Source organism: Argopecten irradians, chromosome 10 (genome assembly GCF_041381155.1).
Source record: "Argopecten irradians isolate NY chromosome 10, Ai_NY, whole genome shotgun sequence".
NCBI classification, from domain to species: Eukaryota; Metazoa; Mollusca; class Bivalvia; order Pectinida; family Pectinidae; genus Argopecten; species Argopecten irradians.
In genome coordinates this window covers 6,437,725-6,552,628 of record NC_091143.1, presented here as the reverse complement: position 1 = coordinate 6,552,628, position 114,904 = coordinate 6,437,725, and the positions used below count along the sequence as shown (strand labels likewise).

Below are 114,904 nucleotides of genomic sequence, written 5' to 3'. Positions count from 1 at the left end.
CTGAACTGTATATTATTCAAATTTTACGTTCATACTGTACACCGTCCGTAAAAATCTAAGGTCAAACAGGAATCAAGGGAGGAAACTAACCCTTTTTTTTTTTTAATATAATTTACGCAAATATCATCGGATTGCGGAAAAACAACAACACATGTATAATTTACTGAAGGAAATCGCAAAATTAACCACCCGCGAAAATTTCAACGTTTACAGTAAGACTGAATTGAGAATCTGATCAACTTCGACATATAAAAGACAAAAAAAAGGTATTTTTGCAAAAGCATGTATGTATTTATTTAGTGAAGATTTCCATTAAACCAAACCTGACATGGCAGTCTAATTTTCCACATACCCTTCCTTTATGTATTTGCATTAAGACAATGAATCGATGAAAATTCTCTCCAAAAAAGATAATTTTACAACATATGAACTGTACAAAAATTGGTAGATCACTATACATCTAACTATCACTAGACTTGATCTTATACAAACCTTATAGGCAGCAGATAGATTTACTGAGCAGGAAATGAACCTAGCCTCTAGTATAACTAAAAAATATTGTCATAAGTATTGATGCATTTTATACAACCGTACCTCTTCGTTAAAATCAAAACATATCACATTTTTCATTGAAAATTCTTCATGTATAGTGTTTTTATTTTCTACAAAATTTGACATGAATATTACATTTTTCAATTACTAGATCAAAATTAGAATTTGCATATGCATGATAGAAATGGCAAAACAGCTGTATAACTATTTTGTGACTAAATTTCTTTTCCTCCTCAAATAGATCTAGAGGCCATTATGAAATCTTTAATACTGAATAACTATATAAGAAAACAACTTATCGTAACTTATAAGTGTACCAGTTGATTCTAAACCACTCAGCTATCTGTACAACAGGGGCTTGCTGACAATTCAGGTCCTACTGTGTCTATGTATAAATTAAAAGTCACCAGAATTAGTACATAGCCCCTGTGATCTGTATGTCATGACACAGAACAAGGGAGATAACTCTTAATTTTCATAAACTGAAAATAAAATTAATAATGATTACTAATTAATATAGTTTTATGTATACAAAAATAATCACATTCAAACATAAAATAATATTGTTTTACTCTTTCTTAAAAGCTTGAAAGCATTCATTAAAAATTTGACTAATCATTTGAAAGAAAATCCAAATCACCAAAATATACTGGTGAAAAGAGAATCTGAAATTTCCAAATCAGATCTGACCTGTTGATAGTAAATGATCTCTAAAACCTTTCGTAAAATATAAATCTATCCATATCTTATTTTTATCAGATTTTTATCAAATCCAATTAAGAATTCGGTAATATCAAATTTAAAGGAACTATATATGAATATTTCTTCAATTCGACACAATGGAAATTACACGATGCGATTTAAAGTCCCAAAACATCTGGTATTCAAGAGGAAGTGATAAAAAATCTGAAATCAATGTTAAATTCTTGCCTTTGTGAAGTGTACCATGCAATGAAACCAATGTCAAATTCTTGTCTGTAAAGTGTATCTGTAAATAGCAAGAGCTGCTCAATACTATTCCAGTAACATACTGTACATCTGTACTATTACAGGCCTTCACTGAATATATTTTAATCATAACTATAGACCAATGGCACAGAAAACGTTCATATCTATCAGCATGAGTATTATACTATTGAAGGGCATGCATCTGTATCATGAAGTACATGTACAAAACAACACTAATTTTCTATTGACTTTTTTTGAACCTCTTGTTAAACTGTTATTCAATACTAAGACTTCATCTTTTACTTCAAATTATACAAACAGTTCATTATGTTCCGTCCGTGAATGAATATGTGAAGGATGGAACATGATCATTCCAGACTTTACGTTTACCCAGGTACACCGTTGGGGTCGAAAGTCCTCTTGATCTTGAAGTTTAACCAGGTTAGTCATTTTCTCATAGTTTAGGATTAACCAGGTTAATCAAGGTCCACGGAACTCTGTTCCAGAATAACAATGTTCCCTCTTCACTGCATAAAATATCTACAGATTGAAGTTTTAAAAGTCGATGATGATACGTAGAATATTTATAAGTGATTTTCATTGTTTTTTCTTTTCATTTTCCTCCACAAGCACCACCCGTAGCAGCAGCAGCATCAGCTTGCTTCTTTAATTGTTTTTGTCGCATTATTTCAGCATCTCTGAAAAAGAACAACACAGATAAAGAACATGGCACCATGGCATGATTTCATGTTGAGGAAAGAAAATCTGAAGCCCTGACTTGTATTTTCCTAAAATAAAAATTAAAACTTTGTCATTTGGTCATGATCACTTTTTATCAAACGCTTCAAAAGCAAGAAAAAATATTTTGCACTCTGTATTGCATTTGTATTTAAATTAGTCTTAAACTATATTTGGGGCTGATCGTGGACCCAATTAAGGAGTCAAGCTAGAACGAATTGCTCTGACAACTATGATCAATATTCAATTCACAAACCTTTCGATTATAATGTTTCATCAACTATTATTGGTAAAATCAAAGGCAAACACAACACATGTATATAATTCTGTTCAAATACGCCGCCATATTTGATTTACCGGAAACACTCAACAGGTAAAATATGTTTAAAAGTTTTAAAAAGCCAACAAACTAAGAATAAACATGGTGAAACTGAACAAATGTAAGTACCGTATTTTCCCTATTAAGAGCGCTAGCGCCTCCTCTAATAAGGGCGCCCCCACGTTTTTTGCTGAAAAAATCAACTAATTTCATACCATTTTTGTGCCAGATTGTGACGACTTGTCTTTGCAGACGCTAATAAAATACTGTTTCACATCAATCTGATGCTTAACAGATATCCGATCAGCTATAAATTAAATTGATTGCATTGGACAACTTAGGACATCTTTGTCAAGTGTTTACACATAGAAACAGCGAGAAGGCCATGTTCAAAACAAAACGTGTCACTTGAATACCCCACACACGTGTCTGGATGAAGACTAACTGGCAACAATATTTTAGCGATGTCTATACAGGTTTTATGAATATTTACTGTATATATATGATAAAGGTTCCTAAATAACAGGAATGTTATCATTTCTAAGCATTTTATTGTGTGCTCTTGTCGGTAAAAAGCAATCGAAAGCACCGTCCACCATTTTGTGTATGCATGGTAAACAAAGAGGCTAGCATGAAATGCTAAATTCTGTGAAACAGACATATTCATACATTTCTTCATAATAATGTAATTTCAATACTTACTTGACTTCAAAACGTAAGTTGGTTATAGAAGTTTCAGAAAAATACAAAACTAAAAGCAAGATGACTATATATAGTCTGTTTCAGAAAAAAACATCTAAAAATGGTCTCAAATAACGGCCCCCTCCTAAGACATTTACCAGCCCCCGGCGTCCTCATTAGGGAAAATATGAAAGAATTAAGCAAAAAATAATTTTTAAAATTCATGTGAAAAACTTTGACATTATATTTCTTTCGTAGTGAACATTTGTAGGTCATTCCATATATGGTACAAGGTGCCATACATATATTTGGAGCGCGAGACTTTCTAACGAGAAGCATCATGGCGGCCAAGTGAGCCGTGTCGGAGATGAGAGCCATTCAAAAGTGCTTCAAAACATAATTTAGACATGGAGGTGGGTAAATAAATAATTATTTTATGTTTAAAATGTTTGATATTGTTGATTTTAATTACAAAATTACATGACACACATGAAATGCAACATTTTCACTACGGGCAATGGGAAGAAATCGTAGATCTGACGACGACCATCTGTCAGAAATCTTTCGTCCTTCGTTCAGAGCTACATCAACACAGCTAGCAAGCATGCTTCCAGTATAGGGCTGAGTCGATTATTCGAATAATCAGAGTCGATTAGATTAATGAAACTAATCGCTGATAATCGATTTAAGATTTTATTAATCGTTAATTGTAAAATGCATAGCAAGTGCATCTCTTTATGTACACGTTTTGAACTCAACAAAGCATATTATATGATGTGAGAAATACTTGTTAAATTGCGTCTATGTTGAAGTAAAAATTCATTAATCAATGAGAAAGTGGATGTCATGAGAAAGTTTGCAAGTTGCAACACGCGGTACGCTGCAGGGGTCGACATTAACTTTTAGATGTACTTGTCCCTTTGGACAATGCAAGTGAAAGGTTAATTCACTTGTCCGAATGCAATTATTACTTGTCCGACATAACTTATTTTGCTGCTTTAAGTTTCATTAACTTAAGGTATGACATGTTATCGATTATGATACAATAACAAATGTGCAAGTGGAGTTCTTGATTGAAATAAAGTTTAAGTATGTAATCATGTGTCTGTTTTCTTCTGGTACCGGACAAGCGTTAATGTCGACCCCTGCGCTGTTCGCCAACTTTCACTAGCGAAACGGCTCCATGTTGTTACGTCAGGGAGGCCTAATCGCCACCGGGATGCTCGGAAGCAGAAGGAGCAGTAGTCTTAAACATTTTAATTTTACTATTGCATGTGTTTATCATAAAAAAGTATGTTTTTTCATATTCTTATTGAAGATAAGAGCTGTTGATTGATTTTTTTTTTTTTATCATGGAAATAAAAAAGTTCATTGACGAAAATTTGGTCATCCAGATTTAGTTGATTAGTCGTAGGTGTGAAGGTCATGTCAAAACAGCGGGTTAGCAGACTGGATTTAAACGATGTTACAGAAGATGATACAGGGACGGAATTCAGAGCTTATTTGGGGTAAAAATGTTTGCTTTGTCAATAAATCTATTCTTATTTATTGGTAGGCTTATATTACGAAGGCATGTGCTCTGTCATATCTTACAGTAGGTGTTATTATTAGTTGATATCAAAACATGGCGGACGTTTTCAGTAGTCAGTATTATCGATTACATGTGACCGAATAATCGAATACAAAAATTACTAATCATTTCAGCCCTATTCCGGTATATACTTATTAAGCATTAGTCTATATACAAGAGGCCCATGGGATTTAGCAGTCACCATCGGATACAGAATGAAACAAAGACATATAAACACAACATATATATTGGCCGTTCAGGCCCTTGAATTTAGTCAAGCGATTTTTATAAATTTGACTTTTTAATATATATGAAGAGTATTATTTGGTTCCATCAAGTCTCTGAATTCAAAAGAAGACCTTTTTTTTTTTTTTTTTTTTTTTAAATTTTTGTCATTTTGACCGCATTTGGCCCCGACCCACTGGTCATGGGGGGTCTGTCAGTGAGGACCGATATAGATATGTTAAAATGATATATTTCAGGGTAATATTTCTAACAAAGTTTGACTTAAGCTTATTTCCTACGAAAATTGAGTAAAAAATGCTCATAAAAGTGTTTTTCCTATATACGGTAAACCTTCGGTTAGTTCGAACAAAATTAAATAAATATTGATGGACCAGTTTGAATTATCTGAAATTAAGCTTCAGGAAAAAATCTTGAGTTCGAACTATCCGAGTTGAAATCAGTAAAAACCAGTTTTGTACCGATGTACCTGGCATAAGCAATGTAAGGCAGAAAATCTATAGGGAAAATATTTAGTTTCCTGAAGATATTATATTCAACCATTTTCTCGTAATCATGAGCATTTAATTGGTGAATTTATAATTAATTGCGTAGCAGAAGCCGCATGCATATGTGCACGGGGACAAGGCCCCAAACAGCACCGTTCACGATCGCAGCCCATAATTTACATCGACGTCCGTTAACTGAGATAGAAACTTTATTTAAACCACAGAAAATCTAGTTAGATCTTTGTTATATTTCGTAACAAACGTAAAAAAATTTTTTTTAATTTTTTTAGTTAAAGAAAATCTGGTTGTATTTACGAAACTGCTGTTGAGAATATTTGTTTACATTCATTTCTAAAATTAGGTCACAAGCACACTGTGACTGTCAGATTGTCCAAAATCCGATTGCATATTGTCTGCTTCTAAAATGATGTAACTAGTTTTAACCTGATGAAAAGCTACGTATCTATTGTTCAATTACCCAACACGTGGATTGTTTTGGCTGGAGCTGAATATGTAATCACACTCACTTGCTGTGACCCAAGGCTGGCTTTTGATGTTCGCTGTGACACCTCGTAACTGGCCTGGCCAAGCCAGCATGAGGCACGCACATGTTTACAGGTAATTTAACACCTTGATTGGCTGATTAAGGATAGATTGAATGCATATCTTAATGTCAACTTAAACTGATATCCGTATCTAGATTGGACTTAACAAACATTGGCGATTTCTTCCACGTGTTTCCATCAGGTACAGCGAATTTAAATATACATTGTCGGGGCCTAAGATTAAACATTTGGCCTTGCTGCTTTGTGTACGATATATTGGCATAAATAATTTTTATTTATGGCTTAAAATGTTCATTACTTATCTGTCGTATGGTCATAATAATGATCATTTATACAATCTTTATTCCAAACATCAAAACTGTTGCAATATGCAATAGGGACCCCATTGCGCCGGTTTTCCGCCAAAAATCTTACTTTTACATTCATAATTTGACGTGTTCGAACTATCCGAAATAGGATTGATTATAAAAAGTCAGTGTTCGAACAATCACTAGCTAAAAAATTATCGTTTTTCTGGAAAAAATTGTGTGTTCGAACTATCCAGCGGTTCGAATTAACCGGAGGTTTACTGTATAGTAAATTTGATCCTCTGGCCAGGGGAAAATCCGAGATCCCAGGTCTATGAAATTCACTCCGAGATCCCAGGTCTATGAAATTCACAAATTTTGTAAAAAACCTTAAGACCTATGAAGATTTAAATTGTTTTAGTTATTTTGACTCCTTTTAGCCCAAGTCAGGTCCCCTCTGCTCCTGGGGGTCAGTCAGGACCAATATGGCCCCCTCTCCAAGAGGTCCCAAGCTAAAGGGACCCCAGGGTCATATAATTCACAATTTTTGTAAAGGACCTTAAGATATTTCCATCTATACAGAGTATTTGATTCTACCATTTCAGGGGAAGATTTTTGAAGTTTTAGCCTATTTGACCCTTTTTGGCCCCACCCCTGGGGGGCTGGGACCATTTAATTCACAATTTTGGTTGACTGTTTGGCCATGGAAGTTTTCTGCAAACTTTCAACAAATTTGGTTCAGTAGTTTTTATTAATTATCACAAAGACTCTGACAATTAGAAAACATAGCAAAATTGACTCCAAAAGTTTAATTTTGAATCACAACCATACAATGATGCTATTGATACAATACAAATATGCTATCCAATACATAGGTTCAGAGAGAAAGTAATTTATATGAAAATAGTAGCCTAATTGACCTTTTTGACCCCCGTCTATTGCCGTCTAAGGCTCCAGGGGTCAGCCCTATCATTTGTACAATTTCAAATCCCAATAAGGATGCTACCATTGCATTATGAGCGTAATCCCATGTTTATTTGCAGAGGAGAAGTCATTTATATGGAAATAGCCAAATTGACTCCTTATGACCCTGCCCTTAAGGCCCCCGGGGGGTCAGCCCCATCATTTGTACAATTTTGGATCCCCACCCTATAAGGATGCTACCATTGCATTATGGGTGCTATCCCATGCTTGGTTTCAGAGAAGAAGTTGTTTATATGGAAATAGCCAAATTGACCCCTTTTGGCCCCGCTCCTCAGGCCCCCAGGGGGTCAGCCCTATCATTTGCACAATTTTGAATCCCGCACTATAACAATGCTACCATTGCATTATGAGTGCTATATCTTGCTCAGTTTCAGAGCATAAGTCCTTTATATGGAAATAGCCAAATTGACCCCTCTTGACCCCGCCCCTCAGGCCCTGGGGGGTTAGCCCCATCATTTGTACAATTTTGAATCCCCACCCTATAAGGATGCTACCATTGCATTATGGGTGCTATCCCATGCTTGGTTTCAGAGAAGAAGTCGTTTATATGGAAATAGCCAAATTGACCCCTTTTGGCCCCGCCCCTCAGGCCCCCATCATTTGTACAATTTTCAATTAGTAGCCCATAAGGATGCTACCAGTCAAATTTTGTTGAAATCCGACCAGCGGTTATGGAGAAGAAGTTGATTGTTGACAGACGCCGGACGCTGCGGTATCCCGTAAGCTCACCTCGGTTCTTTGGACCAGGTGAGCTAATAATGAAATGATAGCAACTTTTTTAATCAGAAGCCACTTTCCGCCATTCTTCCACCATCGCATCATTGTAACATGGTACGTCTGCATATCTTAGACTAAAAACTGAGGTTGTATTAGAATTTACTTTGCCATTCTGTACCTTTTATGTCTGAATAAGTTTGTTACTTTACTAAAATAATAAGATGAAAATTAAAAAAAAAAATGTGCAATATCATGAGCTGCGCAAGACAATGTTCCTTTCAAAATAATGTGTAATAATAATAATAATAATAAGACGAAGTGCAAAGCACTTCTAAGGTAACACATACACGAAAATATAAGAAAAAACACAATCTTCAAAATTCAATCTTACACACTGACAGCTTCAGTTTGCGGTCGCCATTTTTTTTTATACATATGGGGAGGTTGTGCATTGCTCCGGTACTGCTCTCCCCAGTAAATATATAATTAACTAATGCAAATGCATAATAGGAGTAATTAAACATTTTTTTTATTTTTAAATAATAATAATAACATTATGAAAATTAAAAGCTATCGAATGCAGTCAAAATATCCACCAAGGCGAATGAAGATGAGCACAAGGAATCATGACGTCACATCCGTCAACAAATGGCGCGAAATCAAAGGCTTAACATACGCAGCACTCTAGGCCTTGAATGGACACAGAGAAATCTGGGCCTTGAATGGACACAGAGAAATCTGAATCTTTGAGTTTATTTCTTTGGGTTTATGCTAGACAATTATTACATCATATACTTCTATAGTTAAAGTTTATTACATCATATACTTCTATATTTAAAGTATTTACTTTTATTTCTAAATTATAAGAGCGCAGCTCTCTGCGCGGCCGAAGGCCGCGTAGAGCGAAGCTCTACTAACCATAACACGTGTGTGAGCATATAGAATCCAATACATTCCAGTACCCCTTGGACTTTGAAATTGTGTCCCGCGGGAAAATTCTCGCGCCTCCATGTAGGCAGCCATGTTTTAATTAATTCTCGTTATCAGCACGGCGAGATTTGAAATTTCTGTACTAGACTAAATATGTTTTCAGTATATGTTTTAAAATTACTGTAAGTAATTTTGATTTACACATATACAAGAACAACGCAATAAATGTACTGGTCCAATATATGACGTCAGTGATGTCATAAAACCTGACGCCAAAGATGACGGCACAGATTCGCGCGTATTTTGATAGCATGGCATGTTGCCAAGTTTTCTCTGCATCTGATAAAAACAGGATTGAAGTATATTGAACTATTTTGAATTCTTTCTAACTATCGATAGTATGTGCATGTCAGTGAAATATTTTATTATCTCGTAGAAAAATATAGACAATATAAAGTTATGATGTTAAAATCTTAATCTTTTACATGTAGCTGCGCTCTTCTGAGGCTTTGCCTTAAATTCATATTATGCCTTCTACATGAAATAGAAAATAAAATAAACAATTAGAGCTTTGCTCTTCCTATGCCGTGCATGATTCATATCAAAACATCTGGCTGCGTCCTTTAACTGTTTAAGGCCTTGCCTTCTGTCATATTGATATCTACCTCTCTTTCCTTAGTTCCAGACTGGTGGCCTTATTTTTATCGTCTTTTTTACCAGGACCTTTTTGTTGCTTTTTCATGTTCTTTTCTCTGGCCTTCTCACGCTGGTTCCCACCTGAATTATGAATAAAATGTACTGGTAATATATTTATCTTTGAGAGTGTCTTGATGTAAATATTGCATGATGGTCAGTAAATTTGGGTAAAAAAAAAAGGCCTACAAATTGAGATGGAGAGAATACGATATTTTTACAGAACAATAGTAAAAAAAACTGAGATAAAATCAACGCTATGTGTAAAACAGTGATACACTTACGTGTCATTTTGATAGAAGGTTTGGATATAAATGATCTCAAGAGACCACAAGTTTAAAGAAACCCCTTTCAAAACAACGTTCTGCCTCTGCCAACTAATACGTCAGATATTGCGCATGAGCATATGTTTTTGACCAATCATTTTCTGTGTAAGTGCTGAAGCCCGAACATTTTTTCAGAAGCTAGTATCTCTTTCTTATTTTTAGTTACGTATTTTTATGAAGCGAAAGTAGAGTTCAATATATATATATTCAAATATATATTATATTAAAACAACAATATTAAATTGTAAGCATATATCATATTCTGTTGAGGATTAATAAAACCAACTAATTCAAACAAGGCAAACACCGAGAAACGGTTATTGTTAAAATATATCACAAGCCAAGACAGGCTTCCCTTTGATGCAGCTTTCAGCCAAAGTTCAAAGTATATCAAAAAAATACCATATACTATAACATCAGTAGCCGTGCTACCCCAATACTATACGTATTTTAAAAATATTTCTTTAAACAAAAAATAGTCTTAAAGAAGATAATTCCATGGTACTAGATGCGAAACCATGGCCTCATATATTTTTTAACGAAAGACGTGCGAAAGTTGAAGACGACGGAATCGAAGACGAGTAACGTAAGTTGGCTGATTGAATCAGTTTACTGTAACATAGGTCTATCACACATTTCTGCTCTTGAAAACGATAGGCTAACATCGAATTTTAAAAGATAACTTGAGCAAGATATGACTGCCAATAATATTTTGTCGTGCGTTAACAGGAGATGAGAATATTGTAACCTGTTCCCGCGGATTCAGCATTCAATATTATGTTGACTGTAGGCCTATTCGTTGATCCTTTTATTTTCACCTGCGCTGTTATATGACTTTTTATAATTGGATTAGGAATTGAAATTGATCTAAGAAACCTTATATTTTATGCGTCCACCACGCACTCCATGTGATTTTCTTTGTCAAGAAAGTCTGGAGATATATGAATAAAGAAGAACGGTATTCACCGATTCAAATAGGCCTAACGTTACATTCGTCATGGAAATAAGAGTGATGTTGTGCATGGATTCTATTCTTCATATAAGTGTAGGGCGTTTTACAGCCGTGCTACCCCAACTGAGAACGACACGTGTATATAAACCTCTACCGCTCTACCAGGTCGGGGAAAACCACCAATTTAAATTTGTGTATTATACGCAAACTTGAGTATTATACCTCAATTGGAGTATGGATTTGTTACTAAAAATAATCTAAATTACTGAATTTTCAAATTTTGCTATACTTTATAAAAAATAGCATTGGTATATGCCAAGATAAAGTCCAATTTACTGAAATTTGTGCAGTAGAAGTGTTAATTGTTACTTAGGAACTTGATGCAACTTTTCTCAAAGTATTGCATCAATTTTCAATACTTTCCGACATGGAAATAAATCTATATTTTGCATTAGTGTTGTGTTTCATAGTTATATAAATGCGATTTGTGGAAATAGTTTTGAAAAGTTAATTTTAAAGCAATTTCCTCTATTTTTACTTATAGTAACAAATCTTATATATACGTATATACTCCAATTTAGGTATAATACTCTAGTTTGCGTAAAATATGCAAGTTGGTGGTTTCCCCGACCTGTCTACTGCTAGTAGACTGACTAGTATATCTTTATTTTAGATAATTTTAACAAATCTTCATGTATTTCTATTAAAATTGCGTATGAAACTCCATATAGATCTAGCGATGCTCATAATGTAGGGAACCGCCATACCATGTCTCAGCTGCTGGCCTTGTGCAAAAAGTAAAAACACACATGGGATTTATAAGATGAGTCCTAAACTGTCCTGTATTTAGGATTTTCATTAAGTGTTTTGTAATATTATTACAGCAAAACTTACAAGCTACAAGGTTAGTGGCATTTTTAACCATACTGTTATATATAATTAGCCATCAGCTTGGATCTGGTCGCAGGGGTGTAAAAATTTATTTCAAAGCACTAGCCCAGGGCTAGTAGACACCAAAATTTCACTAGCCCGGCCTAAATATCTACTAGCCCAGCAAAAAAAAAATTGGAAAATTTATAATACCAGTATTTTTTATACTGTATAAATTCAAATATTTTTAATTGAGTGAGTTTTTTTTAATTATTTGCATCTAGTTTTTTTTTAAATTCAAATAAACATTAAGAAAATCTTTAATCTGTGTTATTTCTAGAACACAATTTTTAGATTTTTTTAAATTCTGAAACCGGATTCTGGATTCCCGACCTTTGACCCGGATATTAGAATAACCATAACAAATATGGCTGCCTGCTGCAGGCATGGCTTTGCTGCCGACTTTTGGAGGAATAGATTCCAGTTCTTTAACATCGTTTTTGTAACTATTAAAATTTACTGATCTGATAGCTGAGATGACTTATTTGATGGTTTGTATATTGTTTTTCTAGAACTTGTGTTGCAAATTACGTAACTTTCACATGAAATGCTATGCATCACTATTCACTGTGGTGATCGGGAGGTCTACTGTACCTGTCTACAGTCGTAAATAAATTACACAACATGACTCCAGATTAAGATTTAAAGTTAGATACGAATATTACATAGAATTGCAATGTTTTAATTTTAAAGTGTTATTATGACTTAATATTGATGTTTTTCGTTTTGAAATATCTTTGAAAAAAGTCACTAGCCCCGGGCTAGTATGGCTAAAATTTCCACTAGCCCAAGCTGAAAATTTGGTAGCCCCGGGCGTCGGGCTAGTGGATTTTTACACCCCTGCTGGTGCCGTACAGGTTGTGAGTTTACTCACAATATGATTATTGCAAGCAAAATATACCGATATTAGATTTTTTTCAGCATTTTCAGCCCTAAGAAAAAATACATTTGCAAAGTACACTGGTGTGTACACAAGTTTTTACGGTATTTGTAACAATTTACCTGTGGATTGGTGACAGTACTCGAGTTAAGGATGTCACGGTTCACGTTTTTTCAGCTCGGTTCGGTTTCAATATTTTTTTATCGATTTTCGGTTTTTTCGGTTCGGTTCTGACTAATCTTACTTAAACACTATTTAAGTCTATTTACTATCAAAAACAAGTTTTACTTTAGATTTAAAAAGATGGTACATCACTCAAACAAATGTTTTTAGCTCACCTGGCCCAAAGGGCCGGTGAGCTATTGCCATGGCGCGGCGTCCGTCGTCCGTGCGTCGTCCGTCCGTCGTCCGTCCGTCAACATTTCCTTTAAATCGCTACTTGTCCTAGAGTTCTGCATGGATTTTAACCAAATTTGGTCAGAAACTCTCTTAGGGGAAGGGGATCAGATTTTGCATAAATGGTGACCCTGACCCCCCTGGGGCAGGAGGGGCGGGGCCCAATAGGGGTAATAGAGGTAAATCCTATAAAACACTACTTGTCGTAGAGTTCTGCATGGATTGCAACCAAATTTGGCCAGAAACTTCCTTAGGGGAAGGGGATCAGATTTGCATAAATGGTGACCCTGACCCCCTGGGGCAGGAGGGGCGGGGCCCAATAGGGGTAATAGAGGTAAATCCTATAAAACGCTACTTGTCCTAGAGTTCTGCATGGATTGCAAACAAATTTGGCCAGAAACTTCCATAGGGGAAGGGGATCAGATTTTGCATAAATGGTGACCCTGACCCCCCCTGGGGCAGGAGGGGCGGGGCCCAATAGGGGTAATAGAGGTAAATCCTATAAATCGCTACTTGTCCTAGAGTTCTGCATGGATTGCAACCAAATTTGGCCAGAAACTTCCTTAGGGGAAGGGGATCAGATTTTGCATAAATGGTGACCCTGACCCCCCTGGGGCAGGAGGGGCGGGGCCCAATAGGGGTAATAGAGGTAAATCCTATAAATCGCTACTTGTCCTAGAGTTCTGCATGGATTGCAACCAGATAAGGCCAGAAACTTCCTTAGGGGAAGGGGATCAGATTTTGCATAAATGGTGACCCTGACACCCCGGGGCAGGAGGGGTGGGGCCCAATAGGGGTAATAGAGGTAAATCCTATAAATCGCTACTTGTCCTAGAGTTCTGCATGGATTGCAACCAAATTTGGCCAGAAACTTCCTTAGGGGAAGGGGATAAGATTTTGCATAAATGGTGACCCTGACCCCCCTGAGGCAGGAAGGGCGGGGCCCAATAGGGGTAATAGAGGTAAATCCTATAAAACGCTACTTGTCCTAGAGTTCTGGATGGATTGTAACCAAATTTGGCCAGAAACATCCTTGGGGGAAGGGGAACAGAACTTGTATAAATTTTGGCTCTGACCCCCCGGGGGCAGGAGGGGCGAGGCCCAATAAGGGAAATAGAGGTAAATCCTATAAATCGCTACTTATCCTAGCGTTCTGGATGGATTGTAACCAAATTTGGCCAGAAACATCCTTGGGGGAAGGGGAACAGAACTTTTATAAATTTTGGCTCTGACCCCCCCGGGGGTAGGAGGGGCGGGCCCAATAGGGGAAATAGAGGTAAATCCTATAAATCGCTACTTGTCCTAGAGTTCTGCATTGATTGTAATCAAATTTGGCCACAAACATCCTTTGGGGAAGGGAAACAAAACTTGTATAAATTTTGGCTCTGACCCCCCTGGGAGCAGGAGGGGTGGGGCCCAATAGGGGAAATAGAGGTTAATCCTATAAATCGCTACTTGTCCTAGAGTTCTGCATGGATTGCAACCAAATTTGGCCAGAAACATCCTTGAGGTTAACAGAATTCGTATAAATTTTGGCGTTGACCCCCTGGAGCAGAAAGAGTGGGGCTCAATAGGGGAATTAGATGAAAATATTCAAATTCCTTTAGAAAAGAAACAATGAACTTATATTCAGAACATTATATAGCATTACAAACCAGGTGAGCGATACAGGCCCTCTGGGCCTCTTGTTCCTCTATCAAAATTTTATTTCGATTAAAAAACATTAAAAATAATTAATTGAGTCCTGAAAAATATCAACGGCGCAATATCCTATATATGGAATAAAGTACTGATTGTGCATGCAACAAAAAAAAAAAAAATACATCATTTTATAGACATATAACACGATTTAATACCAATTTTTGTTCAAATGTTGAGTATCATTTATGATCTGTCGGCAGTGGAACACCTTTAAACAGACATAATTAAACATTAACTGATCTTTTTAACTCTTTCAGTATTCTTGACGCATTTAAAGTCACAGAGACAAGTCCTCGTATCATTTATGATACATTATTCCGTCACTAAAACATTTCCCCGAACTGTATCCTTCATGACGCATTATTACGTCATGTACCGCAAATCAATACATCAGTATTATCTCGAAAAAGTGTTAAAAAGAAGTAATATGCATTGGAATTATAATAAAGATCAACATTATTATGTACCAGGTGCATGTTCAATCCTAAAATGGTTTAATTCACGGATTATTGGCTGACGGAAACGGGATTGTTTACAATCGCAACACAATGGCGGCCTGATTTAGCTGCCGATATTCTGCGGGATTGTTATAAAAAAAAATATAATAAAAACATCAACAATTATAATATATCAAACAATAAGTGAGATATATCATTTAGATATTATGTATGTGCAAAAAAATGTCCGCAGACAGCAAAAAACGATCTTCTGAATGACTGAACTTGCACACATGTTACACATATATGTCAGTCAACTGGGGTATTTCTCGGGATTCTGACAAAAATCTCGCCGTATTTTCAATGAAATAATCAGCAATACAGTTTATACAACACGTACATTACAAGTGAAATAGGAGATTTAATTTTCTAATGAACCAAACCGAAACTAAGAATCATCGTACCGAACTGAACCATACCGTTGAATATTTCGGTTAACCGTATTTTCGGCTAACCGTGACACTCCTTACTCGAGTCTATAAATAACAAGCTACACTTATTCAATACATCGATACAAGTCAGCGGCAGAGCGGTATGGGTTTATATACACACTTCGTTCTCAGTTGGGGTAGCACTGCTGTAATTAAACCACTCCAAGTGAAGGCTATAGTGAGATTGAGATCAGACTTCCTCGGAGAGAAAACCTGGCCATGGTCGATGTTTAAGGGGGAATATGCAGTTACACATTTGAAAGTGGGAGTAGTCTAGCAGGTTTTATTTGTAAATAGTTGGCACTACAGGGTGGAGCTGCGGTCTGGGGTAACAGGTTCAGCTGGCAGCACACTACTCTCTTCCTGTTAGCCAGAGATGCTCTGGTCATGACACTAATTAATATTTATCTGGTGTAGGGCCAGAGCGCACTGCTATATCAAAAGGTGGAACTTGCCAACACCGTTTGGTATCTCCCTGTTACATAACTGATAAGTACTTAAAAAATTGTACTTTCTAAAGCAGAAATATATGACAATTCAAATTATATAACTGGATGAAAAGATGAAATGATTGAATACATGTGTGTGGTTTTTTAGATCATATACCACTAGTATCATGTTTCTAACTAATGATAAAGATTTTCTTTCCTCTACAGATTTATGAAATTACATGATGCCCAAATCTAAGGAATTCATTTCATCATCAGAGTCTGATGTGGACTCTGACGAGGTAATTACATTTCTTTTCTTTTCCATGGACTCTGACGAGGTATACACAATTACATTTGTTTCCTTTTCCATGTCTAACGCTTCAGGTTATCTGTGCATGAACTTATTAAGCTTGAGTCCATTCCATTGATAACTAGATCAGATAATTAAGCCGTTCATAAAATAGTATAGTGTCTTATATATATATATTAATAAGTGTCAAGGCTAGAGCATCTCTGGCTAACAGGAAGAGTACAGTATGCTGCCAGATAGTGTCTGACAAAGTTTTAAAGACACTTAGCTCATCTAATCCTAGTACAGTATGCTGCCAGATAGTGTCTGACAAAGTTTTAAAGACGCCTAGCTCATCTAATCCTAGTACAGTATGCTGCCAGATAGTGTCTGACAAAGTTTTAAAGACATCTAGCTCTTCTAATTCTAGTACAGTATGCTGCCAGATAGTGTCTGACAAAGTTTTAAAGACATCTAGCTCTTCTAATTCTAGTACAGTATGCTGCCAGATAGTGTCTGACAAAGTTTTAAAGACACTTAGCTCATCTAATCCTAGTACAGTATGCTGCCAGATAGTGTCTGACAAAGTTTTAAAGACACCTAGCTCTTCTAATCATAGTAAATGCCTTAAAAAATTTTAAAATGCTTTAGAATAAGTTTTTGCTGTTGGGTCCATTTAAGATATTTCTCTGGAATTCATTTTTATCTCACCTGGCCCGAAGGGCCGGTGAGCTTATGTCATGGCGCGGCGTCCGTCCGTCCGTCCGTCAACATTTCCTTTAAATCGCTACTAGTCTGCATGGATTGTAACCAAATTTGGCCACAAACATCCTTGGGGGAAGGGGAACAGAACTTGTATAAATTTTGGCTCTGACCCCCGGGGGACAGGAGGGGCGGGGCCCAATAGGGGAAATAGAGGTAAATTCTTTAAATCGCTACTAGTCATAGAGTTTTGAATGGAATGTAACCAAATTTGGCCACAAACATTCTTGGGGGAAGCTTCTTATGCAACATTGGCTGTAGTTAGCAGGATAAGGAAACACATACATATATACCCTGATAACCAATGATGATTTACCGGTTTCTATTACATATATATTTTCTAGTCATTTAATTTCAAAATAAAAAGCCTATGCAAATCCTGCCATTGTCCAGAAATGACAAAATAAATTATTTTTATAAATAAATATAATAAAGGTGATGATGGGGGGGGGGGGGGGGGAGGGGGATGAAAGAAATGCTTATAACTTAATATAATAGAACTGAGGGAAAAATAAATATGTAAAATAAGTATGTAATAGAATACCCAAGCGGGTCAAAAAAGAGCAATATAAACAAAATAAAAATACAAGCAGGATAAATAGTATACAGTAATTAACAATAGTTCAAATAACAAATATGTAATAGAATACCTAAGCGGGTCACAGAAGAGTAATGTATATGAAAGAAAATACTAGTCATGTGAGGAAGGGCTCATAGTATTTGAAATAAAACAATTGTTTATAATCCACTAAATTTTCATTGCTTTATAACATACTTAACATAATAATTATGATAAATTCTCTATTAAGTAGATACTTTGATTTCATTTACATAATTGATTTTCACTGACTAATTCCTGATTTTAATACCCAATAGAGAGATTATTTTATTCTTTAATATTTCAGCCAAAGCCCAAAAAGAAGAAAAGAGAACAAGTGCCTGAAAGCAAGAAAGAAAAGCCTGAAGCTTCTCAAAGTAAAAAGCCAACAAAGGGAGCAAATGGAGAGCAAATGTTTCAGGTTCATTTAGTTTGACTTTTATAATAGATTTCTATTTTTTTCGTCCTTTTGAAACGTTGATAGGAATATTTAACTTTGAAGTTAAACCTTATTTATCTTAACATTTTAGTGCTCTTATGTTTTAGAAATGACCCTTTTGAGTTTTGAAAGAAATGATGCCCACTTATAATTATCTGCATACATTATTTACAAGTTCTTCAATTATTTATTTGATTATTTCTTGAATATTTACTACAAATCTGAGAGCTGTAACAATTCTTTGTTATACATACACTGTATATATATTCACAATAGTTTTCTTACAATGCAATATTTGATAGATCAATGTCGTATTGATAAGATACAACACTGTATTTTGTCAATAGCTTGAAATATGGTATTAAAGTATATTGGTTCTTGAAAAGAATGTCACAAAATCTTATTGGTATTGTGTCTTAAAAGAAAGTGCACAAACCAAAAAGAAATGGCAATTACAGCTTTATTCACCAACTTAAAATCCCATTTAATGGATCGAGTTGATGTTTACAGGGAATATTAACTTGTACATTATGTGTTCCTTATCGAGTTGATGTTTACAGTGAATATTAACTTGAACATTATGTGTTCCTTATCAATGTTTACAGTGAATATTAACTTGTACATTATGTGTTCCTTATCGAGTTGATGTTTACAGGGAATATTAACTTGTACATTATGTCTTCCTTATCAATGTTTTCTGTGAATATTAACTTGTACATTATGTGTTCCTTATCAATGTTTACAGTGAATATAAACTTGTACATTATGTGTTCTGTATCGAGTTGATGTTTACAGGGAATATTAACTTGTACATTATGTGTTCCTTATCAATGTTTACTGTGAATATTAACTTGTACATTATGTGTTCCTTATCGAGTTGATGTTTACAGGGAATATTAACTTGTACATTATGTGTTCCTTATCAATGTTTACAGTGAGTATTAACTTGTACATTATGTGTTCCGTATCGAGTTGATGTTTACAGGGAATATTAACTTGTACATTATGTGTTCCTTATCGAGTTGATGTTTACAGGGAATATTAACTTGTACATTATGTGTTCCTTATCATTGTTTACAGTGAGTATTAACTTGTACATTATGTGTTCCTTATCGAGGTGATGTTTACAGGGAATATTAACTTGTACATTATGTCTTCCTTATCAATGTTTACAGTGAATATTAACTTGTACATTTTGTGTTCCTTATCAATGTTTACTGTGAATATTAACTTGAACATTATGTGTTCCTTATCAATGTTTACAGTGAATATTAACTTGTACATTATGTGTTCCTTATCAATGTTTACAGTGAATATTAACTTATACATTATGTGTTCCTTATCAATGTTTACAGTGAATATTAACTTGTACATTATGTGTTGCTTATCGAGTTGATGTTTACAGGGAATATTAACTTGTACATTATGTCTTCCTTATCAATGTTTACTGTGAATATTAACTTGTACATTATGTGTTCCTTATCGAGTTGATGTTTACAGTGAATATTAACTTGAACATTATGTGTTCCTTATCAATGTTTACAGTGAGTATTAACTTGTACATTATGTGTTCTGTATCAAGTTGATGTTTACAGGGAATATTAACTTGTACATTATGTGTTCCTTATCGAGTTGATGTTTACAGTGAATATTAACTTGTACATTTTGTGTTCCTTATCAATGTTTACAGTGAGTATTAACTTGTACATTATGTGTTCCTTATCAATGTTTACAGTGAATATTAACTTGTACATTATGTGTTCCTTATCAATGTTTACAGTGAATATTAACTTGTACATTATGTGTTCCTTATCATTGTTTACAGTGAGTATTAACTTGTACATTATGTGTTCCTTATCGAGTTGATGTTTACAGGGAATATAAACTTGTACATTATGTGTTCCTTATCAAGTTGATGTTTACAGGGAATATTAACTTGTACATTATGTGTTCCTTATCAATGTTTACAGTGAGTATTAACTTGTACATTATGTGTTCCGTATCGAGTTGATGTTTACAGGGAATATTAACTTGTACATTATGTGTTCCGTATCGAGTTGATGTTTACAGGGAATATTAACTTTTACATTATGTGTTCCTTATCAATGTTTACAGTGAATATTAACTTGATGTGTGTTTAGATGTAGATTCACAGACTAACTTCTGTAATGGATTATTTTACAGCTTTCCAAAATGCGGTTTGTCAGTGTCAGTGAATTCCGAGGCAAAGTTTTGGTGGGAATAAGAGAGTACTATGAGGCTGATGGAGATCTCCGACCAGGCAAAAAAGGTTAGGGCTGTATAGGCTTTCTTAACTTGGTACATGTTTAACCTGATGAGTGACCTCCGACCAGGCAAAAAAGGTTAGGGCTTTAAAGGCTTTCTTAACTTGGTACATGTTTAACCCGCAGAACAACCTCCGACCAGGCAAAACAGGTTAGGGCTTTATAGGCTTTGTTAACTTGGTACATGTTTAACCCGATAAGTGACCTCCGACCAGTCAGAAAAGGTTAGGGCTTTATAGGCTTTCTTAACTTGGTACATGTTTAACCCAATAAGTGACCTCCGACCAGTCAGAAAAGGTTAGGGCTTTAAAGGCTTTCTTAACGTAGTACATGTTTAACCCGATGAGCGACCTCCGACCAGTCAGAAAAGGTTAGGGCTTTATAGGCTTTCTTAACTTGGTACATGTTTAACCCAATAAGCGACCTCCGACCAGTCAGAAAAGGTTAGGACTTTATAGGCTTTCTTAACTTGGTACATGTTTAACCCGATAAGCGATCTCCGACCAGGCAAAAAAGGTTAGGGCTTTATAGGCTTTCTTAACTTAGTACATGTTTAACCCAATATGCAACCTCCGACTAAGCAAAAAAGGTTAGGACTTTATAGGCTTTCTTAACTTGGTACATGTTTAACCCGATGAGCGACCTCCGACCAGTCAGGAAAGGTTAGGGCTTTATAGGCTTTCTTAACTTGGTACATGTTTAACCCAATAAGCGACCTCCGACCAGGCAAAGGGCTTTATAGGCTTTCTTAACTTGGTACATGTTTAACCCAATAAGTGACCTCCGACCAGGAAAAAAAGTTTAAGGCTTTAAAGGCTTTCTTAACTTGGTACATGTTTAACCCGATAAGCGACCTCCGACCAGGCAAAAAAGGTTAGGGCTTTATAGGCTATCTTAACTTGGTACATGTTTATGTGATGAGTGACCTCCGACTAGGAAAAAAACGTAGTACATGTTTGATCCAATAAGCTTCGTGTATATTCCCTCTGCTCTAAACCTCAACTTCAATTTCTCCCAAGCGTTTTCACTATATATTTTAACTCTATTAAATGACCATCTCTCTAATGCGGCCAGGGACCACTTAACTTCCTTCCTGTGGTTGCTAAAAATCCCTTTACTGCGACCAGTTAAAAATGAATGTCTTTTCGATCTTTCCAGAATGCTTGTCATCAGTCGCCATTTTGACACGGCTTGGACAGAGCAATGTCATAAAATAATTGTTACTGTCCGAGACTGCTACTTTTTGGAATTTAAAAACAAAATAAAATAGAATATTATGATGGATTCCTACTCACAAAAGGATGACACATTCTATACAATGAAGGAGAAGATAGTCCTGCTGTGGCAATAAGTGAAAATATGGATGTTTTATGCTCTCTCCAAGGACGTAACAGGACACAAAATGGATTCCTTTTGTAAAAATACTTCATAGCAAGAAGTACACTGCAGTTAAATTAATGAATATTTGTTATCAATGTAAATAAAATTTGTTTTAATTTCAGTAACTTCCTGCTTGGGTCATAAATGCATACATTTTTAAGGAAAAAAAATTGTGGATGTAACAGGACACCATTTTTCTAATTAAGCAGCTTTTTTAAGATAATAACGATGACTTAGTTATTTTCTTTACATTGCTTTCTATTATGAAATATTCCAAACAGTTTTTAATTTAATTTTGAATATTTTTGAATGGACATTGTCATTTTATTCAGTTGATACAATTTTGGCGTCTTTGTTACATCTTAACTATTTTCTTTTCTACACACAAATGTTGTGAAATATTTTAGATACACTAACTCAAGCCTATATAAATCAACCATTTGAATCTTATTTACTAATATTTCACTTGTTTATAGCTTGGCAACATTCCCTGTTATTAAATCATCTGACGTATTTTCTTAATGACCAGACAAAGTGCTGTTTTGCCATGTAAGTTCCGGGCATACAACATCTCAAGCTTTAATCCTAATGAATAGTTACCAAATTGTGGCAAATAAGCAAAAGCAACACATGGAATCAAATGTGATCAAAATTTATTAAATCAAGGTTCTTCTTGAATAATGGTTCTTCATAGCATATCTGGAAAGATAAATTTATATCAACATTAGAACCAACAAATTAGCTTTAAGTTTCTCAAACAAACCTACAATTAACTCAATATTTAATTATTTATTTATCAGATTCGTCTATGTGTATTTTGAAAACGTTTTTTCTCATATAAATTTGAAAATGTTCACAACATGTTAATTTGAATTGTATTACAAAACCTTAGGTTACTGCTTAATGCCTCACCAAATTTGTAATAAATTCTGGAACCTTGAACCTCTATGGCTGGGGGGTCAAGAACCCTGGCAACGTCATCCAGAACAACAGTGTGGGTTAGTCCATTGGGTAACCATCTTCGGTTCTTTTTAGTGAAGAACCTCACCCACGGCCAGTTCTCCACCTTTTGCAAACAAGAAAATCAGTTGAATTATACAAACCATCTGGAACTCAAGGTAATAATGTTATAATATAACTCGGGTCAGTAGTTGATTTTTGACAATCTATATCTTGAAATAGGTCATTGATATTAAATATTTTCTGAACTGTAGATACATTTAAATTATAAAATTACAAGTTCACACAAACATTTAGTTTAACAGCACAAATGAATTTCTAGTTATGCATTTGTATTTATTGTGATGTATATAAAAACCTGGAAAGGCATATTGCAAGACATTGTAATATCATCTGATCATGAATATTCAACTTTGGAAGAAAGAGGAGCAATCATTTTGGAATATCTTTATATTTCATTGAAGTGAAAAACAATCAAATTACTGAACATCATGCATACAAGTTTATGAACCAATAACAATTAAAGTGTTAATACCATAAGGCTGAAGTACACATGAAGCCAGAAGTCTACTTGTTTTACTGATCGCCATGCCAGAACTTTCAGTGGCATTCATAGGATTCAAGTTCAGGGCTGATAGTAAGGTCCAGCTAGGGACATTTAATAACTTTATACGATTTTTAGATATATATAAGCAGCATTGAGGATAAGTTTGGGATTTGCGAAGATTTGTGGTCGATGCTAGACCAATAAGCACTATATATACAAATATTGTTATTCAAGGTAACTCAAACCACATCTTAGATTGGCATGATTTGTATGAATAGTGAAGGGTAGAGTTTGTTGATCTCAGTGAAGACATGTAACTTATTAAATGAATATAAAATGGATTTCAAATTTTAACCAATATGGATTAAAAAATGTGAACAAGTTCATCTAAGAAAGATATTTGGCTAATGCCTATCAGCTGTTATGGTACTAACCCTTGTAACAAAACTCTCGTACTTACCACAGCAGGCAATAACATTTTGCCATGCTTTATATATTTGTACATATGTACCAACAGTAAACCTACAGAATTATATTCATAGATTTAAACACCATTTTTGTCGTGTCTGAGAATTGTGATGTAGTTATTGAAGGCATTTTTGGTTTTTATCAACAATATAGAAAAGTATGCTCCTTACTTAAAGATAATTTTATCCATAAATCGTGCCAAAGCTTCCCAATGCTTTCATAGAAAAATGATTGAGTAATTTTGTATGAAACACAAGACATTTATTTCAATATATATACATTTTTCAAAGTAACTTACTTGACTGGGATGCTGGACTGATTTCCAGGAGAAGAATCATCTGTGGATTCTTGAGCAAGAGGGATGACTTCAACTACAGCAGTAGACTGGTCCCGATCAGTTAGAGTGTTGGTGGACTGGCTTATGGACCCACTGCAAAGATAATTCAACATATTAATTCAGGCATGGTACTTTAACACAGAACTGTGAAGAAAACAGCTTTTTGTGCTAGAAGATTACTTACTCGAATGGGATGCTGGACTGATTTCCAGGAGAAGTAGCATCTGTGGATTCTTGAGCAAGAGGGATGACTTCAAATACAGCAGTAGACTGGTCCCGATCAGTTAGAGTGTTGGTGGACTGGCTTATGGACCCACTGCAAAGATAATTCAACATATTAATTCAGGCATGGTACTTTAACACAGAACTGTGAAGAAAACAGCTTTTTGTGCTAGAAGATTACTTACTCGAATGGGATGCTGGACTGATTTCCAGGAGAAGTAGCATCTGTGGATTCTTGAGCAAGAGGGATGACTTCAAATACAGCAGTAGACTGGTCCCGATCAGTTAGAGTGTTGGTGGACTGGCTTATGGATCCACTGCAAAGACAATTCAACATATTAATTCAGGCATGGTACTTTAACATAGAACTGTGAAGAAAACAGCATTTTGTACTATAAGATTACTTACTCGAGTGGGATGCTGGACTGATTTCCAGGAGAAGTAGCATCTGTGGAGTCTGTAGCAAGAGGGATGACTTCAAATACAGCAGTAGACTGGTCCCGATCAGTTAGAGTGTTGGTGGACTGGCTTATGGATCCACTGCAAAGACAATTCAACATATTAATTCAGGCATGGTACTTTAACATAGAACTGTGAAGAAAACAGCATTTTGTACTATAAGATTACTTACTCGAGTGGGATGCTGGACTGATTTCCAGGAGAAGAAGCATCTGTGGAGTCTGTAGCAAGAGGGATGACTTCAAATACAGCAGTAGACTGGTCCCGATTAGTTAGAGTGTTGGTGGACTGGCTTATGGACCCACTGCAAAGATAATTCAACATATTAATTCAGGCATGGTACTTTAACACAGAACTGTGAAGAAAACAGCATTTTGTACTATAAGATTACTTACTCGAGTGGGATGCTGGACTGATTTCCAGGAGAAGTAGCATCTGTGGATTCCGGACGAAAAAGAACTTCAAAGACATCAATAGCCTGGTCCTGATCAGTGTTGGTGGTCTTGGTAATGTCCTCACTGCAGTGACAAATCAAGATATAAGGCATGGGACTTTGACACGTTTACTATATATATTGATTGCAGTCTTCAAAAAATGAACATTTCTGATGAGCCATCATGAAATGGCGCAAGTACTAGAGGAAAGCCGTTGAGTTTATTTAACATAAATCAAATACAAATTTACCTGACTTTGATGGGGCAAGTGGAGTTGTATAATATGATAGTATGATATCCTTTGACTTAAGGTTTTGGAATGCTACACAATTGACAATTAATACTAGGCTTCATATAAACTTTTTTTTAACTTTTTTCTTTCACATTTTGATTTGGTATCAGAACTGGAATAAACAAAAATGGAAAACACTGTGGAATGTCCTCAATGCACTGACTGGACACAATTCTATACTTACTCATTAAGTGATTGCAGTAAATCTTCAAGCATGCTGTCCCCCAAGGATATACTGAGGTCTTCCTCGTCAAAAAGACTGTCTCCTGATTCTGGTTGAGACATGGCACAGACCAGTGGGACGAAATGATTTGGAATCCAGTTTTCCATCACCATATCACTCCGTGTTGACGTCCACAAAAACAGAGCAGTTTTGGTGCCATTTTCCCTGTTTACAATCTTTCTGGGAATTATTGTGCGATTAAGTACGCATCTGGGAAGAGCCGCACCACATTTGGGATACAGAGAAAGAATATTGCAATTCAACACTGATGATAGGGCAAATATTTGCCAAATGCCCATGTAAGATCCACCTGCCCTTACATTCATAGCCTCCAATTCAAAAATTCTTCTTGCTACAAGTGGTGTTATTTTTTCCCCTGGTGTGTACATTTCGGAGAACATTGTGTATGAATTAAGCAGATGATTAGCTTCATTTGTAGGTAAGACTATACCCTTGTTAAGAAAGTTGTTGTTGGTATATTCGTCAATTCCCATGCACATTTCTATAACAATCCTGGTCCGCATTTCCACATGAGCAAGTTCATCCCCAAATGCCACTACACTCGCTGATCGAGGAAAGCAGTTTCCATCTGCTCCAACTTTTACTGGAATCCACTGATGGTACCTTTCATCTAGCTCATCAACAGGCAAAAGCCCTAATGCGACCTTGTCAGCAATAAGTTTGTTGCTTACAGCACTCACATTGGAATCAACTCCTATCGATGGATATGTTTGGGTTAACTCTTCATTTAAAGATACACACTTCATTTGTAACATATCAAAGTCCTCAGCAGTCTGCAAGTCATGAAGTTTTTTTCTAAAAAAATCTCTCCTGGCTTTCATCTCATCATCTGTTTGAAGAACATATTCATCTGGGTTTCCATCCTGTTCTTCATTTCTGGTTTTGATTCCATCTTCTGTATGAGGCATCTGGGATTGATCTGGGTTTCCATCCTGTTCTTGTTTTCGTCTTTTCCCATATTTCTTTCCCTTTGTCACTTTCTTTCCTCTTTTGGTTTTGATTCGATCTTCTTTATGGGGAACAGAGTCATCTTGGTTTCCATTTTCTTCTTGTTTTCCTGTTCCTGATTTTTCATCACAAGTTTTCAAACCACTTGGTTTTGATTTCCTTCCTTGCATTTTCTTTGTAGATGGCTGTTTTAAAACATTGTGTGTTTCCCAATGGTCGACAAAAAGCTGGTTTTGGCATTCCCCATCGTTCAAACATCCTCTGCAGAAGCAGCTTAGTTTTCTCACTTTAACGAGTCCTGGTCTCACTGACCTTACGGAATGGAGTTGTTGTGTTCCTTTGATTGTCCTCAGTTCTGGCGTGGTTTCTCTATTGATCCTTTCTTCAAAGAAAAACACTCTCTTTTTATGTTCACACTGGCTGGTGTTGTCAATCGTCATATTTCCCTTGCAGAAGTTGTAGAAATCTTGTGCGTTCTGGATGATGCCTTGCCGACTTCTAACATAAAGCTCTGCAGCTTTCTTTACAACCCCCCCAAGAGCGTCACAGGGGCCTTTGCCATGTCGTGATCCAAAATAGCCTCTTTCATAGATGTTGCCATCTTTTCCTCTTTCTGCCAGGTGTTGAAAAGGGATCTTTGATTTATACTGTGAGGCACAGCCATCGCTGAACTGTACATCGTGGTTGAATGAAACCCCACGTTCCTGGATATGACGTTTCATCTTATAGTTGAACTGGTTGACAGCATAAGCATCATGTTTGATATCAGGAGAAATAAATACTGCAGACTCCTCTACTGTCGAACTTTTACAAGTGGGACATTTGTAATAGGCAACCACTGGGTGCAACGACACTTGCTGGTAAGAATAATATGCTGACTGAATCTCATCTTGATAGCCACACTTATAATTTTCTGAGAAATCAGCTACTGTTAAAAGCATGTTTTCTGGCAGTGACTCTTTCAACTGACGGAAAGCATTGTATTGCCATCTGGCCACAAAGAGATGTTCTGTCAAACTGGCTGCCTCTTCTACTATCTCTGAAATGCAGTCCTGGACTGACCCTGACTTTTCGACCAGTATCTTCCGTTTAATAGTCTTTCCAGCATTACTAGTGCTATCTGTAACTGATCCATTTTCCCATTTTTTCCATTTAAGTTGTCTGTGTATTTCTGTCAGAGGAGCAAACTTTCCCTTCAGCATGTGCACACCACACTGGTCACATTTCCTGCGAACGCAGTGCAAGTTGTTAAAAGTGTGTGTTTTAGTGCACATACTGGCACTACACAAGTCATATTTGTCATTGATGGTTATTGCCAGATTTTCTTGTTTTGCAGCATCCTTTAAAACACTGAGCTTCAGCTCCACGTTGGCGCAATACTCACATAAACAGGAGTTGAACTTTATCTTAGAGACTGTCAAACACTGTTTTGGACGAAGTTTTTGAAACGTACTGAGTGACACTTTCTTACCCTTACTTTCCATGAATTCTTTGTGAAGCTTTGCCGTGGTCTTATTAAGAATAACTTTCTGCACAAGTGTTTTTGCATTAACCGTCCGTTTTCCAGGTAACGTTGTAGACTCCTCAAGGTAAAAATCTCGAACTGATTTCTTTCTTTCAGCCGATTCCTTAGCTCCCTCTCTTTCACACGGGCTTTCTTCATCCAGAAGTGATGCTGATCTCCAAAAATGCCATCCAATATCTAATGCTAAACGCATTTTATGATCCTTGGTATATTTGTCTGCAATTGACTTAACCACCCAACGGTATTTCATGCGTCCCTTAGAGGTTTGGTCCCTTTTCATCTTCTTCAAAGAAGATGTCAGATTTCTGACAATCCTTGTGTTAACTCTGTTTGACTCTTTGGTTTTTGGAGAGTTTAAAATTCCCCTGTGTTTCAAAACATCTCTTTTTCTTGGGGTTGCATTCTGAATGTCAGATTCAATTTTGTCTGCAAATGTAGCTGGGTTGTCTTTGTCAGGTGTTGCGGCTGTTGATGCTGAATGTTTTATTGTCGTCTGTAATTTTAACATTCGGTACTTCTCTCTCCTTCTTTCCAAGTCTCGTCTCTTTGCCTGGGGTGTCATTTTACTTCTTTGCTTTTGTTTTGCGCTTCTCCACTCACTTCTTAATTTTTCCCGCTCCCTCCTTGTTTTTACTTGCGATGTTGGCATTTCTCCCTCCAACTTCTTCCTTTCCCTCATTTTTCGCATACGGATTTTGGAGGATTCTGCATTTTTCTTCTTTTGATCAGAAGATAGTTGGCTTCTGGATAGCCTCTTTCTAGCTGCATCTTGGATCTTAAAATCTAAATAGACTTGATCATTTTCCTTCAAAGCTTTTCTTTTGTTTAGATAATACTCATTTTTTCTCTCTTTTGTAGATGGGGTTTTGACTGGGATCGATTTTTCCATTCGAATTCGCAGTTGATAGCCCCTTGCATTTTCTTTGTCCCTGAAATGAAATGAATTCTAAATACTAAATTCGCCATTTTGACACGGCTTGGACAGAGCAATTAAGCTTATAGCTTGTTAATGTAAACAAAACAGTGTGAAGCAGTTAGCCTGTGATTGAAACCCTATATAAATAATGCTACACTGGCCATGTGATAATTGTATCTGACTGGTCTTTTTACACCTTTAATTTGTTACCATCAGACCCCGGGGCCTTTAGACGGAATGGGTCAAGCTCAATGGCAGTCTCCATACATTTTAAAGTATATTATGGTTAAATAATGAACTGTTTGATACAAAAATGATGAACATTGTTTAAAAGAAAACACTAATAGTGACTGACAATAGGAGATTTCAGAAAAGATGGCGATGACGTCACACAAAGGTACATCCGGGCGCTCAAAGGTACAACTCTGTATAGCTGTACACATTAACATGTGGGAATTACCGCCGCTTGCGATGTTTGTTTACATTTTTAGCCCACCATCATCAGATGGTGGGCTATTCAAATCGCCCTGCGTCCATGGTCCGTGGTCCGTGGTCCGTCGTCCGTCCGTAAACAATGCTTGTTATCACTATTTCTTAAAAACTGCTGCAGGGATTTTGTTCAAACTTCACATGGAGGTTACCCTTGGTCCCCAGTTGTGCCATACAGATTTTGAGGCTGATCGGAAAAACAAGATGGCCGCCAGGCAGCCATCTTTGATTTTGGCAGTTGAAGTTTGTTATCGATATTTCTTGAGAACAACAGAAGGGATTTTGTTCAAACTTCACATGGAGGTTACCCTTGGTCCCTAGTTGTGCAAAACAAGATGGCCGCCAGGCAGCCATCTTTGATTTTAGCAGTTGAAGTTTGTTATCAATATTTCTTGAGAACTACTGAAGGAATTTTGTTCAAACTTCACATGGAGGTTACCCTTGGTCCCTAGTTGTGCCATACAGATTTTGAGGCTGATCGGAAAAACAAGATGGCCGCCAGGCAGCCATCTTTGATTTTGGCAGTTGAAGTTTGTTATCGATATTTCTTGAGAACTACTTAAGGAATTTTGTTCAAACTTCACATGGAGGTTACCCTTGGTCCCTAGTTGTGCCATACAGATTTTGAGGCTGATCGAAAAAATAAGATGGCCGCCAGGCAGCCATCTTTGATTTTGGCAGTTGAAGTTTGTTATCGATATTTCTTGAGAACTACTGAAGGGATTTTGTTCAAACTTCACATGGAGGTTACCCTTGGTCCCTAGTTGTGCCATACAGATTTTGAGGGTGATCGGAAAAACAAGATGGCCGCCAGGCAGCCATCTTTGATTTTGGCAGTTGAAGTTTGTTATCGATATTTCTTGAGAACTACTGAAGGAATTTTGTTCAAACTTCACATGGAGGTTACCCTTGGTCCCTAGTTGTGCCATACAGATTTTGAGGCTGATCGGAAAAACAAGATAGCCGCCAGGCAGCCATCTTTGATTTTGGCAGTTGAAGTTTGTTATCGATATTTCTTGAGAACTACTCAAGGAATTTTGTTCAAACTTCACATGGAGGGTACCCTTGGTCCCTAGTTGTGCCATACAGATTTTTAGGCTGATAGGAAAAACAAGATGGCCACCAGGCAGCCATCTTTGATTTTGGCAGTTGAAGTTTGTTATCGATATTTCTTGAGAACTACTGAAGGAATTTTGTTCAAACTTCACATGGAGGTTACCCTTGGTCCCTATTTGTGCCATACAGATTTTTAGGCTGATAGGAAAAACAAGATGGCCACCAGGCGGCCATCTTGGATTTTGATAGTTAAGGTTTGATATCCCCATTTCTCAACAAGAGGCCAATGGCCTCGTAGCACGATGGTCCAGTTAATTAATGTTCAATGATTGTTTTTGACTAATATTCTTGATTATCACTCATATGCACTGTTTAAACTAATAATTAATTAGGACAATTCAAATGACCACTGGTATTTAATTGTTATCAGTGTTGGTATTAAAACAATCATAATATTCTTTCAAGACAGATGTCATTCATCAAATGTTAAGTTATATATAGATCAACAGTTTTATAAAAAAAAATTGATTTGTGCAGAACAGTTGTTTTTTTCTGAGCAGGATTTTAGTGTGAGCGTATGCAGAAGCAGCATCTTCTAATTAAGAATATTGTTGGGACCAATTCAAATGGCATCAACTTACCTTTGATATAAGAAAATTTAATAAAATTCAAAATTTAACAATGCTGTTTATCCAAATTTATCAGAATATTGTTATATGATAAAAATAAATGGGGAAACTTTTTCCTGTATGATTGCTTATCGGTATCATACATGTACAACTATGTATAATTAAAGTGTTAAGTTGACTAGACTTTTAAAAGATACCTGCTGGAGGAGGGCTTAATTCATTATAGGTGACAAAAAAAAAATCAAAGATGTTTGGCTGTCCTGGTTATAAGAGGTGAACTGAATTTGCTTCAATACCTTGAAATTAATTACTTATCTTTTATCTCATTTTCTTCAACACAATATAAATTTCACAATTAAGATAACAATGCACAAGTTGTATTGGCTGGGTCTCGGCACAACGGAATGTTACTACGGGTCAACAAATTGACATTGGCAGCTACAGTCGAGCCTTTCCCAGGGCCTTGATAACAAAACACATTAATTAACTCTCAACCATTGTTTTTCCCTTTAACAGTAAATGGTATATGTAACACATTTACACACACATATAGGCCTATAAACAGCATCTAGATGAAACTAGGGCACCTGACTTGTGACACTGTCCAGGGAATATAGATTATCCAACACAGATAATTATGATGTCATGACACTTGAGTAACATATTTAAGAAAAGAAAAATAATGAATATTTCTTAATTGCCTTAATCTTTTCTTAAACTATATTTCTCTTGTATGAAGTGGTACCGTCGGCCATATAATTTCCCATAATGCATTGTGTTTCTCATTTAAATATTACTATAGACAAAGAAGGAATGAAATATATTTTAATTCCTCAAAAATACAGTTTATGTCTGTTTGTCGCCAAGTTTTATCAGTTCCGTCCTTATCTATAACTACATGTCTGTGCCAAATTTCATTGCTGTTATTGGTGTATAACTTGAGATATCCTGTTCACTAGGTGATTTTCAAAACTAGGGGGTATGCTATAAGCTTCGATGGAGCTATGCTCCATCGTGCTAAAAAGTGCTGAAGGGATCTTTCTCAAATTTAATATGTAGGTTCACCTAGGGACCTAGTTGTGCATTTTTGGACCAATCGGTGAACAAGATGGCCGCCAGGCCGCCATCTTGGATTTCGATAGTTAAAGTTTGTTATCGCTATTTCTCTGAAAGTACTGAAGGGATCTGTCTCAAAATTCATATGTATGTTCCCCTAGGGCCCTAGTTGTGCGTATTGTGATTTGGGACAGATTGATCAACAAGATGGCCGCCAAGGAGTCATCTTGGATTTTGATAGTTGAAGTTTGTTACCGCTATTTCTCAAAAGGTACTGAAGCAATCTGTCTCAAATTTTATATGTAGTATGTTTGAAAAAGTTTAAAAAGTAGAGAAAAGATCCATCTTTCCTTTGTCAGATATAGATCATTCTTTGGTGGGCGCCAAGATCCCTTTGGGATCTCTTGTATTGTAATAAATTGTACGACAATCCAAGAAATGTTGCTTTATTTTCATTTCAAAAAGTGTAAATGAAAGTATGTAACAGTAATATATAGATATAAACATATGATATTCATACTTTGTTTAGACTCCATTTTCGACTGCCCGCGAGAAAAACATGGTCGCCATTACCGTTTAAACATTGACAGAATATTGCAAATATTGGCTTGAAATTACAGATTAAATTTCAAGTTCCCCAACATATCATACTGTCATTTTATAAAGCGATTACTGTGTTGTAAGTCTTACATGGTAAAACACCAAATCACGATTTGTGATTATGACAAAATTAAAATTTGTTTTCATAGATTACCCCAAGCGCACGGCAGCCATATTAAGTACTGCCGACATCCTGAATTTCGACCTTTTTCAGAGTAACCAAATTAAGTATTCTTGATAACTTTTTCGTCAAAAATTTTTGAATTGAGTTTATGATATGCAAATGAGTCAATTTATAGTTACTTTTTATGATATTTTTAAACAAAACTTTAAGTAATTTTAGGATTCTTGAAGCCTCGTGCAATGTGTCCTGGTAGGCATTTCAGTACTAAGATCTATATTTATAAATCTAAATGTAGTCAATCTAACAGGTATTCAAAATATTTTTAAGTAATATCACTTCAATTTAAGACTTCATATAGCAACCCATGGAATGAAAACGACTGAAAATTAAACAATAAACTCTACAGCATGAAAACTGAGTGATTTCACCATTTTATTTTTCGAGATATATTGGCAGCCATACGTGTACGTACACATGCATGTAGATCTGCATGTACGTGTAACACAGTGGTTTAAAGCATTCCTTTAAAACAAGATATGCATGGTAAAGAACGAAAAAGACAAGTACTTATTGAGATATGTGTTGGTAATTACATATGTATTAATATTATTAATTTCCCCAAGTATGGGCTGTGGCCTGAGATGATCTACCAGCGAAGCCATGCACGAGCGGCCGTGGTCTGGCCAGATATGGTCCACATTCAGTTATATTAAATAGTGTTGTGAGCAGCTTTTCATGACAGAAACATGACACAAAAAAATCAATTATCTATTCATAACTTTTTCAAAACATGGCTTAAGATAAGGTCTACATGTGAACAAAAAACGGGTACATGTGACGGCCCGGCACCGCTTCGCAAGCTGGCTTCAACACTAAATCTACAGAAATATATTTAGCAATAAATACTGTAAATATAAAAATATAAATGTCCCTAACCTCTGAAATAATAAGAAACCATTTTAAAATTAGAATTTGTAAGTATGAAAGTGTATACTTTTGTCACAGTATCGATTGTGTAGCAGGGATATACATATCTGTTATTGTTTTTATTAGTCGCCATACTGTTTGTACCTTTGAGAACCCAGATCTAAACTTTCTATGACGTCACGCCATCTTTTCTGAAATCTCCTATAATTTACTTACATGAAATTGAAATATGAAAGCAGTCGAACAGACATGCAGCATTTTTTTTAGGCTGCCATCTTAGATTGGTAATAGTAATAGACAGAACAAGAAATAGGTATGAACAATCCGAATTTAATCGGATCTAAATGAAAAAAATTGGAAAATAAATATATATAAGAAATCAAATAATGCCCAACCTGTGATCTTATTGCCACACAAATATATTGTTTGCAATAAAACTTGCTTAGAACAGTATTATTACATGAATAAATTACTGAAATGATTTTTAGCACGATTAGCATACCCCCTAGTTTTGAAAATCACCTTGTGAACAGGATATCTCAAGTTATACACCATTAACAGCAACGAAATTTGACACAGACATGTAGTTATAGATAAGGACGGAACTGATAAAACTTGGCGACAAACAGACATAAACTGTATTTTTGAGGAATTAAAATATATTTCATTCCTTCTTTGTCTATAGTAATATTTAAATGAGAAACACAATGCATTATGGGAAATTATATGGCTGACGGTACCACTTCATACAAAAGAAATATAGTTTAAGAAAAGATTAAGGCAATTAAGAAATATTCATTATTTTTCTATTCTTAAATATGTTACTCAAAGTGTCATGACATCATAATTACCTGTGTTGGATAATCTATATTCCCTGGACAGTGTCACAAGTCAGGTGCCCTAGTTTCATCTAGATGCTGTTTATAGGCCTATATGTGTGTGTAAATGTGTTACATATACCATGTACTGTTAAAGGGAAAAACAATGGTTGATATCAATTAAAGTGAACAGTCGGGCAAGGATATAGCTAAAGATGGCTAAAGTCGGTAAAAATGGTGTGAATGTATCCAGTATAATTTCTTATGAAATAGAAAAATAAAATCTCTCGTCAAAATCTAGCTGTCTGCGTACGAAGAAATTAATTGAAAGTATGGGAATTCTAAAACATCCTCCCGGCTCACTATGTCCGTGGTTACATTTCCACGCAGCCTCACTTTCAATGCTTTCAACTTTTCTTTACTTTAATGGTCAGAACTGGGAAACTAAGCAGAACTTGACCGTTGTTATTCGCCGGCCATGCCGGCGAATCTATTTGTAATAAGTTTGAAAACGAACCATGGGGATGGGGATAAGTCTGTTTGTTGAATGGTATTAAACGGATTTATTGTTAAACAAAAGTTACAACAAAAATACTTTTCGTGTTTTCAATCGTAATTGCAGGATTATTATAAACATATTTAAAAAAAATTGGGGCGATTTGTTGTCTAAATATTCAAATATGTCCCTTCCTTAAATTAAGGAATGTACAATAAGTGCTCCCCGGCTAGCTTACAATTTACAAAGGCTGCTATTATGTCCACCGCTGCAAATATAGGTCTCACTGTGTGAGTCATACCAAAATTGCTGTGTGTCGTTCTAAAAATAGATCCTACCTGAGCATGGCAGCGAAGCGTGTGTGCGGTGGAACCAAATAGCTACATGTAGCTATATGTCGGCTAAAGGCAAGTCAGCAGATATTCGGAATGCGTTGGGATTAATATTTGCTTTGCATATATAAACCTGAAGCTGTTCCGAGGTTTCCCGTGGTTTTGTCAACTCAGACAAAGAAAACGGTTGTTAGTATTTTACGGAATCGTAATTGAAAAAGATACAGAACGTTTGTATAATATTGTGAAAATAATTAATTCTAACGACGTGATAAATATAAATTTAAATAATAGTTACAGTATTTATAAATTTGGATCATGATTTGTATAAAAATGTTATTTTTATGTTTATAAATTAGTTCAGTGCGTTCCGTACAAACGAGTATTTTATATACAACCTTTTCCTGACTGACAGACCATGAGACGTCGACCGAACTACGTAGAAATCTACTCTCAAGCTGATCAACACTTCAAAATGTTGAATATTGGTCACCAGCAATTAAACTAGTAATCATTACGTATAACCGAAAAACAGTAAAGTTTATATATACATGTATATCTCATTGACCTATCCATTGCAAAATTCCTGCCAAAAATAAGTGCCAAAATTTGCATATGTTTTAATTAAGGTACCTGAGGGATCAATTGTTAAATAAAAAAAAATTAGGACAATTTTTCCAAAATGTTAATTTTAATTGTTTTGTTATGTATACGAAGTAACGTTTTTTCCTTTGTAGGTCTATTTGGACTGAATTTTTTTAAAGTGCGTAATGTTTTACTTTATTGTCCTCTGTGTATTTTGCCTTTGTACAATTTTGTATTGTGACCAGATGGTTCGTATATACAGTAAAACCCCTTTATATCGCCACCTTCTGTTTTCCTAGATTTTGGCGATATATCGAGTTTGGCGGTATATCGGATTTGTCGTTGAAATCTTAATTAGGCCTAAATATAGGTAGTCCCCTGTGCCGTACTGAAACAGACTTTCTAGTCAGTCTGTGTAGTGTACGGCCACTTCGTATTTTGTAATATGAACAGTTCCAAAATTAAAGTAATTTCGATAGTAGTCTTTCAATAAATATGTCAGCTTTATGTGTGTAAAATACGAAAACCGAACACGTTTGTGCTACCACGTATCGTGCCGTAGTTGCCTGCTAGTTGGGATTTTCTCGGTTACATGATATTTTTATTACGGGAAATCCCGCCCGGAAACAAAGAATACAAGTTCTGAACAAGCGCAGTGCGGTCGTGACCTCACTTCCGCGCACATGTCTGCATAAACGGCACTCAGACGACGATTTGATCTTACTAATAAACGGCACCTTTGTTATTGTTTTACAGGTAGGTATATATCGCAAGTTGTGGTGAATAAAACTCACTTCTGTACATGTGTTTTACGTACTATCGTTACGTTAGTTATTTATTGACAAAAAGGAACCCACAAGTCTATTTAGAACTCTATATCACCGTTCGTTTATAGACCATAAAATGCAACTAGCAATTTCAAGAGCGATAGAAATATAACGTACGTGCAGAGGAATCCGTGTACCCATATTGTTAATTGATTTCACTGTGTACACACGGTCATACACGCGGCCATAGTGTGTGTAGCTGATTACCTGTCAGTCGGCAGTTGAGCACCATACGAAAACATGTGTCCCTATCAACAGAATTTGGCGATATTAACGAGGTCATTAATAGTGTTATTTTAATCATTTGTTCCGCAAATGTGATGGCGGATGGCGGTAGACGGGTTTGGCGATATAACGGGTGTATTTGTATGGAGGGAAATCCGTTCTGAATAAATTCATGGCGATAAGCGAGTTTGGCGGTAAAACGGGTGGCAATATAACGGGGTTTTACTGTATAGATGAGTACATCAACATGAAATATATATATATATGCTACTACTGGCAATGGCATAATTACATTCCATATACTTTTACAATAAATATTGTTGATAATTAGAAATAATGCCTCCACAGAAAAATTCAAATTCCAAGTAATAGTCATGTTTTCAGCATTAACTATACTTAACCAGATCCATGGCCATTAACTGATTCCATTTTAAATGTTACTGTTCTTAGATGTATATATTTTTTTACTTGTTAAACATCAACAAACTTTGCAAAGTTCAACATGTTTTCTTTCATCTATTTGTCATTCTGTACCATTTAACATGTGATCACATATTTGATTTCATTCTATGTGATCACATGTTTCATTTCATTGTATGTGATCACATATTTGATTTCATTCTATAAAAAAAAGGAAAACAACATTGTATCAACCAGTCTCCACATATACAACAAGTATTTACCTGAAATCAATGTAATCATAAAGCAGAAGTATCCATCACATAGAAGATTAGTCAAGTAACATGCCTTGACGAGTACAATAAAGATCTATCGTAAAACATGTAGTATTTCTGTTTCAGTTAGCAGGTTAGCATAACAAAAGAATAGTTTGCCGGCGAATATTGATGCGTAGCATCAAGGTTTTCTTGTATTAATATGTGAGAACTTTTGGAAGGCCAATGAACGCATTTAGACTAGTTTTCTTTTCCCGACTATTCACTTTAATGTATTTTGTTATCAAGGCCCTGGGAAAGGCTCGACTGTAGCTGCCAATGTCAATTTGTTGACCCGTAGTACACATTCCATTGTGCCGATACCCAGCCAATACAACTTGTGCATTGTTATCTTAATTGTGAAATTTATATTGTGTTGAAGAAAATGAGATAAAAGATAAGTAATTAATTTCAACGTATTGAAGCAAATTCAGTTTACCTCTTATCACCAGGACAGCCAAACATCTTTGATTTTTTTTGGTCACCTATAATGAATTAAGCCCTCCTCCAGCAGGTATCTTTTAAAAGTCTAGTCAACTTAACACTTTGATTATACATAGTTGTACATGTGTGATATTGATAAGCAATCATACAGGAAAAAATTTCCCCAATTATTTTTTATTATATAACAATATTCTAATAAATTTGAATAAAAAGCTTTGTAAAATTTTGAATTTTATTAAATTTTCTAATATTAAAGTTAAGTTGATGCCATTTGAATTGGTCCCAACAATATTCTTACTAAGAAGATGCTGCTTCTGCATATGCTCACACTAAAATCCTTCTCAGAGAAAAAAACTGTTCTGCACAAATCAATATTTTTATAAAACTGTTGATCTATATATAACTTAACATTTGATGAATGACATCTGTCTTGAAAGAATTTTATGATTGTTTTAATACCAACATTGATAACAATTAAATACCAGTGGTCATTTGAATTGTCCTAATTAATTATTAGTTTAAACAGTGCATATAAGTGATAATCAAGAATATTAGTCAAAACCAATCAGTGAACATTAATTAACTGAACCATCGTGCTGCGAGGTCATTGGCCTCTTGTTTTTAAATGTTTTAAATATATATATATAAAAAAATTTAGGTCATCTGACCGAAGGTCAGGATGACCTATTGTCATCGTGTTTCGTCCGTCGTCGTGTGCCGTCCGCCATACTGCGTCGTGCGTAAAACTATTTATGCAAAAGCCTACTCCTGCTAAACCCTTGAGTGAATTACATCCATATTTGGTGTGAAACATCCTTGGGGAAGGACAATCATATTTTATATAAATGAGATAGGTCCGACCCCTAGGGGCAGAGGGACGAGGCCCCAAAAGGGCAAATTTTCTTAATTTAAGCTTTTAAATCCTACTCCTCCTTCATCCTTGGATGGATTTCATCCATATTTGGTGTGAAACATCATAGGGGAAGGACAATCATAATTTGTATAAATGAGCCTGGTCCGACCCCTAGGGGCTGAGGGGTGGGGCCCAAAAAGGGCAAATTTTCTTAATTTTAGCTTTAAAATCCTACTCCTCCTTTATCCTTGGATGGATTTCATCCTTATTTGGTGTGAAACATCATTTGGGAAGGACAATCATATTTTATATAAATGAGTCTGCTCTGACCCCTAGGGGCTGAGGGGTGGGGCCCCAAGAGGGCAAATTTTCTTAATTTTAGCTGGCCCACTTCCTGTTTTAAGGTTTCAGTCTCCGATCTCAATGAAAATTGGTCTATAGGGGTTTTAATTGATGCCGAACAACATGAAAACATTTTCGTAAAGATTTTGGTATTCCAAGATGGCCACTGGCCCACTTCCTGTTTTCAGGTTTCAGTCTCCGATCTCAATGAAAATTGGTCTATAGGGGTTTTAATTGATTCAGAAGCAGGAACTTTAGGTGAGGACAATCATATTTTATAAAGGACCGAGCTAAGACCCATGGGGATAGTACGGTGGAGGTCCAAAATGGGAGCTTTGCTGAAATTTGGCTTTAAAATCTGACTCCTCCTCATATTAATCCTTGAATGGGTTACAACCATATATGGATGAAGGGCTACCAAGTTTGTTCAACAAATGACATTTACCTATTTCAGAAACTTACATATTCAACTAAGGAGTTCCTTGTATTGTTTATATTAATCGTTAACCAATACTTTATACTGTGACTTTGTTGTTTTGTGCCATGAGTCAGATGACCGTTAAGGCCCATGGGCCTCTTGTTTTACAATATGTCATAAATGTTTATAATACACTGAATTATGATCTATTCATGAACAGTGAATGACAACTCATATTTTAAATCATCAAACTAACTAAATCCTCCTTAACCTGAGCTACTCTATTAAGGGACCACTCTCTATTAAGAGACTACTCTCTATTAAGAGACCACTCTCTATCAATTAAGAGATCACTTTTCAATTTCCCTTGAGTGGTCGCTTAAGATAGATTTGACTGTAATTTCAATAGTAAAGAAAATAACTGTTGCTAATTTGAGAGAACCTCTAATCTGTCACTTTGGTTTCTGTATGAAGGTATATCTCTGAATATGGAGCAGTGGAACAACCTTAAGGAACAGATTGACGAGATAGACAAGGCCGTGAAAAGTGTGTGAGGGCTGAAAAACTGCAAAGTGTGTGAGAGCAGAAAAACTGCAAAGCGTGTGAAAGCAGAAAAACTGAAAAGTGTGTGAGCAGGAAAAAGCTGTGAAAAGTTTATGAGCAGCAGGTGCAGTCATTTGAAAAACAGAGGAACACATCGTTGCTATCGAATGTTACATCTGAAGAGGAAACAAAGTTTTTTGAATGGAACTGTTGACTGACAATGTGTCATAAAAAGCCTTTGAAAATTGTCAGCCATAATCTAATTATAGTAGTATCATTCTTCACTTGTGCATACTGAGAACACACTAAGTTTTCACAGATGATAATATTTTTCTTTTCCCTTGCCAAAAGATAATGTTGAATAGAATCATGCACATTGCTCTATCTTTCAGAAATTAAAATAACAAGTAGTCATTGAACAGGGAAATGAATTTAGCATGTAAATGGTACACACACAGATGGAATATCAAAGTGTATAGGTTCTGTTTTCATTGATTGATCATTTAGATGATGTGAAATACTTCAGTCATGTAACGGTGAAACATTAACCATAATTGTGTTCATATCCGTAATTGCCATTGCTTTTTAGCCCATCATTAAATGGTGAATGTTATTCAAATCACCTTTCAACCATGGTCTGTGGTCCGTCCGTCCGTCCGTCTGTCCGTCTGTCCATCAGTCCTTCCATCTGCTAACAATTCTTGTTACTGCTATTTCTCAAATTTCATATGAAGGTTCCCCTTGGATTTTGATAGTTATGTTTGTTACAGCTTTTTCTCTCAGATAGTGCTGAAGGGATCATTCTCAAATTTCATATGTAGGTTTCCCTAGGACCCTAGTTGTGCATATTGCATTTAGAGATCGATCGGGTCAACATGATGTCTGATAGATAGCCATCTTGGTTTTTGATAGTTTGAAAAGATGAGAAAAATTCCCTCTTTCTATTGTCAGACATAGATCATTCTTTGGTGGGCGCCAAGATCCCTCTGGGATCTCTGGCATATCATGGCTTGTGTTTACTTTACAAAGTGAGGCTGATTAGAATTGCGGATGAGTTAGGAACAAAAGATCTGGTATTTGTTAACTACTTTTTAGCTCGCCTATTCGAAGAATAGAGGGAGCTAATTTTGTCACCCCGGCATCGGCATCGGCGTCCCATTTCACGTTAAAGTTTTTGAGCAAGTTTCTATTTTGTCAATTGTTTAAGCTTAAGTCATTGTAAATGTTTATGATTTTATTGTCCTAATGTGTATGGATGCTGAACGTGATAATACAACCAATTTGGGGCCCTTTAGTTTTTTTTGAGTATGTTAATTTGTCTTATTTCCATGTTTAAATAGTAAATACTTGAACATCAACTTCTTCTGAATAGGCGAGCTTTGCTGTTCTCCAACAGCTCTTGTTGTATACATGTACATTATCTCCCTTTGATTTAGAACTATATGTCAATATTCTAAGTGAAAAATTCCATAATTTCAATGTATAATTCAGAAATTGTAGTGGCCATTAAGTATTTCTCATTACAGATGAAATGTCTCTCTTGAACTACAATTTGCTATTAGAAGTTTTATGGGGGAAAAAAGATTTTGAAATGGAGAGGCATTAAAGACTCTGCTGATTTTATAAAAATGTTATTTACTGATTTTGTAAACTATTATTATTAAGTGTACATGATCAGTTGTGCATTCAAGTTATATAAGGAGTAATAAATACTGTATTTAGCGTAATTAGCACCCCTTCCCTTTCTCCCCTCATCCCATGGATCATACCACGTTCTAAAACCTTCTAATGCATACAACAGAAAAGTGTCCCAAATTAAATACATGAAATTCATTTTATGGCATGTATGTACCCAGGTAAACATCTTTCGCAAGTCCTTCACATATGTGAATTGTGACATAATAATTTTAATATGTCACAAAAGAAAGAAGGCAAGCCAGTGCTTCACTGGGACAGATTAATGTGTTACGAGTTAATACTAACGTTTTTGTCGTCCACAGATATATATATTTTGGTTCCCCAATAAGTGCCCCCTGTGTGTAAAGTTTTGATTGCCCTGCAGGGGATAATTACATCAAATACAGTATGTTACAAATATGTGATCGTTTTGATTGAAACAGTATTTTTCAACTTATTTCTTCTGTTGACCTGAACTGAAATTGTTATATTAATCTCTACCAGAGTTTTTCCCCTTTGATTTATAAATGTAACTTGCTTACTGTCAGTAAAAGTACTATATGTTCAATAATATCTGTTAGAAGATACGTAAGTACCCATTCTTTATTCCAATTGCTGAAAAGTGCTATCATTTGTTCTTTATTGTTATTCAGTAATCATGCATCTTAATTTTGTTGCATATACATATATATTTTTTTTTTATCAATTGCATTGTCCTTCATTTTTCTTTTGAAGCTATTTTTCATTAAAAGTTGACAGACTGCTACAATTGTGTTGTGCCTTTTTCACATTAGATGGAGACATGTAGGTGTCCATTCATTGCTATTGTCATATCGTGGCATGGATGATCACACAAATGTAGTAACGTTAGAAGTCTTAGCCTTGCAGTCTTTTGGCTTATATAAGGGGGCGGGGGAAAAGCAATTAAATTAGTACAAAACATTACATCCTTCTGGCTGTCTTACTGGCTTTTATCAGGAATCGCCTTCATGATCTTGGATAGAAATATTCCTCCTCCTGGGCCAGGTCGGCTCCCTTTCGCCTGTTGATACTTTGTACAATTTTATATATTGATTCAAAGCTGAAGAATCATTAAAGTCACACATGAAAACATTTTTCAGATACACATCAGGGATGCCCATCCATTGAGGGATACCTGGCATTAGTTTTACTGTCAGTAATTTCCTAATTAATTAAATAATTGATCAGTAATTACCTAACTGATTGAATAATTGATCAACTCCATTAGATTAACTACTGGGGGAGACCTGAAAAGAGAGTTGTAAATAAAAGGTTTTGAGATGATGTTTACTCCGAGATCCGAGGACGTGTGTTCCTACTGAGTAGTCTGACCTGGTTAATTAAAGCTAAACCACACTATAATAGCATGGCAATTACACACATGTTTACATTTTGATGCCGATAAAATATATGTCGTGTATTCTTACCATGACTGGGGCTATAAGGGAAGGTTTTTATTATTAGTAAATGACATCAGGGTAGCCATGATAACTATTTTTCAGGTTGTCAAGGAGACACAAATACTCGGGTTCATAAGGTTGTCAAGGAAACACAAATACTCGGGTTCATAAGGTTGTCAAGGAGATACAAATAGTCAGGTTCATAAGATTGTCATGGATACACAAATAGTCAGATCATAAGGCTGTCATGGAGACACAAATAGTCAGATTCATAAGGTTGTCATAGAGACACAAATAGTTAGGTTCATAAGGTTGTCATAGAGACACAAATAGTTAGGTTCACAAGGTTGTCATAGAGACACAAATAGTTAGGTTCATAAGGTTGTCATAGAGACACAAATAGTTAGGTTCATAAGGTTGTCATAGAGACACAAATAGTCAGGTTCATAAGATTGTCATGGATACACAAATAGTCAGATCATAAGGCTGTCATGGAGACACAAATAGTCAGATTCATAAGGTTGTCATAGAGACACAAATAGTTAGGTTCATAAGGTTGTCATAGAGACACAAATAGTTAGGTTCACAAGGTTGTCATAGAGACACAAATAGTTAGGTTCATAAGGTTGTCATAGAGACACAAATAGTTAGGTTCATAAGGTTGTCATAGAGACACAAATAGTTAGGTTCACAAGGTTGTCATAGAGACACAAATAGTTAGGTTCATAAGGTTGTCATAGAGACACAAATAGTTAGGTTCATAAGGTTGTCGTAGAGACACAAATAGTTAGGTTCACAAGGTTGTCATAGAGACACAAATAGTTAGGTTCATAAGGTTGTCATAGAGACACAAATAGTTAGGTTCATAAGGTTGTCATAGAGACACAAATAGTTAGGTTCATAAGGTTGTCATGGAGACACAAATAGTAAGGTTCATAAGGTTGTCATGGAGATACAACTAGTCAGGTTCATAAGGTTGTCATGGAGACACAAATAGTCAGATCATAAGGCTGTCATGGAGACACAAATAGTCAGATTCATAAGGTTGTCATAGAGACACAAATAGTTAGGTTCATAAGGTTGTCATAGAGACACAAATAGTTAGGTTCACAAGGTTGTCATAGAGACACAAATAGTTAGGTTCATAAGGTTGTCATAGAGACACAAATAGTTAGGTTCATAAGATTGTCATAGAGACACAAATAGTTAGGTTCACAAGGTTGTCATAGAGACACAAATAGTTAGGTTCATAAGGTTGTCATAGAGACACAAATAGTTAGGTTCACAAGGTTGTCATAGAGACACAAATAGTTCGGTTCATAAGGTTGCCATAGAGACACAAATAGTTAGGTTCATAAGGTTGTCATAGAGACACAAATAGTTAGGTTCATAAGGTTGTCATAGAGACACAAATAGTTAGGTTCATAAGGTTGTCATAGAGACACAAATAGGTAGGTTCATAAGGTTGTCATAGAGACACAAATTGTTAGGTTCATAAGATTGTCATGGATACACAAATAGTTAGGTTCATAAGGTTGTCATAGAGACACAAATAGTTAGGTTCATAAGGTTGTCATAGAGACACAAATAGTTAGGTTCATAAGGTTGTCATAGAGACACAAATAGTTAGGTTCATAAGGTTTTCTCCCATACTTGATAGGGTTATCCCGCGGTTGTTAGGGAAAAGATTAATAGAATCTTACATGGGTCTGTGAAGTGGACAGGGACATCTCAACCGGAGTGAAAGATTTTAGCCGGTTGACGTCCAAAATCTTTCACGAGGGTTTAGATATCCCTGTCTGCTACACAGTCCCATGTTTGATTCTTTTTAGAAGGGGAACGCCGTTATGCGTCAAAATTGATGACGTCATCTACAATGTGCGTCGCAGTTACGCCGCATATATTGATGACGTCAAGTTATTGTCTAGCGTATGTGAGCTGTCTTAAACCCCCTGTGTAAAATAGAGATATCTTTTCCCTAGCAACCACTGGATATAGTATGGGAGGAAACTCTTTCTTTTACCTGGGTAGAGAAAAGACAGCTCACACGCGCAAGACAATGACGTGAAGTCATCAATACATGCGGTGTCTATTGACGGCGACGTCATTAAGTTTTACGCACTGCGACGTTCCTATGATGACGAAATTTTGGAAATGATTCTAAAAACTGCATTTTTACAATGTTTCGTGAAAGTATGGGAGAAAAAGAATCTTACATGGGTCTGTCAAGTGGACAGGGATATCTCATCCCTCGTGAAAGATATTGGCCGCCAACCCTTGGCAAGCCTCGGGTTGACCAGCCAAAATCTTGAGATAGAGACACAAATAGCAATTTTCAAATGAGGACAGTTTCCAAGAGACACCAAAAGTCAGATTCACATGAAGACGGTTGTCAATGAGATAAGAATAGTCAGGATCATTTCAGAACAGTTGCCAAGGAGACACAAATGAGAACGGTCGCCAAGGAGACACAAATGAGAACAGTCACCAAGGAGACACAAATGAGAACGGTCACCAAGGAGACACAAAAAGCCAGGGGTATATGACAACGGTTGTAAAGGTGAAACAGGGTCATAACAAGAGATGCTTGTCATCGAATCAAAACGGTAAGTTTCATTTTAGGATGGTTGTAAATTCCCGTTTGATGTGTAATATGTAGAAAAAAAACTGAATGGAATCCTACTCCTTACCAGACATGTTTTTACTAGAAAAAGGGCCACAGAGATTTCTAAATAAAACTGAATGGAATCCTACTCCTTTTCAGATATGTTTAACTAGAAAAAGGGCCACAGAGATTTCTAAATAAAACTGAATGGAATCCTACTCCTTACCAGAAATGTTTAACTAGAAAAAGGGCCGCAGAGATTTCTAAAAAAAACTGAATGGAATCCTACTCCTTATCAGATATGTTTAACTAGAAAAAGGGCCACAGACAGAGATTTCTAAATAAAACTGAGTGGAACCTTACTCCTTACCAGACATGTTTATCTAGAAAAAGGGCCACAGAGATTTCTTAAAAAAAACTGAATGGAATCCTACTCCTTACATGACCTGTTTAACTAGAAAAAGGGCCACAGAGATTTCTAAATAAAACTGAATGGAATCCTACTCCTTACCAGACATGTTTAACTAGAAAAAGAGCCACAGACAGAGATTTCTAAATAAAAGCTGAATGGAATCCTACTCCTTACCAGACATGTTTAACTAGAAAAAGGGCCACAGAGATTTCTAAATAAAAGCTGAATGGAATCCTACTCCTTACCAGACAAGTTTAACTAGAAAAAGGGCCACAGAGATTTCTAAATAAAACTGAGTGTAACCTTACTCCTTACCAGACATGTTTAACTAGAAAAAGGGCCAAAGAGATTTATAAATAAAACTGAATGGAATCCTACTCCTTACCAGACATGTTTAACTAGAAAAGGGGCCAAAGAGATTTATAAATAAAACTGAATGGAATCCTACTCCTTATCAGACAGGTTTAACTAGAAAAAAGGGCCACAGAGATTTCAAAATAAAACTGAATGGAATCCTACTCCTTACCAGGCATGTTTAACTAGAAAAAGGGCCAAAGAGATTTATAAATAAAACTGAGTGTAACCTTACTCCTTACCAGACATGTTTAACTAGAAAAAGGGCCAAAGAGATTTCTAAATAAAACTGAATGGAATCCTACTCCTTACCAGACCTGCTTAACTAGAAAAAAGGGCCACAGAGATTTCTAAATAAAACTGAATGGAACCCTACTCCTTACCAGGCATGTTTAACTAGAAAAAGGGCCAAAGAGATTTATAAATAAAACTGAATGGAATTATACTCCTTACCATGCATGTTAAACTAGAAAAAGGGCTACAGAAATTCATAAATAAAACTGATTGGAATCCTACTCCTTACCTGGCATGTTTAACTAGAAAAAGGGACAAAGAGATTTATAAATAAAACTGAATGGAATCCTACTCCTTACCAGGCATGTTTAACTAGAAAAAGGGCTACAGAGATTTATAAATAAAACTGATAGGAATCCTACTCCTTACCAGGCATGTTTAACTCGAAAAAGGGCCAAAGAGATTGATAAATAAAACTGAATGGAGTCCTACTCCTTACCAGGCATGTTTAACTAGAAAAAGGGCCACAGAGATTTCGAAATAAAACTGAATGGAATCCTACTCCTTACCAGACCTGTTTAACTAGAAAAAAGGGCCACAGAGATTTCTAAATAAAACTGATTGGAATCCTTGAGTGGAACCTTACTCCTTACCAGACATGTTTAACTAGAAAAAAGGGCCACAGAGATTTCTAAATAAAACTGAGTGGAACTTTACTCCTTACCAGACATGTTTAACTAGAAAAAGGGCCACAGAGATTTCTAAATAAAACTGAATGGAATCCTGCTCCTTACATGACATGTTTAACTAGAAAAAGGGCCACAGACAGAGATTTCTAAATAAAACTGAGTGGAACCTTACTCCTTACCAGGCATGTTAAACTAGAAAAAGGGCCACAGCGATTTCTAAATAGAACTGAGTGGAACCTTACTCCTTACCAGACATGTTTAACTAGTAAAAATGCCACAGACAGAGGTTTCGAAATAAAACTGAGTGGAACCTTACTCCTTACCAGACATGATTAACTAGAAAAAGGGCCACAGCGATTTGATTTCTAAATAAATCTGAGTAGAACCTTAATCTTTACCAGACTTGGTAAACTAGTTTTGGACATATACATGGTGCACGTTTGTTATTGTACAGACAACTGAACATTGTATCCAAGAAAAAAAATCTATGTTCAAGATTAAAATAATTGAAACAAAGACCGAGGCTACAATACATCTAACCATATAATTGAAACAAAATGGTAATGGTGTTCAAGCTACATGTAAGGATTACATATAGATGGCATTCATCCACTGACAGAAATATATGTAGAAATAATGCCATAATACGTTCAGTCTTCATGAGCAATCCTGTTGGCGATACAACTCAGAACAAGACAAGAAATAAAAATTAAATTACATGTACAAGTTAGCGCGTGTACAGGAGAAGGCCAGTTAGGAGCGGTAAAGTCTCAGCGAATCTGGGAAAAATGGTCCTGACTGATAAAGCAATGTAATATCATAATAAAGATTTAATACTATTACAACCGAAGAAAGTGGAAATATGGGAATGTTCATGGTAACTCTTTCATATTTTGAATGAAATTTATTTTGGAAATATTTTTTATTCCCTTGAATTCGAAAGTGTTAATTTGTTAAAAACTACAGTCTTCCAAGGGCTAAAAACTTCATCCATACACTATTGGAGGCAAGATTTTTTGATTCACCGAAAGGAACAAATTATAGAATATATTATCAGGATCTTATACTAGAAAGATATCTTATTGAACTCTTTCCTAAAATGGCTGTAGCTTATTGTACGTTTAGAGCAAGTAATGTTAAGCTTCCTGTTGAATATGGCAGATGGCAAAAAAATGAGTTAGGAGATGAATTCCATGATCTGTTTCAATGTGAAAATGAAGTTTTTGTACAAATAGAAGAAAACTATTGTGTACTTTGATAGAACAAACACTTTTAAATTTCAAACTCTATTCAATTATGTAACAGGAAACGAGCTCATTTTACGGATTGGATTTATTATTATAAAAACACAGTGTACTATTTTTCTATATTTTCTATTGTGTTTTTCTATATTCTGTAGTATTTGTCTATACATCATTATTTAGTGCTTTTCTATAGCGCATCTATCTGTTGACAGCTGGTAATTAGATGGGGGACACGCTGGACCCTTATTCCGTGAAGTAATTAATTGTCTACGGCCGTGGCACTAATCGTCTGCGGGGCTCCCTCAATTTTATTGCCCCCCTATTTGAGAGGTATTAATCGCCTCCCATCCCCATTATCTATAACAAATGGCTACATCGGTCTGGAAAATCTGCCAGTGTCCACATCTATATTACACACGGTCAACATTTACTTGTGGCTAATCGTTTTTCTAAGTGTTATGTTTTAGTGTTATTGTCAATTTTGGTAACCAGAGCCCACCGCTCCTGCAAAGGAGCGGGGTGCTCCAGCAGCGTTTCTGCGCTCCTGCGCTCCTGCAGGGCTCCTGCATGTTTGGTATAAAAGGGGCACGAAACTGAAGCTCGAGGAGTTCAGGTGTTAGCTGGTTTGAATGACAGAGTTCAGGTGTTAGCTGGTTTGAATGACGGAGTTCAGGTGTTAGCTGGGTTAAATAACGGAGTTCAAGTGTTAGCTGGTTTGGACTATTGTTCAAGTGCACGTTTCTATGCTAGAGAGAGCGGAGTGGTTATCCTGTGAACTGTAACTGTATCCTGTAAATGCTATTATTGCTGATTACACGTGGAACTTTATTACGGCGTTGAATTGTATTTTACTCGACGACCCACTCTATCTTAATCAAAACTCGGGTATTGTGGCGGGTCCCTGACGTTACCCTAGAAGGCATCTACCGAGGGCTGCGGGCTTGGAATATACGTATACACGTAACTCCCGCAGTTTTTCGCTACAACAGGTTATTTGTAACAATAGTTGATGTCCATCTTATCTATTATTTTGTATCTTATATGTAAACATATATGTGCATATAAAAAATAAAACTCAGCGACCTTCCTCTAGTACTTTCACCATTTTATGATGGCTCTTCAGGAATATGGCTGATGGCATATATACTGTAACTGTATATAGCTATATATATTATAGGAATGCATGCACAAAAGAAATTACTAATTATTGACTTAATTATAAAATTGATTTGTATAATTCTCTGCACTGTAAACTTCAGCTTATAAGAATAAAATATGTCATTGTGATTGTCAAGAATGCCATGATAATAAGAACAATGAAAAAAAACCCAACAAAAAACAAAAACAATAGACAAAAAACACACACACAAAAAATAAAAAAATAACGGCGTGCTGACTATGATTTTTGTAGTTGTGCTATTTATTTGTCGGTGTATAGATGATGGACATAATGGCATTGTTTGGTAAATCTACATATCAGACTGTTTAATGAACAACGTTACACGTACGCGCGTTTGTTTTCAGTCTCAGTTCATGGATACCGAAGATTTACATCCATAAAATGAAATGTTATGTAGTTCGTTAATTTGACAGCTTATGCTCCAGTATGAAAATTCTATTTCAGGCAATTATCATTAACGTTTGTGATTAGGTTATTCGAAGGTGATAAAATGTAATAAAATTTAATTTGAATATTTGAACTAGGACAAAAATTGGAACTAAAGGTCAAACCTAACTGACAATAAAGATCCACTGATAGACCTGCACATGTCTAGGATGGAATGTTACATTGATAGTGACTGTTAAACAAACCTTATAGTTACAGGACTACAGTTATGTATTCACATGGTGCATTCTCTTCGGAGACAAACCATTGATTGTGCCACACTATGCTGAGTGTAGCATATCGTAGTGCAATCAACTGTGTCTCCGAGGATGATGTGTATATTTGTAAGTAAAAATTAAATGTCAATTGTTACTAACTGGCGATCAATATCAAACTTTGCTGTCATGGAGAAAGCATATATAACTTCTAAAATAACCATTGTTACCTAAATATGAAGCACAATGCAATCAATTCATTTTTTATTTACTTTATTATATATCGATTAACTGACAATCATTTTTTACAAACATTCAAATATAGACCAAGTATTATAACAATATCTCTACCACTCACAACTTCTATATTAAGTTATTGAGCAGGCAGACGTAGTTTACTAGTAGGTATCGCAATTCTATGTTGTTTGTGCAGCAATCTTATACAAATATTTTGGTGTTTTTTAACCACCAAATGTTTGCTCTATACATATTTATTTTAATTGCATTTCTTTTGACTTGACTATTTACGCCACTAGGCAAGTGTCAAAAGCATTGTACCTGAAGTAAAAGCGGGGCTAACTCAATAAAACGGAATTTGTTATACATATTTCGTAGTTAGTATATGAACTGGTCAATATATACTGAAGACATTTCACGGAAAATTCGAAACTTTTGAAATAAAAACATTACATGGTTGTTAATGACCAGTATACGATAACATTCATCCTCGATTTCCAGGAGTTACGATCACTTACGATCTCTACCCTCATGGAACCTGTCGTCGCCTGCGGAAACTTTCTTTGAATATTTACAGAGAGCGAAGCTCAATGTCAAAGCCATATAATATACAGATATTGGATACTTTTGACGTACTTCAATGGATAAAAATACCTGCTCATCCGAAATAGCATACAAAGTCTTCAGTTTTCCTATGGCATGTTCCAGGAGGGTAGAGATCGTAATGATCGTAACCACAGGAAATCGAGGATAGATCGATAACACCTTCCGGAGAATTGTATGGTGGTAATCATCGATCATCTAAAGTAAACAAATATTGAGAGTCATCATATGTATGTATTAGTGGTACATTGTTTTCTGTATCCATTGCATGTCAATAAATCACCTTATGCAACATTTAATATGTTATTGGAAATGGGTAGTGCTATTTAGGTTTGTTTTGGCCATTACTGGCTAAAAGGATTGTATTTGTGCTCAGCACGAAAATAATTATGTAACCTAGCCACGATGGACTATTGAACCTGGATCTTATAAAAGTGTTTATTGTAAGTCTGCTTAATTAGGACTTCAATATGCGGGCTGACACACAACGTAATTTTACGAATAGGATGTTTACAAATCAATGTCAACGGAACCTATTGTTTATTCGTCACGATGTCTCGACCGTTACTTATGCTTTCCTTTTAACGAGTTCCTCAATAGAATGCACACTATAGCTAGATCATACAGAGAAGTTGGACACAGTAGTTTAGATTGATTCTACTATTGTTATATCTGCTGCCTGAATTACGTAATACCAGAATTTGTACAATATGTATTATAAACAATATCAAAAGCATAAAACATAATGTTTAAAGGCATGTACAAAAGAGACAAATTATATCAAACATGACATTGTTCCCCTCCCTCACACACTCACATGAGACATTTTCTGTGGACCCTATTCTGTATTTTCCAATGTTTCCATTTAGTCTGAATTAACCTCCAGATAGATATCTGTGAAGTGTTCTACACATACGTTGCACGACTTAAAAAAGTATTTGCAAAGGAAAATACATAAAGCCGCGTCTTGTGATTGTAGACATGAACGATAATTGTACTTCATAAGAAGCGAGTACCATTTGCCATTTTAGGACTTCATCTTTTATTTAGGAATTATCATTAGTTAGTATTATGGACAGTTGTGTAAACAAGTGATGGCCAGAGAAAGGGTTATCTACTTTTATTGACTTATCTGTAGAAAGGACATCATTATTTTAGCAACGTTAATGATTTGAAAAGAAAACGTGAAACGTGTGTTTGTTTTTGTGGATATTTCCACCATTGCCACCAAATCCAGCAATCAATCAATCAATCAATCAATCAATCAATCAATCAATCAATTCCTCTGTTAAGAGATTTAAAAATAGTAAATGAGAGAAAACGGTGAATTATTTAAATCTTGAAAATACGATTAACAAATCATCATTTCATTCAGCCCTTGTTTAAATAAATTGCTTTTAATAATTTAAATAACTCATTAAAGTTATTCCTTTTTTTATTTTGATATGAGAGCCATATGTGGGCAGCACTTCTCACATATGTAGCACTGTCTAGAAGAAACTGACAGTAGTCCTCAATACTGTCCGTAGTGATCTCTGGAATTAAGTTTCCCAGAAGAGTTCTTAGGAATTCCTCGTGAACAAGATTATCTAAATATATAAACAATTGAATTCCGTATTAGTCTAAAATTAATGTCATGTACGCATCACATATATCGGCTGTAGCACGACAAGCTGTCACATAATGTAGAATGGCATCTATGTATAGTGAATTGCAGATATTACATTTCTCTTCTTTCCAACAAGGAGAACACGTTACCATTTTGCAAATAAACTTGACAATCTTGAGGTCTTTCTGTGTTTTGGGTATTTTCCATAAAATGAACCGAGACTTACACGTATTGTGAATGTCACTGTATCACAGAAAGTCCATATGTTGTTGTAGTCTGTCTTTGAGATTAGGCACTTTCTTCGTCAATATGGTATGACGAACTATCTTTTTTCGACGTTACTTTTGAAGGGAACTGAACGTTCAGTATACACTCTAAAAGAAAATGTTGGAGGTTGTACAGAGAATGGCCCATATGTCTGGTATAAAGCTTTGTTGGTTGTTTGATGTGCTTAGCATGTGTTTTTGTTGTAACCGTCGGAGAAAAATGTTTTGATAGAGAGTTTCTGAATGTAGACGAATGAGGGTAGAAAGAAAATTGAGCTTCCTCTTATCTATTTCATAAGGTATTCTTGGAAGACCTAGCAAGGATTCACAAATGTCTGATCGTGTCAATTTTCGGAAACTTTGAGTTCTTTTCACAATTGAATGTTGTAAGACGTTGATACGTTGTAGATCTTTTCGGAATGATAGCTTTCTTGTACAGTTCTGCTGTTTTTAAAGGATTGGTAACTTCACAATCTTTGCCAAATTGGGTAATCAGATTAAAACAGTCGCGTCCTTTTGTACAACGATTCTCTATAACTAACGAACATTTGAGATCGGTGGAAATTATGACACCTACGTGATGGTACGAGTTCAATGTCTGGAAATGTTGTCCCATAATTGCGCATGCCCACTTATAGAACTACGTTTCCCGGTGTTACCGAAGAAAAGAATAGCACTTTTGTCAGTGTTATATTCGAACTTCAAGTCTTTGCATATTTAGTACAAATGTCTAATAGAGTTTGTAGAGCTGATGGACTGGTTGCAACCAATGCTGTATCGTCAAAGTCACAAAGCTTAGCTGTTCAAACCCCAGGAGGCGATCGTTGATAAATACGAGATAGAGGAAGCTGGAGACCACTCCTCCCTGTCTAATTCCGGATTTGACCGGCAGCCATCTTCATCTTGTACCATGTGTCATAACTGAGCTAAATATACCAGTATATGAATTAGTAATGAGAGTCAACAATTTACCTTGAACTCCAATCTTGGAGAGATTTAGGATAAGGCCGCGGTGCCATACAGTATGCCCTTTTCGTGTCCAAGAAGGAGTCGAAGACTTTAGTGTTATTTTCCAAGTTGTAATAAATAGTTTCTCTTGGGTTAAAGCAGCTGTGGAACAACTGAGGTTTCTTTGGAAGCTTTGTTGTTTACTCAAAGGGTTTGTGGTGCACGATATCCAGCCCTGTAATTTTAGATTTTCTTCCAACAGTTTGTATATTGCGGGAAATAAAGAAGCTGGGCGGTAGTTATCCGGATTATTCTTTGGTGGGTTTCCTCATTTATGAATTGGTATAACAATACAACATATTCAAGTTTTTGGAATGTAAATTTTATTCATTATCGCATTAAAAAGTTTTAGAATACTTATTAGGAGCTGTCGTCCTTCATACCAAACATGTTCATTAACGATATTATCAACACCAGCGGCTTTATTTAATTTTAGTTCTTTTATTGCGTGGATCAGTTCTTCAATTAAGAACTCAAGAATTTTGAATATCGGTTAAAAATCCATTAAAGTGAAATCATTAGCTAATATTTGGTCTCCACCGCTGTGTTCACTATAAATCTGTTCAAAGAAGTTTGCAAAAGCTTCTGACATATATCTTTATCGAATTTCGATTACATAAACCGGATGTTTCTTTTTGTGGATATTCCCACCATTGCCACCACGTCCAGCAATCTTTTGTACTTAGCTCGCTACTCTCATGTCAAAGGCGTGACTAAGACAAGGTGGGGGACTATTAATAGAATGTCATTGATTTCATTGTGTAATCGACATAATACATATTGTTCAAATGAAAACATTGGTGATTATCGCAATTATGGAACCAACCAATAATTAACATTGATCACATTGTGGACGTGACAATTCCTGATGGTGTTACAACTTTGAACTGTTGTAAGAACACTACAAACGTAGGACAGTTGGTGCGGATTATTGAGGATACTGAAGGCTATGGCAAAACTCTTATTCTGCTTGAGACGTTCTCATCTCAATGGGTGTCAAACTATTTATATAAGTATAATCAATAGCTAGTAGTTATTTCAATATAACGGCACGCTCCAGGATAGATCTAATTATCTATTTCAACAATCCAAACTCATTTGTCTAATTGATTATGACGTCATTTGGTTAGACTCTGGTATTTTAACGTTGAGTCAGCCTTCCAGCACTAAGATGGACATTTTCGTTATGATTTATAGGCATCATAATTTCTATAAAAAGATAGATATCAAAACTGGAACAAAAGCAAATCCCAATATATACCAATCAACAGTTATGAAGAAGTAAATTGCTGACGGACGGAATACGGATGCCGCGGTAGGGTTAATAGGATGAGCTTGGTCCATCGAACCCAGCTGGGCTAAAAAAGAAAAGTAATGTTTTCCCTGTGTATTTCGATAACGCCAAGTAAAAAGGTCTTATACTTAATCAGAGTCTGAATTTGTTGTATACTCCCCCAAACAAGAAATGAGGTTCTATCATCCTATGCCAATGCACGTTTTGTTAATTACAGAATGAAATACAAATATAAATCGGTGTCCATAAAACGCTATAATAGTGAGGCTGAACAAATAATTCTTCTATACATCAATAAATGAAATGTAGCAGAAACATTATATTACAGAAACATCATAGTTTCATGGAAGCACATAACACATGAATAAACTCATATTTTTTGTCCGAAAGTTTTGATCCATGATACTATTCCATATAATGTTATTTACACACTGCCACTGATATAGAATTATAGCAGTGTTAGTAAGCGGAGAATGTCGTTTGTTTGGGCTGTTTATCATCTTAACTACCCCTATGGGAGAAGTTTAACTATCGGTGTGTTTACAATACTGATATAACGGCAGAACTCATATGAATATAGCACGATCACATTATGGTAAATTATTATTTTCTTCTCAACATAAAGAGTAGTATGGTTTACTTATCTATGGTATAAGTGAGTTTCCCGAAATGTAAGTACGTAGTCTATATTTGTACATGGTATATTGCAATTGATTAAGAAATGTACATTAGTATTATATTTTCTTATCGTCGTGTATTTGTCATTTGAATAATTTGATGCAGCTCAAAGTTAGGATTATTATCTATTCTAACAAATGTTTTTCATGGTAACTATTGCCATTTATTTTCTTTGATACATTTCAAATGTTGGATTAAGGACATTTATGTATTGATTTGCAAAACTATTTAATGTTTGAAGAAAGATACCATCTATCAATTGACGCATGTTGAAGTTTTCGTATGGGTTTTGTGATTTTGAACCTCTGTTTATTACAATTTCAAATATTGGTTTGAATTAATGTAGTTATTGTGTGGTTACAAAAGCTATCTACATATGTATGATACCTACCGATGGTTTGCTTTCTCGAAGGTTATATTTCATCATAAAATCCATTTTTATGCACCACTGCTTTATTGATAGTTGAATAAAAGTTCAATATGAAAAGCGACGAATAGAATATGAATCGATTTAGATCTGAATATATTTGAATTAAATACGCTCAATACGCTTTGACTCAAACATATCGTGTCATTACCATGTCGACAAATATTAAGTTTTATAAAGCATTATAAAGGGAGAACACAGCCATTATCTAAAGGTTATGTAATCAATGATAAATGTTTCCTCGTGAATTATGTAAATAACACAGCATGAAGATAATTAATAAACTAAACAGGATGTTAACTTCAACATTCTCACGAACTCTATTTCTCCATTCTGATAACCAACGTCACTCGGAATTGTTCTCCTTTATGAAGAATTGGAAATAAGAAAAAATATGAAAGGTTTATTGATACATCATGATTGATCTTATAAATCAATTTACTTTTCACTGAAAATTAAAAAATATAGAGAAACATATCTTCGATCTAATGACTGACTAAGTCTGTTTTAATGTTAGTAATAGAATAAAAAAGCAAAACGATGGTCCGAGGTATATACTATTGGCTATTGCCATCAAACGTTTTATGCTAAATAGATAAAATCTAATATGTTATTGCATTTTGTTTTCCAATAAAGCAGAATGTAAAAAGTGAATCCAGCGATCTGTAGTGTGATATTTTCCGCTGGAAAGGAAGATGGTGAGATGAAGCGATCCAGCGATTGCATGAGGCTTATGTTCTGAACATTAGATCCGATATGTTTTTGAAACTGAAATTAAAAGAAGGAGTGGATCTCGTTCCTCAGTTTTTTTTATCTTTATGAAAAAAACTAAGGATGCATTAAAACACACCAAATATGGAAAGATTTAGATATCCACGCACCAGGATCCTTAACCATAAAAAATCATTATAAATATGTTTTATTTCAGATCATTAAGTCTGGAAAGTTAAAAGACAATGACAATAAAGTCTGTGTGATTCTAATATGATAGAAATGGACATTAGTGGATTAAAAGTCCCATCATGTGTTAAATTGAGTAAACAGTACAGTCTATTGAATTATGATTCCTATTGAAAACAACAATCAATATTATCTGACTACCTCCCAATCGCCGTGACAACCATGACGTTTCTGATTCGGGCGTTAGGTAAACGGTCTCGTTATTGGACAGCTGTAATAAAAGGAGATTGTTATCCTGCCTAAACTAGTCCAATAACTGTTTTTTGTATATTTGTTCAGTAATGGACAGAGATTATATATTGTTAGTAACGCAACGCCAGGGGGTTTCAAGCATAAAGTAATTAAATATAGTGAAAGATAATGTGGAGGCTTAATTACAGACAGCAGTTTAATAAAAATGATCATAAAATGGATGGAGTTGCGTACCATTGTCATAAAAACCATTGAATTACTTTTAGTTCTCTGGGATCATTTTTTGTCAGTTTTGCAATTCAAGGGCTAATTTTTATAACGACTAAAATTAAAACAATGACGATATGGATGGTATCTGGGATCATTTGATTGTCACTATCTCTTTCTTTACAAAACGCATGAAGAGGTGAAAGACCAACAAAAAATGGACTGTTGTTCAATTTCTACAATGCTGTCCTTCTAAAATAATGTTTGATGGACAGAGATAATTGTTTGCGAAATAGGTACATGCATCTGCAAATGGTTTTGGTACTATTTGTAAATCATCGTATTTTTAATATTGTGTATCTACTTTTACATATGTTCTCAATGATAGCTGCATTTTACTTAAATTTAACCGAAACACAATTCATCAATCCGTTTGTGTACCTTGCAGTGCCAGACGACGGTCCTTTTGTGGATAAATAAGTCCGAATAACAATGCGTTATAATTATAATAATTAAAAAAAGAATAATTACACTGAAATAGTACCGGTGGTTTAATTGCATAATTAGGCACAACGGAAGTGTCACTACATGGTAATCATGAATTGGTCTTTACAATTCGATATAGTCCTTCTTTATCGGGTTACCTATATTACAACAAAATAAATTGATTAATTTATCAAAGGATATGCGGTATTGAGATGTTGATGATTAATTTCGGTTAAATTAATTCTATAATAGGTGTATTGAATGACCAGTGATTCTATGTTTACCGATGAGGAGCCGATATTGACGTTTCCTCTGTGTTGACTGGCCACGAGTTGGTACTAGGATAATCAATCGGACGATACTGATGGATTTATCTTCACATTAAATTGTTGTAGGATTTCTTGAGGAACTGAGACATGATGCTGAACAAGAACCGTGTGAGGTAAGTCATTTCTCTATAAGAAAGAACTTTCTAACAAATAGGTGATTTCTCGCTCCGGCTTCAGGGTGTATAGTTAATTTTCCTATCATCATTGGTAGGTATTACTTACGTTTTGAATTACCATTGGTTCATTTATTTACAAATGAAGTTTGCTGTTCTTATCGTCAACAATGTCCTGGTATAGGAGGTACTTTTAATATCTACCATAACTGGTGCCTTGTTCTTTTTTCATAATTTGAACGTCCACTACCTTTCCGAAAAGGCTTTTAAATTGGAAGTGTAAAACACGATTGGTTATTTTGTACAGAGGCATAAGTTATCACTTACCTTTAATACTATACTTTCATCATTTTGTGAACAATTGAATTAAAATAGATTAAATCATAGTTTTATTAATCCGGGTCGTCTTATGTTTCCCGCAGTCTTCTTTACTGTCATGTGCTGCGCCAGACGCCAAAACGGTAGAATTAATCTTTTTTCGTTCACGTAGTTTCGTCAGCATTTGTTATGATGTTATAAACTCAATATATACAGCATTTTCATCTATTATTATCGTTATGGAGAAACTTGAGATATTTTTGTTTTGGAAAGTAGGTGTTCATAGCTCTTTCCTTAGAAATGTGCTCTATCCCTAAAACATCTTCTTAATCTTTAATATTTGAGTTATGTCCTAAAATGTTTCCTTTTGTCAATCATTCATCATTTACTGAACTGTTATTTATAAGGTATTGTTTTCATTAGTCTTTGTACCAGAGTTTGAAATCGTTTCCTTGTTTGAACGTTATCTTTTAAACAGTTCCTTCATTATTCACTGTAGCATACTATCAAATTCATATTGTGTTTCATATAATACAAAAATGTCAATGTAGTAATTTAGTTATTGGAATGATCTATGTATGTTTTTTTTGTCCTTTTTGTCCTCCAAATCCATCAAATTTTTTTCGAACCGGTAATTTAATGAATAAATTGTTGAATTTCATATATCGAGTGCATCCTTTATACAATAGGCATATTAGTTGTGTAATTACAGTTTCAGATACTATGATAACCGTCCAAAAGGTGCAGAAATTATGAAAATGAAGTGAAAATTTTGTCTTTTCATAAACCATAGAACGCATCATTGAACAAATTTTCCTTTAAACATGAATCTATCAGAGGTACCAACATTTTCCCAATAAACATTAAGTTTCTTAAAGATTGCGCTTTATTGTTTCTAAGACAAAAATATGGGCAAACTGGCAAAATTTACTAATTCGAATAGTATATGCAAATGACAGATGATTACCTTGGCAACTACAGCTACAAAATTAGAAAACTTCATTTCCAATGAACCAGGAATGTGCCAAACATGTCAATACAACACGTTTTAAAATTTCTTAAAACATAGCTTTAAAATCTATGAATATGGGGATCAAAACAGAGCCAAAACCATATATAGTCCTTTCTCATTAAACAATGGTGATGAACAAAACATATTATAAAATTGGTTTGGTCTAACAAGATAATCGTCATACATCCAGCTTAATCAGGTAAGGACGGTATCTGGCAGTGTGTAAAATAAAACACAAATATCAATTTAATTTTAATGGAATTATTTTGATAGTAATCATATAAAATATTTGAGGTTCTACAAAAGTAAAAATAAATGCTATTTAAACTTTACTAAAATTTAATTTTAAAATGTGACACGTGCGTTGATAACGGACATGTAAATGTGACGTAACACAGATGTCTTATCAATACTTGTAGTTCAAAAGCTCTGATGTATTAGACTCAGATGAATAGAAAAACATAACAAGTATGTTGCTCTCATTCTACATGGCCTTTACCATGCATACCGCAGCCTCCCAAACACAACGATATTCATTCACCGCAACACACCGCATACATTGGAGGCAGCCATTAAATGACTGTTAATGGGGCGTAAAGCCAACCGTTTATTACATTCGATTTTTTAAATATAGAATCCAAATACGTACCCCTAAATTTACTAACATTTTGATAATTTCAATACTAAGTATGCATTTGTTTTAATTTTACAAATTTTCCAAAGTACAAAAAAGAGCATGGAATGAGTTATGGCAGTACTACCAAACTATCATATTTACAGTGAGTACTTATGGTCAAAACATAAAGCCAGGTTGTGGTCTACATTTCCAATTGACATTTATAAGTGTTATTAGTAATTGCAAAGTGAATTCTGCAGGTATACTTCCATCTAAACATACCAATGGCATAAAACATTAATTTAACATTGCATAAATTCTCTGTAGTAAGAAATGTTTATAATGCATCATTCAAGTTTGTCCGTCCATTTGAATGACATTTACAGCTTAGTTCATCACATCTTATGGAATTTAATAGATACCCGAACAAAAAATAGGATGTCAAATATTTCGCTCAGTCAAAACTGTAAGGGTCTTGTTATCTCTTCGCAAACTTCACATTTAATTAGACACATAAAAGAAGATTAATCTTATTATCAAAGCCTAGAAATGGTATAGTGTGGATACACGTAACGGGTATATAACACACAAAATGGACGAAATATCTACAGTATATCAGTAACACAATACTGCAATTGGTTAATGGGTGCTGTTTTAATGAAGTGAGTTTAACATTAGATTGACCCTGGGATGGAGGATTTCACCTGTTATTGTCCATTACCCCTTCATCAATCAGTGCTGTGTACGCCTTGTGTATTGACGCATAATTGATATTTGCTGTATCTACACACAAAAGCATCATAAATAAAACAAATAAGAACAATTCAGTATCACAAACTAATGTAATACTATCAAAAGGGGCGTTAATAACTGAATTAGACATGGCTCGGGTTTCGGAGACACCCTACTGATTCTATTAACACCATATTATCTATACTTCCCCAGTTATTCTGCGATGATTAATAGCAATAGCATTTATGGAATTTGTTATTGAGGGTATATTGTGAAACTCTCCTGAGTCCTAGGAACGGAAGCAGTATCTAACGGTTTAAATGAGTCCAGGTAACTGTGATAAAGTGCGGCTGACCTGTTAGTAAATTGTGACGTAGTTAGAGCGATAATGATAGGTACATCGGTAATAGATATTGATGGGCATTATCTCCTCATCATGATCTGACCAATCGACGACATGCCAGGACCATTAGGCACGAATGAGATATCCATATTATATGTCTGTTTAAATAAAAGTTTAACAAAAGCCGACGAGATCGAAACCTTTTAACATGACGGAAAAAAACCCGATTTGTTTCATTTGTTTTCTTTCTTTTCTTTATACGACACGATGTTTAAATATTACTTGAACTTAAATGATACGTTTAGCATATGATGCAGTCATATTCATCTCGAAGTGACGTGTATTCAACATCAGCTTCTTAAGGTCATTTTGATTTTAACTTTGAACAATGAAAATACCCACTGTTTTCCCCAGGACCGTTATGCCCCCGCCGGAGGTGAACGAAACAGACCCCATGCCTAAAGAAGCTACTAAAAATGGAAAACAGGCCGGTCTTGACCCTCCGGCGACAGATTCTATGACAATTCACGAAAGGTTTGATATTTTTATGAACGAAACAAGCTTCACCGCATTGACAAGAATCCACAAGGCGAACTCAATCATCAAAAGAATAATCTGGTTTGTTGTCCTTGTCGCAATGCTGTCTTGGCTCGGCATCCAATGTTACTGGCTTTTGGATAAGTACTTCAAACACCCAGTGGACGTGAAAATAGAGCTGGTGTCGTCTACACCCATGGAGTTTCCCAGCGTTACAATCTGTAACAGGAATCCACTCCGAAGGAGTATGATAGACCAATCGCCATTCCGGACCATGCAGGACGATTTCCTAAAGGTGAAACGAGACGACAGCCTGTACGATAAAGCTTGGGAAATGATGTTCAACACCGGTAAGTAAACAGTTCAGGACTTTTCGTCAGTTTCGTAAAGGCAATCAAAAAGATTTACACCAAATGAAAGCTCTAGCAAATGTTTTTATGACGCTCTTTTGTGCTCATGTGTGCCCTTTGAAAATAATGCGAAAATTATATCAATGAAATTGATACATTTTATGAAAATATTCTATATGTTAAAATGGATGTTGTACAACCGCTTCAACTGAGGTAACTCCAGATGATTTACCTATTGTCCTTATAATTATTTAAATTCACATTGCCATAACTGGTCTATTAAATGTACATACTACGGAAAGTCAGCAATGAGACTAGACCCACATATCAGTCTTTGCATATTACAGAGTTGGCTTTCTTGCGGGTAGGTATCGATTGTTACGTCATTATTTTGTGAGCGCAATTCACGTCATTTTCTCCGAAAAGTATGAAGTAACGCTCGCAAAAAAATGACTTCACAATCAGTACCTACCCGCAAGTGCAGATAACTCTGTAATATGCAAATCTGGAATTCTATGTGCAGTATCACTTCTATTATTTTACTTTGTAAAAAGCAGGAATGCATAAACCATGTTACGCTCGTGTTACTCAAGGAATAATGCTGTAAACGTTGTTGTTTTGGTTTCACTGAATTTTAGCAATAATATTGATAAATTCGCATAATCACCATAATAGCGATATCAACAATACACAAAAATACAAATGGTTCAATTGTGTTTAAGCGCCGTATTTCTGGAGCTCAGATATGATTACCCCTAATTATATGTAATTATGTAAGTACCCAGTTATTGATGAAACAAAGGGATGGCTGCAACCTTGCTCATTCACAAGCCTCTTAGATGTTAAAATGGAATTTTAGGTAGAGCATTGGGTGGTTGTGTTACCTAACATAAATTTAGGAATCAATCTTTAAGTGGTGATAATATCACATGTGTTACTGCCAAACTACCATTTCATTACCGGCCCAACACCAGTTCATAATGGCCCTGATCGTTTTTTCAGTCAGTTCTATCAATTTGATATTGATAATTATTTTAATTATTGATAATTAAACTAAAAAACCTTCATAAAACGGCATGTCTGTTTTCGCTTAGTTTTTAGATATGTCAAAATGTGTAATCTTTGGTTTACTAAAAACTGTTATTTCAAATATGAGCTCGCAAAATTATGTATTATGAACATTCATGAAGTTTTTGTGCTTGTCCTTTGCTCAGGAACAAGTGATTGGAATTCATCAACATCCACGGTACCAACAGTTACTGAACCAGCGTCAGGATCCGGTACAACATGGGCCAATATTGGGACGACAGAGAATGCAAACTCAGCCGCCGTACTTGCAAGGATGAAGGAAAATAATTTCAATGTGTGGGACGCTTTGTCTGATCACCAGACGGCCAACGCCTTCTACAAAACCAAGTCCTCCGATATCATCAACACTCTGTCGTACGCTGGGTTCGCGGCCGGTATTGAGGAGAGCGAACTGGAGCAGTACGGACATCAGATTGAGGACCTCCTGATGTCATGTACATACGGCGGGTATCCGTGCTCTGTCAAGTAAGATGGCATAGTATCATATTCAGTCTGTTATATATCATAGTATCATATTCAGTCTATTATATATCATAGTATCATATTCAGTCTATTATATATCATAGTATCATATTCAGTCTATTATATATCATAGTATCATATTCAGTCTATTATATATCATAGTATCATATTCAGTCTATTATATATCATAGTATCATATTCAGTCTATTATATATCATAGTATCATATTCAGTCTATTATATATCATAGTATCATATTCAGTCTATTATATATCATAGTATCATATTCAGTCCAGTAAGATAGCAAAGTATCATATTCAGTCGAGTAAGATAGCATAATATAATTTTCAGTCAGTTATGTAGCATAGTATCATACTAAGTCGAGTTAGATAGCATAGTATCTTATTCAGTCAAGTAAGATGGCATAGTGTCATATTCAGTTAATTATATAACATATTATTATATTTTGTCAAGATCATATTAAGTCAAGTAAGATAGCATAGTACCATATTCAATCAAGTATACCATATTCAGTTGAGTTAGATAGCATATTCATATTCATATTCATAGTCAAATAAGACAAAATAATCATGTTCAGTCAAGTAAGATAACATAAAATCATATTCAATCGAGTAAAATAGATTAGTATCATATTCAGTCGAGTAAGATAGCAAAGTATCATATTCAGTTGAGTAAGATAGCATATTCATATTCTGTCGAGTAAGATGTAATTATCATATTCAGTCGAGTAATATAGAATAATCATATTCAGTCAAGTAAGATAGCATAGTCATATTCAGTCAAGTAAGTTATAATAGTATAATATTCAGAAAAGTAAGATATAATATCAAGTAAATTTTTAGAATATTTAAATATAATTATCATATCCGGTCAAGTTGTTGATAGGATAACATCATATTTACTCATGAATGACACACATTAAGGAGTAATATGTAGTAAATTAGGCATTAATGATATGATTTACGAAAATGAACTTCAAAAAACATAAAATAAAAAATGAAAGCACTGTTTTGATGGAAAACGTCTGAACATTGGTGAATTAAGTTTTGAAGGTTACCGGGTTATATGTTTTATTTTTGTAACAGATCTTTTGACACGAAATATGATGTTTGATTAAACAAAACAAGTTCAGCATACCTCAAATACGATATGATTAAGAAGAATCCAATTATAATAATTATAGTAAAAAAAGACCAATCACAAAATAAAAACTACATAATATTATGGTTAATGCAATATATTTATGTTATCTAAGAATAAAGTAATCCAATCTCGATGGAAAAACAATTTTGAAAAACTTTTAAAAAAAAAGAAGAAGAGCTATTTTTGATAGTGAATTAACTGATTAAGGTGGAATATTTAGGAGTTTTTACCATTTACTATGTTTTTGTATATATACTATAACTGCGAAACACCAACGGCGTCCACATCAGTAATAGCATATTGTTAAAATGGTTTAGTTGTATTCTATTTCAACATAAGTGTACTTTCTATCGCATATCTGACCAATCATACGTCGTATACCTTATTTGAACTGACCAATCCTACATCGTATACCTTATTTGAACTGACCAATCATACATCGTATACCTTATTTGAACTGACCAATCATACGTCGTATACTTTATTTGAACTGACCAATCATACATCGTATACCTTATTTGAACTGACCAATCATACATCGTATACCTTATTTGAACTGACCAATCATACGTCGTATACCTTATTTGAACTGACCAATTATACATCGTATACCTTATTTGAACTGACCAATCCAACATCATACATCTTCTTTGAACCTTTTCTCCAGGAATTTTACCTACACACATAATTCAAAGTACGGCAACTGTTACACGTTTAACCACCATAAGAACAACCAGACATCAGCGACTAGCATGTATCCAGGACCACTCATGGGTAAGTCCTCTTTACTGTTTGTTTGATTAATTAACGTCCTATCAACAGCTATGGTCATGTAAGGACGGCCTCCCATGTATGCGATGTGTTGCGTGTATGTTGTTCGAGGTGAGTGTACTGGGAGACTGCGGTATGTTCGTGTTGTGTCTTCTTGTATAGTGGAACTGTTGCCCGTTTTATAGTGCTATATCACTGAAGCATGCCGCCGAAGACACCAAGCAACACACCCCACCCGGTCACTGCGGTATGTTCGTGTTGTGTCTTCTTGTATAGTGGAACTGTTGCCCGTTTTATAGTGCTATATCACTGAAGCATGCCGCCGAAGACACCAAGCAACACACCCCACCCGGTCACATTATACTGACAACGGGCGAACCAGTCGTCCCACTCCCTGTATGCTGAACGCTTAGCAGGAGCAGAAACTACCACTTTTATAGACTTTGGTGTGTCTCGGCCAGGGGACAGAACCCAGAGCCTTCCTCACAGGGGCGAACGCTCAACTCAAGGCCAAAAGTGAGGCGGTGCCAAGGGAGGCATTAGGAAAGATAAAGTCAGTTAGGAAGAAGAGAAAAGATAAGATCCTAAATTTAGTCGCCTTTTACGATCATGCAATAGGGGCAGCAGGTACAATTCTAACGCCCTACCTGCAGGGGACCTAAATCTCAATATGATTTTCCTAATTCATATCATGGTTATCTAGGAATAATTACCTGTCAGAAAACATTTTTACTTTTGAAATTCATAATTAGCCAGCCAGTGAGCGGCCGGGTTAAAATTCTATCCTGGGCTCAATCTTGTATACACAGGGGCCATTTCGAAGGGCTTTTTTATTTAGTTGGTTGTTCCCATTATAGACATTAAAGTGATCGCCATGGGATAATTGAAATATAGGGATAAAATGGTGACTGCAGAACAACGAATCATATCAAATAAAAGGATGTGTAATGTTAAATAAATACTTACGTGTTTAACTGTTTAGTACTATAAACATTTACACAATTGATTATTTCCAGAAGAAATATTTGAATATGTGTCGTGTTGATTTCCTATCTTTAAATTAGCTTTGATGGTGGCATCATAGAATGGCCAGGAATTGCTGCATACATTAACAAGAGGCCCATGGGCCTTAACGGTCATCTGACTCATGGCACAAAACAACAAAGTCACAGTATAAAGTATTGGTTAACGATTAATATAAACAATACAAGGAACTCCTTAGTTGAATATGTAAGTTTCTGAAAAAGGTAAATGTCATTTGTTGAACAAACTTGGTAGCCCTTCATCCAAATATGGTCGAAACCCATTCAAGGATTAATATAAGGAGGAGTCAGATTTTAAAGCCATTTTAGCAAAGCTCCCATTTTGGACCTCGGTCATACTATCCCCATGGGTCTTACCTCGGTCCTTTATAAAATATGATTGTCCATACCTAAAGTTCCCCCTTCTGAATCAATTAAAACCCCTATAGACCAATTTTCATTGAGATCGGAGACTGAAACCTTAAAACAGGAAGTGGGCCAGCGGCCATCTTGGAATACCAAAATCTTTACGAAAATGTTTGCATGTTGTTCGGCATCAATTAAAACCCCTATAGACCAATTTTCATTGAGATCGGAGACTGAAACCTTAAAACAGGAAGTGGGCCAGCGACCATCTTGGAATACCAAAATCTTTACGAAAATGTTTGCATGTTGTTCAGCATCAATTAAAACCCCTATAGACCAATTTTCATTGAGATCGGAGACTGAAACCTTAAAACAGGAAGTGGGCCAGCGGCCATCTTGGAATACCAAAATCTTTACGAAAATGTTTGCATGTTGTTCGGCATCAATTAAAACCCCTATAGACCAATTTTCATTGAGATCGGAGACTGAGACCTTAAAACAGGAAGTGGGCCAGCGGCCATCTTGGAATACCAAAATCTTTACGAAAATGTTTGCATGTTGTTCGGCATCAATTAAAACCCCTATAGACCAATTTTTATTGAGATCGGAGACTGAAACCTTAAAACAGGAAGTGAGCCAGCTAAAATTAAGAAAATTTGCCCTTTTGGGGCCCCACCCCTCAGTTCCTAGGGTTCAGACCAGACTCATTTATATAAAATATAATTGTGTTTCCCCAATGATGCTTCACACCAAATATGGATAAAATTCATCCAAGGATGGAGGAGGAGTAGGACTTTAAAGCTAAAATTAAGAAAATTTCCCCATTTGGGGCCCCACCCCTCAGCCCCTAAGGGTCGGATCAGGCTCATTTGTAATATGATTGTCCTTCCCCAATGATGTTTCACATCAAATATGGATGAAATCCATCCAAGGATGAAGGAGGAGTAGGATTTTAAAGCTAAAATTAAGAAAATTTGCCCATTTGGGGCCCCACCCCTCAGCCCCTAGGGGTTGGACCACGCTCATTTACATCAAATATGATTATCCTTCCCCAATAATGTTTTACACTAAATATAGATGAAATCCATTCAAGGATGAAGGAGGAGTAGGATTTTAAAGCTAAAATTAAGAAAATTTGCCCTTTGGGGGCCCCACCCCTCAGCCCCTAGGGGTTGGACCACGCTCATTTATATAAAATATGATTGTCCGTCCCAAATTATGTTTCACACCAAATATGGATGAAATCCATCCAAGGATGAAGGAGAAGTAGGATTTTAAAGCTAAAATTAAGAAAATTTGCCTTTTTGGGGCCCTACCCCTCAGCCCCTAGGGGTCGGACCAGGCTCATTTATATAAAATATGATTGTCCATCCCAAATGATGTTTCACACCAAATATGGATGAAATCCATCCAAGGATGAAGTAGGAGTAGGTTTTTAAAGCTAAAATTAAGAAAATTTGCCCTTTTGAGGCCCCACCATTCAGCCCCTAGGGGTCGGACCAAGCTCATTTATATAAAATATGATTGTCCTTCATCAATAATGTTTCACACCAAATATGGATGAAATCCATCCAAGGATGAAGGAGGAGTAGGATTTTAAAGCTTAAAATAAGAAAATTCGCCCTTTTGGGGCCCCACCCCTCAGCCCCTAGGGGTCACACCTATCTCAAATATATAAAATATGAATGTCCTTACCTAATGATGTTTCACACTAAATATGGATGAAATCCATCCAAGGATGAAGGAGGAGTAGGATTTTAAAGCTAAAATAAGAAAATTTGCCCTTTTGGGGCCCCACCCCTCAGCCCCTAGGGGTCGGACCAGGCTCATTTATATAAAATATGATTGTCCTTCCCCAATGAAGTTTCACACCAAATATGGATGAAATCCATCCAAGGATGAAGGAGGAGTAGGATTTTAAAGCTTAAAATAAGAAAATTTGCCCTTTTGGTGCCCCACCCCTCAGCCCCTAGGGGTCGGACCAGGCTCATTTATATAAAATATGATTGTCCTTCCCTAATGATGCTTCAAACCAAATATGGATGAAATCCATCAAAGGATGAAGGAGGAGTAGGCTTTTGTATAAATAGTCTTACGCACGACGCACGGCGCACGGCGCACGGCGGACGGCGCACGACGACGGACGAAACACGATGACAATAGGTCATCCTGACCTTCGGTCAGATGACCTAACAAGTAACAATTACTCTACCAACACTCAATGTTTCTTGTTAGCGAGGTTTTTACACAAAATGTGTTCACGCAAACAATAAAATTATCGTTAAATTATATATGTATATAACACATATTTTTTTTCTTTTCGATTTTTGAAGGGTATCTTTATTTGAGATCGGATCTCCTTACATACGAAATACTAGAAATATACATGTGAGTGTTTAATATATAAATAAGTCAAGCGGTAATGTGGAGGAGTCACTATCACACTAGAACATGGTAGCTTTACGAGGTTAATATGAATGACGGGCATCAATGCGAGAAGTTTATCAACGCTTATCCTTCCGATACACACGATCTGATATCACATTACATACTGTACTGGTATTGACTTTTGTTACGACACACTGACTTAATACTCACAAAGATGTGGAGCTACATTATTGTCCTTCAGTGAATACCTACAACAGAACCTTACTATGGATATGTCCTGCTAAATGTTTATCTACCATGTACCTGTCGAACCCGGTCCTATAAACACACTAATAGAACCTGCCAAACCTGATATGTACTCAACAGATATACACACAAAGCTTCCAAGAAAATCAATACAAAAATGACATTTTATATTTATTTGGTCAGAGCTTCATCAGATCGAAAAAGCATTTCATTAATTGTCCGTTGAACTCTTGAACGGAATCGACATATTTACACAGTGGACTAGGGCCTGTGAAGAACCGTGCACCGTAATTGATGTCAACAGTAATAGCGAACATTTCCTGATAATCACTGATATGTCCGTTTGTGTAATGTCTTTAAATAAATACCATGTTTTGTTAGAAACTCTACACGCCCCATTGATTATATGATTACTGCCTTAATGAGTTTTACCATATTTAATTAAATCATGAAGGTAGAGAAGGCTCTGTCATTGAATATCTTACAAACAACATTATGCATGGAACTGACAGCATAGGTATTGCTGGAATATTAGCATGTAAGAAAGGCGAAGTAAAGTTGTAACAATCTCTTCAGAATATTTTCTCTCGTCTTTCTTGCATTTCAAACACGATTGACCAAAGCAGTAAATCGAGGTTTGGCCTTTTGTATAGCTGGTTATAAAGATATAATTACAATTAGGCTGTTTTAAAATGTTGTGATTTAGACTTAAAAGATAAAATTACAATAAGGCAGTTTTAAAATGTCGCGATTTTTTTCATAATGGTATATACCTATACCATCAATTCAATTTCTTATACAACAGATTTTTACAACTATATAACTATCCCACAAAACCCGGAAAATAACCTACTAATAGCGATAAGCATTCCACTGCACTATCGCGGTCGACGATACTCATCGTTACAATATCTGTCTGATTATAATAAATTTGACAATTTTCATTTCAAAACAAGTCTTCGAAGAATAAAATTCGCGCATTACAAACTCGAAAGGAAATCCCTATCAATAAATATAAGGTAGATTGTTATTCGCGGAGACACGAAATGAAGTTGGTTCACGGTAGATAATGGGGAATTACTATGAACCTACATTTTTACCGTACATTTTATACATTTTGTAATTGATTTTTATTGGTTCTTTTTGAAAGCCTGAAGATCAATGTTTGCAGATTCCTTAGATAATATTTATATAATTTTCCGTAGCTTTTAAGAAAGTTTATGTTATTTTACATCTTCATAAATTTGTGACGTTAGACCACAGAACAAATTGACCTCAAGGTTGTGTTACACTGCACGTATTCGAAAACAAAATAAAACCTTCGTTTTATTTGTCCTATTTTACCTTCCTTTAAGTTTGAAGTGGTTTAATTCATCAATGCAAAATGAGACGAAAATCAATAAAAGAAACAATAAATTTTCGTTAAAGCCGTTCATGATGACTATTACAGGCCTAGTACTGGAGTTTAACGTGGAACAGGACGAGTACGTGGAGGCCCTAGCACCGGAAGCTGGACTGCGTGTCCACGTCCACGAGAGGGGATCGTACCCGATACCGGATGATGACGGCTTCTACATCGCCCCAGGGTTCCTCACGTCCGTGGGGTTACAGGAGGTAAATAGATAAACGGAAAGAATTTCAATCTTATGAGGATTTTTTTAATGAGCAAGGTAATGTTGATTTGACAGGTATATTCTATTACGAACAATTTCCCCAAATACCTGTCATACTTTGTAAACTAAATAGATCATACAAACAAAATAATTGGAGGAGCCTGTTCACTGAAGACTTCTATGTGTAATTGATGAGGAAGATAATGTAGAAATTGCCTTTATTGTGTTCTTAATCATCACTAAGGTTACAGTATTCAGTAACTTTCATGAAACGAGTCGTAAAAAAGAATATTTTCATTATATGAAACTTTTCGATAAATAACATGATTCTCCTTTTTCGGAAACAATTCTTTTTTTGTTTTTGTAATGAAATTATCATACCACTATAATTAACTTTTCTTTGTTTTCATACCAAATTTGGCTTTCTGATTGGCCAATACTTTTTTTGTATACCACTATGAAAAAAAATCATCCGAGAATGGCGCGAAACCCCGACGTTATCGTGACGTCACAATAGAGACATTGACGTTGCGTATTGATTTGGTTAAAAAAATCCCTTGAAAAACTACTGTAATGTTATATTTAAACATACTTCATTTTATCAAATAGAGTATAAAATTAATTATAAGTGTTGATATCACCATTTTTTTTTATTTTATCGGGTTATGAAAAAAAAATTATTTGCAAACTTTTGTGAAAATCCGCTACGCGGATTCACACAGTTTGCAAACAATTTTTTTTTTCATAACCCGATAAAATTAAAAAAAAAAGAGACATCAATGCTTAATTGAATTAAACATAGAAACAATGAAAGGCCCATTGCCTTTCCGAAACAAAGAAATAATATTATAGTAAAAAACATTAATTAGGTAAGAAAATTTATATCGATGACCTATGACGAGGCTACAGCACCAACAAATGCAAGCTTTTTTTCGTAATCTTTTTGAAAAGTGAAGATTCGTTTCGCTGTTTTGCTGTCTAGCGCGATCATAATCAACTAACGCGCGGTAATTATGACAACGGCGGGAAACATAATACGACCCGCGTTTCAGAATGTGTTGATAAGTGTAGTATAAACGGAACGCTAATAACTTTTGTGACTCTACAAACTTATCAATCTTGTTTTACATTCCAATTAAGAGTCGGAAAGGCAGTGTGTTTTTAAGTATAGCCGAAAAATAATAGTAGTTCATTTGTTCAATCAGTGGAACATTTCATGACGAAATAACCATTTGACGAAGTCTATAAAACATATTTTATGCATTGGTCAATATATCAGATGATGGTTGGCAAAACACAAAGATAGAGATAAACATCTTGGTACACCTATGTATATATTTAACACTACATGATAATTCCATTGTAATTTTGTTGAAATGTTTGAATTCCAGATTCGGATCACCCGCCTTCCCCCGCCACACGCAGGGTGTGCTGAAAAGGGTGTGAAAACGGACTACTACAGAGAGAAATTCGACACGATATACACCAAACAACCATGCCTCAAATCGTGTTACCAAGACAACGTCATGGATGTGTGCAAATGTGCTGTGCCCTATTACATAATTCCGGAGGGGGCGATCACGTGCGACGTGTCTAACGACACTGTCAGTATGTAGTACTTATAAACAAGAGGCCTATGGGCTTTAACGGTCATCTGACTCATGACCTAGTGGTCTGAGCAGCCTCATTGATATGAAATATGATTTGCCCTTTCCAAACAAATTTGGTTGCCATTCATCCGACGATGAAGGAGTTGGATTTTAAATCTTAAATTAAGGAAAGTTCGTTCCACTTTCGGGGCCATGCTCATCCGCCTCTAGGGGTTTGACCTTACTCGTTTATATAAAATATGATTGTCCTTCTCCAATGATGTCTCACACCAAATATGTATGTAATCAACTCAAGGGTTAAGGAGGAGTAGGCTTTTGTATAAATAGTCTTACGCACGGCACACGGCAACATTAGGGCATCCTGGCCTAAAAATCCAACAAAAACCTGTTGTTGAAGTCAACATATTAAAGACAATTATAACATATATTCATGCACAAGAACACAGGACATTACAAGTATTAGGCTATTAATACTGTACATCATTTGTCATTTCCTAACATGTCCTCAGAGAAAATTAATCATGTGATTGTCTGTTATGTAAAAAATATACGATTTTAAGAGTTCATGTATAGAATTCAAGATCTATCCCGGTCTTAGTTTTTACTTCCATACTTTGTTTGTTTGATTAATTAACGTCCTATTAACAGCTATGGTCATGCAAGGACGGCCTCCCATATATGCGGTGTGTTGCGTGTATGTTGTGCGAGGTGCGTGTTTTGAGAGACTGCGGTATATTCATGTTGTGTCTTCTTGTATTGTGGAACTGTTGCTCTTTTTATAGTGCTATATCACTGAAGCATCCCGCCGAAGACACCGAGCAACACAACCCATCCGGTCACATTATACTGACAACGGGCGAACCAGTCGTCCCACTCCCAGTTTGCTGAGCGCTAAGCAGGAGAAGAAACTACCACTTTTATAGACTTGGGTGTGTCTCGGCCAGGGGACAGAACCCAGAGCCTTCCTCACAGGGGCGAACGCTCAACCCAAGGCCAAAAGTGATGCGGTGCCAAGGGAGGCATTAGAAAAGATAAAGTCAGTTAAGAAGAAGAGAAAAGATTCTAAATTTAGTCGCCTTTTACGATCATGCAATAGGGGCAGCAGGTACAGTTCTAACGCCCTACCTGCAGGGCTGATTTACTTTCATAGCTAAAACGCAGTAAACACTTTGATTTCTGAAGTTTTAATTTGTATATTTTTACAGCTGATTGTCTTGGAGATTCCATGTGCAACATGGCCATTTGTGGCGATAAATGTCCTGATCCATGCAGGTATTATTTTGTATAATGTATTTCTTAGAGAACACTAATAATTCAATAAATAAATGAAATAAATAAATAAACAAATATATATATATACACATATATATATTAATAATGATAATGTTCACGGTTTATACCTTTGAAATCATTTGTGTGATTTACAATATGTACTTTACCTGTAAGTAACACACAATACAATCTTTCTTTCTATTGCAGTGAGAAGAAGTATCAATCCTACATCTCCATGGCGGCCTGGCCCTCTAATCAATACTCAGTAAGTATTATGACATACCACCTTCCCTTCTGGAAAAAGGAGTCTCTCTCAGCACACAGGACAATTCAAATAAAATGAAAGCAGATACAATCCAGAGATAAAGTGTCCTTCAATTTTGAAAATGACTTGAAAATTATTATTCCTTTAATTCATAGAAATTATTATTCCTTGAGTTCATAAAAATTATTATGCCTTAAATACGCTTGAATTACAGAAAATTTGAACCTTCACATCATTATCATTTTCTTGTTTACTCATTTTCAAATTTTGGTTTACGTCGCCCCCTTTTATCAATAATATAGATAACTTGATATAAGTCTAACTTCAGAGCTGTTAGATATCTGTCTGTTTCTGAACAATCAGTTGATTGTATCGTTACACGTAGATACAAACGTTTGGCAACATGATACTTCACTTTATAAATTTATGTTTATCATACATTTTATGTTCTTAGCAAAGCCTTGATAGTCGCCTGATGAAGTCCTCGGTAGATTTCATGGAAGAGGATAAACTCAGGAGTCGGTAAATATATACTTTATTAACCAGTAAAACTTGAAGTGAAGTCAATCTGATTACTTTGTTTGTTTGTTTGTTTGTTTGATTAATTAACGTCCTATTAACAGCTATGGTCATGTAAGGACGGCCTCCCATGTATGCAGTGTGTTGCGTGTATCTTAAGAGGCCCAGAGGGCCTGTATGGCTCACCTGTTTTTTTGTTAGTAATGATCACAAGACTCTGACAATTAGAAAAATCAGCAAAATTTACTTCCAAAGTTTAATTTTGAATCACAACCATACAATGATGTTATTGATACCATACAAATATGCTATCCAATACATAGGTTCAGAGACAAAGTAATTTATATGAAAGTAGTAGCCTAATTGACCTTTTTGACCTCGCATCTACATGTATTGCCGTCTAAGGTCCCGGGGGTCAGCCCCATCATTTGTACAATTTCAAATCCCAACCCTATAAGGATGCTACCTTTGCATTATAAGTGCTCTTCCATTCTTAGTTGCAGAGAAGTCGTTTATATGGAAATAGCTAAATTAACCCCTTTTGACCCCACCCTTCAGGCCCCCGGGGGGTCAGCCCCATCATTTGCAAAATTTTGAATCCAAACCCTATAAGGATGTAACCATTGCATTATGAGCGTAATCCCATGTTAAGTTGAAGAGAAAAAGTCATTTATATAGAAAATGACCACTTTTGACCCCGCCCCTCAGGCCCCCGGGGTGTCAGCCCTATCATTTGCACAATTTTGAATCCTCACCCTATAAGGATGCTACTATTGCATTATGGGTACTATACCATGCTTAGTTTCAGAGAAGAAGTCGTTTATATGAAAATAGCCAAATTGGCCCCTTTTGACCCCGCCCGTCAGGCCCCGGGAGGTCAGCCCCATCATTTGTACAATTTTGAATCCCCACCCTATAAGGATGCTACCATTGCATTATGGGTGCTATCCCATGCTTGGTTTCAGAGAAGTCGTTTATATGGAAATAGCCAAATTGACCCCTTTTGACCCCGCCCCTCAGGCTCCCTGGGGGTCAGCCCCATCATTTGTACAATTTTGAATCCCCACCCTATAACGATACTACCATTGCATTATGAGTGCTATCTCTTGCTTAGTTTCAGAGAAGAAATAGCCAAATTAGATGAGTATGTCGAAAGGACTAGCGTGCGTGTGCTTAACTTATTCATTATTTGTTCTGCGATAACCATGACAACAGTAGTACCTTATTTGCTCAATTTTAAGTGTGAGCAGAATGTCCAAAGTCAATATTTTAGATAGGGTTATAATTTATGGTGTTGTTTTTCGTGTCGATCTAAACCATCATTTAATGGCGGCTTCTATCAATGTAGTAAGTAGGGCTAGGCGAAATTCATCAAGGACAACCTTGGTTAAAGAAAGTTTTCTTTAGAATTATTGACTAACTTATAAGGTATATATATGAAACACTTATGACAACGTTGTACGCATACAAGAGATCCCAGAGGGATCTTGGCGCCCACCGAAGAATGATCTATGTCTGACAATGGAAAGATGGATCTTTTCTCTACTTTTTAAACTTTTTCAAACATACTACTCAAAATAATTGAGACAGATTGCTTCAGTACTTTTTGAGAAATAGCAGTAACAAACTTCAACTATCAAAATCCAAGATGGCTCCATGGCGGCCATCTTGTCGATCAAACGGCCCCAAATCGCAATATACACAACTACGGCCCAGCCCTAGGGGAACCTACATGAGAAATTTGAGAATGATCCATTCAATACTTTCTGAGAAATAGCGATAACAAACTTTAACTATCAAAATCCAAGATGGCGGCCTGGCGGCCATCTTGTTCACCGATTGCTACAAAAATGCAATATGCACAACTAGGTCCCTAGGGGAACCTACATATTAAATTAGGGAACGATTCCTTCAGCACTTTCTGAGAAATAACGATAACAAACCTTAACTACCAAAATCCAAGATGGCTGCCTGGCGACCATCTTGTTCACCGATCAGTCTTAAAACGCCATATGTATAACTAGGGCCCTAGGGGAACCTACGTATGAAATTTGAGAAAGATCCCTTCAGTACTGTCTGAGAAATAGCGATAACAAACTTTAACTATCAAAATCCAAGATGGCTGCCTGGCGGACATCTTGTTCACCGATCAGTCCCAAAATGCAATATGCACAACGAGGGCCCTAGGGGAACCTTCATATAAATTTGAGACAGATCCCTTCTGTACTTTCTGAGAAATAACGATAACAAACCTTGAATATCAAAATCCAAGATGGCTGCCTGACGACCATCTTGTTGACTGATCGGTCCCAAAACGCAATATGCACAACTAGGTCCCTAAGGGAACCTACATATGAAATTTGACACAGATCCCTTCATTTCTTTGTGAGAAATAGCGATAACAAACTTTAAGTATCAAAATCCAAGATGGCGGCCTGGCGGCCATCTTGTTCACCGATTGGTCCAAAAATGCAATATGCACAACTAGGGCCATAGGAGAACCTATATATTAAATTTGAGAAAGATCCCTTCAGCACTTTCTGAGATATAGTGATAACAAACCTTAACTATCAAAATCCAAGATGGCGGCCTGGCGGCCATATTGTTGGCCGATTGGTCAAAAAATACAATATGCACAACTAGGGGCCTAGGGGAACCTACATATGAACTTTGAGACAGATCCCGTCAGTACTTTCTGAGAAATAGCGATAACAAGCATTGTTAACGGACGGACGGACGGACGGCGGCGGACCACGGACAAAAAGCGATTTGAATAGCCCACCATCTGATGATGGTGGGCTAAAAATCTGAACTAAAACACGTTTTTTCATATCTCTTAAATAGGCAAAGGTATCAACTTATATAGTCTTCTCATTTCATAGTTTAGGTAATAATGAATCAATGGTTATTACAAACCTGGTTCAATAATTTTAATTCCTATTTCACCTTTAACTAGGTCAAACAATGTTGCGAAAATGGAAATGTTCTTCAAGGAGCTGGTCTACGAAAAGATTGAACAGCAAAAAGGCTACGAGGTCAGTGAAAGCAATCTTTTAATATATCATGAAAGTGAAAATGAGCCAACAATATACCGGTACTGGCAAACAAGTTTGACATCGTCAATGTTTCATTATTCTTTGCTTTCACTAATATTTATATTTTCTGAACATTGAGCATGTATTGTTTTTCTCTTCACATACTAAACAGCAGCTGTGCCTATACAATATTATTTTTACCTTTTACCGTCAAACTAATGTTTCTGCTTAATTTAGTCCCAGAACTTGATTTCTGACATCGGAGGGCAGCTGGGTCTTTGGCTCGGGTTGTCCGCCATTACAATAGGCGAGCTTGTGGAGTTCTTTGCTGCCATCTTCAAAGCCGTCACAGCTAAGGCGGTCCGTCGTAGGACGTACGATAGCGAGCCGGTCAAGAAGTTCCAGAAATTGGCCTGTCAGGTAGGGCGGAAGAGGCGAACCGTCAGCGACACCATGCGTGTCGAATCTCTAACAGATTGATCGGGACATTTTGTAAGGATTTTCTGTCCTTAATATCACTTATGTGTTGCCTGTATAATTTGTTTGTGATTGTTTGACTGTGCAATGTTTACATCTGTTTTGTATATTCTATAGTATAGATGTTTGTCATTTTGATGCAAAAGGTTTTTTATATATATATTTGTATTATACATAAGTATAAACAAGAATACAAGTTAAAATGTTGACATTGGTATCAACGGCGCGGGCGTCTAATTAAAAAAAAATGTTGAAACGTAATCTGTTGAAGGTCTTTGTTTTTGAAAAAACTAAAGTGGGTTGATTTATATTTTGTAAATATATACTAATTGCTTGTATTTTCTGTACTACTGAATGATATATCTTTATACTCAAAACTTTTATAAATAGTTTTACACTCGTAATAAATAATTCATCAACAATTTGGTCGTGACCGTAAAATACAGTTGTATATAATTCTATATGTCTGGTAATGACGCAAAATTACGTGAAAGATTAACGTTGGATATTCTTAATACACATCATCCGACAACATTTATCTCTATAAAGGAATTATTATTATTGGTACCTTTATAGATATACACTGTGCATATTCAAATGTTTTATCATATAAGAATTAGTGTAAAACTGCAATAAAGCTTGAACAATACCTGTTGTTATTGTGTTACTATGTAATATATAAGAATAGTCAGTTTCTATGAATATATCGATGTATATACTCTGAAGACATCTTTGTGCTGATTGAATTTTACAGTTCTTATGTATAATGCCATTAAGATCCGAATATCATGTACGTTTCACATCCGTATATCAGTTTGAAATAACACCACTTAAGCTTTCACATGGTAATACAAGTAAAGTGCAACTCTTGATCTGTCGTACTTATTTCCGTTCCACCTGTAAAGATTTGGTATTTTCTACATGTAACAACAAATACATGTTCAATGATCAATAAAAAAAAACTTTGAATGAATTTCTTTCATTGAACTCTTTAAATAACCATATTTTACATTTCTTGTTCAATGCTTTATCATACTTGTGTGTAATTACATTTAAATGATTCACCACCCCACGCTAATTTGAGATCATGACCAACATCAGGATCCGAACTATCTTGATACAAACTCTTCATTTCTCATTTCATAAATACACTGTAATGCATTGCGCCTTCTATTGCAAAGACGATCAATGAATACAATGTCATACATTCAGTAAACACATTAAGAAACGTCGAAGAAAAAGGAATATAAATATAACTGTGTAGAATTGTTCCTTGTTTTCATGGATGCTAATGAACCACAAAAAAACAACAACAACAAAACCAAACAAACAAAAAACTGATAAAGGTTTTAAACACTCTTCAAAGCACAAGGACATCCAATAACAGTTGTTTGTTTGTTTGCGTTTTACGGTCCATCGACAACTAAGGTCATTTAGGGCCAAACTACAAGTCATAAATAAATATCCGGATTTAAACAATGATTACATCTAAAAGATCAGGATAAGAAAAAGGCAAGTAAGATTTGTATGGGATAAAATAGTTTTGGATAAAATACATGAGAAAACTCATGCACAATGTTGATGAAACGATGAAATGTAGAGTTGATACGATGATAAGATGAGAAAACGTTCATATTTTGTTTAAAATACCGATTTCTTTGAAATTGAATTGAAAATACGATTATGTCTCACGACATGGAACAAAGTGTACATGCCGAAGACATCGTATTACTTATCTCGTATGTTTTTAAATCAAAACATTGCACTAAAATATGCTGCATTGTGAGAAGAGAATCACAAACATGGCATGTAGGAGGATACTCCCCTCTCAATATATAGGAATATGTAAAATATGTGTTTGTCCAGTTCGGAGCCGAGAAAGAACTGTGGTTTTTTCGACTGGACAGTTTGAATTAAGTGTAGGTTGTATTTTAAACAGTTTATTGTTTGTTTCGGTAGACCACCTTTGTTGTCAATGGTTTTTGATGGCTGACTGAATTGATTGATTGAAGTCAATATAAGGTAGTTTCAAATCTGTTTGTGCTAGGCGAAGAGCAGTCTTAGCTCCTTTATCGGCGTTTTCATTCCCCTTTATACCCACATGACTAACAATCAAGAGATAAGTAATTTAAGTTTTAGACAATAATCGAAATGTTCGGATCAACAGATTTTGGATTAAAGTGTTTCTTGATTTCAAAGACTGAAGAACCGAAAGAGAGTCAGAACAGATGATTGCCTTTTCAATGCAGTGTTCTTCGATATGGTCAAGAGCCAGACCGATAGCACATGCTTCCGCAGAGAAAATGGAGGCGACATCCGGGAGTCGGATGGAGGAACAATGATTATATGAACAGCATGCTGCCGCAACTTTATCACCATATTTTCAGCTGTCGGTGTAGAACTTGGTCAGGGAAAGCCCTAATACACTCCCGAAAGGAGGATTTGTGTTCTTCGTGTAATGCACTGGACTTCGCCCTTTCATGTAGATATTGATATCAGGTGTTTGAATGAGCCATGGTAGTACATCCGATACGGTGTACTTGTCAATTGTGTCGAAATTTATATTAAGTTCCTGCAAAAATTTGGAAATTCTGATGCCAAATGTTGGTATGAGCTTTTGATTTTGTGTACATATATCCTGGAATTTTGTCTGATCCAGCTGCCGAGTCCTTTGATTTCTCGAGGGCCTCGAGCAGTCCTGGTAACTCGAAAGGCCTATTATAACTTTCAGTATTGGAGGATTTAAAATTTAAACGTCTCATTTCCTTATCTTTTTAATTTTTTTGACGGATGAATTTTCAGCTAAATTTTTGGCAAAGGCGTCAGCTATTTCGGATGTTGAAGAAAAGATTTTATCTTTGTTAATGAGGTGGGAGGATGGTGTTGTTTTTCTTTTCTCACTGATTTTACCAATCATTTCCTAAACTTTCTTCGAGGATATATTGGAATTAATTTTTGAGATGTACTCTTTCCAAGCACTTTTCTTGTCGGATTTGTTAGACCGTCGATATTTTTTTCAATAAACTCTTCGATACGTCTACAGCTTTCATCAGTGCCTGGGGAACCCCAGAGGCTATTATGACCATATGACTAAATGGATTATTTGGAGGTATATATATAGAAGTGATTGTTATTTTTCTATATATTTACCTCCGATAACACGATAGAAAGTATCTACGAACTGTTTGTGTCATACGGTATTTCGATTAAGGTCTTATACTTGAAAGAAGAGTAAATACGAAGCGAAAACAACCAGGTACATGAACGATGACTATATTAAACACGTTCAAATACAATCTTAGTTTGTGTTTAAAACATTGTACTACATCTTGTTAAAAATTATAATATGAATCCTTGAAGGTTTCCCGCCTTTTTCCGGTTATTCACTATAGTATTTATGTCGGTAACTCGGGGTCGAAACTAAACTGTACACCATTCCCGTAGAACACGTCTTCATTAACTGTAAAATAAATAACAACATTGTATCCAGGCCATCGTGGCATCAACCCAGGTTCATTGTTAGTACAATTAATTATCAAAAGTCATTATAATGATATATCTCAACACAACATATACGAGATGTGATGTCTTATTGCTATAATTGCAACTAAGAGTCTTCAATTTTCAATTTCATAATATTGTCTCCAAAATGACGTGTATGGAAATGAAATAGATAAAATTTGAAAATAAAAAAGAATGTGAGCAATATATTGTTAATAGTACAGAAATCTGATATCGTTATATTTTTTTTCTATCTTTTGATTTCCAAACATAGCATTTTGTTCACTGATGAAGAATATCAAGAAGAACGAGACATCTATATGGTGTGGTGATTACATCAAACATGTAAATATCTTATGCGGACTTTTTAAGTTTGATCAACCAATCTGAAATCATTTTACCTATACTACTAATGGCCAGCATGTCCAGGATGACCTCATCGTTCGCAGCCGTAAGTCGGAGCTGTATCGGGAACGTCACCCCAGACTGAATGTTAACAGTCCAAAAACCGTCTCTTGTGTGATTCATCTGTTTCCAAGACGCCATATCACGTGATTTCATATCAACTGCTGTTGCTGGAATCCTAAACAGCAGGTGTAAAAATTATCACAACTATTGATAATCTCAAAGAGAAAAGGAAAGGGACAAATTGTAAAAGTAATAAAAGATGTTAATATAACTTTGAATAACTCTACAACCCCAGTTTATGGTCTGGGCCAGGAATGTTAGGATTTTTCTAGAAAACAATGCTCTGTTAATAACGTTGCGCTGCGAACCTGAAGTTTTAGGTTCAGTGAAACGTTTGATATGTACATATTTTCCGACTAAAGCGGGACTGACGTGTTCGATCAATTTGATCACATGGCTTTCTCTTAATCAGATAATGTAAGTGACGGTTAAGAGATACTCACCTTGCGTTCCGGACCTGTAGTTTTAGGTAGTACCGGTTACTGCCCTGAAACTTATACTCTATGGACGTGTTGCCGACAGGACATTGGATAGCTTGAATAACAATATCCCACCGTCCATCTCCTGTTTTAGAGAAATCTACATCTCCTAAAAGAGATACATATTTTATTTGTTTGTTTGTTTGTTTGATTAATTAACTTCCTAGTAACAGCCAGGGTCATGTAAGGACGGCCTCCCATGTATGCGGAGTGTAGTGTGTGTAGTGCGAAGTGCGTGTTTTGGGAGACCGCGGTATGTTCGTGCTGTCCCTCTTGTATAGTGGAACTCCTTATCTTTTTATAGTGCTATATCACTGAAGCATGCTGCCGAAGACACCGAGCAACACGCTCCACCGGGTCACATTATGCGGACAACGGGCGAACCAGTCGTCCTACTCCCTGAATGCTGAGCGCTAAGCAGGAGCACAAGCTACCAATTTTATAGACTTTAGTGAGTCTCGGCCAGGGGACAGAACCCAGAATCAACCTCACAGGGGCTAGCGCTCAACAGAATTCAAACAGGGCACATTTAGATTAAGAAATCTACATCCGATAAAAGAAATGCATAATTTATATAGATTCAGAGAAATCTACATCTGCTAAAAGAGAAACATAATTTATATATATTCAGTTAAATCTATATTTCCTATATATAAAGAGTGATACATTTATAAATTAACCACAATTCGGTTAAAAGGAAATTAAAGTAATACAGCACAATTGTTAAATTGTTAACAATCTTGCTTGTGAAAAGCATGTTAATTGGCTAATGCCATAACGTAAAAAGTTTATAATATCGAATTTGATTGGTTGATACGGCAGAGCAATATTTTCTGAGAGAACAGAAGATTTTCACAATGCATGTATTTAAGACATGTGCTACATTTAGTTTGACTGACTTGTCAGATCTTCTACAGGAATACCACCACACATCAATAAAACAATCCTCACAGGGGAACAATATGTCCTAATGTTACAAGGATATTTCCTCCCCAAACTCTTCAATAGTATCATACATACCCGTTTTACATCCGGGACATAGATCCTTGACGAAGACGATATGTTGGCCACTGATAGGGTCAAGTCCTAATCCAGAACCTGTGCCATTTACCTGGATATTTGTGTGTTGTCAAATGAAAAAGTCATCAACATTTGTGAATTATCTATATGATTATTAAAGATGCTAATTCAAAATAAACAAGCCATCCTGCCATATTGAGTGGCATGTGATAATGTACTCAGGGAAACGGTTTGCATGCAAGACGCATATAACATGTAGATACAACAGGCTACAGTACACCAACGGTTGGATGAAGTTTTACAAGACCCCTCTAGCATATATGAGCTTATGACATTATAAGCACATGCCATTTTCTCGACCTACATGATCTCCCAAATTCTCAAAAACTTTTTGGGTTTAAGAAGTCATAGACAAAAACTGAAGCGTCTAAGAAAACGAATGTCCGTCCGCTTTTGTCTATGACTTCATAATCCCAAAAGATACTGAGAATAATGCTTATAATTTCATTTTAATAACTTACTGATATACTAATTAGGCATTAATTTTCGTGCTTTTACTTACTTTGACAATAAAACAAATTCATTTGTGGCGCATTGATATCTTTTCCAATAGTTAAGTTGACTGCCACTTTCAAAATTTCCCGCGAAAACATTCTATACATATGTCGTCATAACACACAACGGACAATTCTTTTGGTCTATAAAAATTACCTCAAAAGATTTAACCAATAGAAATGAGTGTAACATATGAAATTAAGTTATTTAACAAGAGGCTTGTGGGCCCTAACGGTCACATGAGTTCGTTTAGAATGAAACAAAGACATATAAACACTGATGAACTGGCCCTTGAAGCCGGCCAGTGATTTATGAATTTGACTTTTTAGGTCAGGGTGACCTATTGTCATCGTCCGTCGTCATGCGTAAAACTATTTATACAAAAGCCTACTCCTCCTAAATCCTTGATTGAATTACATCCATATTTGGTGTAAAACATCCTTAGGGAAGGAAAATCCTATTTTATATAAATGAGATAGGTCCGACCCCTAGGGGCAGAGGGACGGGGCCCCAAAAGGGCAAATTTTCTTAATTTAAGCTTTAAAATCCTACTCCTCGTTCATCCTTGGATGGGTTTCATCCATATTTGGTGTGAAACATCATTGGGGAAGGACAATCATATTTTATTTAAATGAGTCTGGTCTGACCCCTAGGGGCTGAGGGGTAGGGCCCCAAAAGGGCAAATTTTCTTAATTTTAGCTGGCCCACTTCCTGTTTTCAGGTTTCAGTCTCCGATCTCAATGAAAAATGTGTCTATAGTGGTTTTAATTGATGCCGAACAACATGAAAACATTTTCGTAAAGACTTTTGGTATTACAAGATGGCCGCTGGCCAACTCCTGTTTTAAGGTTTCAGTCTCCGATCTCAATGAAAATTGGTCGATAGGGGTTTTAATTGATGCCGAACAACATGAAAACATTTTCGTAAAGATTTTGGTATTCCTTTTGTTTGTTTGTTTGATTAATTAACGTCCTATTAACAGCTATGGTATTCCAAGATGGCCACTGGCCCACTTCCTGTTTTCAGGTTTCAGTCTCCGATCTCAATGAAAATTGGTCTATAGGGGTTTTAATTGATTCAGAAGGGGGAACTTTAGGTGAGGACAATAATATTTTATAAAGGACCGAGCTAAGACCCATGGGGATAGTACGGCGGAGGTCCAAAATGGGAGCTTTGCTGAAATTTGGCTTTAAAATCTGACTCCTCATATTAATCCTTGAATGGGTTACCAAGTTTGTTCAACAAATGACATTTACCTATTTCAGAAACTTACATATTCAAATAAGGAGTTCCTTGTATTGTTTATATTAATCGTTAACCAATACTTTATACTGTGACTTTGTTGTTTTGTGCCATGAGTCAGATGACCGTTAAGGCCCATGGGCCTCTTGTTAATATATGCTTCATAAAACCTGTGAACCCAGAAGATTTTTTTTCGTCATTTTGACCCTGTTTTGCCAAGTTCCCCTGGGAAACCAGGTCCCCCTGGGGAACCTGGTTCTCCAGGGGGTCACCGAGGACTAATATGGATGTAAAAATACTATACTCAGGCTAATAATTCTAATCAAGTTTGACCGTTTTCCTATGAAAATTGAGTAAATAATGTTCATAAATGTATTTTTCATATATAAGCTTAAGTAAACTTGACCCCTCCCCAGGGGGAAACGTGAGACTCCAGGGTCATATAATTCACAGTTTTCATAAAACACCTTAATACCTTTCCATCTTTAAAAAGTATTTGATTCTACCTTTTCAGAAGTTAAGAAGAAGATTTTTGAAGTTTTAGCCTACTTGCCCCTTTTTGCCCCGCCCCTCTACCCCAAGGGGGTCGGCCAAGACCAATATGGTGTTTTTTTCTTTATAAACTATAGTAAACTTGACCCCCTTCCCAGGGGGAAACGTGAGACCTCAGAGTCATATAATTCACAATTTGTGTAAAGGACCTTAACACCTTTCCATCTATGAAAAGTATTTGATTCGACCATTTCCAGAATTTTAGAGATTTTTTTTGGACGTTTTAGCCTATTTAACCCCTTTCGGCCCCGCCCCTCAGCCCCCAGGGGGTCGGCCAGGACCAATATGGATATGATATTAAAATGCTCTTATAACCAAGTTTGACTCATTTCCTATGAAAATTGAGCAAACAAATACTCAAAAATGTGTTTTACCTTTATAAACTATAGTAAACTTGACCCCCTCCCCAGGGGAAAGCAAGAGACCCCAGGGTCATATTATTCTCAAGTTTTAGTCAATTTTACCCCTTTTGGCCCCTCAAACAGCCCTCAGGCGGTAGGGACCATATAATTCATTATTTTGATTGGCATTATGCCTTAGTAGGTTTGTGCAAAATTTCATTGAAATTGCTTCAGCAGTTTTGGAGAAGTCGAAAATGTAAATTGTTTACGGACATATGACGCACAACTGGTGATTAGAATAGGTCACTTGAGACTTCGTCTTAGGTGACCTAAAATACTAACAACTTCAAAAAGAGAAGAATTACTGGACCAGCGACGGATGGATTAGGACTGCTCAGGAGAGAACACTCTCTTGTTTTGATGGCTAGAGGTTAGTCTACGAATATTTAGCTCACATTTTCATCCATGTGGGGAGGTCATTTTGGCCAAGGTAAAGAATCTGATGGAGCCAATGAAAAAAGGAACCTAACTTGATTTGCCAGAAATGAAAAAAGGATGAAAAAGGATGAAAAAAGGTCTACAACTAGAGGCCGGTGGAATCGGTGTATGGAACGATAGATAGAAGTTGACACGATGGAGACACATCAGAGCTTCTTATTTTTAATCTAAGATGAAAACATTGAAAATAATTAATTGCGTCCTGAAACAAGAGATCCCAGAGGGATCCTGGCGCCCACCAAAGAATGATCTATGTGATGAATAGGAAATGGTGGTTCTGCATAAATCCGTCCCTTCCTCTATATTTATAGTAAATCCCTCCCTGGCGGGATGAATTGGTAAGGGACAAGTAAGGGATGAGGGACAGACCTCTTGACTTTTCAGAGGAATTTCCTGGGGGAGGATGACCTTTATTGAGATCATCATATTTACATATGTGGAGGGACAGGTGCTAATTTTAAGTGCATTGCGTCAGCCATACTGTTATCCTCCAAACATGTCGAGATCTTCCGCTTTCAGCATGGTTATTTTAGTCACTTAGGGTATATAAGAAGTAACTTTTACCTGATGCTATCAGTAGAAATTTATAGGGAAGAATTATTTTAGGGAGGATGATGACCATGTTTTATCAAGACCCAAGATATATGCGTGCTATTTTAAGTTACCAGTAGAAAAGTATCCAGGTGCCATGCAATATTTGTATGAAATATCTCAACATTTTGCATATATACACAATGATGGTTTAGATTATTCGAAAAACAAGTCTAACAAAGATAATCTCGGCGTGAAAATGAATTATTCCTACAAAACTTTTGATTGAAATATTTTTTTGGGTTGTGTCCGTTCCATTCTCTGTCGTTTTTTTCTGCGTTTTCCTTTTAGTGCCAATTTTCATTATTGTTTATTTTATCATTTTAATTGTTTAATGACACTATATACTTTTAATTCGTTCAAATGGTCCTGGAGAACATTAACAATGTATCAAATAGTATTCGTCAACGTTTTTTTTTACTGGAAAAAATGTTAAAAAATATTTCGGCTCATGAAATGTAACTTTCCTTTCCCTATGTTACGTCACGGAAAATATGAATGTCTGTGGCAAGCGACCCACGATACGCCTCCTTTGTCGATTTGATTTGAAACACTCCCTCCAAGGATTTCCCATTCAATGGGTGTCGTAAATGCATTGAAGTTGGAAAGTTGTAAAAACAACATTCATAACCCAAGATTTCATTTGGTTTCCAGTTGTTACGTCTTTGCAACGCTCTTTAAAACAATCTCATCGAATAGCAGTCGTTGGTAATTTACGACATATAGGTCTATTGGGCCATTTTCTGAATGTGTACACCACGTATGTTTCAAGTTCGAGGCTTAGGAGAATATGGACGACCCGGAGGCTGTTGGGTCGTATATGCAAGTTATTTTTTACGTGTTACGTAAAGTACAATAATAAAATATTAGCGTTGCCACCAAATTACATCCTATATAGGTTTGTTTCAGTTTACCTTTAGAAATTCCCAGAAGTTTCCATACCTTTCGGTTACACGTCGGCGTATTAAAAAGTGCCCATGGCTTGGAGCCATTGCCGGCTGTTGTGAGTATTAGATAAAGCTAATTTGATATTTTGTTGTTTTTGATTTCGATACTTTTTATATGGAATGTTAAACAAATTTTATCACATTAAAGGGACAATTCAGTCTAAGAGAACTTTAAAATATGTACATATATCAGAAAAAAACCCCAGTTCTAATGGAAATTAGATCAGTCGGTTTAACTGTGATATGACAGAAAAGCCCATGGTGGTGAAATGTCTAGAACTGCTCAAATCGCTGACAGTAGTGTGTTAGCCTTATTAGGTGAATTTTCTTACCTAAGAAACATTTTAGCACCTCCACAGTGGTTATGTTGCTCGGATATAGGTACAGCGTACATATTGTACCTGCTTAATCGTATTGATCAACGATTTGTAATAACTACGGTATCAATTAAAATACTAAACAATGACGTGGAATTTGTCAATATTTCATGTTATATGTTTCATAAGAAATGTAGAACAATACATTTATGCCATATTTTGCTTCTTGGTTATGTAAAAGAATTTGCCTGAGTGAATTGTCCCTTTAAATATACTACGGGATATATAAATGATTTTTTCCCCCTTTTTTCTCCTTAATATTCTTAATATTTGAGTAAATATCTCTCACGGGTCATGTTCACTGTTTTTTTCCTGTTGGGTAATTTTTCAGAAAAATGAAATATTTGGACAAAATTAGATGTTTAAAATATGAGAAAAGGGGACACTGAATTAAGGAATATAATTGTAATGCCATGGAATCTCAAACACATTTTATCCAGCGGCTCTTCCTCCTTTTTCAATATTCCCTTGGAAATCAGGAATTGGACTGTGGCTGTTAAATCAATGTTGGTTTTGTTATGTTGAGGATTTTTTTTATTATTTTCATGTTCATGTTTTCACTTGTTTGTTTATTCTCTTTAACGAGTGATATGCTTCTCTTCTCGTTTATATAATTTTGGAGCCTGTGTATGTACATGATTAACATAATACTACACATAAATCTCTCTTTAGTATCATACCTGTTGTTATAAAGTCACATTTTACCAATTAATGAAGTAATACATCTTTTACTCTTAATTCGTAATTAAATTGAATTTTGATTCATAATGTTAAATTTCATAGGTGGATAACTGGTCCTTTGTTCGTTTTTATTCATGGAAGAGAGGGAAGTGGAAAGAGAGTCACATTTTACCAATTAATGAAGTAATACATCTTTTACTCTTAATTCGTAATTAAATTGAATTTTGATTCATAATGTTTAATTTTATAGGTGGATAACTGGCCCTTTGTTCGTTTTTATTCATGGAAGAGAGGGAAGTGGCAAGAGGGGGACATCAAGTACCTTGTTGACGAAAATGATGTCATGCACCAGACGTCATCAAGCAAGGATCTAGAAGATTCTTTGTGTTCAAAAGTAAAGACTGTGGTATAATTGTAAGCAAACAGACGTCGCAAATAATAAATTAATCATATTTTTTTTACTATTTCTAACGCATCAAGGTAATGTCAATAAACTTTGATTTGATGTTATTTCTCTCAATGTTTTCCAGAATTGTAGAAGGGGAGAAAATGAGACGAGTTATCATACAATGAACATTTTCATTTGTGCTTGTTAATTTGGGGGAAATAAAAATGTGTTGATTCATTACATCTTATTTTGTTTCCTTGCATCAATATACAGTGGGCCCTCTTTAATCTGGTATCCATTAGTCCAGTTTTAAAATAAATCCACTCCAGTTCATTCATTCTACAGCCACTTGGGCTAATGTGGTTGGATTAACGCAGCGCCACCGTGTAGAAAAGTATACAAAATTTACAACAATGTGGCGTTTATTCTCCTTTTTCTGCATCCTTTCAATTGTTTTGTCAAGTAGAGTTTGTAACTTAGCCCTATTCGAAATAGAACTTAAAGTAGATAAAATCCTTACTTCTGAGGAATGCCCTGCAGGTAGGGCTTAAGAATTGTACCCGCTGCTCCTATTGCATGATCGTAAAAGGCGACTAAATTTAGGATCTTATCTTTTCTCTTCTTCCTAACTGACTTTATCTTTCCTAATGCCTCCCTTCGCGCCGCCTCACTTTTGGCCTGGAGTTGAGCGTTCGCCCCTGTGAGGAAGGCTCTGGGTTCTGTCCCCTGGCCGAGACACACCAAAGTCTTTAAAAGAAGTGGTTTCTGCTCCCGCTTAGCGCTCAGCATACAGGGGGTGGGACGACTGGTTCGCCCGTTGTCAGTATAATGTGACCGGTATGGTTTTGTTGCTTGGTGTCTTCGGAGACATGCTTCAGTAATATTGCACTATAAAAAGGGAAAAAGTTCCACTATACAAGACACAACACGAATATACCGCAGTCTCCCAAAACACGCACCTTGCACAACATACACTCAACACACCACATGAAAGGGAGGCCGTCCTTTCATGACCATAGCTGTTAATAGGACGTTAATGAATCAAACAAATACTTCCGAGGAGTTCAGGTTTGACCGTGCAAAGTCTTGGTCAGTGTAAAAATCAAACCGTTTAGGCACAGATTCGCACAATAACTAATTCATACATGCATGCTTCATATTTTACGGTATGTAAAATAGTTTGTTTGTTTGATTAATTAACGTCCTATTAACAGCTATGGTCATGTAAGGACGGCCTCCCATGTATGCGGTGTGTTGCGTGTATGTTGTGCGAGGTGCGTGTTTCAGGGGACTGCGGTATGTTCATGTTGTGTCTTCTTGTATAGTGGAACTGTTGCCCTTTTTATAGTGCTATATCACTGAAGCATGCCGCCGAAGACACCAAGCAACACACCCCACCCGGTCACATTATACTGACAACGGGCGAACCAGTCGTCCCACTCCCTGTATGCTGAACGCTAAGCAGGAGCAGAAACTACCACTTTTATAGACTTTGGTGTGTCTCGGCCAGGGGACAGAACCCAGAGCCTTCCTCACAGGGGCAAACGCTCAACTCAAGGCCAAAAGTGAGGCGGTGCCAAGGGAGGCATTAGGAAAGATAAAGTCAGTTAGGAAGAAGAGAAAAGATAAGATCCTAAATTTAGTCGCCTTTTACGATCATGCAATAGGGGCAGCAGGTACAATTCTAACGCCCTTACCTGCAGGGCTGTTGTAAAATAGTCAATATGATAATGAAATCAGTGTTGTGTCCCTATAACTGTTTTTAAATGTCTAATGACGGAATGCAACGCAGACCTGGGCATATATATGTTCTCAAATGTGTTTTTTTGAAATATCGACCAATTAAGTGTTAACAGCAACAGAAAAGTACTTCAATTACAAGAGGCCCAGGGGGCCTGTATCGCTCACCTGTTTTTTTGTTAGTAATAATCACAAGACTCTGACAATTAGAAAAATAAGCAAAATTGACTCCCAAAGTCTAATTTTGAATCACAGCCATACAATGATGCTATTGATACCAAACAGATATGCTATCCAATACATAGGTTCAGAGACAAAGTAATTTATATGAAAGTAGTAGCCTAATTGACCTTTTTGACCTCGCATCAATTGCCGTCTAAGGCCCCGGGGGTCAGCCCTATCATTTGTACAATTTCAAATCCCAACCCTATAAGGATACTACCATTGCATTATAAGTGCTCTTCCATTCTTAGTTGCAGAGAAGAAGTAGTTTATATGGAAATAGCTAAATTAACCCCTTTTGACATCGCCCCTCAGGCCCCCGGGGGGTCAGCCCCATCATTTGCAAATTTTTGAATCCAAACCCTATAAGGATGTAACCATTGCATTATGAGCGTAATTCCATGTTAAGTTGCAGAGAAAAAGTCATTTATATGGAAAATGACCACTTTTGACCCCGCCCCTCAGGCCCTCGGGAGTCAGCCCTAACATTTGCACAATTTGGAATCCCCACCCTATAAGGATGCTACCATTGCATTATGGGTGCTATACCATGCTTAGTTTCCGAGAAGTCATTTATATGGAAATAGCCATATTGACCCCGCCCCTCAGGCCCCCGGGGGGTCAGCCCTATCATTTGCACAATTTTGAATCCCAACACTATAAGTATGCTACCATTGCATTATGGGTGCTATACCATGCTTAGTTTCAGAGAAGAAGTCGTTTATATGAATATAGCCAAATTGGCCCCTTTTGACACCGCCCCTCAAGCCCCCGGGGGGTCAGCCCCATCATTTGTACAATTTTGAATCCCCACCCTATAAGGATGCTACCATTGCATTATGGGTGCTATCCCATGCTTGGTTTCCGAGAAGTTGTTATATGGAAATAGCCAAATTGACCCCGCCCCTCAGGTCCCCCGGGGGTCAGCCCCATCATTTGTACAATTTTGAATCCCCACCCTATAACGATACTACCATTGCATTATGAGTGCTATCTCTTGCTTAGTTTCAGCGAAGAAGTTGTTTTTATGGAAATAGCCAAATTGACTCCATTTGATCCCGTCCCTCAGGCCCCCGGGGGGGTCAGTCCCATCATTTGTACAATTTTGAATCCCCACCCTATAAGGATGCTTCCATTGCATTATGGGTGCTATCCCATGCTTGGTTTCAGAGAAGAAGTCGTTTATATGGAAATAGCCATATTGACCCCTTTTGGCCCCGCCCCTCGGGCCCCTTGGGGATAAGCCCCATCATTTGTACAATTTTCAGTTAGTAGCCCAAAAGGATGCTACCAGTCAAATTTTGTTGAAATCCGACCAGCAGTTATGGAGAAGTCGATTGTTGACAGACGACGGACGCTGCGGTATCCCATAAGCTCACCTCGGTCCTTCGGACCAGGTGAGCTAAAAATGATTCAAATATCGACAGCCCCCCCAACCCGGTCACATTATACTGACAACGGCGAACCAGTCGTCCCTCTCCTTGTATGCTGAGCGCTATACTGGGACAGAAACTACCACTTTTATAGACTTTTTTTTATAGAACCCAGAGCCTTCCTCACAGGGGCGAACCCTCCACTCAAGGATAAAATTGAGGCGTTGCCAAGGGAGGCATTAGGAAAGATAAAGTCAGTTAGGAAGAAGAGAAAAAGATAAGATCCTAAATTTAGTCGCCTTTTACGATCACGCAATAGGGTAGCAGGTACAATTCTAACGCCCTAGCTGCAGGGCCACAACTAGTGACTAAAATAACCGTGATGAAAGCGGACAGGTCTCGATGTTTTAGGAGGATTACAGTTGGGCTGACGCAATGCACATAAAAATATCACCGATCCTTCAACATATGTCAATAAGATGATCTCTAAGAGGATTTACTATAAATATAGAGGGAGTGACGGATTTTTGCAGAACCCCATTTCCCATTCACCATCTATGTCGGACAATGGAAAGAGGCATCTTTTTCTCTGCTTTTCAAACTTTTCAAACATACTACATGTATATATAAAATTTGAGACAGATCGCTTCAGTATTCTCTGAGAAATAGCCGTAACAATTTTCAACTAACATACAAGATGGCGGCCTGTCGGCCATCTTGGTCACCGTTCAGTTCCAAAATGCAATATGCAAAAGGGGAACCTGAATATGAAATTTGAGAATGATCCCCTCAGTACTCTTTGAGAAAAAGCGATAGCAAACTTTAACTATCAAAATCCAAGATAGCTTCTTGTTGACGAATCAGTCCCAAAGCGCAATATGCACAACTAGGGCCCTAGGGGGAACCTACATATGAAATTTGAGAACGATCCCTTCAGTACTTTTTGAGAAATAGCGATAACAAATTTTGACTATCAAAATCCAAGATGGCTGCCGGGCTGCCATCTTGTTGACCGATCAGTCCCAAAACGCAATATGCACGATTAGGGCCCAAGGGGAACCTTCATACGAAATTTGAGAATGTTCCATTCAGTTCTTTCTGAGAAATTTTAATTAACGTCCTTTTAACAGCTATGGTCATGACGGCCTCCCATGTATGCGGTGTTTATAGTGATAACAGGAATTTTTAACGGACGGACGAACGATGGACCACGGACGAAAAGCGATTTGAATCAGATTGTGGGCTAAAATTTCCTTGGCACTATGCCCTATATATAATTAAGTACTGCGTTTGCATGAACCAAAAGCGACGAAATAAATTATTGAATTGCATTTTTTGTGCAGGTAGGGCGTTAGAATTGTACCTGCTGCCCCTATTGCATGATCGTAAAAGGCGACTAAATTTAGGATCTTATCTTTTCTCTTCTTCCTAACTGACTTTATCTTTCCTAATGCCTCCCTTGGCACCGCCTCACTTTTGGCCTTGAGTTGAGCGTTCGCCCCTGTGAGGAAGGCTCTGGGTTCTGTCCCCTGGCCGAGACACACCAAAGTCTATAAAAATGGTAGTTTCTGCTCCTGCTTAGCGTTCAGCATACAGGGAGTGGGACGACTGGTTCGCCCGTTGTCAGTATAATGTGACCGGGTGGGGTGTGTTGCTTGGTGTCTTCGGCGGCATGCTTCAGTGATATAGCACTATAAAAAGGGCAACAGTTCCACTATACAAGAAGACACAACACGAACATACCGCAGTCTCCCAGTACACTCACCTCGCACAACATACACGCAACACACCGCATACATGGGAGGCCGTCCTTACATGACCATAGCTGTTAATAGGACGTTAATTAATCAAACAAACAAAAACAAAAAGTTACACATATAAACACGATTATACATCTGACAGTTATACAGTTATTGTTCAAATGATGGGTATCGTTTATGCTTGTAATACTGTAATGTTTTAATGTACAAATAAGATAATCGTTTCGCCACGCTAAAATGAAATGTATGCGCATTAATTGACTTGAAAGATATTAGAAATATATTTACCGATAAGCACATGCCACAAGCCAGAGACCTAAAGAATTGAGGACGGTTAAGGGCCACAAAACCCGTTATACTTGGATGATAGGCCACCGGGGGTAGTCTGGGGGGTGTGTAGCTACAGGTACCATCCTCCGTGAACCAGTAGTATGTCCCCTGTAACATAATAATCGTTTGCTTGTTTGATTAAATTAACATCCTATTAACAGCCAGGGTCATGCAAGGTCGACCTGCAATGTATGATGTGTGTTGCGTGTATGAAATGCGTGATATTCGTTTGTGTGTACTTGTATAGTGCAAATCTAGACCGATTCATCTGTCTCTAAATATGAGCCTTTCCTTTTTGTTGTTCATTTATACGCTCATTTTAGACACAGAACGGACTCCTTCATAAATGTGGTAGATATATCTCTATCCTGGTCGCGGTGGGTTTTCACGTATATTTTGCATTTATCGCCAACATTTTGGATTTATTTTATTACTAATTTAAAAACTAAACTCAACTAACCTTGTATCAGGTTGTAATTAGCTATATTTTAGCCATTTCAATCATCTTATAGCGAATTACAACCTTTTTATAATACTAAAGCGAGATATTGAACACAAATCTAAACTATTAAATATATAACACATACAGGACAAATTCACAATTATTGTGTATAAATAGAAATTACGTTATATAAATTAAACCCAATGAATTTACATCTTCAGTTATTGAATAATACAACGTTTGACATGACATGTGTGAATGTTTACTTCTGGCATTTCTTTCATTAGATGTCGTATACATGTATAATGAAAACATGCTACCATATACATGTAATGATAATCATGTCAAATGCTGACAGACGGTAACTTGAGTCATTATCCTGTCCTCGTGTCAACGAGTTTAAACTGATTACGGAAAGCAAGTGGCCAGATCTTACTGTCGCAGGTGAAAGTAGGAAAAAGAAAGAGAATATTTGACTATGCCACTTAGGGACATGAGGAATAGGAATTAAAGGTGACTTATAGCTTACACAATGGCGTAAAGTCAGAAATGACATTTTTATTTTCATATTGCAGCAGAAATTGATTTTAAATTTATCAAACGAAACGGTTTTGAAGTTATAGTTGATGATAACATGTCAACTATAACATGTCCTTATTTATGAGATTTGGTTCGAACCATGTTTAATTTTGTCAAAGAAAAATACCACATATAAAGTCCGTATCCATAACCTCAAGTAAAATTATTCTAATGACGTGTAATATTCAACATGTATGTATATATATATACGCTGAAACCTTCACGTCTGTAGGTTTACCACAACATTCATAAATGTTATATATAACAATAATTATATGTACATTTAAAGTTTCCTTAATGATTTATTACAACTTACGTCTCCTTCGAAAGTGTTGGTGTAGAGGCCGAGGATGTCCAGATTCTTTGCCGCACTGGTCAGCGTCAGAAGTGAAAATATGAACAAGCCCCACATTGTCACACAAAAATGATAAAACAATTAATTTCAAGTGCATAATTCATTATCTTCATGAAATTTCCGGTCGGAACCGTGATTACATTCTGCGGTAGAAAGTATGTTAATCTAACCCTGTCATATATGTAACGAGGCTTTCAACAGGTAGATAAATTCTGACAATCTCTCGCTGATCAACGTCAAAAACACATTATCTTATTTATGAAAAAACTTCAAACTATTACAGTAGTTTTCGCCCTTGTAATATTTAAGAAGTTAATTAATTTGCTCTAAATTTTGACTTATATTAATGTTCATTCTGTTATTTTTTTTATTGAATACTGAATTTCCATATGATTTTCTGATTAATAAAACAAAATCCACCTACTCTAGTAAAATTTGTATTAGATATGAATAAAATTATTGCTATTTCATATTCATTTATTAATTTAGTGTAGTTTATAAAAATGTTAATTTTCATTTACGTTTCAAGTTAGCATACAAATTGTCATTAAAAGTGAATGGTTGAACTTCCGTACTTGAAGCTTGTTGGGCTCTGTCTTTGCGGATTGAGTATATGTATCTTTATTTGATTTGAACAAACTTGGTAGCTCATTATCTCATGTATGCTACAATTATATTTTTTGTTTGATTTAATTAACGTCCTATTAACAGCTAAGATCATGTAAAGACGGCTTCTCGTGTATGCAGTGTGTTACGTGTATGTTGTGTGAGGTGCGTGTTTTGGTAGACTGCGGTATATTCATGTTGTGTCTTGTATAGTGGAACTCTTGCCTTTTTAGGTCACCTGAGACGAAGTCTCAAGTGACCTATTCTAATCGCCTTTTGTCCGTCGTCGTCCGTCGTCCGTCGTGCGTCGTCCGTCGTATGTCCGTAAACAATTTACATTTTCGACTTCTTCTCCAAAACTGCTGAAGCAATTTCAATGAAATTTTGCAGAAACCTTCTTAGGCATAAGGCCAATCAAAATTGTGAATTATATGGTCCCCACCCCCCAAGGGGGCTGTGGGAGGGGCCAAAAGGGGTAAAATTGAGTAAAATTTCAAAAATCTTCTTCTCTACTCACAGATGTGGTAGAATCAAATACTCTTCATAGATAGAAAGGTCTTAAGGTCCTTTACAAAAATTGTGAATTATATGACACTGGGGTCTCTAGTTTCCGCCTGGGGAGGGGGTTAAGTTTACTATAGTTTATATTGGGAAAACACATTTTTGCGCATTATTTGGTCATTTGTAATAGGAAATGAGTCAAATGTTGTCAGAATTATCAGTATGAGATGGCCATTTAATCCTATTAACAAATTTTCTATGACTGACCCCCAGGGGCCTTAGGGGCGGGGTCAAAAGGGGTCAAATAGGCTAAAACTTCAAAAATCTTCTTCTGAAATACTGGAACTGGTAGAATCAAATACTTTTCATAAATAGAAAGGTCTTAAGGTCCTTTACAAAAATTGTGAATTATATGACCCTGGGGTCTCACGTTTCCCCCTGGGGAGGGGGTCAAGTTTACTATAGTTTATATAGGGAAATCACATTTATGAACATTATCATATAATTTTTTCATAGGAAATTAGTCAAACTGGGTTAGAATTATTAGCCTGAGATAGCATTTTAACATCATATCCATATTGTTCATGGCTGACCCCCAGGGGCCAGAGGGGCGGAGCCAAAAGGGGTCAAAGTGGTAATTTCAAAAATCTTCTTTTTGAATTCACAGATTTGATGGACCCAGATACTCTTGATAGATTGGAAGGTCTTAAGGCCCTTTACAAAAAATTGTGAATTTCATGGTCCTGGGATCTCAGATTTTCCCCTGGGGAGGGGGTCAAATTTACTATAGTTTATAAAGGAAAAACACATTTAAGAACATTATTTGCTTAGTTTTCATAGGAAATTAGTCAATCTGGGTTAGAATTATTAGCCTGAGATAGCATTTTAACATCATATTCATATTGGTCTTGGCCGATCCCCAGGGACGAGAGGGGCGGGGCCAAAAGGGGTCCAAATGGATAACATTTCAAAAATCTTTCTTCTGAATTCACATAATCTTCATAGATTAAAAAGTCAAATTTATAAAATCACTGACTGACTTCAAGGGCCTGATGGGCCAATATATAGTGTTTATATGCATGTCTTTGTTTCATTCTGTATCCGAAATCAGGTGACCGTTAAGGCCTATGGGCCTCTTGTTTATCGTGCAATATCACTGACGAGCGAACCAGTCGTCCCACTCCTTGTATGCTCAGCGCTAAGCAGGAGCAGAAACTACCACTTTTATAGACTTTGGTGTGTCTCGGCTAGGGGACAGAACCAAGAGCCTTCCTCAAAGGGGCGAACGCTCAACTTAATTTGTTTGTTTGATTAATAAACGTCCTATTAACAGCTAGGGTCCTGTAAGGACGGCCTCCCATGTGTATTGCGTGTATGTTTTGGTAGACTGCAGTATATTCATGTTGTGTCTTCTAGTATAGTGGAACTGTTGCCCTTTTTATAGTGCTATCTCACTGAAACATACCGCCGAAGACGCAAAGCAACACACCCCAGCCAGTCACATTATACTGACAACGGGCGAACCAGTCTTCCTACTCCCTGTATGCGTAGCGCTAAGCAGGAGCAGAAACTACCACTTTTATAGACTTTGGTGTTTCTCGGGCAGGGGACAGAACCCAGAGCCTTCCTCACAGGGGCGAACGCTCAACTCAAAGCCAAAAGTGAGTCTGGCCTAATATCTCAAGGTGTGTATGTATGTTAGTCTGTAAATAAATGAGCATGATTCTTATCCCTATCCAAAAACTACAATCACTAGGAATATGAAATCCAAATAACTAAACTTGTTCTGAAACATTTTCTATCAAAAATAAAATTGGAGTTATCCCCCTTTAATCAGTACTTATTAATATTATTATCACTATACTGTAATTAATTCAATTTATTTGTATATTTAAATATATGTATAAATTAATTGCAGAATGAATTCATGTTTATACTTTAAAATAAGATCTGGAGAGGACTTAAATAGGCGTAGCCTGATGTCCGATCCTATTGATGTACATAATATCAATAAAATATTGTTGAAATTGAAAAGTGAGTCTGTGCCAAGGGAGGCATTAGGAAAGTCAAGTCAGTTAGGAAGAAGAGAAAAGATAAGATCCGAACTTAAGTCGCCTTTTATGATCATGCAATGGGGGCAGCAGGTACAATTCTGACGCCCTACCTGCAGGTCCTCTCTTCATTTAATCTGCGACACTCCTTAGGTGTCGCCTCACTAGTAACATATGTGGACAAAACTTTGACAGAGCCACAACTCATTGCTATTTAATATCAATAATGTGTTTTCCCCCGATGGCAAGTCGAGGTTGTGAGGATGCTACAGTGTCAAGGGAGACGTTAAATAAAGGTAAGATCTTAAATTTAGTCCCCTTTTACGAATAACGACTATTTGCATCGCAGAAAAAGGAGACACAGCATGAAATAATATTTGCATCGCAGAAAAAGGAGACACAGCACGAATATTTCAGTCTCAACCACAACGCAGTTACGCAACTGAGGCTGTCCTTTAAGGTGGTTCGATACAGTTAGGCCCAAAAAATTCCCCTCTTTTAATTTTCTTTAAAATTTGCTCACTGAAATATTGATTAATAAACTGTTTATTAAGGCTTTTATTTGAAATTTGACCGTGCGGTTTTGGAAATATTGTACTCTCAATAACCCTACTTTACCGTCTGTTTTTCTCAAAATACAATTTTACACTCATATTTTCAAAGCTTGGTAATTGACTGAAATATTACAAACAACAACATTTTTATCTTTAATGTGTAAGTTTATATGGCTATCAATGACCTCAATGTCGTTACCACTCTTAAAGATACAATAATTGTAAATTTTTCACGCGAATGCGTGTAAATGAGGCCTAAAAAGGCCCAATTTTTGCATTTGAATTTCAACTTAAAAACCTAATTTCAAAAAATTGTGTCGTTTAATTTTCTTTATTTTTTCTCCACATAATAAGACAGGTGTTTGGGTTATGATGAAAGAATATTAAAAAAATGACCGCGGAATTTTTGAGTAATTAGCCTTTCTATACCCCTACCCCCTAAAAAATGACTTTTTTCACAATAATATTATTTGACCGAAATCGAGCGGTAATATTTTTATAAAGAACATCTTATATATTGAATATTAAAAAGTGTAATAGTTTGATAATATAAAGTGTTATACCAGTTAATTTTATGTCACGATGCCACCGATTTGATGCTATACAAAGCTAAGAAATGGCACAAATAAGCCATTATTTTGCCTGGATATAATATCTGAAAAAATGAATATGGGAAATTCCGTGTAAAGATTCTACTTTAATTACCCTTTAGACAATCCATGATTTTATATTGTTTTAGCGGAAAAATATTTTATCAAAATCTATCTTTCTATCGTCAAGATATCTTAGCTTCAATAGTCGTTTGAGGCAGATATTTAAGCTTAAATTTGGCACCAAAATTGTAACGCTGAAAAGCGTCTATGTGACAACGATCGAAGTTGATAACTTAAACTTATCACACTTGGTGAACAATGTCGATAAAACCGATGTCATCATACACAACTGTATGTCTTTGTATGTTTTTTGAGGAGATATCTGCATATCTAATAAATGTAGATATATATTTATTATCCGAAGTAAACTAAAACAGATTTTTGGAGCCTCGATATAAACTATACGGCAAGTGTACGCCTAAGAAAAAAAATTCTTATTCTGAATCCTCGATCTACGTTCAGCTGATTACTGTAGACAGGAAAATAATTAGTCTATGCCTACATGAACATGTTTAGTTTCTATATCACAGATATATACTGATGTTGACACTAGCTTACATATAGTATTTGATCAACTTAATTAGAGTACTTCCATGCATTTTCTCAAAACGGGAAATACACGCATCATCTAATTACAGTAGTTAGGCCAATGTCTTATCGTACATGTATACTGTAAATAAAATCTTGTTTCCCGAATGTGTTAGTGCTTATTGAGGATCATATTAGCTAAACATGATACATGTAGACATCTACATACGCAATATTCATGAAATATACTAGCTTGTACAAATTGAATGAAAAGCAGGGGTTGGGCGATGGAGAGATGAAAATATTTCTGTATCTGTAGTTTTATACTAGAGGATTACTCGGCAAAATTGGAATACTTTGATTTCATTATGCATCTCCCTTAAAACACATGTATATTAAGTGTCAAATAGAATTTATTCAGTTTAACGGTGTCCCTGCAGGTAGGGCGTAAGAATTTTACCTGCTGCCCCTATTGCATGATCGTAAAAGGCGACTAAATTTAGGATCTTTCTTTTCTTTCTCCCTAAATTACTTTGTTCTTCCTAGAGTCTCCCTTGACACCACCTCACTTTTGGCCTTTGGTTGAGCGCTCGCCCCTGTGAGGAAGGCTCTGGGTTCTGCCCCCTGGCCGAGACACACCAAAGTCTATAAAAGTGGTAGTTTCTGCTCCTGCTTAGCGCTCAGCATAACGGGAGTGGGACGACTGGTTTGCCCGTTGTCAGTTTAATGTGACCGGGTGGGGTGTGTTGCCTGGTGTCTTCGGCGGCATGCTTCAGTGATATAGCACTATAAAAAGGGCAACAGTTCCACTATACAAGAAGACACAACATGAATATACCGCAGTCTCCCAAAACACGCACATCGCACAACATACACGCAACACACCGCATACATGGGAGGCCGTCCTTACATGACCATAGCTGTTAATAGGACGTTAATAAATCAAACAAACAAACAAACAAAAGCATCAGTATATGTACTACCGTTATGAGCATATGACATCATCACAACATGTACAGTTAAAACTTATTATTAATCCTGTAACTTACAATACGATGTTCATGGCTACATTGTATGTCTTGTTTGATGATTAGAAGGCTATGTGATAAAGGAATGACATGTAAATTCCAAGTCCAAGTTACATATTATAATTACATGATAACTAATATTTCAGCTTTTGATAACTATACCATTTAAACTTTTGATAACTACAACATTTCAACTTTCGATGACTGTTGTATGTAATTAACATTCAAAATAGGAGAGTCTTTCAGTGGATATATTCCCCACTGCATTCTTCACAAACAAATTGATACTCAGGTATTTCCTGGAGAGATGAAAGACTTTTCAAATTTCATCATTGGTGCAGCGGATATGGCACCAGTTTGGACACTTTTCACACCCAACTCATTCACTCGCCTGACCGGGGCCTGACCCGGCCCTGCAATTGTACCTGCTGCCCCTATTGCATGATCGTAAGAGACAACTAAATTTAGGATCTTATCTTTTATTTTCTTCCTAACCGACTTTATTTTTCCTAATGTCTCCCTTGGCAACGCCTCACTTTTAGCCTTGAATTGAGCGTTCGCCCCTGTGAGGAAGGCTCTGGTTCTGTCCCCTGGCCGAGACACACCAAAGTCTATAAAAATGGTAGTGTCTGCTCCTGCTTAACCCTCAGCATACAGGGGGTGGGACGACTGGTTCGCCCGTTGTCAGTATAATGTGACCGGTATGGTTGTGTTGCTTGGTGTCTTCGGCGACATGCTTCAGTAATATTGCACCTCGCACAACATACATGCAACACAACGCATACATGGGAGGCCGTCCTTACATGACCATGGCTGTTAATAGGACGTTAATAAATCAAACAAACAAACAAACCAACTCGCCTGACCACCCATTTTCCCACACAAACAACAGTATCTTCTGAACTAGTGTCCATAAAATGAATGTTTTCCTTCTCACTTCCATTACAATCGCTCTCACTGCTCTCTCTCGATCTATTTTTTTGCTCTTTTTCGCCTTTAAGTTTCTGAGTTTTTTTTATCTTCTCTCTTGCTTTTTTCGTTCCCTTTCTTCTTTCTCTGTTTTTTACTCTCCCTCTCTGCTTTCTTTTTTCTCGTTCCTCCTTCCTCACCTTTTTCAGCTCCTCGCTCTCAATTCTTTTCTTTTCTCTCTCTAAAATAGCAATAGCCTCTTCACCTGACAGTGCTTTCGGGAGTTTTTCTCTTATAGTGTTCTTTTTCTTTTTAATTTCAGGAACTCGAAATTGATCAAATGCAGATGAAACACTTTCTGCTGAAACTTCCATGTGTGGTGGTTCCTGAATGATGACTGTACTAGGATACATGTTCATTGAAATTTCAAGAGGAGCGCTAAATGTGAACACTTTCGAAGACGAAGAGTTACAAGCTGATGGTGTATGGCCAGAATGATCAGGATTGACAGGCATATCTGTGGTAGGATCTCTGGGGGCAGCAGAGGACATATCCTCAGAATGACCATTTGGAGCGGCATGTGAAATATAACTGGAAGGACCATTCGGAGCAGCAGATGACATATCACCAGAAGGACTAGTAGGGGCGGCAGAGGACATATCCCTGGAAAGGGCAGTGGGGGATGTATCCCTGGATCCAGACATGCAAGTAGTTTGTGTGTCGACAGAAATAGGCGAATCTTCGGCCTCCTCTCTAGCTTCTATGATGCATCTTGAAGGAGCCAGCTTTAATTTGTCAATGCCTTCAATTGACAAAGGAAAGAGGCCTGCTTTCTGGAATCCCTTCCATGCATTCGCAAAAGTAGTAACCTGGTACCAAGTAGACCGAAAGACTTCCGGAAACATTTTTTATCAAGACTTCCCCTATATGTTGCATTTGAAACTCTTTTACATGTTTTGTCCAGGCAGCTTTCATGGGCGAGAATAAATCCACATCACATGCTTGTAAAATGTGTGTTGCATTCGGCAAAAGACGATACAAAACAATTCCATTCTCGCGACAGAACGTGGAAGCAGCAAGAGAGATATGTGTGGAGTGACCATCGAAAATCAAGAGAACAGGGGTAGGGATGTTTGATTTGACAACAAATTGTTTCAAGTGCTTAAAGAATTCAACAAAGCATTCTGTATCCATCCACCCATTGGAAGTGTCGGCAAAGATTGCTTCTGGGAATTTTGCTATCCCAACATCTCGGAAGCGTTCTCCTGGGTACTCAATCATAGGCGGCATATAATTACCAACAGCATTCATACAGACCATCATTGTTATCTGTGTTTTGTCTCTGGCAACAACTTGGTATATGTGTTTTGATCCAAGAGGTGCCAGAACTTTGTCAGATTTAACACAAAGGGGAAACCCGCTTTCATCAGCATTAAATATCCGACGTGGATCTTTGATCAAATCTTCATAATCGGATACATCCTGCAACAGAAACTCACGAGACCAGTCCTGTATCATAATTTCAGTGATAGCTGCCCTTTCATGACCTAGAGATTGAGGGATCTTGGTTGTAATGGTAGGATTTCTTCTTCGGAATGCAGCATACCAGTCCTTTCCAGGAAGGTTGTTACTGAATGGATTTGGTCGGCCATCGATATCTAGAATGCGTTTCACTTCAGGGAACTCTGACTTTGATAGAGGATAGCGTTAAGCGTTTGATATCGTTAAGCGTTGATCTTGGAACTTGGTATACATTTGAAGCCTTGTGTTTGCTCATTGCTCCACTACGGACCATGTTTATGGATGCAGCCATATTCTCAGCAGGGTACTGCAGCCGCTTCATTTTTTTCTTAGCGCCAATTTGCTTTGACATTTTTCTGTAAATAATGGGGGGATAATAAACTTTTAAAAAAGGGGGAAAAAGTTTTCAATAATCAACAACCTCCAAAAAATACTTTTCATGCATGCATAATTGTTCTATTTGTTTCTGTGTAACCAATTTCCACATGACAGATTTGTAAATAAATTAATTTATTTATTTAGAAAGTTTTATTTATTTTCATAATTATACACAATAAAGAATTGTTGAAGCATTCAATATGTACATCCGAGGCCACAGTGTTGTGGACTACAGTATTGATCCGTCAATATATACATGGACCAAGTACATGTACGTATGTTTAATTCTTCAATACATACATGTACCATGGTATGTTCCTATTTACAAATAGTCCTTCAATGCATATAAATTTAACGTTAATAACCACTAGCAGCAATGTACTGCTAGGCTAGAGAGATCTCTTTATCTCGATCGGTTTAGCATAAAACTAGTAAGCCAGATATCCTTGGTTCAAGTCCCAGAGGAGGCAGTAATTATTATGTAAAATCATGTGCTCTGTTAAAGAAACATAAACCATGGTATGTAGTTCTGATACCATCAATGCATACATGGACCATGGTAGGCTCTGACCAATGACTTGAGCAGTATTTTTTTTCTTTACATCATGACATATGGATCTGTCATTAACACAATGCAATTTAATTATTTGTAATCCAAACCACAATTTCCAGTCCTACTGCCCATATGATAGTTTTCCTTTGGAGAGAGTCCAATAAAACAAAGGATAACAGAAAACATGATATTTTAACATTAACTACATAATTACCTAGATGTATTTATTGACCTTTATTGTTTCTCATTAGAAGCTGATACTTAATGCAAGGATATTGTGTGAAACTAAAAGCAGATACATGGCATTGTGGCTTTTTTTCCCTTGGTTGACAGTAAGAGTTGTCGCCCTTTATCCAGTGCTAGGCCTAGCACGTTTGAATTTTTAAATAACATAAATTGTGATGAAATTTATATAGATCTATTATAAATATCAATTCTAGTTACTTTCTACTGAATACAGCCAAATATACATCTGCATGGTATTGTTATATCGCGGACTTCATGTAGATATAGATGCTATAAAATAGGCCAAAATATGACCCACTTATTATGATATGAAAATGAAAGCAATGTTCCAAATATAGTAACATTTTTCTACTTTATGGCCAATAATTTAAGATCTCAAATATTATTTCCATCATTCAATTAAAGTTTTATTTGAGAATTGTATATTGAAATCCGTTTTATTTTACATTTTCTTTTTTTATTTAGACAACTGACGATAACTGCCTCCAGTGTGCAATGTGAGTTAGTTATCGCCAGGCCCATTTACGACATTGAAGTAGCCCGGATGTACACAGAACGCTAGTCGATTTAGCAGACGCTCTAGAATTTTTCACAAATCATGTATATTCTTGCATTTGTTTCACAAATTTGATCTCTTAAGGAAAAGTGTGTTTGACTCACCTTATCCAATCACGTAAGACGACCGGAAATACAGTATGGAAAACGTATTTAAAGGTTTGACCATCAAAGCACACAGAGATAAGGCTTTGCCTGAATGATGATAGGGTCCGAAAGGTTCCGAAGGAACAACATTTTACTTGGATGAAAACTATAGCAACCGGACTGTACCATTTATCAAAATAATGTTAAATTAAGGAAAAACAGGCGATAACTACCCCCTGACGATAATACCCTCCATTGCTCTACCCTTATAAGGTTGTGATACGGCAATTTATGTTTGTTTGATTTATTAACGTCGTATTAACAGCTATGGTCATGTAAGGACGGCCTCCCATGTATGCGGTGTGTTGCGGGTATGTTTGTGTTGTGTCTTCTTGTATAGTGGAACTGTTGCCCTTTTATAGTGCTATATCACTGAAGCATGCCGCCGAAGACACCAAGCAACACACCCCACCCGGTCACATTATACCGACAACGGGCGAACCAGTTGTCCCACTCCCTGTATGCTGAACGCTAAGCAGGAGCAGAAACTACCACTTTTATAATAAGACTTTGGTGTGTCTCGGCCAGGGGACAGAACCCAGAGCCTTCCTCACAGGGGCGAACGCTCAACTCAATGCCAAAAGTGAGGCGGTGCCAAGGGAGGCATTAGGAAAGATAAAGTCAGTTAGGAAGAAGAGAAAAGATAAGATCCTAAATTTAGTCGCCTTTTACGATCATGCAATAGGGGCAGCAGGTGCAATTCTAACGCCCTACCTGCAGGGCGAATGTTACGAACGTCATATTGACGAAAATGACGTCACTGTCGCTATCTGCGCTGTTCACTGGCAAACAAGCTGTGTGCTGACGACGTTTTGCAAAACATTAATATCACTGTTTGCTATTTTGTTCTTTTGTAAATTCGTCAGCATTCAAATTCCCAAACTGTGACATGTGACATTGAAGTTTTACAAAACGTCGTCCGCACACAGCTTGTTTGCTAATGAACAGCGCAGATGGCGACAGTGACGTTATTTTCGTCAATGTGACGTTCGGAATAGTGCCTGAGCCGCAGGCGAGCGCACTATTCTATCACGAGATAATACTATGAGGCAATAGTGCCCTCCCAAACAGGCCATAATTTGTTTAGTATATCACCCTCACATGAGACCCGTTTTCATGTCATTGTTACAGAAGTACGTCAAGCGACATCTCGCAACGCTGTCTTCATTTCCACACCTTGTTGTTACATTAAAAGTACAACATATGAATTGTTGCAGAAATCTGTGTTTCTGTAAAACGGGATCCAGCTTCATGAAGATTAAAAGTAGAATAGTATAGAACATGAGTGAACTGTCTTCTGTACAAAAGCAACATTTGCTTCCATCCCCGCACATAATAGCCCGTCCGCCATCTTGACGTCTTGGCCGAAGTAACATTATAATGAGGTCATGTTATGGTGACGTTACAATACATTCACGTTCAATTTCGCGCCACTTCAATAGTGCCTGTTTTTCCGGGCACTATTGCAAAATTTGAAATAGTACCCATGTGTGTAGCCAATCAGAATCCAGCTTTCTGTCACGTGATGTGCTTAGGCTAAATAGTATCCGGGAGCTTAGCCAATGAAAACGCCAGAAAAAAGTCACGTTATGTACTAATTCATATCGCAAATGTCATATGTTTGACGGACGTTTTGTTGCTAATGTTAGCTATTGACAGATTGTAAGGGATCTCACGTCACAGGAGAGGATGGTATGCAATGCATCACCTCCTACCCACTGGCATGAGGAAGTCTGTTTTTTGGATGGTGCCCTCTTAAAAAATTGAACAAAGGGCCATTTGTCGACCTACAAAGAAGATAATGATAGCTGAATAATTGGTACATATAGTCATACAAGTTGACATTTTGAAGTTCTAAGTTGACAGTAAATTAATTACTTGCACAAACATTCTGTATTTTTAATAAGTAGGAATGGCGAAATAATTAGTTAATAGTTAATTTAATAAAAAAAACAATCAAGGATTTATCAATAACTTGAAATCTAGATAAAACTGCCCTGCAGGTAGGGCGTAAGAATTGTACCTGCTGCCCCTATTGCATGATCTTAAAAGGCGACTAAATTTAGGATATTATCTTTTCTTTTCTTCCCAACGACTATCTTTCCTAAAATCTCCCTAGATACCGCCTCACTTTTGGTCTTGAATCGAGCGTTCGCTCCTGGGAGAAAGGCTCTGCTCCTGCTTAGCGCTCAGCATACAGGGAGTGGGACGACTGGTTCGCCCGTTGTCAGTATAATGTGACCGGTGGGGTGTGTTGCTTGGTGTCTTCGGCGGCATGCTTCAGTGATATAGCACTTCAAATATATAGCAGGCTCTAGGTTCTAAATTCAATTTAATATATTACAGAATATGAAATGGTTTTTGTGATATGGATAATTGCTACTACTCGGTTACAAATGTTCTCTTATCAGATTATCTGTATAAAACTTACTTTGAGAGTTTTATACCATGTAAATGAAACCTAGATAAATATACCTAAATTATATATCTTTTCCATTTTTATTGATACGAAGTAACTCCTTTTAAACTGATTAAAACCGAAACGAGATTATCTACTTAGCTTGTGTAACCACATTAGATGCTACATATCTATTTGCTGACATTGGCTTTTGATCCTCATCAGTATCAGTATGCATATGGACTGTCTGGCCTTTCTTCTGTGGGGGATATAACCCAATGCCAACAAATATTTATGATAAACAGTTTACTCTCGATGGTAACAAGTCATTTATTTTAATTATAACTTTTTGTATAACAATCTACATTAAATACCTCTAATGGCTTACAATGTAAATATATATATATACATATATTAAATTTTAACATTAAGGAGTTACTTCCCCTTTTGTTTTTGCTTGTTTGAATATACTATAATATTTGTCTATACTTCTTGCCACTTTTCACTTTAAGGAGAAGACCTAGATAGGCCTTGCCTGTTGTCTAATCCTCTTGACTGTAAATAATATGTCAATAAAATTTGTTGAAATTGAAAATCGAAATTGAGCACTATAAAAAAAGGGCATCAGTTCCACTATACAAGAACACAACACGAATATACCGCAATCTCCCAAAACACGCACCTCGCACAACATGCACGCAACACACCGCATACATGAGAGGCCGTCCTAACATGACCATAGCTGTTAATAGGACGTTGATTAATTAAACAAACAAAAATTAATAGAATATGTACCGTAATCAAATTACAACAATAAAAGTTAACAATTCATAATTTACAGTTATATTTATCAATATAGTCATAATCTCGAGTTGAAGTCTTACAACAATGAATAGACTTCTTAACTTCAAATTTTGTATAAATATTTACAATAACACTTGATATAGACTAAAAACTTAGTAACAAATAACTTCATGGTTTATAGAAATGGATCAGGTAATAAATTTTACTATTACAAGATTAACTAAATCTTGTAATAGAAATACAAGAGTACACTAGGCTCTTGTGATATCCGAAGTATAAATTATTTATGGAATTACAATTTCTCTATGACCAGATTATAATCCAAATAATTTCCAATGGTTAGAACTCGTATTATTTAATTAGTTACTCCATTGTAATTATAAGACAATCCTAGAATTGCTTACAATGTAAGGAAGATAATTCTTAAGAAAGATGTACCTTTTAGATAAATGGCATATGAATATATACCCGATGCCGAGATGAGAGAGTTAAAATTCAGTGTGATCGCTCCATGGAGGCCGTTCAGACTGTTTTCTCGCATAACAAACGTGCTCCGCCGACGTCACAACATAGTGCAAAATTGACAGTACACGAAAACTTAAGAACTTGGCGTACAACTATTATTTAACAATGTAAAAATGTTCACTAGGCATGGTTAAACTTATAACAAGCATTCGATTACATTTTAAGGCCGTATTTAAAAAGAACCGGCCGAAAAATCAGTGTCAACAGTTTTTCAGTGGGGAAAGTACGTATGGAATAATTGCTCCGTAAATTAAAAGGTTCCTTGGTCTTATAAACCATAATTTAAGTCACAACAACCATTATTAAACATACGCTGATAAAATATCAGTTTTGACACTGAACGCTGGGTCGAGTTCCGATTGAAGATGGCGGCGGCTTCGATCCGTGATGAACTACTGCTTACAAGAAAAAACTTATATAAAATCAGAAATATCCACAAATGAACATGCATTGGCATGAACTATAAAGTAAAATGTAAAATCTAACTACGGTTTCCCCACTCTGTACAAAATACGTTTTATATTGCTTTTATGACCTGTTTAACACACCAGGGGTATCAATATGACAACATGTAAACAGCTGATCATCGCACACATACAAGGATTCACACCATGGCTGTATTACAGGACAAAATATCACACAATGTACATTCGTTACATTACCCCCAACTTTGAAGACGTTGACGTAAATAATGTTATTAACATTATTAACGAATGTGGATTTAACAATAGTGTCTAAAAGACCAAAGCTAGTAATATCACAGTTTATAGCCCTAACTAGTAAATATATTCCTAAAAATACAATGGTACTTGTACATTAGTATGATTTACATTATTGCCTGTGCCTTCAATTTAACTACCCATTTCAAAGCTTGTGTTGACTTTTATACTATTTTCCCTAGATGTAAATACAGTATTACTTCTTTACATTAGTCCTAATGGGTTGAATAAAAATACATACACTGTATTAATCAAAAAAATTCTCTGTGCCAGTTAGTACATACTTGGCCTATGAAGCTTTCACTCATTTCTGTACATATCACACATGAATATACAGGGTTTCCCTGAGTTAACAATAGCAATTACATCATTTGGACATATTATTAGTCTCCCAAAACACGCACCTCGCACAACATTCACGCATGCATGGGAGGCCGTCCTTACATGATCATAGCTGTTAATAGGACGTTAATTAATCAAACAAACAAAAGGTCCCACCTACTCAGCGCTGGAGGGAACAAAGGCATGCCCCCTCCAAAGAAGAGCTAATGCTCCTCTTCGGAGGTCCACCGCTGAGGTCCCAGCAACTCCTTTGGCCTCTGCCACTGGGTTTTCCCCATCAGGTTGGGAGACACCCAGGGCAGGAATGACTGGTGTGGGATCTGTGAACATCTCCTCTGAAGGGAAAACTGGTTCGTAAATCTCTACTCTCTCGGGAGAAGTGAGGGGAGTTACCGCACACATCTCCTCAAAGCCATACAGTCTCCACATTACCATTTTTCCCGTTTTGATCCTCCTGGTCCTTTGTCAATGGGCTTCTGTTCCTCTCTACTTTGTAAACCACATTCCTCACATTGAAATAATGGGAGGTGTCGGCAGGGAGTGGGACGACTGGTTCGCTCATGTGTCAGTATAATGTGACTGGGTTGGGTATGTTGCTTGGTGTCTTTGGCGGCATGCTTCAGTGATATAGCACTATAAAAAGGGCAACAGTTCCACTATACAAGAAGACACAATACGAACTTATTGCTGTCTTCCAAAACACGCACCACGCACTTCACACACGCTACGCACTGCATACATGGGAGGTTACATGACCCTGGCTGTTAATAGGACGTTAAAATAATCAAATAAACAAACATTGTAAATCACACTTCTCACATTGAAATGTTGGGGGTGTCGACTGGGCTCTGGAGTACCTTGTGCCTTCTGGCCACATGTATTGGCATATGCGCAGCTCTCTGTGCCGTGTACTTGTAATGACTGTACAGGCATTGTGTTGTGACAAGCTCTTCATCAGAAGATACGTTTTTTGCATGTCGGACAAGGGAATGACCTTGGAGGGGACGACATTCTGTAACACAAAAATAAGTATCATTAGTTTATAAGGATAATATTAGCTTTAAGGTACAGTAGTCCTAAGCTATCTCTGATTAGGCCTCCGTATTTATTGATTAATATTTCTGTATTCAACAATTTTAGGTCATCTGAGACGAAGTCTCAAGTGACCTATTCTAATCGCCTTTTGTCCGTCGTCGTCCGTCGTATGTCCGTAAACAATTTACATTTTCTCCAAAACTGCGGAAGCAATTTCAATGAAATTTTGCACAAACCTTCTAAGACATAAGGCCAATCAAAATTGTGAATTATATGGTCTCCACCCCCCAGGGAGCTATGGGAGGGGCCAAAGGGGTAAAATTGACTAAATTTTCAAAAATCTTCTTTTCCACTCACATATGTGATGGAATTAAATACTCTTCATAGATAGTAAGGTCCTAAGGTCCTTTACAAAAATTGTGAATTATATGACCCTGGGGTCTCTGGTTTCCCCCTGGGGAGGGGGTTAAGTTTACTATAGTTTATATAGGGAAAA

At 36.3% G+C, this 114,904-nt stretch overlaps 4 protein-coding genes and 1 long non-coding RNA gene across 7 annotated transcripts; 2 read left to right on the top strand and 3 right to left on the bottom strand.

Annotated features, from left to right (window-relative positions):
- Window positions 1-269: 269 nt before the first annotated feature.
- Window positions 270-10,158, bottom strand: LOC138332997 (uncharacterized). The gene is made up of 3 exons (XR_011209921.1): window positions 10,001-10,158; window positions 9,689-9,800; window positions 270-2,198 (listed from the first exon to the last, which is right to left on the bottom strand). It is a non-coding gene; the product is annotated as an uncharacterized lncRNA (long non-coding RNA).
- Window positions 10,159-10,490: 332 nt separating this feature from the next.
- Window positions 10,491-43,288, top strand: LOC138332995 (activated RNA polymerase II transcriptional coactivator p15-like). 2 transcript variants are annotated; one of them, XM_069281086.1, is made up of 5 exons: window positions 10,495-10,628; window positions 16,486-16,559; window positions 18,217-18,330; window positions 20,533-20,638; window positions 40,774-43,288. In XM_069281086.1, exons 2-5 carry the CDS (start codon window positions 16,500-16,502, stop codon window positions 40,851-40,853), a joined length of 360 nt encoding a protein of 119 aa, XP_069137187.1. In that variant the 5' UTR covers window positions 10,495-10,628; window positions 16,486-16,499; the 3' UTR covers window positions 40,854-43,288. The 2 variants fall into 2 exon arrangements, with proteins under 2 accessions (XP_069137186.1, XP_069137187.1); XM_069281085.1 differs by lacking the exon at window positions 16,486-16,559 and having other exon boundaries at window positions 10,491-10,628.
- LOC138332994 (uncharacterized) lies at window positions 22,435-29,404 on the bottom strand. Of its 2 annotated transcripts, XM_069281083.1 has the most exons (9): window positions 25,917-29,404; window positions 25,402-25,524; window positions 25,179-25,310; window positions 24,956-25,087; window positions 24,733-24,864; window positions 24,510-24,641; window positions 24,287-24,418; window positions 22,926-23,079; window positions 22,439-22,712 (listed from the first exon to the last, which is right to left on the bottom strand). In XM_069281083.1, the coding sequence occupies exons 1-8, from the start codon at window positions 29,336-29,338 to the stop codon at window positions 23,058-23,060; spliced, it is 4,227 nt and encodes a 1,408-aa protein (XP_069137184.1). In that variant the 5' UTR covers window positions 29,339-29,404; the 3' UTR covers window positions 22,439-22,712; window positions 22,926-23,057. The 2 variants fall into 2 exon arrangements, with proteins under 2 accessions (XP_069137185.1, XP_069137184.1); XM_069281084.1 differs by lacking the exon at window positions 24,733-24,864 and having other exon boundaries at window positions 22,435-22,712.
- A 16,278-nt stretch (window positions 43,289-59,566) lies between the features above and the next one.
- LOC138332993 (amiloride-sensitive sodium channel subunit beta-2-like) lies at window positions 59,567-80,563 on the top strand. The gene is made up of 11 exons (XM_069281082.1): window positions 59,567-59,708; window positions 63,144-63,616; window positions 64,831-65,170; window positions 66,998-67,104; window positions 72,574-72,737; window positions 74,128-74,344; window positions 75,552-75,618; window positions 75,826-75,883; window positions 76,338-76,405; window positions 79,359-79,437; window positions 79,675-80,563. Exons 1-11 carry the CDS (start codon window positions 59,683-59,685, stop codon window positions 79,915-79,917), a joined length of 1,842 nt encoding a protein of 613 aa, XP_069137183.1. The 5' UTR covers window positions 59,567-59,682; the 3' UTR covers window positions 79,918-80,563.
- A 2,678-nt stretch (window positions 80,564-83,241) lies between these two features.
- Window positions 83,242-98,471, bottom strand: LOC138332523 (uncharacterized). Its single transcript, XM_069280525.1, has 6 exons — window positions 98,317-98,471; window positions 96,938-97,087; window positions 85,383-85,473; window positions 84,327-84,471; window positions 83,817-83,998; window positions 83,242-83,374 (listed from the first exon to the last, which is right to left on the bottom strand). Exons 1-6 carry the CDS (start codon window positions 98,410-98,412, stop codon window positions 83,310-83,312), a joined length of 729 nt encoding a protein of 242 aa, XP_069136626.1. The 5' UTR covers window positions 98,413-98,471; the 3' UTR covers window positions 83,242-83,309.
- Between the last annotated feature and the right edge of the window lie 16,433 nt (window positions 98,472-114,904).

Coding starts and splice junctions, on each gene's coding strand:
- LOC138332995 (XM_069281085.1), top strand. CDS start 10,551: ATGCGAAACCATGGCCTCATATATTTTTTAACGAAAGACGTGCGAAAG. Junction 18,331..20,532: donor ATGGAGAGCAAATGTTTCAG/GTTCATTTAGTT, acceptor ATTATTTTACAG/CTTTCCAAAATGCGGTTTGT. Junction 20,639..40,773: donor TCTCCGACCAGGCAAAAAAG/GTTAGGGCTGTA, acceptor TTCTGTATGAAG/GTATATCTCTGAATATGGAG.
- LOC138332994 (XM_069281083.1), bottom strand. CDS start 29,338: ATGGAAAAATCGATCCCAGTCAAAACCCCATCTACAAAAGAGAGAAAA. Junction 25,311..25,401: donor CAGTCCAGCATCCCACTCGA/GTAAGTAATCTT, acceptor TTATCTTTGCAG/TGGGTCCATAAGCCAGTCCA. Junction 23,080..24,286: donor CAGTCCAGCATCCCAGTCAA/GTAAGTTACTTT, acceptor TGTTTGCAAAAG/GTGGAGAACTGGCCGTGGGT.
- LOC138332993 (XM_069281082.1), top strand. CDS start 59,683: ATGATGCTGAACAAGAACCGTGTGAG. Junction 65,171..66,997: donor GGGTATCCGTGCTCTGTCAA/GTAAGATGGCAT, acceptor CCTTTTCTCCAG/GAATTTTACCTACACACATA. Junction 76,406..79,358: donor GAGGATAAACTCAGGAGTCG/GTAAATATATAC, acceptor ACCTTTAACTAG/GTCAAACAATGTTGCGAAAA.
- LOC138332523 (XM_069280525.1), bottom strand. CDS start 98,412: ATGTGGGGCTTGTTCATATTTTCACTTCTGACGCTGACCAGTGCGGCA. Junction 97,088..98,316: donor CCAACACTTTCGAAGGAGAC/GTAAGTTGTAAT, acceptor ATTATGTTACAG/GGGACATACTACTGGTTCAC. Junction 83,999..84,326: donor CTACAGGTCCGGAACGCAAG/GTGAGTATCTCT, acceptor CCTGCTGTTTAG/GATTCCAGCAACAGCAGTTG.